This window comes from Paramisgurnus dabryanus, chromosome 20, assembly GCF_030506205.2.
Source record: "Paramisgurnus dabryanus chromosome 20, PD_genome_1.1, whole genome shotgun sequence".
NCBI classification, from domain to species: domain Eukaryota; kingdom Metazoa; phylum Chordata; class Actinopteri; order Cypriniformes; family Cobitidae; genus Paramisgurnus; species Paramisgurnus dabryanus.
The window spans coordinates 32675009-32794009 of NC_133356.1; the positions used below are offsets into that span (position 1 = coordinate 32675009).

Below are 119001 nucleotides of genomic sequence, written 5' to 3' on the forward strand. Positions count from 1 at the left end.
TATACATGTATGCATCAAGGATTATAATATTTAGGAATGCAAACTAATAGACTTTTGTCTAATTTTTTTATTTTATGGTAAATATATAACTTAAAACACACATTATTAATGATATTAAAAGTTAAAGTAATATAGGACTGTAATAGGATCATTATATTAGTGATGCTATTAATAAAATATCATATTTTCATAAGGTGTATATATTAGTGACACTAACAGTAAAAATTATTGTTAGCAGGACTTTAATATCATTATATCTGATGTAATGTTAAGAAAATATGGATATTAAAAGAGAACTATCCTATTGAAAGTCATATCAGTATATATTTTTTTATCATTTATTCAGTTATCATAAATGAAATATATAGCCACCTTAGGATTATATCTGCATTTTTAGATATTGAGCTTAAAAACGTTGATCGTAAACATTCCTTAAGGAACAACATTTTCTTTTTGGGCATTTTTTTGTGTTTAATCTTTCTCAGTTGTCTTTAAGTTAATGTTTCAGTTAACAGTTTTTAGTTACAAACAGTTTTTAGCTACAGGAGCAGCATATAGCGCCCTCTCGCGGCTGTAGACGGTAATGTTTTCTACTGGTGCATGTTAGTCAGCTGTAAAGTTGATAAGGTAGTAAAGACGATATTATCTCCTGTCAGTATTGCATGGTGAGCTAATCTTTTAAATACGGTGAGGAGCATCACATTGGTTGGCTGGCCACTCGGAGGACATTGCACTTTTCAGAATAATAAGCTTTGTAATAAATCAAAGCGTTTCAGGGAAGCAGGGCATAAAGGAGCAACAATAATAAACAGTATGTGGAAAATGTGATTAAAATATTTTTAGTTGGTAAATGGACACTAGAACTCAGGGGTCAAAGGTTCTAGGGCCTTGAAATTCAGTACTGTGGCAGTCCGGGGGCCCTCCATTCCAGTTTGAGGTAGACTCACAAATCCAATCGACTTGGCCGTTGAAGAGGATCCTGAGGCCTTCGTGAGCAAGAATGAACTGAATGAAACGCAGTTCTGTGAGTGATTGATGGTGAACTGATTATTGGACAGTTTTAAGCATCATTTGATAGAGTCAATTCCCTGCTCACGTGAATGGAGCTCATTTATTAATTGTGTGTTTTATCTGTCACATTAAGCACTGGCACTTCAATCTTTAAACTTGTATCCAGCAGCAGTTGAATATTTTTCTTAAAATTTAAGTTCTACAAGCTTTGGTTAGGATACACAAAATACAGTTCTGAATATTATACATTTGAGGAAAAGAACCTGTTTGCTGATTACTTAAAATAAAACTTTATTGAGTCATTTCACAAATCATCTGTACATGTGTGTAGTGAAACATGCATATATTGAATAGTATGCAAGTGTACACTTCTGCGCTGACCACATAATGCAATACAGTAAAAGAGTCACTGGATCAATAAACAGATCATGCAAGGACACTGTTAAACAATTATTGTAATTCAACATGCCTGGACCAAAGCCAGTTTGACTGGATATCATATTAAAGGTGTTATATAGGTAAGTTCTAAAAAACAGTTGAAGATAATGTGAGACCATTCATAGAGTTGGCATAACTAGACAAAAAATATAAATTAAGTCATAGAAAACTATATACTTGATTCTTTTTTTGGATGAGGTGCAACAATTAAACCGTGATCTCCAGCTCCATGGCAGTATAGTTCATTTCTTACTTTACATCTCAACATTATTTTTTGATCACTTCTTCTTTCAGTTTCTCTGCAAGGTGTTTTCTTTTCTGCAACTTCTTCTTCTCCTCAACAGACATTTCCTTTTAAAAACAAAAACAACAACAACAAAGACAAACAATAAGTACACATCAACTTAATCACGTACTGAAGCGTACAATTTTGTTGCTTTCATTTGTTTACCTTATGCATCACATCAATAAACATTTATTCTTTGCATTTGTAAAAGTAGAAATAATTTGTTTTATAGTTTGAAAGCACCTAACCCCACCCTAACCAAAGTAAACATAACACAGAGTCCCAAAATTTTTATTGCATGACACTGACACAGAAACAGAATTACAAACAACTCTTGTTACATGTTTTCTAAAGCCATATGATGACTTTACATGAAATGGAACTTAAAGGTGACATAGAATGATTGAATGGGGCATTTATTCTTGTACTGTGATGTGACATGTAGACAAAAAATTTTAGTTTGGGTCTGTAATGCCTTAGAAGCTACCTAAAAACCTCTCTCAGATAGCTCTATTAGGGTGGGGGATTTTAAACAAGTGGTTTTGCACCTATTTGTCTCCCCCTACTGGCTTAACTTGCAATCTCATTACTGATTGGCTGACTTTGCTGCCACTCAAAAAATGTAGCCAATTATTTTAAAGTGGAGGGGCAGTGAGATGCCTGTGATGTCATAAGCATCAGTTTTTCAGATTGAGCTGTTTTCTGGCTGACATTTCTAAAAGAGGAATTTCTATAAGACTGAGATGTTTAGCATGTTTAGCACTTTTTGTATGTTTGTGAATGCGGGTAGACTACCATTATTCAACAAAGACAAGATAAAAATGTTTCTTCATTCTCTGTCCCCTTTAACAAAACTTGCATGCCCACACTAAAATGTTTGCAGCTCCTAGGGTGACAAAACCATTTATGTTGAGGGCCCAATCAGAAAATGTCCATTTATGAGAGCCAAACTTTATCATGTTGATATTAACCATACAAACGAATTATGGCCATTGCCCCTCCAGTTTGGGAACCACTGGCTTAAGGTTACCATACCGTCAAAATCTTACACCGGCCTATGCTTAGTCACGAGACACATGAGATCCAATGCCGATGGTCAGACAATGAAATAAAAGACAAACATAAAAGATACTGGATACAAATGATTGGTAGAAAAATAATTCTTAGCTGGAAGTCAGAGGAGATCCCTCCTTTCAGGAATAGGTAGTAGAACTAGGCAGAGTGGCCGCATTTGAAAATGTGTCTTATAAACACACTAATAAATTATGTCTGTATATGAGAAATGGTCCAGGTACATAGTATATTTGGAAAAAGGACAGGAGCAATCAAATTTATGAAAGAGTGACATGATGTATTACAGATTTTTTCTTTTAATTTATTTTATATTTATTTATTTATTGTGGGGTTTCTGTTGAGTATTATTATTATTATTATTGCATCATTAATCCCCTCTTTGTTTTAATAATGATTAACTAAACATGATCACATGTTTGTATGTCCCTCAACCACACTTTTAAATGACTCCTAAAGGTAGGAAGACTTGTGTTTTCCCTCACTGACAATGGAATACTATTCCAGAAGCTCACTCCCTGGTATGACAGGATGTTCTGTGAAAAGGCAATCCTCCTAAATGCCAAAATCACAATCACCTCTCATAGTGGCTCTAGTCACTCGAGACCCAGCAACACTGCTATCCTTTTGTTTAATAAAATCACTCAGAGGTGGAGGCGCCAGACCATGTATAGCCTTGTAGCTTAGACAGGCTGATTTAAATAATTTGAGATTTTTAAAGTTTAAAAACTTATATTTATCTAAAATTTGACAATGGTCATATGACGAAGGTTTCTTGTGACCAACTTGTGATACAGAACTCAATATGAGCCAGTATCATAGTGTGCAGGAATGTAATCGCTGCTGTTAACTTAATTAATACTTAGTTAAGTAGTTGTTAAGTATTAATAGGAATTGGGTAGGATTAAGGATGTAGAATAAGATGCTGCAGAATCAGGCATTTTAAGTATTAATAAACATACAATATCCCAGTAATATTGATGCTAATAAACAACTGGTTAATAGTGAGAATTGTAAACTACACTAGAGTGTTACCATTATTTTTATTAACTCACCAAAGTATTTAAAGTGATGATACATAAAAAACATGCATTTTAACCTTAGACTTTAAGGGGCGGTTTCTCGGACAGTGATTAGACTAGTCCTAGACTAAAATAAATGTAAGAGCTGTCCAAACTGAAAACAACTTGCACTGACATTTCTTAAAATACATCAGTGCCCTTTGTTTTGCCTCAAAATGCACACAAGTAATGTTTTTAATAGGGCCTGTTTGTTTAAACTAGTAATATTTCCCAAATATAATTGATCTAAGGTCCATACACAGTATTTACTTCAATTGCATCAGAAGTAACTGTATTTAAGTAAGTGATTACTCTTATTTTTCGAGTAATTTAAAGTAATTAAATTACAGTAACTACTTAATTAGTAACTAGTTACAACCAACACTGGTTGTAATATATTGGCTGTTAATAGGTATTGAATTATATAGCCACGTTGTGAATTTAAGCAGTAGGATTGTTTTGGGGGGTTGCTAGTTGTCACCGGGGGAAAACATTTTGATTCTGTACAGATGGTTTGTATATTCTGGAAAGTATTTGAGAATCAATAAAAAAATGTTAATTATAAAAACTAAACCATTGTATTCTGTTGTCTGATTGTATCATAAAGAGGAGGAGGAAGTAGGACTAAAACATGCCAACTGCATGCTGCTATACACACAAAACATACCTAGTGGAGTTGGTAACTAATAATCAGGGCCGCCAATGTGAGGCCCTGGGGCTGAGAGGTTTTGGAGGCCCCCCATCCCCTAAATTTATAGTTTGATTTTTTTAAGTGTAATATCTAAGTAATCTACATCACAAAATGCATTAGTTTCTTTCGAGAAATACAACAGTGAGTTTTCCCTCTTTGAGCCAGAAAACACCATAATATTGTTATTAACATATCACTGAGCCCACTTGAGCATAAACACAAGACACTTTATTTAACAACCACACACAGCAACTTGTGGTGAAAATAAAACCAAAAGTATATATGTTAGCTTTATGTTTATATAGTTTTTGGAATATACAAATTTGCAGAAAATTGCCACTCACTAACTAAATTCTCACAAATAGTTTTAAAAATATAAGAAGTTAAAGTTAGTTTTAAAGTGAAAATGCACTAATGATAACAAAAGATAAGTCTTTATAGACAGAATCTTGTTTTTTAATCAGTTATTTATTTTGTAGGCTATTGAAGATATAGTATGCATTGTATTTACTGTAGTATGTATGCATACATAAGCATGTAAAACGACCAAGTATGAATATGCACAAAACAGACAGGGAACATACCTGTATATAAGATCTTTAGATAATGAGATTATAAATATGAATGGTGCGATCAGGGGATGATCATTTGAGATGGTCTTGTCGTGCTTTGACTTGCACATTTACCGTTGCGTCTCTTTCTCGTCTTTCTAAACCAACAGATGTGTGTACTGTGAGCTAACGTCGTGTCAAACTACATCGCTCCAGCTGCGCACGCGTCACTGATATAAACGCGAGTAAACTTAAACTTTATAAGAACTAACAGCATTATGTGCGGGAACTCCTTTTCTTTATTTGGCGGCACAGTTTCTTGCGCACGTTTAGAGAGACTTCTGCATGCCAGAGACTCAGCTGCACGAGCACAGAGAGAGCGAACGAGCGAGCGCGTGCGCGAAAGAGAGAGAGAGACCTGCACCTCAGTGCTTATTATGAAATTACAGAAATTTCTCTTTCATTTGATGGTGGATTATTTCCCATTTCTCAGTCACACTCAGTCTAACATGCAGGAATGCCAAGTTGACAACGCGCACTTAATTACATTATGCGGAATAGAAAAATCTGTTACGTCTGAAATTTTATTTCACGGTAAGTTACCACGGACCAATCAGCAGCCATGTAACGTGCAATAAGAGTGATTGACAGAAAACCTGACAAGTTACAAAACAATATAAACGTGAACTTGGGAGGCCCCTGAACTTGGGAGGCCCCTGGGCTTCAGCCCAGGTAAGCACGTGCATTAAGGCGGCCTTGCTAATAATAGTAGTAAATGTGTAAAGTAGCATAAAATAGAATTACATAATAAAGCAACAAAAAAACTACCTCAAATGTGTATCTATTTAATGATTGGATTCCACAACTGATAACAACAACAACACAACACATACATACAAGGCAATACAGCGTTTCGTGTAGGTGTAGCAAGTGAACAAACATTTAATCTAAGAAACTTAGTATTGCGCTTCTGATTTGGCTGTGAGATTCGCTGAGAATGAATTGAGAATGAATTGGCTGTGAGAATATTCATTCCAAAATGGCGGCCGTGCTACTGAAGCGCCACCTAGTGACTGATGCCAAAAACAAATGAGAGTTTCCCCTCTTGTGCTTCTATACTCTTTTGGCACTTTTCCATTGCATAGTACCCCATGGTTTAGTTTAGTTTGGGTCAGGTCAGCTCACCTCACTTTGGCGTGGTTAGCTTTTCCATCGAGTTTAGTATCACTTCGGAGTGGGAGAGATTATAGGCGTGTCGTTATATTTGCGCTGCCTACTGCTGTGACATCATACAAGTGAGAGCGTTGTTGTAAATTCCCATACATTTATTTATTTCTCAGTCTGCCACAAAATAAAAATTGGCCACCACAAATAGATGTTTGCACATCGCGTTTATAACTACCTCTGTCTCACATGACAGTTTCTGTACAAACACCCGACCCGTGGCGTCAGTCGACGGCGCTCTGCTGAGCCTCATTCAAGTTGCATTTAAGCATATATAATTCGGACGTGCACGTCGCGAATGTGCCGCCACAAACTGCAAGTCTGGAAAAAACTGTTATGGTGTCCCGGATTCTCAACATGTGGATGTTTTTCATCGCTAAAAGGGTGTTTGGAAACTTATAGCAGAACACAGATAACAACATGTTTGCTTGAGACAGCGCAAGCTAGCAGTAAGCTAAAGCTAATATTTACATTATAGCGATGACGCTTCTCTCAGACCAATCAGTGACCTACAGTGTTTTCGCGTCACGTTTGGTATCAGCTCGGGTCGCTTGGAACCCCAACCGAGGTGGTACCAAAAAAAGTATCGGGTACTACGTACTGCACCCAATGGAAAAGCTCCCAAAAGTAAGCTGACCCGACCCAAACTAAACTAAACCGTGGGGTACTATGCAATGGAAAAGCGCCATTTGTGAGTACTGTACCTGTGTGAGGGGTCTGGGGTCCGGGGTCACAGGAGTTGTATCTGTGGTGTTCTTTAGTGTCTGATCTTTCTTCAGGGCCTGCAGTTTATCTCTCTGTGCCTTCAGATACTCAGAGCGCTGCTGTAGTCCCTCTTCTTCCTACATATACAAACACACACAAACGTAAAACTCAAAATGACATCCTTTTTTTCAGTGTTGAATAATGGCGCAAATAACCATTAATATCACACGTGCAAACAATAGTTAATCACATTGCGTGAATCATTTAAATAATCTCCTCCCATAAATTTTGTGTCTGAAAGGGAAACTGCTAGAAATGCATATGCATAACCAGACCACACATTTTCAGCACTTATTATCAACTGTGCATCTTTAGTAAATCCTGACAGTCATTATTTAATGACAAAATGATGGTTTGTGCTTGCGTAAATCTGGCCCAAAATCACAATGGTTACCGATTCACCAGACTCCTCACTCAACCTCTCCTTCAACAATCTGCGTCACCTGATTTCTAATCACCATCACCTGTTCACAATCACCTGACCGCAGTATAAAAGGACTGCCTCACACTCTCATTCCCTGTCCGTTCACGTTAAACGTACATCTCATCCGAGTGTATCATGAAACTGCCTGGCTCTCCTCCTAAAACCTTTGGATTACAATTATCGCCATTAGCACTATTCGGACGGGATTAGTTTTCCAAACAACGTTTGAGTTTCAACGTGTCCCCCAGGACGTCTGTGTTTTTATGTACCGATTCGGACGGGATTAAAATGATGCAGGCTATTCCAGAGATGGGAGTGTCTGTTTCATGCATTTGGGCGTTGCAGAAGAGCACGTGCTCTGGATACGCATGTTTGTAATGTTTAATATTTTGCTTTAAATGTAAAATTATGACAGAACATGTAATTTATGAATTTAATTTTAACAAATCAAAATAAAATATACAAATCCTACTAAAGTAACATTAGCCTACGTGTTTTATATAACTGTCTGCTTATAATAAACCCAAAGAAATGAAGAAATAATGATTAATAACAATTTATTATCTTTATTAATTAACATTACCATTCCGGAGTTGAAGAACTTTGAACGGAGTTTCTTATAACGTTACTGATATTACAGTGGCCAGTCTTAACAGTGTTTGATATTCAGCTCGTCTTAACTTAATTATTTTATTTTGCCGAATGCGTAAAAACATCCATATCTGAATGAAGAGGACTCAGGAAAAGACCTTACGGCAGATCACGTTGGCCAAAACACGAAATGAACCGCATTTTCAAAAGATATTGCGGGCAAACACAGACATTTGCATCCGGACGGGATTAAATTTCTCAGAGGACCTCTGAGTTAGGCGAAAAACAGTAGGTAAATTGCTCTGGAATTCTTACAGAGGTCGTCAGAGAAAAACACAGACATGGCCGATTCGGACGGGATTAAAAACACAGAGGACCTCTGAGAAGCACCATTTTCTCAGAGGTCCCCCTGTAAAACTAATCCCGTCCGAATAGGGCTATTGTTGGATTGTCTTCATCATCATCATCATTATTGTCTGTCTACTATTGTCTACGTTTAAGGAAAGTGTTCTTTGTTATTCTGTGATTGTCAAGAAGTGTTTGTAGTTGCTTGTTCCACCATCTGCATTCATTCATATCTGCCATTTACCATCCATCACCACTGTGGATTTGTGTTATATGTTTTAATAAACACCATGTTGGTTTTACTTTCGTGTCATCTCCTTCTGTCTACCATAACAACAAGATTTCTGCAAATTCTGGACAAAGGGTAACAACACCGATGATGATCAGATTAACCAATGATTTAGTTTTCTTTAGTCACAACATAATTTCAATAATTACACTTGTGTTATCCCATAGTTTTGATGAACTATATGGAGATATCATACATAAGTGAATATTATTGATTAAGTAACCCTTAAGCAGTAATGTAGTTGAGAAGTGATGTAATGAGATGTCCATACAGATAAAACACATGGAGACAGAATAAATGAGTGAGTTTCTCACAGTGAAACCTTTGGAGCTCTCAGTGTCTCTCAGGCTCTCTGACGTCGTACAGTTGGCAGATGCAGGTGCAGAAACCTTCACAGCAGCTAATTTCTTTTCTTTACCTGTCCAAACATACACACACAATTATGATCAAACACTGATCCCACATTGTTTAGCCAATCAGATGCTTTGAGGCATTTGCTAGCTGTCAATCATTTTGTCTGTGTTTACAGGACAAATGCATGCAGCAAGAATTTAAAGCCCTTTTCACACAGGCATTACGGAAAAAATACGGGAAATGCGTCCGGGATCATTAAACTTTTGGTTTATTCACACTGCCAATGATTTGCCGGAATCTGTGTGTGCGTTCAAACAGATACCATAAATATCTCGGAAAGATACGTGACATGAAGTCCTGCACTTAGTAGTTTCTCAAACATTTCTCAATATATCTTCCTTGGTGTTCATCAGAACAAAGACATTTATATATTTGTAACAACATGAGAGTGAGTAAATGATGACAGAATTTTCATTTTTGGGTGAACTATCCCTTTAAGGGCCGTTCACACTCTAATGATAACTATAACATTAATTATAACAAATATTGCTACAAGCAGCGATACCGGGGTCAAGCCGAACATGGCACAAAATGAATCGTATGTGATGACTGTCATGATTTAAGTTTGCATTATTTTTATGCAAAAATAGCCATTTTTGTGTCTTGAGACCACTAGGTGGTGCTGTGCCGAAACTATAGATGCTGCCTCAGGTCATGACACTAATGACTAGGGCTGTAACGATATCTCGCGTGTCCCATTAAAAAGACCTGCCTAAAATCGATTCTGTGTTTCATGCGCAGCTTGTGTGTGTACTATGGCGTTTTGGTCAGTCAGAAGTCCTTATCAATCTAAAATCATTATGAGTCGGAGTCGTTTATAACGTGCATTTAAAAAAGCAACACTCATTAAACAAAATCATTTAAAATATTCTTCATTATCATGAAAATACCTGAAACAATCGGAAGAACTGTGATATACATATTCCTGTAGACATTTTCTGGAATAGCGTTTGCAAGGCTAATTCTTCTGTTGCACAAAGAGAGTTTCTGCACGAGAGCGCCCTTTGGCTTTTGGATGTGGTGGCATTTCACCATAATTCATTCAAATTCATTAATTGAGAAAACGCGCATTTGCACAATAAATCGTTACACCCCTACTAATGACACATACCAAATTTAGTGTAAATGTGATAAAGCGATACGGAGATATAGCCTCAAATGACTTGACCACTAGGGGGCACTGTCCGAAACAATAGATGGTGACTCGGGTCATGATTGTGATGACACCCACCAAATTTGGTGTAAATACGATAAAGAGATGCGGCGATATAGTCTCAAATCTCTTGACCACTAGGGGGGCCGAAAAGTTTACATGTTGCCGATGAACCATACCAAGTTTTATAACAATACGCAATTGCGTTTATGAAATACTTGAGCCGTTTCTGAATACCAAGTACACCAAACTCGGACTTGTGTCCTTCGTAGTTCGAACTAGCAAGTTCAGACTCAGAAGAACGAACTCCTGACGTGAAATGCATTCTGGGAAACTTGGCTGTCATAAGTCCACACAAGTCTCCTCTGATGCATCCTCGATAAAATGGGTGGATCAAGAACACATCCGGGGATTTTATGTGAACTTGGGCTTGATGCGAACTTTGATTTGGAACAGTACTTGGTCCGCGACTGATGACATTTCACAAGTCCACAAGAACACAAATACAGGCAAGAACCCATATTGAGAAACGGCCTTGAACTTAAAGAAAACATTCAAAATGGCCGACACAGAAAATGGCCGACCAAAAAACATTTTGGAATCTTTTGACTTGGCATGCCTCACCAAGAACTATATTAGTGTCCACATCACTGGACAATAACTTTATGTTAATTCGCCCATGCATGCTGTACCACCGTGTCATCTATCACTTGCAAATAAAGTTTGAATAGATTTGATTGGCTGCCAATGGTTTATCGCACATCAGTTGAAAAAAAAACCATGCTCAAAGTTACCAGCGCTATCATTCATTGTATCTTTATCGTTATAGTAGTGGTGTTAACTCCTCTATTCTCTTTAATAAAAATTTTAAAACTATATTTTTTAGTTATCGTTATAATGTGAACTGCCCTTTATTCTTGTGTTGTGCTTTTTTTTACAATAGCAGCAATAGCCATATTCTGCAAAGTAATGTTGATGATTTTTATTGTAATTTGTTGTATAATTGTACAGTTTAACTGAGAGGAGTTCACAGACACATATGTATATTAGCTCATTTACAATGACTTCAAACGTGAAGATTTCAGAGCTGTGTAAGAGCAACACGGGAGAACAGTAAGACATTGATCTGAATCTCACATGATGAAGTCGGTTTGTCTGAACTCTTCAGTGCTGCAGTATCTGAATCCTTCAGCTCTTGATCTTCTGAAGTGCCATTCATCTGTGGAGAGTTACACAGTCAGTATAGCAGCAGTATTACAGTCACAAGCTCACAGACAGCATGTCTCTTACACTGTTTATTTGCTGTGTCACTGCGGTTCCCTGTAGTGTCTCAGATAAACTGCTGGATGTGGAGGCCACTTCTTCTTTCTCCTCTATCCTGTGAGCTGCCTCCAGCTCATACTCCTCCTTTGACCTCCTGCAGGAGAACACAAATACAGCAATTACATCACTTTAAAATTAAGTGCAATAATGCAATAATCTCATAAATCAATTAAACAATAAAGCATTTTCCTGATATGGTTACTTTCAAAAAAGATTTTGAAGTTTATAGGTTCATTTTAAAGGGTCATATTATGATTTCTTTAATAATGTAAAATAGATCTATGCTGTCCCCAGAGTCTGTATGTGAAGTTCTAGTTCAAAATACCCCACAGATAATTTATTGTAATGTGTTAAAGTTGCTACTTCTTAGATGTGAGCAAAAATGTGCCATTTTTTTGGGTGTGTCCTTTTAAAATGCAAATGAGCTGATGAAATGCAAACACTGATCGTAATTATGGTGGTTTGTCGAAATTGAAATTGTGCTGTCAATTGCTTTCTCTCTCTCTCTCTCTCTGCCCTAAATGGCAGTGTTGTGGTTGGATAGTGGAGATTAAGGGTTGGTATTATTGTAAGTGGACTTGCTATCTACATCACAAAACATGCAAACTGTAGCTATTTAAAAAAAAAGGCAGTTTTAAAAAAATCGGGGCAATTTCGCATCAATTATTGTGGACGTAATGCCTGCGGTATGTCCCAGCTTGTGAGTGAACTAAGGCTTTGTGTAGTAAATGCTGCTCCATCTGAATAGCAGGTGATGGTGATTTACTACTAATCAAAGAACCAGCTTTACTGTCCAGATACGCATGACATCGCATGCGAATTATCATGCATCCCTACTGTATCTCCATCTGCCCTGAAGTACTGTGTTGATCAGCTTTCTTTAGGGTTTACTAGTGATGCAACAAATACACTTAGTTCACGGTTCAATACAATTTTCGGTTATTGTCCACGATTTCGGTTGGGTTTCTGATGCCTTGGCCTATTAAAGTGTTTTAAAATGATTCTATGCTTAGGTAACAGGAACAGTTAGATGTTAAGAAGAAAAAAGAAATTTTTCAACTTGCGCGGAAGACGTGTTTGAGGCAAATAAAAACTATACGCGCGTTTGCATCAATAACAAGCCCTATTTGCGTCATTCACATTGCCCCATGCGAATTTGGATGCATTTGAGGCTTCATTTTAGCAGCCTTCGAGTTGGGACAGGCTTACTTACAAGCAGAGTTAACGCAGCTAGCGCACAGTGACTGGATATCAACTCGCTGTGGCGTTTATAAGCGTGCAGATCACGCGGGCACGCACATTAACAAAAGTGCAGGGAATATAAAACTGACAGATTTGGATGGATAAACCGAAAACCCGCAATTCACATGCGCGTATTGGACCGTGGGGGTCAAACCGAACGGTTCAATATTGTATTGAGAATTGTGGCATCCCTAGCGTTTACAGATATCTTTCCTATATGCTATGTGGCAGATTATGAAACATTGTAGTTTCTTTTGTATAGCTTTCTTTGCTCACATTTACCAAGGGTGCCAATACTTTTGGTCATGACTGTAACTTAAACAAGTGTAACTTAAACTGTAACTTAAATAAGTTGTTTTAACTTCATGCTGCATTTGTTTTTATAGCATACTCGTTCATCATTTAGATTAAGCTGCTTAACTTGAACTGGGGTCTTTATATACTTGGCATCAATCTTTTTTGTTGAGATGCTGTGTGTCAAAAGGTCTGGGCCAGGTGTTGAGGTGAAATTACCTAAGGACCTCCTGAAGAATCTTCATTTCTTGCTTCTCCAATTCACTCATAACATCCACACCATCTGTCAGACACTCAGGCAGTCCACCTACAACATACAAACAGATCACAACTCTGTAAGAGATGACACTTTTGAATTATTTAATTGTGTAGGTCGATATTTCACTGTCTTTACACACAAATCCCCAAAACATTGGATGGCTTCTCCCCCTGATATTGCAAATCCCACGGACACATTTAAGTCTCTTGTGTGGGAACATTTTGGTTTCCAGTAGAGTACAGGAATGGAATTTGTGTTGTAGACAAAGCACGCACAATCTGTCGTAACTGTTTCACAACTGTTTGTGCGTGTGTTGGTGCATGTGCCTGCGTGCGTGCTTGGGTATGTGTGTCAGATCGGGTTAACTGAAGTGTAATGGAAGAGCACGAGAACAAGACGCCTATCTGAGGTAAAAAAAAAACAAATGAGTTTAGTTAAATTCAGATCTTTACACTTTGTTGCTATTTTAATCACAATAGTATTTTGTGATTTGATTTGTTCATATTTGCCTCTTCTGCATGATGTTAAACATGTAAAGTGATGCACAGTCTCTGTCCATCTGTTTTCTTTTTCACAAATAAATAAACACATTTTGACATACATGCTCATGTGAACGAAAACAATTATTATCATTAAAACATGAAATGACGGATAATAATTGATGGCGGAATTTTTAAAGATTAAAAAGTCTAATGCGACCTCTGGTGTGTGTGTGTGTGTGTGTGTGAATGATTACCACTATTAGTTCATTACTGATAATAAACCCACATTATACTCAAATTCATAGATTCATAATACATTTATTTCATGCTTTAACAGTTGACTTCAACAGTAACATTTTCAGCCTTTTAGCTAAGCAGTAATGATATGCATCACCTGCTAAATTGCGTCCCTAAATATCAAACAAGAAACGACAGGATCCACAACCAACAAAGCCTCCAGGCCCAGCCCGCCCTACCCCTCCATCTGAGAGAGCACTCCGACCTCTGCCACAACGTCAGGACAGGGATCCCACCAGCCCTCATCTGCAAGCAGCACTGGTAACCGATATGTTTTGGGTCCCCGCTACAACAGCAGTAACAATCATAAATGTTTACAGAACAAGTGGGAGCCCAATGTCCCTTTAGCTTTCCTTATCTCTGTCTTGATATGTGATAGAAAGACCAATGCCCTTGAGAAGTTAGCACTTGTGAGCATCCGTTCACTAAAGAAGAAAAACTTTTTAGTAAACGATCTTATCACCACTAACAACCTGGACTTCATGATTTTAAATGAAACCTGGTTAGATGACAGCTGACGTAATTGCATTTTTGTAAAGGACTTTTGTTAGAGATTAGATTCAGAGCGATGATCAAAACATACACAGAGTATCAACCGTTTGGCCTTAGTGGATGCTTCAGTGTTTTATAAGTTGGGTAAGAGCACCACCTGGTGGATAATAGCAGAAATAAGGATTGCTGTAAAAACTCGTCATTAGCAGGGAAGCGTTTTCTATTAATTTATGAGTTAATTCCTCAATGGCGGGGAAAGAGTTAACCTAAATGCAAGGATAAGAACGAAGATATCCCAAGGTTAAGCACAGTGAGAAGAGCCTACAAGTCTTCCAAGCATTCACCCATTATTTACCCATAAAGACTTACACCTACACTGTAAAAAGCAAAGATCTTTGCTGCCTTAAATCAACTCAGAGTTGTAATAACTTATAAAATATAGTTGAAAAAAGTCAAATTAATTTTATAAGTTATAAAAACTCATCTGTAGTTATGACAACTCATCTCTAGTCAAGATAAATAAAAGTAAGTTGACATGACTTGTAAATCGGGAGTTGATTCGACAAAAAATTTAACGCAGCAAAGAATTTTTTAGAGTGTCAGTTTAATATATTAAAGTCATTTGTTAATTTAACATTTTGTCTCACTCAGTGCAAACTATGTAGTTTTTTGACTTTAAAATAATGTCTCTAAAATAATTTCAGTGTTTCTGTTAACAACTCTTAACTGGATGAATTCTACTGCTGCTGCAACATGATTAGCCTCCAAACTGCTACAATCACACAAAAAGTCACGTGGTCGGGTCGGAGCACACAGACCCACTACTTACAGACCCACGGGCTACCTTACCTGCTCTGTTGACAAGGTTTTCAAAGGACTCAGTGGCATTCAGTGGTTCTGTCTACGGCCCCACGGCAAGGCTATACAACAACAGTATTTACAACACTGATAACAGACATTTGCGATTTTCAATCACACGGGAGAGACGTAGGCCAGTCTTACATAATGTCGCTTTAAAATATCATAAAACAGCACAAGCACTCTGTTAGTGAACCTGGTCATCAGTAAGCTCGCTACAACCACCATTCTACCATCTAAAAAAGAATAGGGGCACTATATACACCAAACACAAATACTTTTACATACTCAATTTTCATTTTTCTATATTTTTCTAAAAAAGGAAATCACTCAAATCAAATTGCATACTTTTCTATACCTTTTCATACTGCATAGCAATATCTATTATCACATGTAGCTATTTAGAATAATTGAATGATGAAATAAAACAAGCAAGATCCATAACTTTAAATCTAAAGAGGGAGAGTCATTAGTCCCTTTCACACATAGGGCCCTATCTTGCACCCAGCGCAATTGACTTTTTCAGTGACGCATGTATCATTCGTATTTTGCACCGGCGCACAGCGGGTTTTTCCCTCCACAGACGCGCGTCGGCAAACTAGGGAATGAACTTGCGCTCCCTGGGCGGTTCAGCGCAAAAAAGAGGCGTGTTCCGGCGCAAACCATCCCTGATGCTATTTTGCAGTTTCAAAAAACAATTGCGCCACTGACCAAAAAAAAAAGTTTAAAGTCAGTGGTGCGTTGCGCGTGGTTCATTATGCTATTTTAAGGGCGCATGATTGACCATAATGTATAGCGTGCACAACGCGCACACACTTTGTTTTTCTAATCTACACAGATGCAACAGTTATTTTTGCAAATCATAAATTGTTACAATAAAAAATATTAACACATGAGATAAGGGAAATCATTGTGGTGAGCATTGTGGTGATAGTTTTTATTTATTTTGTGTGGCTGCGTTAAAAAAATTCTCATGCAAATAACGATTAAAATATTTTCATAAGTTTGTTGTGTGGCTGTATTACGTTTATTTTATGTAAATAATAATCAAAATGTTTTCATAATAAACCTTAATGTATGTGAACTTGTTTTGTAAGAGTACTTTGGGGTTGGACCTTGCTTGCGTTTCTTGGGTCCGATTTCAAAGCCCCCAAACCCTTTCAGCGGTGAGGGTGGACGCAGCGATGTCCTCTGCTGGCGTCAGGTAATGTGTGGAGGCAGATCCACCTCCCGTTACACGGCGTGCCCGATTTATGCTGGCAAGCTTGGGATTCCCCCTTGACCGTCTCCATTGTAGCGCTTGCCGCAACGTCCTGGGGATGCCAGCTGATGAGACAATTGTGGCTATTTCCTCTCTCACGCCTGTTTAACCTACGCTGATTTGGGCGGGTTTCTCCCATCCCCATACAAAACAACTTCTCTGTCTTTGACTGCTCTTACAAGAACGTGGGTCTCCTCGGCTGTGAACCGCTCCTGGCGTGCGCCTGGTAAATCCGTCATAATAATAGCAACCCGCCATGGAACTTGCGCACTTGCGTTTAAAGGGAATGTTGGATGACGTTCTGATTGGATAGGTTTATTTAAAGTTACGCTCAAACCACACCTATGAATAATGAACCTACTTCATACCAACCCCTTATTGATTTGCGCCTGGCGCAAGAGTTATTTCTCACGCCGGGAAAATAGCAACAGTGCCCAAGATCCGCCCACAAAGTCACTTGCGTTTTGCGCTTCACACTTGCGTTTCAGATCGTTAAAATAGGGCCCAAACACTCTTTACTGGTAAATTGCAGTTAACAGATCATGTGTGAACACAACCTGCGTGTAATTCATGGTAATTTACAGAAATGACTGTGTAAAAAAGGCTGTTTATGTCAGTACCGTTTCTTTCTTTAATGACGTGTAAAGCCTGCAGCTGTAATTCCATGTTCTTCTGAACCATCAGAGAGCGAAACATCTGGAAATCGTCCGTAGCAAGAACTGGCTGAAAAATGGCCTGTAAGACAAGAAACATCTTGTTAGTATCACTGTAAATACTATCATATAACTGATACAGAATTTACACACCAGGTTGAAAATAGATTGTGTCAAGATGAGTAAAAGTGTTTCTTCTGTTTCCATTTATGGGCAGTGAGAAGGACATCAAGCGAGCACCACCACGAACGGCATGCGGTTTTCGCTGCTGAAAAGCTGCTTCTTTACTTTTGTTTATTTGTTTTTTCTTATATCTGTTTATTGCTGTTTACTTCTGTTTATTTTTGCTTGGTGCCACTCTAATTCAAGTATTAAAGGATTACTCCATTTTCTTTCAAAAAAATCCAGATAATTTACTCACCACCATGTCATCCAAAATGTTGATGTATTTCTTTGTTCAATCGAGAAGAAATTATGTTTTTTGAGGAAAACATTCCAGGATTTCTCATTTTAATGGACTTTAATGGACCCCAACACTTAACAGTTTTTTCAACGGAGTTTCAAAGTACTCTAACGATCCCAAACAAGGCATAAAGGTCTAATCTAGCAAAACGATTGGTATTTAAAAAAAAAAACGTATGCACTTCTAAACCACAACTTCTCATCTATCTCCGGTCCTGAAAGCCCCAGTGCGACCTCACGTATTACATCATTACGTCAAGAGGACACGGATGACGTATCGAAACTACGCCCCAGTGTTTACAAGTGTGGAGAAAGAGGACAGTTCGTATGTTGTTGTATGTGGAATGATAATAATTAATGTCTTTGTGTCAGTTTATTGTTTAAAATGGTCCGCAAATGTGCGTTTCATATATGCAACATGTGACCTTTCCACATCATTACGCAATTACGTGAGGTCGCGCTGGTGCATCACAGGACCGGAGATAGATGAGAAGTTCTGGTTTTAAAGTGCAAATTTTTTATTTTTCTTGTAAAAAATGACAATCATTTCCCTATAGATAAGACCCTTATGCCTCATTTGAGAACGTTTAGAGTCTTTTGAAACTCCGTTGAAAAATACTGTTAAGTGTTGAGTTAAGTATTAAGTGTTGGGGTCCATTAAAATGAGAAAAATCCTGGAATGTTTTCCTCAAAAAGCATAATTTCTTCTCGACCGAACAAAGAAAGACACTATTTTTTTCCGGTGCGTTAGCACCATAGCGAGTTGAAAATGATTTAACTTTTCAGAATGCCACATCGAAAGTTCATTGGAAATGAGGAAAGATATACAAGATTAACCCTCAATTGGTCCTTGGGGTCTATATGACCCCAAACGACATTTCATTGGTTAAAAAAAAAGGTTCCATTCATCTCAGAGATGTAAAACTTTGTGACTTTTCCTAAATAATCTATCTTTACATACACAAAAAAACTGGGCTTGATTCGGTTGTTCTAAAGGTATGTAAAAAAATGTTTTTATCAATCTGTCCCTTGGGGTCAATATGACCCCAATTGAAAGTGAATGGGAAATGCAAAAAACATTACTTTTTTTCCATTTGTCAGAAAATAAATATCAATAAATCCAGCATAAATCTGAAAATTTTGACACAGAAATGAAGGCCTGGTACTTGTGCACAAATGCAATGCAAAAAACACATGCTCACACAAACACACACAAATACACACACACACAAACACACACAGGTATGACTGCCACAGCGAGCATTTGCGTGGAATATGGCAAATAAAATCGGTCACAAATGCAGAAAATAACACATAAAGGGGTGTGACCTTATGCACGCACATGTACACTCACAAAAACGCACACACGCACACTCACACAGACACTCACACAGACACACACACAGACACACACACACACACACACACACACACACACACACACACACACACACACACACACACACACACACACGCTCTCTCTCTCTCCTTCTCATGCTCACTCTCTCACGCACACTCTCTCTCTCTCACACACAGACACGCGCACACACACACAAACCAACACACACACACAAACCAACACACACACACAAACCCACACACGCACACACAAACCCACACACGCACACACAAACACATACAACCACACACACACAAACACACACACGCATGACTACCACAGAGAGCATTTTTATAAAATTTGGCAAATAAAATTAGCCACAAATGTAGAAAAAAAGATATAAAGGGGTGTGAACTAATGCACGCACATGTACACTCTCTTTCACACACACACAAACACACACAAACACAGACACACACACATGCTCTCTCTCTCTGCCTCTCACACACATTCTCTCAAGCACACATGCTGGCTCTCTCTCTCTCTCTCCCTCTCTCTCTCTCTTTCTCTCACACACACACACGCGCGCGCATACGCACACACACGAGCGCGCACACGCACACACATGCGCGCACACACACAGACACACACACTTACACTCAGTCAAATTTCTGTGGCATTTTGTAAAAACAGACATTTAAAAATGCATCAAAACTATAAAAAATGACTATTTGAAATAATATTTATTTTTAATATCCTTTCTAATGTTTATATAAACATAAATTTACAAAATATATCACAAAAGTAATGATTTGAGCAGTTGTCCATATCCAGAAAAAATGAATGGGTCTCTATGGGAATCTGACGGTCGAAATGATTTGATTCCTACACTGTAATTCTTTTATGTTTTTTTTCTAAAAACCAATGCCTGAATTCCACACTTCACACCTATATCAATATCTAAAAACAATTTAAATTAAATTTAGATCATAATTTATGTGAATTTTCATAAAAATATGATATTTTTCAGGCAAGCCAATTGTGTAGTTGAGGATTTTAGTGGTAAACAGGTAAAAAAGTACTTCAAATCTCTCAAAACACAGCTTTATTGTATAGATGAGAAGTAAACAAAAAAAATGATATATTATTTGTATTATTGAAAATGTATATTTTTCTTACAATTATGCTTTCAATTTTGGGGTCATATAGACCCCAAGGGCCAGAAGTGTAAACAGAAAATGAGGAGCGTTTGAGGGTTAACATTTTGGAGGATTTTTTCCTGAGAGTAAAAATGAATGTGTGATTTTTTTAAATGTCCTATCAGGTCTCTTGTGTAAATGACTTGATCCTAGCAATTTTCCAAAAAGGAATATATTAAATGTAATAAAATAAAAGTGTGTTAAAGCATTGGTTCTCAAACTTTTTCAGCATGCGGCCCCTCTTGTGTACGGCGCATTACTTCGCGGCCCCCCAAAGAAAATTTATGACAAAAACAAGTTCTAAAATGCAACTGTATATTTAAACTGTATAATTAAGTTTTGTTTAATTAAAATAAGTAGTGTTGTTGGTTATTAGGCTTATTTTTTGGTTTAATTGCAAAGAATGATAAATTAATGTAGTTTATAAAATGTCATAAAACTGGGGCCCCCCTGGCACCATCTCGTGCCCCCCCTCCAGTTTGAGAACCACTGTGTTAAAGGAATAGTCTACCCTTTTGCCATATTAAACTATGTTATTACCTCAACTTAGACAAATTAATACATATCTATCTTTTTTCAATGTGTGCACTGTACAGCGCGTCGTGAATGTGTTAGCATTTAGCCTAGCCCCATTCATTCCTATGGTACCAAACAGGGAAGCCACCAAACACTTCCATGTTTTCCCTATTTAAAGACTGTTACATGAGGAGTTATACCAGTAAGTATGGTGCCACAAAATAAAACTTTTTTTTTGTACCATAGGAATGAATGGGGCTAGGCTAAATGCTAACACATTCACAACGCGCTGTACAGTGCACACATTGAAAAAAGATAGGTATGTATTAATTTGTCTAAGTTGAGGTAATAACATAGTTTAATATGGCAAAAGGGTAGACTATTCCTTTAAAGTAAAAGATCATTGTCACAATTCAAGCTGCATTTCCACTTTACACAAGATTCGGTGTGACTTAAATGCCCTTGAGCTTCCCGGGCACTGCAGTGATTGCTGCCCACTGCTCCAGGTGTGTGTGTGTGTGTGTTCACAACTCACTGGATGGGTTAAATGCAGAGGTCACATTTCGGGTACCATACATTGGTCATTACGTCACTTTCATTTCTAATTGTTAAATAATACAATCTAATATAAAACAACTGCTGATCCCACATGTGTGTAGCATCTTTCTTAGATCATTGTGCTTAAGATGTAGTTGTTACCTTTAATTCCTTCTTGTCTGTTGATCAAATAAAGAAAAATCTGAAATTAGTTTCAGCACCGATCAGAATTGGTCATGGAAAATTGGGATCGGTGCATTACTTATGCACAGGAAGTCACTTTGGATAAAAGTGTTTGCTAAATACATGAATCTAAACATCTAAGAGTTAATAACATAGTAAATAGTTGGTTCTTGTGAGATGTAAAACTATTTTGAGAAATCTTGAAGGATAACATGGGTGTTTGTGAAACATGAGCAGAGTATCCTTACCTGTAAAGTTTTAGATCTGGTTAAAGCTGAAGAAGCTTCTAGAAATTGCTCCTCATGAATCCCAACCTCCTGCATGTAGTTCTCCAGCAACCTCTCCACCTTCATATCACATGTGATATAAAAAAAACAATGTTAGTAAACAATGTAACTGGTCAGTTCAGTTTGATTTTAATGTTCTGCAGCCAGTTGCAAGAAATTCTTTAAGGACAATAAACTTAAAGTTTCCTAAATTTTCCTAACTACGGGTTTTATGCAGCTGGCATTTATTTAATGAAAGTGGATATTTACGGTCTCAAATATGAAAATCTCACCAGATGTTTGTATTGCTGATGGATCTCGGTGTAAGTCAGCTTATTCTCATCTTCATCATCAAACACTAAAACCAAATGAAAAGTTAATATACATCATCTATAACCTCATTTTAAAATGTGAAATAATGTTCAGAGCTGTTATTCGGTATGTCAGAAAGGCCCAAATTAGACCAAACAACAACATTAGTTCATTAACAATGTATGTGTGTGTGTGTGTGTGTGTGTGTGTGTGTGTGTGCGTGCGTGCGTGCGTGCGTGCGTGTGTTTGTGTGTGTACCGTTGTGGGGACAAAGATAGGAATACCAGTATTTTTGTGACCTTGTGGGGACATTTTGATATCCCCATGAGGAAACATGCTTATAAATCAAACAGAATGATGTTTCTTGAAAATGTGAAGTAGGAGAAGGGTTTCGGAGGGGGTGGGGGGCGTTTTGCTTGTTTAAATGCTCATGGATTGACACGAATTGTCATTTTACCATAAAATCATGAATGTGATGCCAATTGTGTTTTAAACAGTAATGACTTTGAGCAATTTAACAGAAAGCAATGAAATATTTAAAAACAGTGTTGCCAGAACACTGCGCTGTCATTCACTCTCTGCCAGGCACTAAATGAATCCTCATCTATCTTAATTATCTTCAGAGAAACAGATTTGTGCCATGGGCTTTTTATCTCTTTAATTGTGCACTGTGTCTATATCTGTCATTACATCAGATCACATGTCATCACCAGATCAGCACGAAAACAATGTGGATTAAACAGATCACATTTTTATAAATTACACTTTTATAAATTACAAAAAGTGTATTGAAAAGGTTTTGCTCATAAATGCATGTAAAATAAAGTAATGTGAACGTGAGATTGTTATACTGTTGCACTGCAAACGCTGTTTTTAATTAGTATTTAAACATTCTTTATGATAGAATTTATTTTTTGTAATATTTTAATAATATGATTTTGGCGGTTATATAGTTCTAATGATGGTGTTCAACTATAACTGTCAGTCTCACGTTTATATTATAACCGTCACACCTTTATCATTGGTCCAAGCATGAAGCCTTAAAGGGGACAGAGAATGAAAAACCATTTTTAACTTGTCTTTGTTGAATAATGGTAGTCTACCCGCATTCACACACATACAAAAAGTGCTAAACATGCTAAACATCTCAGTCTCATAGAAATTCCTCTTTTAGAAATGTCAGCTTTGAGTGGCAGCAAAGTCAGCCAATCAGTAATGAGATTGCAAGTTAAGCCAGTAGGGGGAGCCAAATAGGTGCAAAACCACTTGTTTAAAATCCTCCACCCTAATAGAGCTATCTGAGAGAGGTTTTTAGGAAGCTTCTAAGGCATTACAGACCCAAACAAAAAATTTTTGTCTACATGTCACATCACAGAACAAGGATAAATACTCCGTTCAATCATTCTATGTCACCTTTAAGGCACCCCGGTATCGAGACGTTGTGGTTCAGAGACGTCACCTCTCCAGGACATACCTGAGAGGAACGACTTGAACCATAGAAGCGCTGTGTCAGAGACACCCATAGCCATGAGGGTCGACAGGAGAATTGACCGTGTCAAAAGTGGCAGATAGCTCCACTAAGATCAGCACAGATGATTTGGAGGCCGCCCTTGCCTGCCTTAGGTTTTCAACGACTGAGAGCAGCGCAGTCTCAGTGGAGTGATGCTTTTGAAACCAGATGATTGCTATCCAGGAGGTTATTTTGTGTGAAGAAAGAGGAGAGCTGGTTGAACACCACACGTTCAAGAGTCTTGGCAATGAAGGGCACTGCAGCGGGGTTATCCGAGCCTCTTTAAATGCTACAGGGAAGGTGCCAGTGGAAAGGAATGAATTGATAATGTGGGTGAGAGCAAGAATAACCGACGGAGAGATGGCCTGAAGGAGATTGGTGGGTATGGGATCTAGCGGACAGGTAGTCAGATGGTTAGAAGCAAAGACCTTGGAAACATCCGCTTCAGATAGGAAAGAGAAGGAGGGGAGGAAGCATGTCTCAGAGGTTTGAGCATGCACAAGAAGTGGTGGCTCAGAGAACTGACTGCTGATAGTATTCGTTCTCTTTACAAAGAAGGAAGCAAAATCATGAGTGGTTCAGTCAGATTGAAGGTGGGGGGGCAGGCAGGGGGACAAAGAAGAGTAGAGAATGTCTTGAAGAGAGTGCGAGAGTCAGGTGGGTTGTTGATCTTTGAATGATAGTATTGGGTCTTAGAGGGGACAACCGTGGAGAAGGAGATCTTTTGATCTGCGCCACTTCCTCTCTGCAGCTCTGAGTTTGAAGCGATGCTTATGGAGAACCTCAGATAATATATACATTTTTTTTTTCTTAAACTTATACATGCATGTGTGTGTACTTATATATACATAATTATCATACACAGTACACAAACATATAATATATGATGTAAACAAAAACTTTTATTCTGCAAACGATTAATCGCGATTCATCGATATGCAGCCCTAGGAAAGTTGCTGGTGGTCTGAACAAGGCTTTAGTCATGTGTGAAATTTAATGCAAGACTGTTTGTAATGTTTTTAAAGGAGTGATAAACAGATCCGGGGCAGACACAACATCACAATTTCCTTTGAAATCTCCTTTTGTTTGTAAAAATGTAACTTAAATGCGTGGAAATGAATAAATTCCAATAAACAGCTGTTTAAATAGTAGTCTGCGGAGGCGTTGATCAGAAAATGGTATTCCTTACGTCACAAGTATACAAGCGGATTACTTTTTGATAAATGGAAACTACAATTTAAAGCTACAAACACAAATCACTGATATTCCATGACTTCGACAAATCCCAGAAATTCCATGACCCGTGGGAACCCCGTTTAACGCATGCGCAATGCACAATACCACAGCGCGCAAATGCTAACTGATGAGTTCATCATGTTTTCTTGCGCTTGAATTGACATATTTACACATAATAATCTAATGGTGTGTTTATTCCCATAAACCCAGTCTGTTACATCTTAAATGCATATAAGCAGTTGAGAAATAAAACGCGTGTGTAACTGTATATTGAATCTGTGCACTATTTAAATGTATCGATTGACTGTTTGACGGCTTGTGTTTGTATCCTTGAATGTTTGTCGGCTTGTGTTTGTATCTCTTGACTGTTTGACGGCTTGTGTTTGTATTAACTTACCCGAGCAATTCTTCTCCATGAAGTCTGTGAGCGGGATGATCCACTCCGGGCTGCTGAGATATCCCGCTATGCTCTCGAGCACCCACTCAGTCTCCTCCGCCATGATTGTCACACAAACAACATCACTCTAATGTACACAATATGTATTTCTTGTATTTTAGTTTTGTAGGGCTTTAGACACTTTTATTTGTATATTCCCGCAGAGAAAAACAAACGCCATCTGGAAAGCTGAGGCCCGGATGTGTGCATAATCTGTAACCATAGAAACCCATGACGTCGCAGTTCTGTCCTGCGCTTAGCATGTGAGTGCACGCTGATTGTTGTGTCGTTTAAAGTGATTTTTTTCTCTTTTATTAAAAAATTGTCACAACAAACATCACGCAGGCTTGTACTGCTCACAACCGTGTAGACGGGTACTAAAATCTGCAGTTTTCTAAGGGGAATTTCGGCAGGTCTGCTTTGCATCCAGACCGACGCTTTCTGTGATCGACTTTATAATGTGCTGGGTATGTAATCAGAGTACCGCGAGAGAACAATGGTAAAGGCGGTCCATTTGTTAACATTTCGACTTACTCTCGCGGTACTGTGATGTGATTTGCCGATCGTTCTCCGCAGCGTCGCATAAAAGTGAAACACCTTTTGACTCTGTGGCAAAGTACCAAGCAACATGAGAAGTGGTGGTACGCAAGAGAAAGTGAAGTTAAGCTTGAAAGCCTAAAATATAAAAGTACCAGTACTGCGAGCAGTGTTAGAATTATTTCAAAGATTATGGGGGATCCCCTAGCTGAGATCCCCTCCCGTCATTATAGGGTCGATGTGATTTCACCTAAGATTAACGTTTTAATCAAAGAAACCCCAAATTACCCTTAACTCAAACCATAACCATTTTTACCCCTCAAATTAGTGTAAAATTACCAAGCCCCTAAGGTGACATTGGAGTAAAAAAAATCTAAAGTTTAGTTTTTATGTGCTCACGTGAAACTTTTTATGTGCTCACGCAAAACCTTCATGTGCAGAATTTTTTTTAAGTTTAGTTTCGCGTGCTCACGTGAAAAAAAATAGTTTGAGATAAAAAAAATAAAAGCCCCTAATTATTACTACTACTGAATATAACAATAAATATTCTTAGCATTAACGAGATGAAAATAATCCACAAGCAGAGACATTTACTCGTCTGTCAATTCCCAACAGCGTGAGGCACACTTGAAAATTAATTTATTTCAGAGAGAAATCTTTTGGATTCGTTTATTGCAAAACTGGGACAAATAATAGACCGTGTTGCTTTGCGTGCCACGAGAATCTTAAATTTATGTAGTATTTTAATTTTAATAAAAAAACAAAGGGACTCCTCCCCCCAGTTTATATTTTTGTGCTTATACACTTATTTGCTTAATAGCAGTCATTAAAGCAACACTATGTAGTTTCCATGTAAAAATGACTTACAGCTCCCCATGTGGTTGAAAAGCGCAACAGTGCCTGGTATCAGACACTCTTCTGCAGGCAGGGGGGGGGGCGGGGCTGTGTTTCCTACCCTCCACCACCACTTTCAGAGTGTGCTTGTAGCAGCTAGGAGGCTGCTCAGGTTGCAGCAACAGTACAATTTGTCCAGTTAAAAATTGTTCTATCACTGAAATAATTTTAGAGACATTATTTAAAGGTAAAAAAACTACATAGTGTTGCTTTAAGTTCTGGGACCGGTTGCATAAACCTGGGTACCCATTAACCTGCATAAACCATAAGCCTGGGCAAATTAAGACTGTGTCTTATGAACTAGTCTGACCAACTAGCATTTAGTTAGGGTTAATCATTCTTTCTTTTCAGATTGAAATTATATCAGTCTAAATTTTATGTAACTCACTTAAAACAGATCAGTTTTGAAGAATAAAAGGATGAACTTGTAAATAGTTTATGCAACAGGATAAAAATCCTATAGAAAACTACTAGTTAATACTGCTAATATAAACATCTTATTGAGAATTTGATACACAGACTTTTGATAGTTTGATAGAGCTACTGTCTATTTGTTTTTGTTATTTGTAGTTGAGTTTCCTAATGTACTTGTATTTTTAATAATTCTATATAGCATATATATTTTATCATATATATCTTATTTTTATAAACATTTGCCTGTACTATATATTTCTTGTAAAACTGCTCCAATGCAAACTAGTGAAAAGCGCTAACGTTAGAGAGTTTTTAAATTAAATGAACTTTTATTTTGAAGTGAGTGTTCAGCGCTGTTGCTGCGTTCACACAGCTGTCATGGCAGCTCAGTGACCGGTGTGTGTTTGTGTGGGCATGTTTGTGTAACTTACTGTTGTGTGTTGACGGTCATGAGTTGTGTGATGAGATCCCGGTTAGGATGGCTTCGGTTCGGTTACAGGAGTTTTCATCAGAAGAGTGCGGCGGTCAGTCTCGGGGACCGGTGAGATTATCAATAACTTTCATTACTGCTCTGCTGTCAGTCATTCAGCACGCGTCATGTAATCATCATCATCATAATCATAAAACAATGAACACTTTCTACGGTATTATTATCATCTGACTGTTTCATGTGTCATGGTAAAGGTGTATAACCCTAGTGTTCATATCACTCTGTCTTTATATTTAAAATTAAATTATGTAACCACGTGTGCTTTATGTTCTTTTATATTGTTTCTTTAAGTGTAAGAGTACAGTGTAAACAAAGATTTGCAGAAAGCCTAAACACAACGTTAAATAACTGAATAAAGCAGTAATATACATGAACTATCTACGTATAATGGAGACAAGTGAGGTCAGATTGATTTTCTCTTATTTTATGACATGCAGACACATTGTGCTGCTAACACACAGCAGTCAAATTCTCCTAACAGATATTGTTTAATTCATTGTTTGACAGACTTTTAAATGTCTTGTTTATGCAGTTTATTTCTTTGATGGAAACTTTGATGGGTTTTCTTCCCTGTTTGAAAATATAAAATTTTTATGCCGCTTTTCCTTTTACTTCTTACACTGTTTCTTAAACTATTTCTCAAACGTCATTTCTCTGTGATATGTGTAGGAGGCTGGAGATCTCCACAGGGACGTTGGCCAGGTTTGCTGATGGCTGTGCTGTGGTCAAGGTGAATAATACTTGAAGATTTAAACTCTATAAACCTGCTGTTGTCGAGAGAGTGTCATGTTGACTGTATTTCTCTGTGATTTGTAGCTGGGTGAAACATCTGTGATGGTCACAGCTGTCAGTAAGACCAAACCGTCTGTCTCTCAGTTTATGCCTCTTGTGGTAAGCAACACTGCCACATAATAATTATTAATAATAATAATAACAATTGCAGAATCTATAAATGAATAATTTCCAGACGTGAAGAAAGTGTTTTTAACCTTTGTGACATCATCAGGTGGATTACAGACAGAAAGCAGCGGCTGCAGGTCGAATTCCCACCAACTACCTGAGACGAGAGCTGGGCACCACAGACTCCGAGATCCTCACCAGTAGACTCATCGGTCAGCAGTCTCACTGAAATTTAATTTTATTTAGGAACAATTGTTTCTTTTTGACTTATTTTTATGATTAACTGATTGCTAGTAAATTAGTTATTGAATGTAGTCCAGTACAATAAATGTTTTATATACATTTGTAGTAAATGTGGTTTACTGATTGGACATTTTGTTTGTTGTATTCATCCTGTTTGTCTAATAAGTATGTTTTTATCTGTAGATCGCTCCATCAGGCCATTGTTTCCTGCTGGATACTTCTATGAGACACAGGTGTGCAGGTCACACAACACTTTGTTTTTATGAGTTATTGAAAAGCTTTACTCAAGTGTGGGTTTTTCTGATGTAGGTGCTGTGTAACATATTAGCTGCTGATGGGGTGAATGATCCTGATATTCTGGCTATTAATGGAGGTATGGAGTACAGCATCTGTTCTGTAGACAGTTCTTGTGTTCATCTCTGACTTTTATTTATTATTCCTCAGCGTCTGCCTCTCTGGCTCTGTCTGATATTCCCTGGAATGGGCCAATCGGTGAGTCTACAGCTTTGTGATCCTGTGGATTTATTTCACAGTAATGTTTTGTCTGTGATGCAGTCTGGATCCGTGTTTTTCAGGTGCGGTGCGTATCGGTCTCGCAGATGGAGAGTTTATTGTGAACCCGACGCGCTCGGAGATGAACAGGAGTGTGTTGAATCTCGTGGTCGCTGGAGCCGCGTCCAGTAACGTCGGTGAGTTTATGACATTTACATAGAGTTGTGTGTGTCTATGTATGTATGTGTGACTTGATGGTTTTGTTTGATGTGTTTCCAGTGATGCTGGAGGCGGCAGCAGAGAATGTACTTCAGCAGGATTTCTGTCACGCTGTGAAATTAGGAGTCAAACATGCGCAGCAGATCATTCAGACCATTCAACAGATGTCAAGAGAACTGAAAGTAACCAAACGAACACCAGGCAAACTCTTCACTGCTTCGGCCGAGATGGTGGAATTCGCTCGACAGTAAGACTTTAAAGGGGACAGAGAATGAAAAACCATGTTTACCTTGTCTTTGTTGAATAATGGTAGTCTACCCACATTTACAAACATACAAAAAGTGCTAGACATACTAAACATCTCAGTCTCATAGAAATTCCTCTTTTAGAAATGTCAGCCAGAAAACGGCCCAATCTGAAAAACTGATGCTTATGACATCACACGCATCTAACTGCCCCTCCACTTTAAAATAATTGGCTACATTTTTTGAGTGGCAGCAAAGTCAGCCAATCAGTAATGAGATTACAAGTTAAGCCAGTAGGGGGAGCCAAATAGGTGCAAAACCACTTGTTTAAAATCCCCCACCCTAATAGAGCTATCTGAGAGAGGTTTTTAGGAAGCTTCTAAGGCATTACAGACCCAAACAAAAGATTTTTTGTCTACATGTCACATCACAGAACAAGGATAAATACTCCGTTCAATCATTCTGTCTCACCTTTAATTATAATCAAATGGAAACCGAGCTAACAATTTTTGATTGCTAAAAAATATATTACATTTCAATTTAAGGTAGTAAAATCTGTAGTATTTGATAATAAAGGATCATATTGTCAGGACAGGATGAATGTATTTGAAATAATAAAACTGTGTTTCATTTACTAATCATTGTTTTCATCACATCACAATATACGTGATTATTGCACAAATGTGTGGAAAATGTGTGTGGATTTTACTATTTTTCATACACTTGATGTTGATTAATTGTGTGTTCGTTTGTTAATAATATCTGAAACAACAACAGTAAATATTAATCATCACGTAACGGCGCATTCACACGGGGCGTCAGTGTTAACGCTTCTCATTCACTTTCAATGGGTGACATCATGCGTTGCCGAACTGAATTGTGGATCTGTCAGCGTCGCGTCACTGCCGTTGCTCGCGGCAGCAGTTGAACATTTCTCAACATTTCAAGCGGCGACGGGTGCGTCAGCCAATCAGATCGCCTTATGCAAATAACATAGACTGAGCCAGCCAATTACTTTCATGGAAGACCGGAGCATGTTTTGAAGCCACTGTGATTGGCTGTTGGCCACGCTTCAGACAAGCTTTCCGTTAAGCGTTAACGCTGACGCCCTGTGTGAATGCGCCGTAACGGTGCAATCACGCGGGGCAAAAGCGTTAACGCTTCCCATTTACTTTTAATGGGTGACGTCATGCGTTGCTGAACTGAATTGTGGATCCGTCGGCGCCGCGTCAGTGCCCTTGCTCGCGGCAGAAGTTAAAAATTTCTCAACTTTTCAAGCGGCAACGCGTGTGTCAGCCAATTAGATTGCCTTATGCAAATAACCTAGGCAGAGCCAGCCAATTACGTTTATGGAAGGCCGGAGCATGTGCTGCGGCCACTGTGATTGGCTGTTGGCCATGCTTCAGACAAGCCTTCCATCAAGCGTTACCGCTTTCACCCTGTGTGAATGTACCGTAAACCTCTTGATTTTACTTTTAAAACAGTTCCTGATTATTTGGTTCGTAATATATATATATATCTAATATTGATTGTTTTTTCCCCTTTAGATTGGCATCTGATAAGATCTATGCTGTATTTACAGACTTCACACATGACAAGGTGAGTGTCATTTTACGTTACTTTGTTTTTGTCAAATCTGATACTGACTCATGTGTCGTGTGTCTCACAGATATCCAGAGATGAAGCCATTAATAAAATTCGTCTGGATACAGAGGAACTCATCAAAGGTTTGGGAAACACATGCATTTATAAATCAGATGATATGATGAGATGTGTAATGGTGATACTCTGTGATGTGATGTTCTCTAGAGAAGTTTCCACAATCCGAGTCATTTGAGGTGATGGAAGCGTTTAACAGCGTCTCAAAAGATATATTCAGAAATCTTGTTCTTCATGAATACAGACGGTAAAAATCCTCTATTATTTTGTTAAAATCTTATTTCTGACATGAGTTTATGACAGTAAAATGTGTCTGATCCTGAAAGGTGTGACGGAAGAGATCTGACATCATTGCGGGACATTTCCTGTCAAGTGGATATATTTAAACCGTTGCACGGCTCTGCTCTCTTTCAGAGGGGACAGACACAGGTCAGCACATATGCTCTCTAAAAAACTAAATAACATCTGGCAGAAGGTACTCCTCAGTACCCTCTGAATGGACACACTTATATAAGCACATGGACTAGTCACTTCCACTGAAGTGCTATAATCCTGATTTATGACTGTGATGATAAAATCATCATACATACACCTTTGTTAAAGAGCAGCTATGCAGACAGTCAAATTACATTTAAAACTAACTAGGAGCAAACTATATACAGTTTAATAGCATTAAACATTAAATAGAGTCATATGAGCTACTGAAACGAATAAATGAATGACACCTAAAAAATGATTAGTGACAATTTGAGTCTTGTTAGACTGGATACACTTTAATATACTTATTATAGACATTTTTTGTGATTTTCTACCTAAGCGTAGGCTATCCTTCATAATATCAAGAACATTCTGTGTAAATCTAATCTTGATCTCTTTAATATTGACCGAGTAAGATCATGACCAAGATTGAGATCATTGAAAGAATTCAAACTTTGATGCTACAAATATCATTATTAGATGATGAGACTTTATTCTGGATTTCACAGACAGGGTCACATATATGTACAGAATAGTTAGTAACTAATATAAAATGGGACCCTTTTAACAATACAAAGCGTAACATGATGAAGGTAACTTTAACTTGATATATCGATGGACAACGCTCCCGAACCACCAGTTACAATAACGTGCTTACAGAAAATGAATACATTTGTAAATTTGTTAGTTGTGGTATGATCCAGTGTAAATATTTTATTTCTGTGTTTGTACAGGTGCTGTGCACGGTAACGTTTGACTCTCTGGAGTCCAGTATTAAAACAGACTTAATAACCACAGCACTCAGGTAAGATCCTATAATTTAATTCAGATCTAATTTAGTCAACCAGGTGAGGCTCGTCCAGGTTTAATCATTTGAGTTTGATGTTTGTTTGTTTTCTTTTCACATTTGTCTTTTTTTTTTAGTGGCGTCAAAGACAAGAATTTCATGCTGCATTATGAAGTAAGTAACCAGAGTTTCAAATGAAAATTAATTAAATCAGACATTATTGCCTTACACGCAATAATCCTGCTAAATTACCATCAAATTACCTGTTTAAATTCACAGCTGTTTACACACACAATGGCCTTTCATCTTTTTTACTGTTAAGATACCAATCACACATCAATACCAAAATACTGATAAATGTCATGAACTGTGAGTTTCATTGTGGTTATGGCAGCTTCGCTGTTTTAGTGTTGTAATATCACAGTTTTACCCATATTTTTTGTTGGTGTTTTAATTTTTTGAAACATTTACATTGATGCAGTTGATCTTTACACAACATCATTGTATTAGATTGTTTTGGTAGTCACAGCATAATCTCATCATCTGCATCAGACTAATTAGCCTAAAAACATAGCATCATAGCAGTAATGTACTGGTAATAATACAACTTCACATACTGGAATATTACTAGGATTCATTTACTGGTATTTTGGAAAGGTTGTGTTCACACAATCTTCAAAAAAAAAAAATCATAGTAATTTGCCAGTAAAGATTGTATTTTCGAAAACAGGCTATTGATTTACTGACTCGTGACTGTTTTCATGAATGTCTCAGTTTCCCCCATATGCAACAAATGAGATCGGAAAGATGAGTGGAATGAATAGACGAGAGCTTGGTCATGGTGAGTGTTTTATTCTGCAAATAACTCATTTTAGTCTGCTATCTTATTTAACCCCCAGGATCGACGAGTGCTTTACTGTCGTGCCCAGTTTAACCGTCAGGACCGGCGAGTGCTTAACTCTCTTTGTCCGGTTTAGACGTCAGGATTGGCAGTTGTTTATACGCAGTTTAATTTTACAATTTAAGTTAAACATTTGGTATATTAAAAAACAAAAAGAGTCATCTTTCTATTATCTATTATCAAACAGCTGAAAATGATGATGAATTCTAATCCTGAGTATTTTTTCCTAAGTAAACAGGTTCTGTGTAAGAACTGTTCAAACTTTATAACTTAAGAGGCTCTTATCATATTATTGCCTCTCTAAAGCCTTTGCTAAATTTAGGGAAATTACCTATGGTTTAATTTTAAGTTTAATTTCAATTTCATTCTTTGTTAAATATGCAACATTCCGAGTTCACTTTACTGTTTTGTTTTGTGCTTATTTTTTACTCATTTATGTTAAGGCAGTGGTGAAGAACTAAATTAATACCACACTGCATACTCAAAAAAAAAAAATGGTGCTAAATAGCACTAAAAGTGGTTCTTGGCTCGTAATCATAGAGGAACCATTTTAAGTGCCATATAGCACCGATGAAGTACCTGTGTTGCACCGGTGTAGAACCATATTGTGCTATATGACCCCCGTATGGTTCTTCATAGGTGCTATATAATAATAGCACTAAAAATGGTTCCTTTATGATTACGAGCCAAGAACCACTTTTGTGCAGTCTAGCGTGCCATCTTTCAGATTTTGATTGTGTTTGTGTCATTTTTGATCGAAATCCACTGATATTTCATACATTTTAAAAACGGCCTCACGGCCTGAATTTCGCCCCCATCTCTTACTACACCGGCCTGTACAGTAACCACATCACTCATCTTTCTCAAAACGTACCCTGAAGCTTCTCAGCATCACCTTTACATATTCACCTGTCCCATAGACTGTAAAAAAAGATGGACAACGTGTCTTTATAGACATCCATTGTGTAAAAATAAAGCCAAAATTTCAAAATGTGTGTAATATTTGGGATTATTAGGGGCCAAGCACCTATTGTATCTGTTCTGGTTCTTATTCATTTTTTTTTTCTTCCGAATGGGATTCTATGCAGCCCATAGAACCATATGTAGGAGTTATGAAAATTGGGACACTGACAGAGGACAGTCCAAATAATATCCACAGCAAATTTGGAGTCTCTATCTCAAACCCGCTAGCGCCCCCAAAAGTCCAAAGTTGCACTTACGTTTTGCTTATAACTTCTGACCCGTATGTCCTAGAAAAAAAATTCTTACTTCTGATTCATTGGGTCAAGTTGATTCGATGGAACCTTATGACGTCATTTTCCTTTATGAAAAATTTTCTGCCATTTTGAATTATTCGTAAAAACCTACTTTTCCGAAATGGTCCTAGAGCTTTTGTCCAATTCGTTTCCGTACACCGCATCAAATAATTTTACGTAGAGCTCGAAATTTTTTTATTTGAGGCTGTATCTTCGCCAGTCACGCGAATTGTCACGAAACTTGGTAGTTTGAAGATTCAAGTCAGGTACTGAGGGTGCGTGCACAGCTTTACGCAGTGCCACCTTGTGGTCAGACGAATGTTTTACATGCCTATAACTTTGGCTGCGATCAATGTATTTTCACGGGACTTGTTTCCTTGGAGTCCTGAATAGTTGCCGAGTCCAACGATACCAAACATGCCAGAATTTGCCATACAGTTAGCCCTGCGCAGCAAAACAGCACTTAAAAAACACGCGAGCGTTATTCCGATTGACTCGACAACACCATATGAAGAACAATCCATTACTTTCTGAATGAAAAACTCTATTGGCGTTTTATTAAAATTTCCATTAGAAGTGGCAGAAAATAGCAAAAAATGAAAATGTACCTTCAAATTCTTTGTTTTTTACACATAAATGGTTATAATAACTATGCAACAAAATGCGATTTTTTTTTTCACCAGATTTGATACGCTGATGTACGAGAAGTCTGAGGCCACACAAAAAAATTGTATGCTTGCACCACTAGTTGGCTTTATAATTGAACAAAACCTTTGATATCAAGCATTCCAATGGTCATACAACTGTTTCTATGCTAAACTCAAGTGTATGGTCATGAAACTAGCTAGATGTGACTCAATCATGACTTGAGGTTGCATGCACAATTTTGTCATTGCGCCACCTACTGGTTTTGAGATGGAAATTTTTTTATTTTTGCCTAAAACTACTGCAACAGTACATCTAAAACCTTGAGTCATCATGGATTATACCTTTCATGGCTTGGAGTATAATCATGAGGTTTTCCTAGGTTCTTTAATCTGCTCATCCAAACTCAACTTTATTTCCTTCTGTGTTCTTTTTGGCTTGGCCCCGGTTATTGCTGCTTGCAGCTATATTTTCAGTTGTTGTAGTTATGAATGTGTTTGATTTTGTAGGGGCGTTGGCAGAGAAAGCATTGAGACCTGTTGTTCCTAAAGACTTTCCCTTCACCATCCGTGTCACATCTGAGGTGCTTGAGTCCAATGGTACCTGTCCTTAAATCATAATTCACTCATTTTTAATGTATTTTCTATTAGTTTTCTTCATTTGTTTTCTGATGTTTTTTCTGGTTTATTGTTCTCTTGTATTAAACAGGATCATCCTCAATGGCGTCTGTGTGTGGTGGGAGTTTAGCGCTCATGGATTCAGGTATTCACATGAAGAGCTGGCAACACTGCATTACTTTTAAGTAATACAACCCTTTAGGTTTCAGAAATTTAAGTTAAGTCCAGTGGCTAACAAACATTTTAATCCAATACATGTGTAATCCATCCGAAGACCCACCTAATGTTTTTACTTGAAAATATAGGGGAAAAACATACTTCATTCTTTTTTTAACATTAGATTATTTTTGCTTTTTTCTTGTCATTGTAAGAATCAAGTATACATTTACCTGTAATACCAAACTGCCTTACAGAAAGATATCAAATCTATTGTAATTTCTCATTATTAAATGAACAAAAAAAATATATTGATTCAATTCAAAAGTTTATTTGAATTGAACGCCAGGAGTAAAAGAGTTCCCCACTTCTGTGGTTAATGGATGAATCACACCAAATGGTTTAAACAGATTTTAAAATCTTAAACCTCACACACATCCACACTTCTTCTGTTGGGTTTATAAGCATTTTTATTTCATGAGCTTTGTGACATCAAATGCTTGATTTCCAATCCATTCACATTTGAGTTATGAAACATCATAGACTACAACATTTTTTTTAAAGTCATTGGAACAAAATATTAAACACGTTTAATATCTACAGATTATCATTTACCGTTAGATAATATTTCACAGTCTGAGTCAAGACTAAGTGTTTGGTTGGACATTAATGTGTTTTGGCATTCTTTTGTAATTGTGACATCACACTGATAAAGCTCCCTGCACATCCATTGACTGACTGGTTAATTTTACCCAAAAGCTTTTCTAAATGTGTTTGTTAGCACATTAGATAGTATTGTCTCAGACTGTATTCACATGAATCAGATCTATTTGAACTAATCGCACTCACTGTATGTTGGTAAGTTAAGAGCTTTAGCTCATTTGCATTTAAAGGTACAGACACAAAAAAGAGCTTTTGTTCCCAGCCAAATAGGGTCATTTTGGACATATAATGAATGATCTGTGGGTTATTATGAGCTAAAACTTCCCAGACACATTCTAGACACACTTGAGACTTATATTACATCTTGTAAACATCTACAAGTGAGAATTATAAACCTGTATTCACTTAAAAAAGGACACAGCTCAACAGATTTGTATGTTCTGACAGAGATCAGTATGAGTATACAGTATATGAAGGGATGTTTTGTAAATGGCTCATGTCATATTTTGTTATTTTAGGTGTTCCCATCTCTTCGGCTGTGGCAGGAGTCGCCATTGGTCTGATATCTAAACCCAATCCTGATAAAACATCTGAACTAACAGATTACAGATTACTGACTGATATACTGGTATAAAGTTCAGCATTCATTTATTTCACTATATAATGAGATTGATCTTAAGTGATTATATCTGATGTTTAATGTCGTGTTTTTATCATTAAGGGAATAGAAGATTATAATGGAGACATGGATTTTAAAATGGCAGGCACCAGTAAAGGGATCACGGCTCTGCAGGTAAATCACTCATTTAAACTGTGCTGTGATGTGCTGTAATGTAACCGTGAATGCTCAGGATGATGTTTTTTCTCCAGGCGGATGTAAAAATCTCAGGACTTCCTTTAAAGATCGTCATGGAGGCGATACAGCAGGCCACAGGTACATCTCATCTGTCCTCTGTAGGAATGAGGACTGAAATGATACACTTATCTTCTTATGTGCCCACGCAATATTCATTACGATTCAGAGGAATTGCTCATATGCAGTACTTTATATTTGATAAAATACATTTTAAAGTGCTGAAAATGGTCCTTTCAAAACCCAGAGTTTGAATGGATGTAAAAGTTGTAAAAAAATTATTTATAGGGGTGTGATGAGACACTTGCTCCACGAGACAAAACATGAGATTAGGTTCATGAGGACAAGATGAGATTTTTAGACTTCCTCAATGATAAAATATATGAAGGAGAAACTAAAATCACATAATTTTGAAATGTTTTAACCAAGTACTGTCCCTTACAATTATATTGCTAATTGATAATGAAGTAATTTGATATTTTTAGGTAATAAAAATAGACCCATTTGAGCAAAAACCTTACATAAATTTACATAATAATGACGAGGCAAAAATAATTGGTTCAAATAAAGTATCATAACACATTACATAGCAAAGGCATTTTATCTCAAACAGAGCAAAAGTACAAACCACTAATTAATCAGAACAGTGATCATAAGTTAAAGGTGGGGTGCATGATCTCTGAAAGCCAATGTTGATATTTGAAATCACCTAAACAAACACGCCCCTACCCCAATAGAATCCTTTTTTGATAGACCCGCCCCACACATACGCAACCCAGGCAACGATGTCAGTTAGTAGACACGCCCCTTACTGCTGATTGGCTACAAGTGTGTTTTGGTACTCTGCCCGACTCCCTTTTCCAAAGTGTTTTTCAAAAATCATGCAGCCCACCTTTAACACTTCAGTTCTTATATTTACATTAGTGCTGGGAAAAGATTAATCGCAATAAATCGCATACAAAATAAAAGTGAGTTGCAACATAACAACAAGTGTGTTCTGTGTGAAATTATTATGTATATATAAATACACACACATTCATGTATGTATTTAAGAAACATTTACATGTGTGTGTGTATATATATTTATTAATATTTTTATATATTATATATACATTTTTACATGTGTGTGTGTGTGTGTGTGTGTGTGTGTTTAAATATACATAATAATTACAAAAAGCACACTTGCATATATTATGCAAAAATTAACTTTTATTTTTTATGCGATTAATCGCGATTAATCTTTTCCCTGCACTAATTTACATTATTTAGCACAAACATATATCTTTAGATTCTTATAACTTCAGCTGCAGAGAAAAAAACATCATGTAAAGTTCCTCTACTCTGCTTGTGTTCATCGTATATTTTATCAATGAATTTCACACGTCAAGTCATTTGCTGTTTTGTTGTTTACAGTGGCTAAAAAAGAGATTTTAGGTATTATGAATAAGACGATATCTAAACCGAGGAGCTCCAGAAAGGAGAACGGGCCACTTGTTGGTATGTATGTTGATGTGAATTCAGTTCAAGGTTTTTAGAGCGATATTCACTTCCTCTTGATGTCATCTTAATTCATTTTTTACAGAGAATGTCAAAGTGCCCTTGTCTCGAAGAGCTCGATTTGTAGGTCCAGGTGGTTATAATCTCCGCAAACTACAAGCTCAAGCAGGTAAGGTCCCGTAGTTTGTTTCTTTAGCTGCTGTAGTTTATCAATGTTTCCTTTGACGTGTATCTCTAATCGTAACGTCTGACAGGTATAACAATAAGTCAAGTTGATGAAGAGACGTTCTCAGTGTTTGCACCCACACCCAGTGCCATGAATGAAGCCCAGGAGTTCATGAAAGAAATCTGCAAAGATGATGTAATATTCAACTACACATCACATGATGTACTGTTTGTTTGTCATCTGGATTGTGTTCTCATGATGTCTGTCTGTCTGTCTGTCTGTCATGTAGCAGGAGGAACAGCTGGAGTTTGGTGCCATATACACAGCCAACATTACAGAGATCAGGTGACATTGAGAACAACACTTAGACAATACATTCAATTATTATTGAGCTGTGGACAAACACATTAGACTTGTGTGTGATGTGACATATTTCTAAGTTCATAAGAAAAACAAGAACGTTATTAAGACAATAAAAGTTGTTTAGACAATAAAGTTATAAAAAAAACTTTTTCTCTTGATGTTTTATTAGGGACATTGGTGTGATGGTGAAGCTGTATCCTAACATGAGCGCTGTGCTCCTACACAACTCACAGCTGGATCACAAAAGGGTCTGTAGAGTTTCTCCACTGCGTAATCTAAAAAAATTAAACAATATAAACAGACACTCATTGAGATGTAAGTGATGGTGGATATAATTTATAAGGATTTATCAAGAACCTTCCGTTCTGTTTCTCCAGATAAAGCATCCCACTGCTCTTGGATTGGAGGTTGGACAGCAGATCCAGGTATCCAGACAGCAGTTATATGAGTTCAGATGTTCCTCGTCTGCTGAAACTAGCTGAGGAACACAACTGTGTTCATATATTCACACATAAGAAAATGATATTTGTTTTCACCGTCGTGAGCAATCTGTTTAGCTCCTACCCTCTAACTAAGCATTTTGTAGTTGAGAGGTGCTACAGCCTGTGATTGGTCAAAGATGTACAGACCAGTGGGTCATGAAAACATCACAGTAAAATAAGTCTCATGTACACTCAGTGTACAAGATCTGTACCTCATAGCAGCTTGCATTGGTCAGTCTCAGAACGCTTGTGTTTTCAGGTGGACTGTTACAGATCTTGCACAATAATTTCAATCAGATGACAACATCTGCACTTTTAAATCTCTTTTCAAATTTGTGTACGTTATACATCAAATGTTCGCCCAAAGCTCTGCAGTCGTGACTTCGGAGAGCCAGACAACTACAGAAAGATTAGAGACGTTCGCTCATGGAGTTGCCGGTTCGATTTTTACGACCATCGGGAACCGACTAAAGTGCCCTTAATGTCATTGATCAAGGCATCTTTCCTCCAGTTGCTTCCCACAGTAAATGACATCACAACTGACTTGACTAGGTTAAGTCAACACAGGGGTTCTTGTTGTTTGTTTGTTTGTGTGTGTGAATACAGAGGTGGAAATGTACCCAGTTGTGTGGCTCTTCTTTGGAGAGCACTGGTTTGAAACGTAAAGTCTTTATTTAATGACAAGAGTCTTAGTAAGAGTCTCATCAGGGTCTGTGTTATCAAAAGAAGCACAGCACTGGAGTTACAACAGATCTGACAGAAAGTTTTTGATTCATTATTTGTGTTTTATAGAGGCGGATACTACTTGATTATTTTTACTTTCTACATAAAAGTAAATTAATTTTTTAAGTATTCGTATTTTATCATTGTTTTTCTTGGAAAACTTATATTCCAAGGCATATTATCATAATTTTTACTCCACTTCATTTCATAATTTCAAGTGTTTGGTGTATATTTAATATTTGAGTACCTTAAACATCTAGTATTTTTTACTTTTACTTAAGTAAAAAGTACTTTTGTATTTTTACTCAAGAAAAGTAAAAGTACACAATTTTTATGTAATTAGGTATTAAATCAATTTTAATATGCAATATAAAAGGAATACACAGTATGATTTTATGCTTTAGAATGTAGTGAACATTTTTTAGTAAAGTAAAAATTTTCACAATTCAAATTTACTTAAAATCCTCAAGTAGTGTCTGCCTCTTGTGTTTTAATTAGTTAAACATTGTTAACTGTGTCAAACTCTTTGTGTGTGTACAGGTGAAGTATTTTGGTCGAGACCCCACAGATGGCAGGATGAGATTATCACGTAAAGTTCTTCAGTCTCCAGCAGCGACTGTAGTGAAGAGTCTCAGTGAGAAACAGAGCATCTCTATAGGAGAATCTCAAGACTCGTAGAGCTCTGCTCATTACTATCTTTTGTACATGACATATTTTATTATAATAAATCTTCTTATTATAACAAACACAACTCTGCCCTTTGCATTTCATGCGTTTACAACATCAGCAGATAATGAGATTTGTTTCTTCACAACCATACACCAAATCTACAGATAAACATTTACCCATAAGTCCACCACAACCTTTAAAAAAACAACATAGATTCACCAGACTAACATCTAACTCTTAACTTTTACACTAAATGTAAAAATTTTTTTTAAATAAAAACCTTTCATGTTTTTCTTTAAGTGTTGTCCATCTTTCCTAATTTTAACTGTAATCTTACTTGTAAACATGGCTTTGCTCTTATTGTTAGTTTACTGACTAAATGTTAAATGCTCCCTTATTATTTGAATAAAAGCACCTGCTAAATAAAATAATGTAAATGCACATTTATCTGATTGCTGTGACTGACATCTGTTACAAGTGCCATTTCCTAGTGTGAAAGACAAACATTTAGTTTGAAAGACGACATCCTAAAAACACTGTTACAAATGTTGATTTATTGTTTGTTATTGTTTATTCATGACTGTCTTTCATATTAATTATGTATAAATGATAAATATAGGATGTTCACATCATTTGAAGTTGTAATGTCTGCTCTGACCACACAGCAGTATGTGCCACTTAAAATGAATGGATGAATCATTTATTCATTTAATAATTCAATCATAATAGAGAACATAAATAAATCACTTTTTTTAAATGGACAAACAAGCTAAGGCAAGTTGCCCGTTATTGTCATTCAAACCGTACTTACGAACTAGTCTAGTCTATGGTGTAGAAAGAGTAGCCTTTTGAAAAAATGGTGTAGGGAGGGAGAGAGAGAGAGAGAGCTCTTCTGACTCCAGGTCCCAAAACGCACACAGATTTCGGACTTTAGTAAGACGAACAGTTCAATCAGATTGTAAAAAATTTTCGCCTCATTACCCTATTTAACTTGCGTTAAATCTCCGGTAAAACCTGATAAATTTGGTTCCTCCTTCTTTGCATTTCTGTTGTGCATTCGCCTTAAGCATTACCCACATAAAACACAACCACATTTTCATGTGACATTTATTTCCAAATTTATATAAAAAAAAAATGTGTATTAACTCATTCATTTACAGCGATACGACGCTGCCGTGAACGTGTTGGCATAGCAAGGTGATACTTCCTGTTTCCTTTCCTGCCCGTGTGTCCTAAGGACGTCTCTGGTTAAGGACTCTCTGTAGATGAATCCTCGTAAGGATACAACAACCTTCGAAATTAAATGAAATGAGACACAGCTACTATGTCATACTTGTTTGGTTGTCTGACAAAAGCCGAGAATTTACAAATAAAATAAAAACTCTAAAAGGCCACGTAACCAAGATGTTTCTTTTTTTTTTTTTTTTTCAAAAAATATTTCCCAGCAAGAAAACAATGTTACGTTACACTAATTAATTTTGGGTTTCAGGGTTAAAAAATATGCATTCAGAAGTGACAATTCGGTGTACAATTAGTAATTTGGTAATAGGAGACAATTGGTCAGGGGCCTCAATCCCTTCTTTTCCATGATTGTCGCTGTAGTTGGCAACCCGTTTCTCAATCTGAAAGCTGCAGCCACCGGAGGTCGCATCGCATTTGCATGCTGAATACATCGTCAAGCCTGGTTTATTTAAATTAAATTAGCATTACATTCGCAAGTCATAAGCATATTACAACCATTCACGTTTAACTGATTATGATCAACTTTAACCTTACTTCTGAAATGTTATGACAAATGCAGCCTGCAAAAGCGACGAGTGCTTCACGGTATTGTTGGTCACCATGGTAGTGTGCGCGTGTCCTGACGCGGCTGCCGTAGCCCGTGCGCGGAAACCCCGCGGCATCACACGAGCCGACGATCAGGTGCAGGAAACACAAGATGGCGGCGATCGGCAGATAGACAAACGCTGGCAGTCAGAAACAGTGTGATGATAATAAAACAAAGCAAGAGACTTAAACGCCCGTCTACATGAGACATTTAAGAGCATTATGTGAGGTTCTGTGTGTGGATAAGTGATCGAGTTTTCAGCCGCTTTTATTTACTTAATCAGTTTGTGTGTCGGACTCGGGCTTATTCGAGGTAAACTACCACGGTTTAGTTCAGTTAAAGAGGATTTAAATGTCGGTGTCGTTGATTTTTTTACGTCAGTCAGGTAAAGTGTCTGTTATTTGAGGTGAAGAGTCGGCAGGTGGGTTTTCATGAAGTTTTGCACTCCGTAGATCAGAAAGATCTTGAGGTAAACTGTTAACGTTATTGAGTGAGTGGATGTTTTTTACCGAGTTAAACTAGTTGGATTTGTTGTGTGTTTATTGGGGTTTAGTTGACTGAGAGCCAGCTTTGTGTATAAAAGTGATGACGGTGATAGTTCAATGCTGTTTTCTGTTGTAAATAACACCGATAATATAGTTTAACGGCTGCTGGTGTTATAGCATTAGACTGCTGGTTATCTGTGGTAAATAAAATCGATAATAGAGTTGGAAGTATGCTCGCGTTAGTTTAGTCCGTTAGACTAAATATGACACACAAACGAGTTTGAAGGCTGTCACTGTTAAGTTTAGTGTCTTGAAGATGAGTGACACTCGTCGTCGTGTGAAAGTCTATACTCTGAATGAGGACAGACAATGGGAGGACAGAGGTACTGGACATGTGTCCTGCTCTTATGAGGAGACCCTGAAGGACACATCACTAACCGTCACTGCTGAAACCGATGGTAGGATTCACAACCATAATCACATTCACTGCTATAAACATTAACCACATATGTTATAGTCCTTATCTAGAGAGCTGTGTTGATGAGATAATACCCAAAGTATGCATGATACATAATAATACGGTATATCATAGTTAATTGCAGTAATTGTTTTTTTACACCTTGTTTATTCATAATTCACTCACAAATAGGCATGAGGTTTTTGAAAGATTTGAATGAAATTCACACATTTAGTAAAAAAATATATTGATGTAGTGGTAAAGTTTCGTTGCAGACATTACTCATATGCATTTTTGTCCTGAAATAAATAACATCAAAGACCACCATCCGAATGCAGAAGAGTCATTCCAAGGATGGTTTACTATTAGGGGTGTAACTGTTCCCACTGCTCACATTGCGGTTCGTATCAAAGTTTTATGGTCATGGTTTTGGTACGGTTCGGCATTGGCATTGTATAGAAAAACCTACTGCCAAATAAACAAAACAGTCTTTAAGTTGTAAACAACTAGATCTGAGCTTTCCCATAAACAAAGTGCTTTTAAAATCTCTTTTTCACCAGATGAGCAGATTTAAACAAGGCATGTTTGTAACAAATAACTTATCATTTTACAATCCAAAATAATATAAAATCACCTGAAGTTACTTCCAGTTGCCATGAGTGTGGAAATGTCAGGTTCTGTGCATTTGTCAGTTCGTTCTCGTTTTGATGTGAGTTTCATCGTACAATCGCTGTATACGAAGTACATAAGGTGAAGTAAAGTGCTGTCTAGTGTTTCAAAAGTTAAAACCGCATCCTCTACTGCTGAAGGGCTTCATTGTATTAAGAAATGGCAAGATAAACATATAGCATGTCTGCTAGTATTATTATACAGTCTGAATTAGCACGGTGTAGTATTGGAGGTTTAATTTTTAAAATTGTTTTGGGGTTACCTGCGCTCGCACGTAATCTCTCGACCGGACTCGAAAACTATGTCTAATGTTATACAGTAGCACGAAGGACTTGTGCTGAACAATGTCCGCAGTTTTATTTTGAAATTCATTACTATGTGCCACCAGACAGCAAATGTATCGGTCAAGTGCATGGTCATCAGCACAGTTGACTGGACAGCTCTACTGTAAAGGACGTGAGACACAGGTGATCTGTTTCTTCAGTACAGTCACGAGCAGTGGTTAGCAGAGCTTCGGTTGTTTTTGTTATTTCACCAAAACTTTCATTATAGATGTGTTGATGAAACGCGGTTTCCAATCTGAGAAAGGTGAAACGGCATGGTTCAGTTTTTTTTTACAGAGAACTGTTACACCCCTAGTTACCATAACATCATACTTACTTTAATTTTTAAACTGCTTTTAGTCAATGTACATCTCATAAATAATCAGTGTCAAGTATAATTAACCAATAAGCGGTTGAAGTTGCAGTAAATGTTTGGGCATTTGTTGATGTGTTTTTGGGTCTATTGTAGGATCATTATTACTGGAGTCTAAAATTAATCCCACCACTGCTTATCAGAAACAACAGGTGAGCACGAGCATCCCTCAATCCTACACACAGTTATAGAGTGTTAAATCTATAAGTAAAAGTCTTTAAAGCTATGTTATGATGTATACCTCCTCAGGACACACTCATTGTTTGGTCTGAAGCGGAAACGTACGATCTGGCACTGAGTTTTCAAGAGAAAGCTGGCTGTGATGAAATCTGGGAGAAGATCTGTCAGGTTCTTTCACTTTACAAACATTATCATGAGTTGATTGACTTCACTTTGTTAATTTTTGATCACAAAAAGAGATGTAGACAGTTGACCCGAGCAATCATTAACCAGCAATTTAAGAATTATAACAAAAACAAATTCTTGGAATTCTTGATTCTGATTGGTCGTTTGCAATGTTCTGGTGTCTGTTATGTAATTGATAATGTACAGCTAGACAGTTTTTATTGCAGATTAACTACCCACAGGGTAATAGGGCTGTCAAAATGGCTGAACAAGTACATTCGAAATTCGTCCTTGAAAAATAATAAAATTTGAATTATATTCGAATTATAAAGACCTACTTTATCTTGGAGAAAATACTCCTAAAAGCCCACAAGAGGGCGCAGCACAAAGCCCCAATAATATAATCATGCACAGCTTATTTTTTGTTAAAACGATTGTTATAAACACTACTAATGAAATCAAAATTAACCAGTATAGTTGTGCACCTGTAAATGTACAAAACGAATGCCATACATAGACAATGCATATTAATATAGGGCATTTTATATAAGTAGATAAATTAACGTGTTTCTAATAAAGTATGAAAACGAATTAATCTTTATTTAAGCCAAAATAAGTGAAAAAGATCATTAGTCATTTAAATTTGGTCGAGCTTAAACGCTTTTCACAACAACTTATATAATATTTTGTGTGTTCCTTGGTTGAAAATATGTAGAAATATAAGCGAGTAATAAAGTACAGAACAGAAATGTTTAACTTAACGCGCAGAGCGAAGCCGTTAATAAAGCAGACTCTCCGTAATTAATAGAGGACGTGCTGAAACAGTCGAGTTGGCAGATGATCATCATGTTAATATTTCACGCAGATAATGTTGATGAAAAACTTGCATATTATCAAATGTCCAGGTGAAAGTCAAGTTTCCAGTCAGTTAAAATAAAGCCACCGCGGCGTTACATTGCAACTCTCTCATATGCGGTGTGGACTCTGTAGATGCATATATGGTTTTAATGTTGCTAAACAAGCAGCTGTATTATGGCACTTTCGTGTTGATCAGTTATTTTAAACTTTAAAACTGCATTTAGAAGCAGACGACAATAATTCATCTCAGTTAGTTTCACTTTGCGGTTGAATTCCAGTTGATGCTCCAAAAACCAAAGCAGCATCACACAGCCCTTTTAATATTTATTCTGTCCGACTCGTAATCCCCACTGTCTTTTCTTGCTATTTTTCAAATGAATAACGCTGGCTTGCTCCGCATAGTTGGCTGAGCCGCTAACACTCTGTATAACAATCCGCGTCAGTTATGCATTATATCACGTTGCGTGAGCTTCCTGACACAGGTCAAATTCGAATGCAAAGTTTTACGTTCGAATATGCATATTTTTTTACATTCGACGAATATTCGAAATTCGAATTAAAATTTGACAGCCCTACAGGGTAAAGGGATTTACTTCAGATGACAGCCAACTAGATGGATATTATCCTGCTTATTACAAGGCTTCTCAACACACGAGTGAATTTATGCACACAAAACATTGATTTAATAAAAAATGCGCACCTCACACACAACAAAAAACGACTTTAGGCCAAGACACAAAGTTGTTAATGTAGAGACATACATGTAATTTTGTTCAGTCACTTATAAATAAAAGTTGTATATTTTATTCCATATATATTTAAATGTTAATATCAAACTGCACCTGTCAAGATGACTCACAGTACCAGGATGAGGCTTTGTTATTATTTCAGGCAGTTGTTTGCTGGGAATAACAGACTTTGGAATGTTGTCACTGGCCAATCAGAATTAAGTATTCACTGCAGATTGTAAACCATTGGGCACGTTATAGTGCACACACAGCTTTAATCAATCGAATGCTAAGTATCATATTTTAAGGACGTGGTGGAGATGACATGATTGGTCAAACCGTTTTTACTCTGTTGATACTTTTGAAAAGGTTTTTAATCAAGTGAGCCCAAACATGGTTTTAAGATTTCTAGAGGAAATAAATTTTAAACATCTTTTTTAATCTTCCTTTGATTTAATTATACTTTATTCTCGCCATGAATATAGCCTTAGAAGCTGGTATGGCGTTAAAAAAAGAAAGAAAGGCATGATTGGTCAAAAAGTTTGTGTTTGCCATTAGCGTGGTGGAAATTAAGCTTTTAACAGTAAGTTGAATCAAATGATGGTATTCCTTCTGGGGTCACAATAACCCGTGCATTGCATCACATGTTATATTAAACGTTTGTCAGGTTAATGGATGGCTCACATTGAAGGCTGATGACGACAAAAATTAGAATTTGGAATGTAATTGTATTTTTGCTTGTGTTCAGGTGCAGGGAAAAGATCCATCCGTGGAGATCACTCAAGACCCTATTGATGAATCTGAGGAGGAGCGTTTCGAGGAGATCCCAGAGACCAGTCATTTAGTGGAGCTTCCACCATGTGAGATGAGCCGGCTAGAGGAGATTGCCGAGCTGGTGACGTCTGTGCTGTCGTCGCCCATCCGACGGGAAAAGCTGGCTCTTGCCCTGATGAGCACGGGATACATGAAGAAGTTGCTTCAGCTCTTCAGGGTGTGCGAGGACTCGGACCATAGAGAAGAGCTGCATCATCTGTACGAGATTGTGCGTGGTGTGCTCTTCCTAAACAAAGCCACCCTATTCGAGCTCATGTTTTCAGATGACTGCATTATGGATGTGGTGGGCTGTTTGGAATATGACCCGGCACTGGTTCAGCCCAAGAGACATAGGGAGTTCCTCACGAAGACGGCAAAATTCAAAGAGGTAATCCCCATCACAGACTTGGACCTCCGACAGAAGATTCACCAAACGTATCGAGTACAGTACATTCAAGACATCATACTGCCCACACCGTCTGTCTTTGAGGAGAACTTCCTGTCCACGTTAACCTCGTTCATCTTCTTCAATAAGGTGGAGATTGTCAGCATGCTCCAGGTGCGTGTCCTCAGTCACTAAGGGTGTAACTGTGTTTGTCACTTTTGATAGTTTTGATAGGCCATATTTGCACCAAATAATGTTGGAAAAAAGGTGAAATTGGAAGTTGGACATAAATTTTGATTCAGTATGTATTCACTTCTAGTTAGGCCCCAATTGGTCAACACATCACTGCATAAAGTCCAACACACCTTTTGTTTTGTTTTGAGAGAGTTTTTTTTAACATAACAGTGTTTACCAGGTATCCGCACCGAAATCTGTGGTCTGGGGTTCATGTTTAAACTCCGTTCTCGTATGTTTTGTAGATGCATTCGTGGCAGTCGAAAGGCAAGTATTATTTTTTGTGTTAGGGGTTGGGCAAACTTCCTAAAAAAATCTTATAACAACCAAGGGTTTGACAATTAAATTGTCTTGAGAAAAGTTTTGATTGCATTTTCTGATCTCTGTATAATGCCTGATTAAGTGCTGTTTATAAGCACACATGGCTGCTAGGCCTGGGGCGGTAACCGAATTACCGCCATACCGCGGTCACGTGACCCATGCCGCGGGTCTGAGCTCCTGACCGTCATAACCGCAAAAAAAAATACACTTGAAACATTGGCTTGCACTTGTGTGTATATGTGGGGATGTTATACACGCAGCTTGTTAACAACCACAGCTTGTTAACTGAACATTTCCCGTTAACTGATATGATTTTTAATATTAAATTGTCATTGAGTAGAAATACAGGTGACGTTGTCTATGACTCAGTAAAAGCAATATAAACATTTTATTTAATTTGAACGTGCAAACAGCCGCAACAGATCAACAACAGAATCAGGTTTCATACATTATTAAATTGTCACGCAACATAGAGCACGCGATCAGTCCGAGGATTAATATCCAAAGAGGTTAGATTTCTCTTTTTCATCTAGCCTACAACAGTGGCCATTTCTAAAGCAGGACACATTTCAAAAAGTTTTGCTTTTGCGTCTTCTTTCTCCGTTTGTGGAAAAAATACAGATGTTTATGGTAGGACAGACGCGGACTGCCCGGGCGCGCGCGAGACAGAGACGGACCGCGTCATCTTGCGCACAAACACGCGTCTCCGTGCAGCTTCCCAGCAATACTCAAGCACGGACACATATGCAGTACAAGTGATTTCTCATTCAAATGGTGATTTTACCAGACCGTCAGGGCAGCAATAATTTGCGTCATTTACAGGCCATTCATAAATTAAGGATAGAAAAGTGGCGAAATGTCTTTAGGCACGTGTAGACACGCACAATGCGTTAACATTTTTTAAAAACTAATAATATTAATTGTTCAAGTTGTTGAACGTTGAAATTGAAGAAATGTGGGAGGAAATAATATTCACTTTACATCTTCCTTAAGGAATTTGCACATGTTTTGTATTAAAGATAAATAAATCATGCATGTTATTTAACTGGTTGTCTTGCCAATAAACCGCAAAACCGTGGGAATTTGTTGATTACCGACCGCGGTAAGAAAAAATCAAAACCGGCCCAGCCCTAATGGCTGCTATGTTTTCTGGGTAATGCTGGTCACCACTGTATAAGTGTCATCTACCGTCAGAGATGAAAAATATGCGCTTTTAATCAGATCGACTGATGTTTTCTGCTGGTATTTTGTTTGTCAAAGGTTTTACTTTGGTATCAGTTCCTGGTTTCAATACCAATTTAACTTAAACTTAACCCTACTCATTAAGCATGTGCCATCAGGGGCTCCGTGTAACCCCTCGTTCAGACAGCCGGCGACGTTATTGCTGTGTGTCGCCCGTCTCTTTCAACGAGGCGTTTCTAAATCTGCTTGTCATAAACAAATGAGTACCATCCACGCCAGTAACTGACGAGAGAAGGATGACGTGAACTCCACTGCTTTGTTCTCATTGGTAGTCGCTCCCGAAAGTCGCTCGACATTTGCATAAAGTTAAACTTTTCTTTACTATCTCGCATCCCATACAGTCGCCAACGGTCATTTTCGCTCGTGTCGCCGGAAGTCGCCAGGTTTCCATTGAAATGAATGAGACTGCTACTGCTGTCTGAATGGGGCATAAGGACAACTCTAAAATGTTACCGCACTGGCTTTGTCTTCTTACAGTCGATAACGTAGCAACTTTCTTCTCTTTAGTATATTTCATGCACATTATGGTGGTCCTTATAATGGGTCAAACTCTCTCACCCCCTAAATGTGTTAGGATATCAATAAAAACACACTGTGCAAAATTTTGAATTGTTCCTACAATATCTAGAGGTTGCTCAAAGCCTTTGAATATTTCCAAAATCACATATTTTTGCAAAAACTGTACCATTTAAAAACACACATAAAACTTGCTTCTTGGAGGGGTAGCTTTGTTCCAGTTATTTCAGTCTCTTCTGATCCCAGTTACCATATAGCAGATTTGTTTCGTGTTGTTTCAGCCATTGTCTCAGTGTATATTGTCTATTGTGCTTCATTTACATTGAAGCTTTCTTGCCTTGAAAGACATATCACAACTAAAATTGTCAAGTAAGTCCATTGCTGCCATAAGTATATATTATTAAACAATTATACATGCTAGAAAGTGTTAAACTTCAAAGGTCTTGAGCAACCTCTAAATATTAATTAATATTACAAAAATTGTGCTCAATTTTTTAATTAATTTATTCAAACATATTGGTGGGGTGAGAGCATGAACATTTAAAAGTTGAAAAATAAGGACCACCCTAATGCACATTTTTCTGTCTTGACAGCATTTACTTTTTCGCAAAAAGTCACATTTTCAATGATAAGTCCCCTTTAAGATGCAGTTTTGTCTGTTTTAATTTTAAAAAGCTCCAAATTTTTCAAAGACTATTTGAGCCTGTTAACAAGCAAATAAACATCTTACTTGTAAACAAATAAGTATAAACTTAATAAACGTCTTTCTTGTCTGGTGCTTAAAGCAGAGTTGGGGAACCCTGGTCCTGGAGGGCCACTGTCCTGCAGAGTTTAGTTCTAACCCTAATTAAAAAAACATCTGAAAAATCAAATTCAAGTCTTCAGGATTACTTGGAAATGAAATTCAGGTGTGTTTGGTTAGGGTTGAAATTAAACTCTGCAGGACAGTGGCCCTCCAGGACCCAGGGTTTCCCACTCCTGGCTTAAAGGAAAAATATTGGAATCTGCTCATTTGCATAAAAAATAAGAAAGAAAAGAAAAATAATGATTGATCCATCATTAGTCAATATGCTCGTTCTTCTCAACAAAGACAGAAACAGTACAAACACAATAACCATATGGCAATTCCAGCTTTATGGATGTGACATTTTCAGTCATAACTCCAAATATAGATACTTAGAGAATGAATTAACACAGATAAATTACCATTTTATTTATTATTTTATTATTATTTTTGTCCTAAACCCTTGATGAGTGAGGCCAATCATCAGAAAAATATGAGACTATACTCATGTTTTCTGTTTTAGATGAGGAAACTACAGTGCCATATCATACCGTTCACGCTAATACCGGTATAATTTTTTTCATGATAAAAAAGGTCATATCAATGATATACCGATGCGATGACCTATGACGCATTTATGTTTCCTAACGCGCAGAGCAACAACCACAAGACCTGAGAGCAAGAGCAGCGAGTGGGAGATACTAGCAGTGGGTGATGTGCGGCCAAAAAGTAAACTAATGACTCAACCGAGCATCGCTGTGCTAATTACCTAAGTTTTACTGTTAAACTGAAGTGTTAAGGAGTTAAGGTGTTATATATGGAAAACACGGTACTACTGTCAAGACAGGAACTTACTTTACTGACTGAATTTAAATCTAAAAAATGTTTACATTCTACTAGGGATGCTTAACGATTAATCGCGATTAATCGTTAGCAGAATAAAAGTTTTTGTTTACATCATATATGTGTGTGAACTGTGTATAATAACTTTGTATAAATAAATGTACACACATGCATGTATATGTTTTATAAATGTTTACATGTGTATATACATTTGTATATTTATGTATAATTTATATTATATATAAATATAAATGCTTAATATATAATTTTTTTCCCTTAAAATTATACATGAATGTGTTCATATTTATATATATATATACATATTTATTATACACAGTTTACACACATATGTGATGTAAACAAAAACTTTTATTCTGCCAACGATTAATCGCGATTAATTGTTTAGCATCCCTACATTCTACTTGTAGTGACGCACGTTTACTTAATATTTAATTAGACAGATCCATCTTTTCTATTAATTTTCCATTAAATTATGTGATCTGATGAGTTTAAAGCTCCGTTTTACCCTGTTTGTTTCTCCAGCGGCTGGTGCGAGCGCATCGTTCACTACTGGGTCCTAAAGTACACCCGATTCATCACAACATACAGACCATAGTCCATGTGTTTTATCTGAACTGAATAAACATTTATCTCACGACCGCAAATGTGCCACGATTAATGTTAATGTTATTTATTAGATGTTTATGCGAACAAAAGTGCACGCACATGTGAAATCTTTTAGATCGTTAGCTAATTACTTAAGTTACTGGGTGGGATCTGTAAAAAAACTATGGTAGTGTCATGTCAAAGTGATGTAAAATTTGTATACCATTTCATCCCTATTTTATGGTTTGTTTACATTTGACTCATACTGTGTGATTGTGTCACTACTATTGCATTTTAATGCTGCTTCTGCCACCTTAAGACAATGGATTTAAACTTCGAATTAGGTAGTTTGCCGTCAATGACAGCTCATTGGATGGAAAATGCCCTTCCTTTTCCATAATTTTTTATACAGTCATAAATATCATTAATGCAAAACTTCTTAAAATATCATGATATAATTTTGAGGCTGTATTGCCCACCCCTAAGGGAAACATGTATGCGTTATTGATGTTGCAAAAAGGACACAGAGAGACAACATACTTTGTAGGAATTCTGTGAATTAAAATGCACAAACCAGAAGCAATAAAACCAACCAGATGGAGAAAGGACATCGCTTCTAAAAACATTTAAGCTTTATTAAAATTTTTGTACACGCATTTCTGAGAATACACAACTCTTGAGTATACGTAAATCTCCTGTAACAGGGATAAGAAGTTACTTTTACCAAATAAATGCTACTACAGAAAAGGATATGAAACATGAATGCATGTGCGTATATGTCTGCCACTTGTTTATATTTTTATGAAACGTGTACTGTACATGTTTTAATAACTGATTAGTGTTTGTACTTTCTTAGATTTGATTTATTATATATCTGTATTTGTTTTTATTTGAGTGATATTGTGTATTGTTTTTGTAATTTGTGTTGTCCTGTGCTGCCTATCTTGTCCAGGACACCCTGGTAGAAGAGAAACTATATCTCAATGAGACCTTCCTGGTTAAATAAAAAAGCCATAAAAGAAAATATGGCCAATTTACTCCTTGTACCCAAATGCTTTCCTTGCATTTCTGTCATAGCATATGTTTTGTGTAAGGTTATTTGTTTTGTTGCATATAAAATGTCAGGTTTTGTCTTAAATGATTGTTGTTTGTCTGGCTCAGGAGGACGAGAAATTTTTAACGGAGGTGTTTGCTCAGCTGACTGATGAAGCCACAGAGGAGAATAAGAGAAGAGAGCTGGTACATCATACAACAAACAAACACACACGGAGACCCACGTGATGATTTTCACAGAGCTTTATTTCTCACGTTCATCATCTTCTTTGTGTTTCACCTTTGCAGGTCAACTTTTTTAAAGAGTTCTGTGCATTCTCACAGACACTGCAACCACAAAACAGGGATGCTTTTTTCAAAACGCTGGCAAATCTTGGAATTTTACCTGCACTAGAAATTGTTATGGTGAGTTAAATAAGTTTAAGCACTTAAATAGGTTTAGGCCAAAAAAACAACTAGAAGTTAACAGCGATACGTTTTTTACAGTACAAAATAAAACCAGACATAAGCCCTATTTGGACAGTAATTGTTTCTCATGAGGATGTCTGTAAAAATATATTTGCATGCTTCCTCCGTGATAAAACTCATGCATTCGGATAAAGATAAATTTGCGGTGGATGCATACGTTTATAATTCCTAACACCTGGAAATGCGCTGCACGTGTTGTTAATAACACGATCATTGACCGGGATATTTGATTATACTGTTGTGTAATTGAATAAATATTAAAATTGTGTGTAGCACTTGTTGCGGATAGTAGACATTTTAAATGTTTTTGTGATTTTCTTCCCTTTATTTATATCAGCTCCCACTCACTATAGAAGACAATTTATGCCCATTTAACATGCTTGCAAAGAAAGCCGCTTTATTGATGCAAAATAAACACGAAGCGTGTGACCATACGCTACTTTTCAGTGGTCTAAAAGATGTGCAGAATGACTTTTGGATTGATCCCATTTTATAACTCTTTCACCGCCAGCGTTTTTTAAAAAAGTTGCCAGCCAGCGCCAGCGTTTTTCATGATTTTCACCGAAGTTTAATGCCTTCCAGAAAATGTTCTTCTTTAAATATATAAACATACAATATACCAAATGAAAGAACAGACCCTCTGCTTTCAAACAAAAAAAACCGTTTCATCCTACCTTTAGTGGTTCTTTTGCAATCAGCTTTTGAATATGGGTAGGTTTCTGCAAAAACACCATATTTTGAGCAAAAAGCAGAGATAATTCCATTTTTATGACGGACTTTTCATAGAGATCCCATTCAGAGCGATCTTTAAAACAGACACGGACATGCAGCAGCTTGCCATAGGGCAATACTTCCGGTTTTAAAAAGTTCGGAAGTGCGCCACCTGGTGGATAATAGCGGTATTGCGGAAAGACGGAAAATCTCGTCATTGGCGGGGAAGCGTTTTCTCTTAATTGACGAGATATCTCGTCAATGGCGGGGAAAGAGATAAATTAAGAGATCTGGATTCGGACAGCAATTAAATGACCACAAAACCTTGGTGTTTGTAAATAAACATTAGGTAATTTGGCCGTACATTTTTACGCGAGTGGTCGGAGAAAAACGCTGACATTTTGGATTTGGATGGCAATATAATCCCTAACTACCCACTGTAAATATCTTACCCAAGAGAAACAATTACCATCCGAATAGGGCTTTATTACATAAAATTTGTACAAACTATTTTTAGATTACTCGCACACCTTGCATGCTTATTCTGATTTGAGTGCCATCAAAGTTTCCAAAAGATAAATCAGACTTAACTTTTCTTTCAACTGTTCTTAAAATGTTTTTATTTATTTTATTTAACCGGATAATCTCATTGAGATTTAAATTTAAGTGACATTTCTGCTTAAAATGTTTTGCAATATAAGTTGTTTGTCAAAATGATCTGCACTTTGCGTGTGTGTTTATTCTGTGCTCTTGTGTCTGTAATATTTGTAATGCACACATCTGTTTACATATGAGAATATATATAAAGGTGTCATGAAGGTGTGTTGTTGTGTGTTAGGGTATGGATGATGTACAGGTGAAGGCTGCCGCCACTGATATCTTCTCATATCTGGTGGAGTTCAGTCCATCTATGGTCCGAGAATTTATCATGCAGGAGCCACAGCAAGCTGATGATGTAAGTAGGATTCAAAATCATGCAGTGTGAAATGTGTTTTGACTGAAAATAACATCATCGATGACCTACAGCCAATGAGAGAGCAACATATAGGACAGCTGGAAGTTCGGGGAGGAGTCTCTCCAACCATTTCCTCCTTCATAATCTTTATTTCTTCTTCTTTCTGCTGCAAATGACCGCACATGTAATTTGTATGGTTCGGAATCGGCCAGTTTGCTTGTAAAAAAAATCGGAATCGGCCATGAATATGAATAATCAAGATTGTGCATCCCTAGTATGAATTTACTGTACTCTTCCACTCCTTTTGTGTTGTAGTCCAACTCAGATTAATTTAATTAATAAAACTGAAAAAGTCTAAAATTAATACAATTATACAACAATTTTTAAAGGCACATCACTGATCTTTTTGGCCACTAGGGGGTGCTAGACATGTATTTTTCAAGTCTAGCACCCCTAGAGGCCACAGGTGCCGCAGCACTGTCGCAAAGTAAAAGAAGACAACTCTTTAGGTCACAAAGTCTGCCTTCCAGCATGTCATATGAATATAATTTAATGGGTTTTATTTTTTTCAAAAGCCAAAAGATCGCGTAGATCACGTTAACAAAACCAGTTGTAACGGTGGTCGCTTGGTTAAAGTTTATATTTAAAAAAATATTGCCTTTAATGGGGAATCGAACCTGGCTCGCCCGTGTCGTAGGTCCATGACGCCACCACGGCACCACAATATCACGTGATGTAAGTCTCTCTTTAAACTCTCCAAGTAGCCTCCAGTAAAATTCACATAAAAAAAATTGTGTTCAGACCCCAGACAAGACTTATATATGCAAGCATTAACATTACTTACTAGTACAAAATCATGAGGGCCAAGTCAGCATCGGTCAGAAACCCCTCCTCCTCCTCCTTTAGTTCACGCCAGCGAGCGAACGCTGGCCCAATATAATTGATCCTCGTCCTTCTTTTTATTCTGTCTCTCTCCCCTTTTCTCTTTCTGGTCTCCTCCGACAAAACCTTAGGTTTCTTTTTCTTAGTTGCTGCTTCAAAAACAAAAACATCAGAAAAATAACTAGTTGCGCTCTCACGTCCGAATTTGAGGAAGTGGAGAAAATGACGTATGCCGTAAAGCAGATTTTTGTAGTTTTTTGATATGTGAAACCCCAAGTTTAAAAGTACAAGTAAAAGTGATACAGACCTCGTCAGGCTATGGTGGACATGCCATTCAACCTATTTTAAGTCGATGTACCATCTCAAGGGTCTTGAAAATATATAATGAAGGTTGAAAAACGAAAAAGTGTCACTTTAAAGTCACGTTTGGCCAATTTTCAGTATTGGTTTCAGCCCATAATTTTCATTTTATTGCGTCACTAGATGTAAGTATGACACGTTGACTGTATGATGATGACAAAAAATCTGGTTAGTTTCGGTATCCATTTAAGCTTAGGCAGAAGGCTTGTAAAACTGAAACATGTTGTGATTTTATATCAGTAGCATTTGAATGTGCTTATGTTTTGCTTTGTGTTTAGGATGTTCTGCTGATTAATGTGGTAATAAAGCAGATGATCTGTGATTCAGACCCTGAGCTCGGCGGTGCTGTGCAGCTCATGGGTCTGCTGCGGACTCTCATCGACCCGGAAAACATGCTCGCTCCAGCCAACGTGAGTGTGTCTGTTCGTTACCTTATTTTAGAATCTATTTAGTATTTTAATTGAAGTATCAAATTTTTCTTAATTCAGAGTGGCACATCACTACATCAAATATCCTAAAAAATAAATGTTTGCCTCAGTTTTTTATAAAGTGGGTAAAAGCACCATCTGGTGGATAATAGCAGATTTACTGTAAAAACTCATCAGGAAAGCGTCATTGGCAGGGAAATATTTTCTCTTAATTGAGGCGATACTCGTCAATGGCAGGGAAAGAGTTAACACACTAGCAGTCAGTGATGAGTAACATATAGGTTTGTGTTTACAGAAGACTGAGAAAGGCGAGTTTCTGAGTTTCTTCTATAAGAACTGCATGCAAGTGCTCACAGCTCCACTGCTGGCCATCACCACTGAGGAGAGCGCTGGTAAGACCTGCATTACACAAAATAAATACAACCAATCAAATACAACCATCCGCCATTATATAACGGATGTCTCATTTAAACCCTTATCACAGATTTGACTGAGGGATCCACTAAAGTCAATCCTGTTTGTCCAGGTAAACATCATCTGACTTTACACTTGACTCATTTTACCTGTGTGTCTATGGGTTTGTCATCTGGGCTGTTCTGTCTCTCAGATAATTTCCAGACGGCTCAGCTTCTGGCTCTGATCCTGGAGCTTCTGACCTTCTGTGTGGAGCACCACACGTACCATATCAAGATCTACATCATGAACAAAGACCTGTTGAGGAGAGTGTTGACACTCATGAACTCCAAACACACCTTCCTCGCATTGTGTGAGTATCTCTGGCTGCGTTTACACTTGGCATTAACATGCGACCTGTATCCGGATGTTCTCCACATACACATTGAAAAGACAAGTGTAAACGCGTTTGTGTTCAGAATGTTATCCGATCTGTGTGTCCTGATGCAGAGGTAGTCGAGGACGCTTTGTGATCGGATCTCAGTGTAATGTAAACACAATCCAGCCATCGTATCTGCATTTGCAGGCCAACGTCACACAAAATCCCCGCCCACTATCATCTCCTCTCACTGACAGCTGTCAAAAATAAAGGACGTTATGTCATGGAGCGCAGGCGAGAGACGCATTTATATTTGTGGAGAAATGCTAGCTACGCTTAAACGTATCTTGAAATAAATCGATATAGACCAATTTCGTGTTTGCAAACAGAGATGACGTTTTTTGTGGGCGGAGCCAAACTGGTTGCAGAAAGTGACTGCTGCGCAGTAGGGTTGTGAAGTGTTTTAGCATTAAACCGTGATTTTTATGGATCCGGTGTTCTGTCGAAGTCTGATTCCTTTATGTTTCCCTTTAGTGCAATGTTTCTTATAGCGTTTTAATCACATTACGTTTATTTTTTTAGATAGATCAAAAGTTTAAATGGCTTGGCTACTGATATGCATGTATGTAATGTATATGTATTGTTCTTTTTTGCTAAATCAAATATTTTTACAGTCTGAATCGCTAAAGTACATGTAAAAGCAATACTATCATGTATTATATATAATAGCGTTTATTAAATATTTCATAATTTTCCTGTTTTTTATTATTTCTTCCTTAATAAATTATAATTGTAACATGATAAAAGCGCTATAAGAAACACATGGAGGGAACAGACTTCGACAGAACACCGGACATCTTCTCTACTTATTTTCTATTCTAATTATTAAAAGATTTCCAGATGATTTCCTCGCTCCATTCTGTCCGTATAAGGGCTTATTGTAATCATAAACACCTACGTTTATATTCAAATGATGTATTTGACGATGGTATTCTATAAAAATGAAAGCCATCTTTTTTGGCATTCTTATTCTGACACTTAACAGCACAACCGGACATTTTCCAGTGAGTTATCTTGCTCTTTTCACTCGTGTCTAATTCATTTCCACTGTTTTTCTGCAACCGCATTGCGCGCGCAGCTTGCAGTGACGTAACTGTGACGTCTACTCTAAATTGGTCTATACAAACGCATTTTAACGCTACTGACTGTATGTAACTTATTCAGTCATGTGTTTAACATGTTTCCACTATTTATGGAGTGATTTAATATTTAATGGCAGAATTGAATAAATCATTATAATGTTTGAGTTTCCATGGCAACATATCAACGTGAATGTTGTGCTTCTTTCTGGTCAGTCAGCAGTTTCTATCTCATTTAACACATTTTAAGTTACTTGAAAACACTTACAAACCATAATAACTTTAACTTAATACATTTATTCAATGTTGGTTTTATACAAAGTAAGTTACTTATAAATGTGTTTGTAAATTACATTACTATACGCACTATAGAGGTAGACATGACAGGAAATTTAGGAAATTGTTAGCTGTTTTAGTTAAATCATATTCGTAAATCATAAATCAAAAACGGATGAATTCAGACTAAAAAGTCGGGATGGTCTTCCTAATGCGTTTCACACGGATTTTGTTGTTGATGAAAAGCATGCGGGTGAAAGTCAAGTTCAGGTAACGTTACATCGGCTGAAACGTGCACCCTGGTGGGGACGTTGCAGATAAACAAAGATAAAGCCTTTAAAGATAAAAAAAATAAAGCTTAAAATGTGAACATCACGGTTTTTGGGTTTTTCTAGTTATTCTCTGCTGTTTGCTTCTCAGTAACACGGTACAATACGGGATTGCGGTTCCCGCGACAATCATGTGGCTAAAGACAGCTGTAGCCATCCGTGATTGACAGCTATCCACCCAGCGCGCGTCTCCCTGAACGGGATCCGATCACACATCCAAATACAGAAGCCACATTTATGTGACAAATGTAAACGCGCCGTGTCCTGATATACGGATGATCGGATCTGCGTGAACGGATCACCGAGATCGCATGTTAATGCAAAATGTAAACGCAGTCTCTGCTCTCATCTGGGGTAATTAAGGCATGTCAAAGAATGTCAAACATCAAAGTGCCCTTTCACACATCATGCCACCTAGGACGGTTGTCATGACCACCGCACCACAGCAGCTCAATCGCAGTGATGAAGGGCGACCCGCGGTAATGGTCATGTAAAATCTTGCCCAGTAAGAACGCAAATGACCAGCAGACTCGGTTAGCACACTATTTGCTAAAGGAGGGGCCTCTGATATCAGTGATGACCTGCTGGGCGCTGTCTTGGGGGCAGAACAATGATGCTCGAGCCATGAGTATATCCGTGGGTGCTGTGGATAATCAGTGGGATTAGGTAGGGTGTTTAAAAAAATAAAGTTTGATTAATTACGGGTGAATAAAAGAAATCATCAGGGATGCTAATTTTAACTGCATACTCTTGACATAAACATGTTTTAAATGTATTTTTCATCAGGCAGACAGACAGACTCTCGTAAAAAATGGTTCATAAAAAGGATAGTTCACCTCAAAATGAAAATTCTGTCATTAATCACATAGTTGGAACAGTGCCTATTTAGATCCATAGTAGAAAAAAAACTAAGAATATGAAAGTCAATGGGTTCCGTCAACTATGTGTTTACCATCATTTATCAAAATATCTTTTTTTGTGTTCAACAGAATAAAAGAACAACATGAGGGTGAGTAAATAATGATTTTGGGGTGAACTATTCCCTTTAATAACCCTGCAGTGTGCACTTCCTGTTTTAGTGTATATAAAAAATCTCAAAATGCATAAAAACAAAGGGGGTAGCTGCAGACTCTGCCGTATGTAGTGAAGTAAGTGTTTGACTTTATGCAGCGCTTTGCTGACCAACAGGCGTATGACATAAAATCATGAGTTTCAGACTGGCAAACTATTTCAGTTCAGACTGCTCCATATGCTTTGAATTGCTCTAGCGATACTTTGATGTCATTCACCTCTCAAGTCTGCATGCCGCTGCATAACATTAAACATAACATCTAACAGCGAGTTTTGCCTCATGTGATCGGCTCCTGTGATCAGCCTTTATAAAGACAGCCAACTACTTTAAACATCCATTAGATTGTTCGCATTTAACCCAAGTCAAGTTGATTGATCCATTTGGGTCTAATGGTTAGTGTGTCAGGCTTATAACTGTGGTGCCCTTGAGCAAGGCACCTTAACCGCAGTTGCTCCCCGGGCGCTGCAGTGATAGCCGCCCACTGCTCTGGGTGTGTGTTCATGACTTGCAGTGCATGTGTTCACTATTCACTAGATGGGTTAAATTCAGAGGTTAAATTTCAAGTACCTGTTATCATACATTGATAAATACGTTTTAGTATTAAGTGTTTGTAATCTGTAACATATACTAATCTTGTTCATAGCTAATTCCTTCTTGTTTTTCACAATGTGATATTTAGGGAATTGAATCCAATTAGGCTCAATCAAAATACTCACAAAAATCAAACACAATACAAGGGTTAAACTTTTGTGAAAATCATAAAAATGCTGGTGCTGGCAACTTTTTAAAAAAAATGCTGGCGTGGAAGAGTTAAAGAAGTATGTGTATAAGATATGACCAATAGTTAACTGTTAAAGGGATAAAAAAAGCATTTTTACAAAGATAGTGCCTTACTCTGCATTATAATTCTTCTCATGTTATCCTTCTATATCTATGAAGGATATAGGGTCAGTAGACCCTCGCATACTCATAAAAAATGGACCATACGACAGATTTTGCTGTACTATTCAAGAGGGTTTGTAAGCCACCAGCACGCACTTCATTGATTTTAAACGTATGAAATAGTTTTATTGTGGATTGCTTTTATGCCTTATGTCGTCTGTCCAATGCAACACTACTTTAACTTCTGCTTAGAACGAGTCATGAAGTTAAAGGATTGTAAATTATCCTTTTCAAATAATTATAGGATTGTAAATGATTGTATTAAGAGGATGAGGATACAATGTATTTGGTTAACCTACACAAGTAATATATACTATTTATGTCTGAGATGATGATCATTTAGTTTTATAGATGACAGGCATTATAATAAACCAAACATGCCATACCCAGCTTACAAAGAAATGAATCAAAATGTTTAAATATATTTAAAAACCAGGGGAAAATAAAAAAATAAATTTCTAATCGTACCATAAAATGCCCATTAGCATTAGGTGTCTATGGCCAATATATTAAAATATAAATAAACAAGTCAGCAGTCTCTCAGTGAGCAAACCAAAAGTGACAGTAACAGATGAAGAAATAAACCTTAAGAGAAACCAGACTCAACCTGAAGGATCAGTTCTCCTTTGATGCAACCGAGACTGATGTTAAATATGGCTTGTAAAAGTTAACTGAGCTGTAATGATACAGAAGGTAGATAAATAGGCAGATAAATTATCATCAGATAATTAAAGTTTTTTTTTAAAGTCTTATCACGTTTTGGTTGATGTTGCCTACAGCTGTAGTCAACATTAGGCATCAGATTGAACTTGAGCTGGGATTAACCATCAAGTGATGTTGAGGACAAATGTGGGAAAAATTGTTTTTTTTTTATATATACATTTTTACTCTTAATCTGATTAGTACAAAATTTGTCTACTTTTCCCAAGTTTGCCACTTAAGCACACACAAAAACTTTGTTATAATGTGAATGACCCTTTAAGGGGTTTGGGATGAGCTTTAAATGATTGGATGAATGACAGCTTTTCTGAAGAAAATGTCCCTGTCATTAAAACCACAACCGGAAATTACATGCACAAATCGCGCTGTAATAAGAAACTTTTAAGAGTGTGAACACAAATAAGCACAGGAAGGTTTAAAACCAGCTGCCTATCAGCGTGAACAGAAGTTAAAACGGTCTTGGCTTTTAGACGCGCAGTCCACCCGTGCCTATTGATTTCCGACTTCCGGGGCAAGTGACACGTTAATATTATACCACACGTTACATCAAGTATTAGAAGTTCACCCGTGTTTGAGCAGGACTCTGGTACAGGCTAATGAATCCTATGTGATTGTTCAGGTGTCCTGCGCTTCATGAGAAGAATCATTGGGCTGAAGGATGAGTATTATAACCGCTACATCATGAGAGGAAACCTGTTCGAGCCGGTTATCAACGCTCTGTTAGACAACGGGTCCAGATACAACCTTCTGAACTCGGCCATCATTGAGCTCTTTGAGTTCATCAGAGTGGTAAGAAATTCTTTCAGAAAAACCTCATGTCTGGTACTTCTGTTCTGTTCGGGTCTGATGAGTCTTGTTTCATTGTCAGGAGGACATCAAGTCTCTGATCGCACACATTGTCGACAACTTCTACAAAGCGCTGGAGTCCATCGAGTACGTGCAGACGTTTAAAGGTCTGAAGGGCCGATACGATCAGGAGAAGGACAGACAACAGAGTCGAGGATTCAGCAGGTGCCCGACCACCGCAGAAACCGACTGAAGCTTCTTACACTCGGCATAAACAAACATATTCATGAATTTGTGTCTTACAGGTATCGCAGGGACGCTCGCTCATTTGAAGAGGACAAGGACATGTGGATGAATGAAGATGAGGAAGAAGAAGAAGAGGATGCAGAAGCAGACTTGGACAAGTGCAAGACAGATTATGGGAAGTACATGGAGAATGAGAAAGGTATTTCTGCATTTGGCATCAAGTGAACGGTGTCAATGAACTTTTTATTGAACTGCTCCCTTTTCTCTATGATGTAACTAAAACGTTTTCACTTTTCGTGACATTCAGTTCTGTTAACATTTAAAAATAAAAATGTTAGAGATGGCTGATTAACTGAGAAACAGAGTAAATATTATACTTGTTGTTCTTACTGTGGTCCAATGAGTTTAGTGTAGTGTCCAATTCACTTAAGCTGAATAGCTTTTGCATCTTTTAATAAATCTATCATACGACTCAGATGTGTTAAAGGGGCCATGGCATTAAAATCTGACTTTTTCCATGTCTAAGTGCTATAATTGGGTCCTCAGTGCTTCTATCAACCTAGAAAATGTGAAAAAGATCAACCCAGTAACTAAGTTTTGGTAAACCATTCTCTGCAAGCACATGAAAAAAAGGTTGTTGAAATTTGGCTCTCCTTATGATGTCATAAGGAGCTCTTATTATAATAATACCGCCCCTTAATCTGCACTATCCAACCACAGCACTGCCATTTAGTGCAGAGAGAAAATAATTCACAGCACAATTGAGTTTTAATTTCAACAAACCACCATCACGGTGATCAGTGTTTGCACTTCATCAGCTCATTTGCATTTTAAAGGACACACCCAAAACGCCACATTTTTGTTCACACCTACAAAGTTTCAATTTTAACATGTTATAATAAATTATCTATATGGTATTTTGAGCTAAAACTTGACATATGTACTCTGGGGACACCAAAGATTTATTTTAAATCTTAAAAAAGTCTTGTGCCATGGCCCCTTTAATGTAGAGAGTGGTGGCTCATGTGTGACACATTCAAGATTGACTGTAGCAATTGCAAAACATTTCCCTTAAGACAAAACCATGTTAAAAGTATAAAGCACTAGAGTCATTAAATAATAATATTAGCGTACAAGCAGATATGATCTTTAAACATTTATGTGGGTTTTGTGTCTTGTTTCAGTTAAAGAATGTCAAGACAAAGAGAATCAGCCCAAGCGGACGTCCACAGGCAGCTTTAAGTTTACCATCTCTCATTCTGCAGGAGCTGCGAACAGCTCCAAACCTCCACCCTCAGCTTCCTCCAACAGCTCCAAACCAGCCACGCCCACCTCCAGCCAGACGCCGAAGGTACGCTTCACATAGTCTCAAAGACGTATTACTGACATACTTGATGTTCATAAATAGTGTTTTATCTTCTAACCCTGCTCGTGTTTATCAGACTGGGATAGTGGGCCTCGTGGACTACCCAGATGATGAAGACGAAAAGGAGGAAAGTGATGAAGAGGAGCAGTCCCCACGGAAACGGCCTCGTCTAGGTTTATAAGACCAGCTGCAGTCCTGTTTTCTTTGTCTGATGGTACTGCTGTCTCTCATCTCCTACCTCCAATCGCAGCAGCAGCAGTCGTCTTCATGGCGTCAGGGCTCACGGGACAGCCACACACAGGCTAGCAGGACTAGCCACAGTACTGAATGCTGACTGGCTGTATGAGTGACATTAGCACAACTTTTGCAGTCCTGAAAGTACTGTGTAGTTTTCCTTTCACTTTTTAATGATGTGTTCTGAGTGTTGTTTTTATTATTTAATTGATAATGAGCCCCTGCCAGTGTCGTGTCTTTTGCACATCAGAGCAGGCCCTTATTAACCTTTTAATCAGTTGTCTGTAATTCTGTCTGAAACATCACATCGCTGGTTTTTAAAACATGAAACTGTGGTAAAGTGGGGTTTTTTGCAGCCGAGTAGCAGATGTCTGAGTCATGTGATGTGATTTTTCTGGAACTGTTTCTGAAGGCTTGAGAGGTTGCACCAGTGTTTCCCATCAGGATGTGTCAGATCACACGTCATGTTCTTCAGCAGAGAAAGAAGATGAGCTGTTCAATCCAAATAATAATAAGATAACAGAAAGTGTTTTCATAGATCTGCATTCTTCTTAACATTGGACCTGACATCTTTTAAAATGTTTGGATCTAAATATTAAAAACTGTTTCTTCATTTTTGTGTAATTTCCTACTAGTACCATTTCCGTTAGAGAGCATTTGTAAAAGTTTAATATTTTTTACAGTTTTCTGATTAAATTTGGTCCTGAATTAAACTAATGAATCGTGTTTTTGACTAGCTGCTCAAGAAGAAAGTTGTTATTTGTCAGAGTTCGATGAGAAAATGTTTTGTGAGGGTGTGGGGTCAGGCTGAATTGTGTTGTTTCTTTCACACACCAGATCTGATTGTAGACTGTGATCTTACGAGCGTAAATGAAGGACCGCGCTTGATCATTGTGCTCTCATCTTGTGTCTTTGCAGTGCCTGCCAAAGTTGACACGGCAGTTTCTGGTATCAAACGCATGTACTTTTTAAAAAACCCTTCCTGAGCTTTGCATTTAGACACAAACATGCGTTTTGTGTAAATTGCCCTGATAGAGACTGCTGAATGTGTGTGTTACAGTTTTTCTGAATTGCTAAAACACTAACCCCCAATCTCTGAACCAAATTCATAGCGGCCTAAACCCATTTGTCAAATCATGCACTCTTTTTGCAAAATTCTAAACACAAACTTCTCACTAAAACACACATTTCACACTGCGATGCACTTGTTTTATAAATGCTAAACACAGGCAGGCAAAAGTTGAACACAACTAAAACACCGTTATCATCGAGTAAACACAACAACTCAAAATTCTACACACTTTTATCTAATGGTATTTTTTACCAGTTGTGTGAATTGGAAACAGTCTGAGAGGTAGATGAAGAGTATGAGGAAGAACAGGACACCAGAGACTATGCAATTTGCAAAATTTGCAGTTGGATTGCTGACTTTTTACAAAATGCAAGTGCTGCTTACAGTAATATTGAACACTTGCTATTACTTGCAGTACTTACAGTAAAGTATTCACTATATTCACTGAACTAAACTTGTGATTACAGTAATAGAGATTTTTAACAGTATTTGTCAAGTGTGTTGTTATGTACAATAAACATGTATTTTTCTGTAAGCAGATCTCCTGGATGTTGTGTTTTCCATTTTTTAAGGTAGTGTCTAATGGATGCTCTGTAGTGTTTTATATTATAGACTTATGTGTTTATGATTTGAAAGCTTAGTTTGATTTTGAGTACAAGTGAAATGGTTTTGAAGAAATTGTTTGATTTTGCTAAAAGAGTCAGGGGTTCTGTGAATTTTGTTTAAAATTGGGATTTGTGTTTAAGGTTTTGAGAAAATGAGTGATGTTTTCAAAAAATGTATTTTAGCAATTCAGAAAAACTGTAATACACAGCGGTGCTACGCTCTGTGCATTTCAGTTAAGTAATCCAAGTTCACAGCACGCAGTATGTAACTGGCACCCGGCGCACGCGCGGTGAGCCGTTACTACGTATTCAGTGCATAAGGAGATGTCACTCCTTTCTGCTCGGGTTTTGCGCACGGCTCAGTCCAAGCGCCGAGCTGCTGCAGACCCAGACTTGGTTTTCCACAGTATGTAACTGGTTGTTACTTTGTGTTTCAGTGTATGAGAATATGTCTCTCTTTCCGCTGAGTTCTGTATCCAGCTCCATCCAACAGCGAGTGGCTGCAGACACTGGCTCTTTCTACAGTTCTGTGTATCTACAGCACATATCCTGTGCCCAATAGCGGAACGCTCCGCTACATTGTTCATGCACGTCCGCGTTGCGCACTGTGCAGTACAGTTCAGGAGTTCATAACGTCCACACACTACGTTGGCGTTCTGCGCACACTCCTGCATTACACAGCAGGATAGTTTCTCAAACACAGTATGCAACTGGCACCCTGTGTGTCCCCGCACTACTGTGACGTTATGCCCACACTCCTGTGTTACACAGCAGCATAGTTTCCCAAACACAGTGTGCAACTGGCACCCTGCGTGTGCGCGGAAAGATGTTGCTAAGTGTTCCTATGTGCGTGGAATCTAATCTTTCCACGTTTGTATCCTGCATCCAGCCTTCCCAAGTGGTGTGCTGTGGCAGGTTTGACTGGTCGTGCCCGACATATAAACCTCTGTGGTTCAGCCGTAGCTCCAGGCACATACATGCCTCGCTCAGTCTGCCATGGGTTCGTAGCATCCCTGACCCACCCCACATGCCTGTGTTTAGCGACGGGTTCTTATATAGCGGACAGCATGTAATGGGCACCCGCATGCGTGCGGCGAGCCATTGCTAGACATGTTCTTATGGGGCCCAACACTCCGATCATTCGGCAGTGTTTACCCCCCTTTTTTCCTAGCCGTATGGGTTTGGCTGAATCCTTTTACTTTTTTCGGGATTCTGTGTTAATTTGACGTCAGACCACCCAAGTCGGCGTGGTCACGTCATAATTTTGGTGCAGTGCCGGTACCTGGTCCAGCAGTTGTGACTGTGCATCGGAGTACGTGCCTGACGAGTGGGTTAGAGCGGCTTGTATAGCTGCTACTCTCTCGGCCTAGGGCGATGGTTCAATTGGGATCGAAGGCCTAAGTGCACGGTTTAGTGCACTTATGGTGGTGCTTCATGATGGTATTGTTTGGACGCACATGTTCACTGGCTGTGGCGCTTTCTCATTTAAGAGTGGGCAGCTGCGCTTCATACTCCTAGATATTGCTGACCGGCTGCAGGAGCACTCTTTTTCTTGAGTGATTTTCCCTGTGTGTGTGGGCATAAGAGGACAGTCTGCACGCCAGCTATATGTTGTGTGGTAGGTTGTGGTTCGGGGTCAATGCGAACCCGTCTCTCTCAGGAGCGCGCACTAGTTGTGTGTCTGCTCTGAGCTGTTCCACCCGGGGCACTATTGTGCTGCCGGCGGACGCCCCTATTATGCCACATGTTGCCCTGACCCCCCTTTCACACTGTTAAGTGGTCAGGTGTTGGCAGCCGCTCGCCTATCTGCTCCCCATTTGGTATCTCATGTCCCGCCCGCCACAGATGCGGCACAGACGTGGCTGAGGGTGTAAGCTGATTTGAGTTTGGTTCTGGCTTACTGGATCTGTGCACAACAAGGAGAGAATACACGCTTTGTGCTTCTACCAGTTGCACTCCCGTAGGGGACACATTATGCTTGGCCAAGCGCAAGCAGTTGTGTGCCCCAGTTGGGTTCTGCTGCTGGTAAGCGCGGAACTGGGGAGAGGATCAGTTATTCAGGTCCCCGAGCTGGCCGAATCAGCTGCGGTTCTGTAAGGGCACTCCAGCACGCTGTACACTCTGTTTGTGGGGGTGTAATGTGATGGTTTAGACTCGGTCGTGTTGTGCTTTGAGACGCATACGAGAGTCGCGAGCCCTTTCTACTCAGCGCCCCTCTTATGCTGTACACATAAGGGTGTGAAGTGAATGCATATGACCCGGTGTCCCGTGTCGAGTGTTCTACCTTTACAACAGTGGGTAGTTGGCCGCGATGCACGCTATCTACCTCGAGGGTTTCGCCACTGCTCCTGTGGCGTTTTGCACAATGCCTCTGGGTACGCAGTGGCTGGGCACCATCTGGTATTAGAATTAAGTGAGTGAAGTGGTCACCTCGCTGTCTTATGTTTACCCGTTAGGGATTAGGTGCCTCAATCCACCCGCAGCGCTGTTAGAGCGCAGCCGGTTAAAATCTGCCTTCTATTATGGCTCTAAATGAGCTATGCCCGGCTGGGCTTTATATGTTCATCTGAGTGCTCGACCCCAACACGGCAGTCTGAGCAGCTCTTTGTGCCACAGCGGCAGTGTTTGGAGCAGACTCTTTGTAAATAGAGGATATTGCTTTGGATGCGGATGCATTTGCTGGGGCTTTCCGAGCTCTCTCTGTGAGTTACTCTCGCCCCATCTTGCAGTCAGCTGCTTGGTTGGGTGCTGAGGGAGGGCGACACGTCGCCTCCGCCCTCAGGTTGTGGTGTGTGTCGGCAGTCGCGTGGTTAACGTGTATTCACAGTGTGTACTGCATGTTGCCAGTACTACTGTGTTACTGCTGATGTCGAGGTATGGAGCTGTATTCACCTTCATTTCTTTCACACTGTATTCATCTTCATTTCTTTCACACTAGCTATCCTGATGTGCATCTTATGCTACGCCAGCAGATGCCGAATGCAGGTATGCTTGCTATAGCTTGCGTTGTGCTAAGCCTGACAGTTTGGTCATTTGTTGCATTGTGCTTATCTGCTGCCCTGGGTAGTGCAGCGATAAGATCTATATGCTGGCTGTGTCTGTATGTACTCTGCCCTGGGTCAGGGCGAGTTTCTGATTGGGTCCCTAGAGGCATCCAGTCTTTTTCACGTTGGCTTATGTGCTTATGTGCTATGTGCTACTGCTAAGCGTTGTGGTGCATGGGTTTGAGTAAACTCCACTGGGGCTGCTCTTTGTTGTTCTATACAGTCTCCCATAGCGTCAGCTACTGACGCAATGTCGAGAGACCGTTCTCGAAAGGGAACCTATCGTAACCTCGGTTCCCTGAGAAACGGGAACGAGACATTGCGTAAGCTGCCGTGTCACTGATCAGATCAGCTCTTCTGTTGTTCAGTCAAAATGATCTGACGATATGCCTTAGAGACTGTTGTTATATTGCGGCGAAAGCCACGCCTCTACGTCGTCATGACAGGCATTAGCCAGTACACTGGCGTTGTTCTATAAAAAAGCTTCAGAATCGGAAGAGAGGAGGACCTCTCCCATAGTGTCAGCTACTGACGCAATGTCTCGTTCCCCTTTCTCAGGGAACCGAGGTTACGATAGTAACCGAGATGTTTAGGTGAACTTTGGTCGGTTTTTACTATTATAAGTTCATAAAACATTTATCCTTCTGACTGATAACCCTACCATTTTGTCTAGTTTTTATTTATAGACAGATTTAATGACAAACATGTGCATAATTAAAAGAGCAGTAAAAGTCTTAATAATGATCTGTTTGCCCTAAAAAAAAACACACACACTTTGACTTAATGGCTTTAAGTTAAGTTAAATTAGTAATTTTTCCCCAAAACTTGTATTTTAACAAAATCTTGCAATTGTGTAAAAAGTGCAAAATGTTTGGAGTGAGATCTTGATGCTTTTATGTTTTCCCCAGCAGATGTTTCGAGCACTTCAATCATTTCTGTGGCTTTAGCTTAAGTTTATTCTAGATTCATTTAAGGCCAATTGCAATTATATTATCATAAATATATATTACATGTATTTCGTAAATGTACTTTTAATCAGCTCTTAACTTTACAACATAAATAATAGCCAACAGTGATAACAGAAATAGCTGCAGAGTAGCAGTTTAATTTATGCATGATTGGTGAAATGTTCAATTCACAGATTTAAATAAAATAAGTTAATCAAAATGTCTCGATGATTGAGAGAAATCATGCAAATTAAACTAAAACACAGAGTAATGAAGTGTATATTTTAAGGTTTAGGTCAAGTGTACTTATTTATTTGGGTTAAAACAGCGTCAGGTTTAACATTGTGTCTGATTAGATTTACTACGTTAACTCCCAGTATTTTACACCAAGGTCAAGGGTTTGATATTGCATATGAAAAACATGTACATAAGTAACCCAAGTTAATCAGTTTGATCAAATAAAAAAGTAAAAAAGCAAATTAAAACATCTGCTAAAGAAAAGTCTTCCATATTCAATTCAATTTTATTTATATACTGTAGCACTTTTCACAATTGTTTAATTATTTCAAAGCAGCTTTACATTAATAAACCTGACTCCCTAAACTCCTAGGAGAAAAAACCCCTAGAGAGAGAGCCAGACATAGCTGATTCTATAGAGCAGGGGTTCCCAACCTTTTTTGTGCCAGGGACCAGCATATTCATAAAAAAATTCCAGGGACCAGTTGTCAATTTGAATGCCTCTATTTTAAGATGCATCGTTTGAAACATATCACTGCGTAAAAACAGTAACAGCCTATCATTTAATTGCATATAATGATCTAGGTGGCAACACTTGTATGAATATACCAATCTTTTAAAACTTTCAGACCGGTTCACAAAATGTTTTGGATTAAATAACATTACATGTCATAGCATTTAAAAAAGACAATTATTATTATTATAAAAATATAATTCAGGGAATATTTCAAGGCCCGGTCCTAACGGGTCCTCGGACCGGGGGTTGGGAATCACTGCTATAGAGGACATACTATATATTAGATAGTTTATTATACAACTTTAAAATATAAAAACATTAAGAATTAAAACATTTTTTTTTATGTGTTCAAGGATGAGACAGGATCTGCATCAGACATTCAGCCAGCGGTCTGTGGTCATGACGACTGAGGCTGAAATAAAACCTGAAGATGAGAAAGAAAGGAAATGTCAACATTTAATTTTTAGTCATCATATTTATAGTATATCTAGAACCTTAACCCTCATAAGCCCCTATTTTCCTGTATACGTTAGAGTTCCGTGGGGGTAAAAATGACCCCAGAGATTAAAAGCGTGATTACAAAAAATATATACATTTTTAATGATACAAATAATATATCATTTTTTATGTTTACTTCCAGTCTATACATTAATGCTGTGTTTTGGGAGATATAAAGTACTTTTGTACCTGTTTACCACTCAATTCCTCAACTATACCATTAGCTTGCCTGTAAAATATAAAAATTTTATGAAAAATTCACATAAATTATGATCTAAATTTGATTAAATTTGTTTTTAGATATTGATCTAGATGTTATGTGTTATGTGAGAAAAAAACACTTTTATACAGTTTAGGAAATAAATCATTTTAACCAGCAGATGCCCATAGAGACCCATTCATTTTACTGTGTGTGGCCATATAAATATTAGAAAGGACATTAAAAATAAATATTATTTCAAAAAGTAGAATTTTTTGTAGTTTTTGATGCATTTTGAAATGTGTGTTTTTACAAAATGCCACAGAAATTTGACTAAATGTAAGGATGTTTGTCTGTGTGTGTGTCTGTCTGTCTGTGTGTGTGTCCGTGTGTGTGTCGTTTGTGTGTGTGCCTGTGTGCGCGCGTGCATGTTTGTGACTTTGTCTTTTTGTGTGTGTCTGTGTCTTTATGTGTGTGTAAGTTTCACTGTGTCTTTGTGCGTGTGTGTGTATGTGTGTGGGCATGCACACACCTGTGTGAGCATTTTACATCTTTGTTTTGCATCTGTGGCTGTTTTTTGCCAAATTCTGTAAAAAATACTCTCTGTGGCAGTCATACCTTTGTGTGTTTGTGTGTGATTGAGCATGTCTTTTCTATATTGCATTTGTTCTCCAGTACCAGGCCTACCTTTCTGTGTCAAAATGTTCAGATTTATTCTGGATGCATTGATTTTATTTGATGAATAACAAGAAAAAAATATTTTTTTGCATTTCCCATTCATTTCAATTGGGGTCTTTTGGTGATTTTTTTTTTTTTACACCTCTTTAGAACAACCGAATCAAGCCCAATTTTTTTATATGAATCTTGACAGATAATCTGGAAAAGTCACAAAATCTTATTCCACTGAGATGAAGGGAACCATGTTTTTTAACTAAATAAAAGTGGCTTGGGGTTAAGATTGACTTATTAGGGTTAAAGCCACAATATCAGTGGCGGCTCGTGACTGCTCATCCGAGGGGCGCTACTTCAAAATAAGTGTTCGGAGTGTCATATGTGTTGCTTGCGTTTTAAAAATATTTGTTTGTTGTGTCATGTGAACCATGTGCATCACGTGTTTGTCAAAATAAGTGCCTGCTGCACACGCGTCAAAACTCACGTTCACAAAATACATGCAAGACACTCCCTTAACAGTAAACTTTGATTACGCATGAGATTATGCGAGTATCTGGCAGACGTAAGTGTCTCTTTTATCATAAACCCTTTAGACGCGTCTGCAGCAGGCACTTTTGACCATACATGTGATGCACATAGGATCTCTCGACGTGCAGAACACATATTTTAAAATTACGAACCACACACATGATGGGCTACAAAAACGTTGTGACGAACTTGAACTTCGCATCAAGAGCCTTCGGAAAAAAGAAGTCACCGGCTGCCAGTGCACTATAGACGGTTTCATCGGACGCACGTGATACACGTCTGGATCCTAACCTTACTTCCGGTTTCGTTTTTTAAGGTCTGACTAGTTGCTAAACTGATCTCTTGAACAAATGCCTCGTCGAAAATCACAAATGTTTTGGTTTCCTAGGTAATCTATGTGTTGTTTTTTGCTTGTTATATAAATAAACTACGTTTAAAGGACTTTGTTGTTATTTATTCTTAGCGGATTTTACCGGAAGTTACGTGCAGCCGCTTGTTTATGTTGTTACTGCTGAAACGGTCTATATGTATGATTTTTGTTATAAAATATACAAAGATAAATGCAGTTGTGTACTTACATTATGCAGAAAGTGTGCAAAAATGTGTTACTCCTGAGAAATTGTGGCCCTTTTAATGTCTGTGCTATTCTCGCTTTCTGGTTATAGAAACTAGAGAGACACAAGAGGACAAATGCAGAAGTGTTGATTAAACAACATCTAACACACGACTGTTAACTTATTCATTATAATGCCATAAAGTATTAATTTATTACCTTATTTATCCGTAAACATGATTAGCAAACTGCATAAGTCTCAGGATGATGAAAACAACATCTCCAATCATTCCCCTCTTCTTCAGTCATTCAGCTTCATCCTTTTTATTTTCTGTGGTTAGTGCCCTGTAGTGATGAAAATGTACATTTAAAACAATCTTACTATACAACTAACTACAGAAAATAAAAAGCATGTAATCTGCAAAATGTAGTTTCCTAATTGGTCTGTTACCTCATTTTGTATACGAGTAGCTCTTCTTCATCAGACTCAGTTTTAAACCAGTCATGATCTAAGATCTGCTTGAGCGTCGGACGATCACTTGGATTCAGGGCCAGGCAACCACTTAACAGATCACAGATTTCTGTACAAGATTTAGGAGAGAGCTGGTTAGTCATCATGACACACAAATGGCAATAATGATCATGGCATAAAGAGACGCTTTTGTTGTCATTTAATAATACTGCAAAAAAAGTCTGTCTGTCTATCATCTAAAGGGTCACAGACAGACAGTACCTCAGGTTAAGATGATGGCACAATGATGTAAAAAATTGGCGAGCCACTAAATGACTGTTTAGCTAAACACAATAAAATCTAACATCTTGCCAGACAGACCGTATCCTCTGATAATATTTATTGTGGATTTGATCAGAGGCTTTGTGTGTGCATGTTGATCTGTCATTTTCACTCACCCTTTGATAAATCCTTCTCAATTGTCTTCAGATTCCTGGAATTCAATTCGTATAAAGCACTGGGGAAAGATGCAAGCACCATGAAGTACAGCACAGAACCTAAGGCCCAGACGTTTGCTGGCACAGCGTGGAATTTCTCAACCATGTAGATCTCAGGCGGGGTGCAACATCGAGCTCCTGTACACAAAACATCATGTTGAGTCATTTTGTAAAAGAAACAGCAGGTTTCAATACTCCTTTATATGAAAAAAAAATTCAGCTCACCCATAAAGTCACGGGAATCATATGCCTCATGCGTCAGATAATGTCCAACCCCAAAGTCAATTAACTTCAGGCTCATTGTTGATTGCTGCACCAAGAAGTTTCCGGGATGGATGTCGGTATGGAAAACTCCACAATCCAGACAGTGTTGCACTGCCAGTACCGCCGGACGCATGAGATGTCTTGCTGTATTTTCACTTAGTCTTCCATGATTTATAACAAAATGCAACAAGGATTCGCTGTGCAGTGGGTACTCCAACACGAGCGTGCAAAAGTATTTAGTCTCGTACCAGTCATACATCTGTATGACATTGGTGCATGAGGGCGCATCTCCTAATTTAAGCAACAGCGCCACTTCTGTAATAAGTGGTTTGGGGTATCCAGGCTGGAGAAAAAATGGTCAACAAATTACAATTAGATAAAACAAATATCTTGTATTGGTGCGTAATTGCTATACTGTCTATTTTCTGTTTAGTTCACTTCATCAAATTTTATGACAACTTACAATCTGAAGAGTCCTTTCATTCTTTCGTTTGCTTATTTGCTTGATGGCAACCTGTAAAGAGAAAAACAACAAAAGTTAATTTCTCTTGAGCTGACTGAAGCTCACCTGACACTGCACACATAACTTTAAGGTTTGAGAATCTACAAACTTTAAAACATGGTTTAGATCAAGTGGACATACAAATTTCATCAAACATTGTGTTTGCTATAAATACGAGTGCATTACCGGAGTGCCATCCGATTTACGGATCCCTTTGTACACTTTGCCCCAGCCACCGGACCCAAGCACTTCATCCTCCAAGCGTTGATATTTAGAATCAAAAGTGTCTGAAAAACACACAGAAAAATGATGAGGTGACAGTACATGTTAACACTCATATACTCACAGATGAAAGGTACAGCATACATTTCCAGGTACAGAAGAATATGTTGAAGAAACCATTTCACATATTGGTGCAACCCACCGTAGGAGTAATGAAGTCAGTACACTCACCTTTAGGCACTGAGGGATCAGCTGGTTTCTTCTCGCTTGGCGGTTCAGAAGCTTGTTGAACAACATTTATATCTTTTGGCCTGACAACTTTATCATCTTCTGGCGAGGGATGTCTTGGATTTTCAAAAGCTTTTGGGCTGACAACTTTATCATCTTCTGGCAAGGGATTTTCAAGGGCTTTTGCCCCAGGATCTCCTTCTTTTGGTCCAGGATTTTTAGTTATTTTTGCTTTAAAAAACCAAGGAAGTCTGAGATTTCTAAAAGCTTTTGGCCTTGGATTTTTACCACCTTTTGCCTCAGGATTTCCATCATCTTTTGACCCAGGATTTTTAGCTTTATTTGGGTCGGGATTTCCGCCACCTTTTAACCCAATATTCTCTGGAATGGCACCTATCTTCTGTAGCCTCCCATTAGCTGCAGTGATGCCACCAAAACTGGCCAGATCAGCACCATCCATGGCATCAGGAATAGCTGTATCTGCATCTTTTTTCACTTTACTCTTCCCTTTTTTTCTCCAAGGGTTGTGAAATGAGCGGCTCTTTGATGCCTTTTGTTTGTGTTTCTTTAAGCCAACACTCTTCGATTGACAATCTGCCAGATCAACAACTTCCCTGGCATCAGGGATAGCTGTATCGGCCTCAATCTGTGAAGTCGGCATTGACTCCACTTTGCCCCTCCGGAAGCATCCAAGGAAGCGTTGCTTCAATGTCTTGCGTTTATCCGGACGAATCTTTGGTTTTGATTGGGGGCAGGCCAGATCAGGAACATCCATGCCAACAGGAATATCTGAAATGGCCTTGGGCTGTTGAGTTGGCACAACAGTCACTTTTTCTCCCTGGAGGTTAGATTTGCGGCTCTTTGAAGCCTTTTGTTTCTGTTTCTTCGGACCAACATTTGTCTTTGACTGTGATGCAAGATCAACAACTTCCCTAACATCAGGGATAGCTGGATCCGCTTTAAGCTGTGGAGTCGGCACTGACTCCACCTTGCCCCTCCAGAGACAGTCAAAGAATGTCATTCGTTTGTCCGGTTTTATTTTAGTGTTTAATTCAGAGCTGGCCAGACCAGCATCATCCTTTAGATTAGGATTTGCTGAATCCGCATTAAGCTGTGGAGAAGAACAGAGGTGGGTCAGACCGACAGACAGACAGATAAATGTTTCCTGCCATGTTTAGAAGCCATGTTTCCATCCAAGGCTTTTTAGCAAAAAATGCTTTAGCGCATAAACGCAATGTCAATACCTCAAAAAAAAAATTTTTGGAAACACTTTGAGGCTGTTTACACTTGGCATTAACATGCGTTTTCGTTGATCGGATCACAAGTGGACGACGTTAATGCCAGGTGTAAACGGTGTTCAAAACGTTTTGAACGCGTCCACTTTCGACCACTTTCAACCACATCCAGAGGTAGTCGAAACCACTTTCGATCGGATCGCTTTGGAGTTGCGGAACGCAAATGTGGTTGAATGTGTTCGAACAGCCACACGCGGCCGCCTTCTCTCCGCCCATTTATCTAATCTGAGGTATTAAAAACAAGTTTTATGTCTTTTCTGACTTCTGGCGTGAACATACGGTGAACAGCGCTATTTTTAGCCTTTCATTGATAAAACTACTGCGGGTGTTCTCTGTAGTTTTGTTTTGAAAGCGTGAAAGTTGCGTGATCCTATTTCATCAATTGCGCTGAAAATTCAGAGAAAGCTCTTACATACACACGTACAAAACACTGTGCAGCAAGTATACTTGCTAAACAAGCAGCGGACTCCGACATAATATTAGTTTGCGTCCATATAAACTCATCATTACTCCCGCTCGCGTTTGAATGACAGCAGAGAGACTCGCCCACCGTCTCACGGACCGTCCCCTCACAGTATTCACAGACAGATGCGGTTTGAAAGTGGACAAAAGAGACGGATTTAAATACCAGGTGTAAACGTAATGTGTCTCTCTCGTCCACTTGTGATCCGATCGATGAAAACACATCTTAAAACCAAGTGTAAACAGCCCCTTTGTCAAATAATAGCTTTAACGCAAATAAATGTGATGTCACATGATAGATCTTCATCACACGCAACCTCTGAAGGGCATGACAGCAAACAATAGGCGCTCTTATTGCAGCCTGAGACTTTCTGTTTTGATTTGCAGAGTCGATCCTCCCTATACACAGAGGGTACACAAGCTGCACTGAACTTAAACTTAAACCGCTCTCACTTCATAAAAATATTCAATTTTTTCTCCTCATAATCGGGTCCCTTTGGTGAAAGCAAATTTATTTTAAATTAAATTAAGACCACAAACATCAGACTCGACCTGGCTAAGCTTTTATTGTAAGAGCATTAGAGAAATTAGGTAGATTATTTGCTCAAGGTGAGATTTTTTTGGGACACAATTTAGGTGACAATTCGCTTTCATCATTCGTGACATCACCACAGACACCATTTTAGCACCATTTGAATAGAAAACCTTTTTTACGCATTTTCACTTGGTCAATAACAAAACCTGGATGGAAACATGTTTATAAATGGACAGATAGTTGTAGTAAATGTAATGATGTAACAAACCTCTGAAGGAATCAGTGTTTCAACTTTATCATTATTCAGGAATGGGTGCTTTACATTCTCCCATGCCTTCTTTAATGATTTAAAGAATGTATTCTTGCATTTTTCTACACCAAAAAACAAAAACAAATGATAAACTATTAGAAAATTCATTATGACAAAAGAAAATGACAAAGAACCGTTGTCAGTAATACTACTTAATAAACACATTTAACAAACTGTCCACCCAGATACTATTTTATCAAATATGTATATGTAATTGAGTATCTAATTCTTTATAATAAATTCCTAAAAATACAGCAATGATTATTGCATTAATAATGCTGTTAAAATATGAGTTTAAAACACACTAGAAAAACGGTCTAAACTTAATTTCTTATTGTAAGATGCTTTATTTTACTGAGTTTAATGTAATAAGATATTAGTATCTGCAAGGGTCAACAAAACTATTGAGGAACAAACATGATACAGATTTAAAGATTGTCAAGAACACAAAATTTCTATCTGACCTGTGGGGCTGTTCGCCTCCTCAAATGCTGGAGTAAACTCCTTTACTCCTCCTCGTGGATGTGAACTCCCGGCATGTCTGTCTAACAAATGTCCGTTGTTCGGGACATTGTCAGGGACGGCACTCGGAAGCACAAAATCCATTCCACCATCATCACATCTCCATCCCAACACTGCAATTCAATAAATAATGTTATGAAATGAATGCTTTAACTGAAGTGATCAATATGTGTCTAAAACTTATTTTAATGTATTATTTATTCAACTGTATAAAATAAATACCACATTTGCAATCATGCTGATATATATAAGACCTCATACGGTGGCAATTCTTATTTTTAATTTGGGGACAATTTATATTTATGTTAATGTCTTGTTATGAAGCTGTATTTTAGATACATGTATTTAAAATCTGATTTTTAGTTAAGTACTTTTGCATTTTCAAAATACAGAAAATATCTTCGACAGCAGAAATGATAAACATCAGACAGTAACATACAGGGATGCAAACAATGACATGATGTTGTGTGTTATTGTAAATCAGATGAGACAATAACATTAACAAAGCTGTTTTAGCATACTAAACATAAGATAAAGCGAAAATGGTAAAAAATAGCAAAAAAATTGAGAAACCAATTAATAAAACGACAAAAAAGATGCACCGTTTAGGTGAATGGGAAGGACTGGCGTATCATATGCACGCCAAAGTGGAATTTGGCATATGTATTGCACGAGTTTTACGGAGACTGGGCTGGTGTAGCTAATAATTTCATATAGACTAATAAATAAATAACGATTGGGGCGGTTTCCTGGACAGGGATTAGACTAGTCTGAGATTTAAATTAATTTAAAAGCTGTCCAAACTGATAAGAACTTGCACTGACATATCTTAAAATACATCAGTGCCCTTTGTTTTGCCTATAAATGCACACAAGTAATTTTAATTTTAAGTTTTTAGTAAGGCATGTTTGTTAAAACTAGTAATATTTCCTAAATAAATTAAGGCCTAGTCCTAGTTTAATACAATCTTTTCCCGGGAAACCACCCCATAATGTGCGTGAATTTAGGGACCATCTTTAATGTAATAACGTTAACGTTTCTATTTTCAATTGTATTTGACAGTTTATATTAATAAATAAAAAATAAAAGTGTACATTATAGCTGACAACCATATGAACACAGTTGGGTTTGTAACTGTTTGTTGACTAAAAGTCATTTCATTTAAATGCTATAAAAAGTAGAAACGTGTATATTAAGGAGTAACTTTAGAGACGGTCCCTAAAATCACCACTATCAACTTGCCAGCTACATACTGACGAATCAATTTCATCTTAAGCGAATCCCTGATCCAAGTAAAACGTAATTTGTTCATCCCCTAATTTACCAAAATATACCTCTGCTGTCTTCAAACAATACAACCCGTTCATATATATACAAAAAAATAAAACTTTTGTTAACTTGAGATAACGAGAAATTAAATTGTGATCATGAGAAAACAAGCAAGCCAAAATAAAAATAGTACAACCTCGGCTTCCGTAAATGAACAAAAAATTTGCAGTCTGAATAACAACAGTCGTGTGCACTGCTAACTATTTATTATGTTATACATCACTTATGAAAATTAAACATGGTTTTACTACAGTTATCTAACAAAACATGGTTTACGGTACTGTAGTAAAACCATTGTTACCACAACATAACCATGGTTTTGCTAATAGTACTCAATACACAAATAAACATGGTTAGTACACGTTTACCACATAAAAACCATTGTTAATTTTCGTGAGGGATATTAAAAAACAAGGCCTCATACGGCGTAATTCTTATCTTAAATTGCGGGGATGTTTTATTAATTTTGGTAGCTTATTTTAATTAATGGAGTCAGAATTTGTCTGCGTATTCTGCCGGTCAAGAAAAACGGCGGGTGAAATGTCAAGTTCACGAGCACCTCCTGGTGTGTCTACATGTACACGTGCATTAACAACACAATAACTGTATGTAAACTTATCAACATGTAAGTCAGACTTTTTGATTTAACTTGCATCTTACCTCTTTGGCGTTTCGCCTCAGTACGTGTTGGATAAACATCCACCATCTCCTCCTCATCATCCTCCTCTCCTCCACATGGATTTAAACCACCGGCAGCGCGCCCGAATTTTGACGAAAGTCCGATATCAAGGACATAGTCAAAGTTCGGCACAGCATTCGGCAAAAAAAAATCCATGTTCTCGACATCTGTTCTTTCCGTGTCCTTGTCGGACAATGGTGTTACAGGACGAAACATGATGTCAGAAAATAACTGCAGACTTAACTGTGCTTAGACTCGGTTCACAGAGGGTTGAAATCTAAGTAAACTGTCCTCCGTACACAGTGCGTCAAGCAGTTTAAAGTTGCGAACTTTTTGAAAGTCTGCAAATTCACTTGGTAATCTGTACAGTAGCGTTCAGATCAGTCAAATGATACCGGTTTCTTCTGGTTCAGCTGTTTATAGGCACCGAGTGTGATGTCATAATGGTTCCATGGCAACGACGCGTTCTACAGTATGGTTGTCATGGAGTTTAATGACTCTGTTCTGTTTACGGTTCAACTGTGATGAGGTTTTATATATATATATATTTGTATGTCCCTTGTGTTGTTTAAATAAAACAATTTACAACTTTTGGACTTTTTATTGTAGATATATATGAATATCCCATCAAAACTGTCTTACTTAATGCTTATTACTACTTTTTAAAATGTATTTTACAGTATGTATAGATGCTATTTTGTATTAATATATTTAGACCTATTGTGTTATTCATTTACAACCACTAGATGGCACTATGTTAATTACCAGTAATGTTAAAAGAAAAAGAGTATTAGTCGAGAGCAAAACACAGACATGCTCAGATTGTATGGAGATTTTATTTAAATCATCAAAAAGCATCAAAGGTCATATATTTTAATGCATGATACATACAAAAGGTTTTTTAATTGCTCAAAATCCTTCACGCATATCAAATAGTTAAACACTGGCAGTCAGTCAAAAACAGACATTAAGTTAGATTATAATCCCTCATCCCTTACAGCAGTTAAAGCATCAACAGAGTTACATATTGCTGGGTTTACTGTAGGGTTAAATTCACTAAACACTATATTACTTCCCAAAAACATTAAAGGACATTTGACATGTTGACTCATGAAGAACCACCACAGAGACTAAAAAGGGTCATTGTGGTGGACAAAATACTGAATGAGATGAGAGGAAAATATCTTAAAAAATGTTTCCACTACCAAAATACTTTTTTCTGCCCCAAACCAATTTTATGCAACAATCTCCTATCTTTGGTCAGATAACATGAAGCCTAAATTAACCTCCTAAGATCGAGCTTTGGTTTGTCTTTTTTTTTTTCAGATTTCTACCAGCTATTTTGGGGATCCAATAAATATAATAACCAAATATTTTTCTTTGAACATGAAGCAGTGTATTTGTCCATGTTTGTGTATAAGAGGTTCCAGTTACACAGAATTAAGTATTATGGTGCAAACAACAAAAACATTGATGTCCACATATGTGACATCCAGGTCTTAGGAGGTTAAATGTGGTTTATACAACTATAAATAGAGATAGACCTTATATATATTTTTTTACCTTATTAAAGATATCAAGATTATATTTTTTACATTATAGATTTTATGTAGAAATCTCTCAAACTTGCTTCACTGATACTCTAAACTTTATTGAACAACATCTAAACACAGTTTAAGAATTATCTTCATTCACTGTTATATTTACCTTTAAGCTAAAGAAGACTGTACCATATACCATTAATCTATATAAAGCACTGTACTACCACCAAAAACATGTTGAAACATGTACTTTCTATTAATGTTATTCATTTTTATTACCACCAGGTGGCGACTGTAGATCAATCATGCAGTCACTGTTTCATTTCTCTGCAAAGGTTTGAGTGGAGATGAGCACGTGGACCTGTGTGATAATAATAAGAGATTATTCAAAGACATATCACAATGATGATAACTTTAGTATATGGATGAATATCCCTACTAAAAACAACTAAAACCAACCTAAGTTGACCTGGTCTCCCAGTTTGGTTTTAGCTGGTGTAGCAGGCTGGTTTTAGAGAGGTTTTTAGAGTCCACTTTTAGCTGTTCAGATCGAAAAACCAGCTTTACCAGGCTGAAAGCTTAGAAGAGTGGTCTTAGCTGGTTTACGCTGGTGCTCCACGCCTGGCAAAGCTGCATACATCTGGTTTTAGTTTCTGTGAGCTTTTATCCAAACCAAAAATGTGCACCTGGAGAATCCAAATAGACACATGATAACAACATAAGAAAGAGCACTACATACTACATGACTATCAATTCAAAACTTATCTGCACACAAAAGCACAAAACTATTTCAGAAAAAAAAACATTTGTACATTATAACAATATACTTGTTATGTTGAATGTGCTCGCTCGGGATTGGACTCCAGACTCCAGTCATTATCTGTGTCAGTTGAAGGCCTATAAAAAAATACTAACATACCCTTGGCTATGTATATTGTGTTGGACTTGATGAGACAATTTCCAGTGCACTTATGTATTGCTGTTCTTGTGTTGCCATAATTGCTTCTATTGTTTACCTCACTTGTAAGTCACTTTGGACAAAAGCGTCTGCTAAATGACAAAATGTAAATGTAATGTAAATGTATTTTACATCGCAATGAGAAAACACACGCATACGCGCGCAAACGCTTTATAATTACAAATGCCTTATGTTTGCCAAATAACTTATGCTTATAATGCTCAACATTGCTGGTAATTCCACCCCATTGCTGGTAATATCTTACTTTCTTGTGTTTATATATTTTATGCATCAGATTCATAAATATGCATTTACATAACATGATGTCATAGAAAAATAAACCCATATAAAACTCGTGCCTTAGTCATCTCCACTGTTAATTTTATGATCAAAAACAACATGAAACAAAAAACTGTAAATACATGAACAACATAACAAGACAAACTTATTGTATCTATACAGCACCTTTACTGATCGATGCATCTCTGGCTCTCACACTCTCAACAACAAAAAAGTAATATTATGCAGTCGACGATCCACAGTGGAGATGTTTATATCTAACCTCTGGAGAAATCTTTTTATCGTATCTTTAGGCTCTGAGCTAACGTTAGCCACAGCACGCACGCGTCCGTGTATGCGCAGATCTGCGCAGATGTCGCATTTTACAGACGCAAATTTAATCCCTGTAATCGTTTCGTGATTGGTTACTAACCCATCAATCAAAACGTTGCTGAATAGACATTGGCTGGCTTCATTTTGACATCATCCAGTCAAAAACTAAGGTCTGCAAAATGACACCTCGCTTAGCCAATGTACGATTCCTGTACTTTTAAGTTCTCAAACCTTATCTGATTGGACAATACAGAAACATAAGGCGTAGTTTTGCTCGGAAGATTCTAATGCAGAGCAGGAAGACGTGACTTTTCAGTGATAAGAATCGATATTTTTTTTAAAATAAACATGATCGATCATACTAACCGGAAGCGCGAATCTTTCAGGTTTTTTTTCTTATTTTTTTCGTTGTTTTGGATTAAAATGTGGGATGCGTTTTAAAGAGTGGACTTTTATACGTTGCAATGTATTGTGGTGTTTCTTTGATTCGTCCGAAATGATCAGAACCATATGACGTGATATGTAAGTAAGTTAGCACTTACTGACATTCATATTATGCCTTCCGTCTGCGTTAAGTTACATTTAATTCTTTCCACTCCAGTGTACTGATCGCAAAAACAAGCTCAGAACATAAATCTTGAGTTTTAGCTTAAATGATGCAAAGTTTATGATTGTTGATTGAATACTGATGTAAAACAAAGTACAGAACCACGTAGATACGCCCCTAGGGCACGCCCACGGGCCGGTGTAGGTTAATAGTAATGTAATATGATGCTCTTCTTACAATCCCTTTATGAAAACAAGTTTATCAGGCAGGTCTTGACAGTCACGTAATTGAATCACGAATTTCCCTTTTCTTCTTGTCACTCAGAACGATTTTCAACATAATGTATTTTAATAAGATGTATTTTTCGTCCTTGACACACGTTTTTTAATCCTATTTTTCACCTTTTCCTACTTAGCGAAGTGCAAAAGTCTACGTTCAACGTAGACAATTACGGCCCGTCATTGGCCCAGAGTCAGAGTGTACGTTCACTGTAGACTCTAGGGCAGGCCAATCAGAGAGCCGAACCGTCTACGTTCACCTGACGACTAACTGGTTGGAAATAGAATTGATAATTTAAAGGTAAGTAAGAAATGATATACTATCATGTAAAAACAGAGAAATACGATAATATTATGTCAAAGTACAAGCTTAAATTTACGTGATTTAACTATTTATTCGATGATGCGTGACAACGAAGCGTCCGGTATCAAGATCGTTACACATTGACCGTTTCACTGACTGTCCCTATGAAACTTAACCATGGTTTTACTACATATGAAATAAAATAAAAACGTGGTGGATATAGTTAAACCATGGTAACCGCAAATTAACCATGCTTTCCCCCTACGAAAAGTATGGTTTTATTGTGGTAAAAGTGTAGTAACCATGTTATTTAGGTGTATTGATTACTATCAACAAAACCATGGTTTTACTACAGTAACCGTGGTGTAACTATGGTTTTTGAAAAACATGGTTGTCAAACCTATGGTTATTTTGTGGTATCCATGGTTTTACTACAGTAACCATGGTTTTTTGGTTTTAATTGTAGTAAAACCATGGTTAATTTTCTTGGTATTTGTAGTAACACAGTCTGGTCATTCAAATGGCATTCATTTCACCAAAAACTTGGTTATAACACTTTTACTATAATAACATTTGGTTAATTTACATAAGGATGGGCTAAAATAATAGCTTGATCTGTTGTAATGCCCAAATCAAGTTCTTTTCAATATTACTTTTTATTTTTAATTGCCACTATGACCAAAAGCCTATAAATCTCTATATATCACCTCATGTAAAATACTGTACAGTGGGGAAAATAAGTATCATTAACGTTCATTTGCCCAATAAATAGCCTAGAATTCAGATTTTCACCTGACTTTGTGCATTTATAATGTGTACAGATATTCAAATTCACTCACTGTAAAACCCATAACCTAAATCATGACCTTCTGTATTTGTCATGGTAAGAATAATTTTTTATCATCATGATGATTATAACAGGCTGTTTCCTTCAGGAGAAGATGGATCCATTGCTGCCCAAGCTAAGCTTTATTGACATAAGTGTGCCAAAAAATAGGCAACAATGCCTTCTTAGGGCAACAAAGGAAGCCAAGGCACTGGCGAATCGAAACACGTGCTTCAAAAAGACAACAGTCGAGGACCAAAAGACGGCTTGTGAGGAAGGTATATCTACATATATCTTGGCACTAGGGCAGTTGATGTGTTTCCACCCTATGTTTCCACTGCAGCATATGATGTTTTTGTGCTTGTCATTAAAATGTCTGTGTCTTCAGCTAAAAAGAGATGTCGGCACTTCACCTCGACTCCATCAGAGGAGCAGTATCTCGGTCAGCTTCATTTGACCTTTGGAAAATACAATGGCCAAAGCTTTAAATGGCTGGTCGAGAATGATGTTGGCTACATTAAGTAGTGAGTGTGTTGCACAAAACAGAATCAACATTTTTTATAATTCCTTTTTCCATAAATTAATTATATTATGTGACATTTCAGTGTCATTGATCTGCATGTAAAAGAATGCCGGCATCCCTAAAAAAAACCATTAATGACCGGAGGGTGAAGGACCTCCTCCTGAGGTATGTGCAGCTGTTCCCTCCGGTCTCCTGCTACCTCGAGGTCAACGTGGACAGGGCAATTTATGGGCAGGACCGCTGCAGGTCGTTCACTTTCCTCGAGATGCGGCAGTGGTACAGCCTGCACAAGCTGGGACCGGCCAAGAGAGAAAATGGCGCAGGAGGCGTACACCTCTACAAAGCAGTGGCTGGTGATGAAGGAGAAGGACATCACCACCAAGTCCCAGAAGTGCTTCAGGCGCTACATTCTCGAAAGAGAGGTAGGTTACGGTGACTTTAAACAGCCGTGATTGTTACTAAACACAAGCCATGTTAAGACAAACCTCAAAGCTAAAACTTCCCTGTAATTCACAGAATCCTCCACCAGATTCCAATCTTCCTGCCGCCACTTCCAGCTCTTCAAGGCTTTATTGCCAGGTATGTTTGCACATACAAGGCATTTGTTTTGGTGAGCTTCTAGAGCACAGAATAAGTGTGACAGGATACAGACAATAAAATAATACAATTAGAATTAATAAAATACACAATATGCAAAAAATAGATTAAAAAAAGAAAATATATATTTTAAAAAGACAAGATACAAGATGGTATGTAGAGGTATGTATGTACAAATGCAAGGAAATGTAAATAAAGTTGGTAAGAAGTGTGGTGTGTTAAATAAATAATGGTTAAATAAATCAAGCTTCCCTGCAGCCGCTGCCACCTCCCAGTTGTCATGGTCCAATGACGCTCTGGACGACACAGTCTTCTTGCCCATCTCCACCAGCCAGCCTGTGTTCGTCAGGAGTCCCGAACAGCTGCCGCTCTCCACCAGCGTGCCAGCAACTGCAGACCATCCTGAACAGACTCCTTTGCGTAACGAGCAAGAAGGCAAAGCGCAGCAAGCACAAGAAGCCCCTGCTGTCCTCCACCAGCAAGGCTGGTTAGTCTCCTCCTGATGCTCGCCCAGAGGAGCCATCATCGACCTCCAACAGCGTGACTGCGTCTGCCACCACCTTGCCACAGTTTGACTATTCTGTAAGTGTAAAATCACAACATACACAAGCAATGTTAAAGCATTTCACAAAATCCCTTGGTTACTAACCCCCACCATATTATGGAAAATAAATAACTAAATGTGATGTGTTGCAGGTGGAGCTGGAAGGCTGGTTGCGGCTGAGGGAAGACTCAAATAGCATCCCATCTGCAGACATCCCCTGGCTGAAGGAAGACAGCGAGAGAGGCCTCTTTATGGCCGTCCAAATTTACAAGGACATCAAGGGCGTCACTCAAAGGCAGGGCATCCTTAAGTCAGACCGGATGTGGTTTTACCCCCCGAGCCACCCGGCTTCATTAGAGGTGGCATCCCCACATCCGGGTAAGGCTTAGTCTCTTCACACCTGTTATTATAGTGATAAATACATCAGTATTGATTACTTGAAGGGATAGTTCGCCTAAAAATGAAAATTCTGTTATCATTCACTCACTCTCATGTTGTTACAAACCTGTATAAATTTCTATATTCTAATGAACACAAAGGAAGATATTTTGAGAAATGTTTGTTACCAAACCGTTTGTGTACCCCATTCACTTCCATAATATTCTTTTTTCTTACTATGGAAGTCAATGGGGTCCACGAATGGTTTGGTTACAAACATTCCTCAAAATATCTTCCTTTGTATTCATCAGAACAAAGACATTTATACGGGTTTGTAACAACATAACAGTGAGTAAACAATGACAAAATGTTCTTTTTTGGGTGAACTATCTCTTTAACATACATGAATGCTGATCTGTGATTGATGTCTGATCTCTCTCTCTCTTACTCCGATGTGTGTTTTAGGTACGTCACATCTGCGGTGTGTCCGGTTAGTTAGGGCTGGACGATATGGCCAAAATTTTTATCATGATATACTTCTTAATTTCGGACGATGCGGTATAGATCCGATAACGGTATGCATATAAAAAATACCTCAGGAAAAACTGCCAAGGATGCCTGCAATGGATGTCTGAACCAAAAACCAACCTCTGAAAAAAGTAATTTGCCAATAAAACCTTCTCCTATAAAACTATATCATATTTAAAATAAAAAGGGGATAAATATATTAATGTTCACCTTTAATACGTGTTAAGTCTTCATACAAAAAAAGTGATATCACTGTCCAGTAAAACAGACTTTCAGGCTCAGCTTAATAATATTATAGGTGCACCCTGAATCTCAGTCAGTGTTAAATGCTGTAATGCAGGGGTCTCAAACTCAAATATGCTTGGGGCCATTTTTGAGATCGACATCTCATAGAAGGGACGAAGAGCTATTTTAACATTAAAAAGCACAATTATTTATTTTACATTTATAAACTATTATGTTTTTTTGCCACCAGGTTGTGTTTTGATTTATTATGGATTTATTTAGTCACAGTATTGACTTTCATAGTTCCACCTGTGTTAATCCATAGTTTTGATATAAATTTGCTATTATAGTAATGTGGAAAAATATTAATCAGTCAATTAAAAGTCAATGTGACCCTAAAACTTTTCAATGGTAGTATTTAATGTTACTTACTGTTAGAAAAATAAAAATTACTGATCTACTTGTAATTGCTTAGCAAGCTAGATAGTCATATACTGTATTTGATACTAGACATTTAATTATATTATACATATTACTCATAACCAGGTGACACAGCAGCATACATACTTATCTTTTCTCCTCTTCTTCACCCTTTTTTTAACCATGGCACCTTATGGCTTAAGCCTATTTTTTCTCACTAGTAATTTAGTTTGTTTGCATTACATCTCCTGTTCTCCCTCCCTATATGGTGTCATCACCTCCTTCTCTTACTTCTGAGTAACAGCTCTTCTCAGAGCAAACACTCCTGAATAGATCAATTGATCGCATGGTGACAATGATATGATTTGGCGCGAGGTACCGGTTTAAATCCACATTCCATTTGCTTGTCGTCCCGGAGATTGTGGCTCATGGGTGCATAACTACAAAAGACGCCACGGGTTTAATAAGGAAGTTGCACCTTGACCTGCGTTTAACCTGCGTTTTTACACGTGACATGTGAACGGCCACGGGCCGTCGCAATGTATATTGAAATATCGGAAATGCGTTTAGAAACTATATCACAGTTACCGAAAAAAAAAATTATACCGCGAGATATATTGATATTGAATTATTGTCCAGCCCTACGGTTAGTACACCATGGTGACAGAGGTGGTTTCCTGTGGACTGTGCCTCAAGGCTGCCAGGGGTGGAGCAAGTGGTCCCATGGGTCGGTGGCGAGGCTCATCGGGCCAGGTTTCCGGCTGTGCTGATGGTTGACCGTAAAGCGTGGGGTGGACAAAACTGTGATTCACCTCCTGTGTGACCGCACAGAGGGGAACACCGTAATTAAGGTATATAAGGTATTATATGTATTTAATATTTAATAATACTGTATAAATCATCACGCGGGCAGGCCGTATGTTTGACACCCCTGGCTCAGAGCCTAAAGATACGATAAAGATTTCTCCAGAGGTTAGATATAAACATCTTCATTGTGGATCGTTGACTGCAGATTACTTTTTTGTTGTTGAGAGTGTGAGAGCCAGAGATGCATCGATCAGTAAAGGTGCTGTTTAGATACAGTAAGTTGTAAAAGTTTGTCTTGTTATGTTGTTCATGTATTTACAGTTTTTTGTTTCATGTTGTTTTTGATCATAAAATTAACAGTGGAGATGACTAAGGCACGAGTTTTATATGGGTTTATTTTTCTATGACATCATGTTATGTAAATGCATATTTATGAATCTGATGCATAAAATATATAAACACAAGAAAGTAAGATATTACCAGCAATGGGGTGGAATTACCAGCAATGTTGAGCATTATAAGCATAAGTTATTTGGCAAACATAAGGCATTTGTAATTATAAAGCGTTTCCGCGCGCGAGTGTGTGTGTTTTCTCATTGCGATGTAAAATACATTTACATTACATTTACATTTTGTCATTTAGCAGACGCTTTTGTCCAAAGCGACTTACAAGTGAGGTAAACAATAGAAGCAATTATGGCAACACAAGAACAGCAATACATAAGTGCACTGGAAATTGTCTCATCAAGTCCAACACAATATACATAGCCAAGGGTATGTTATAGGCCTTCAACTGACACAGATAATGACTGGAGTCTGGAGTCCAATCCCGAGCGAGCACATTCAACATAACAAGTATATTGTTATAATGTACAAATGTTTTTTTTTCTGAAATAGTTTTGTGCTTTTGTGTGCAGATAAGTTTTGAATTGATAGTCATGTAGTATGTAGTGCTCTTTCTTATGTTGTTATCATGTGTCTATTTGGATTCTCCAGGTGCACATTTTTGGTTTGGATAAAAGCTCACAGAAACTAAAACCAGATGTATGCAGCTTTGCCAGGCGTGGAGCACCACCGTAAACCAGCTAAGACCACTCTTCTAAGCTTTCAGCCTGGTAAAGCTGGTTTTTCGATCTGAACAGCTAAAAGTGGACTCTAAAAACCTCTCTAAAACCAGCCTGCTACACCAGCTAAAACCAAACTGGGAGACCAGGTCAACTTAGGTTGGTTTTAGCTGTTTTTCAGTAGGGAATGTTCATCCCTATACCAAAATACACAATCATCATTGTGATATGTCTTTGAATAATCTCTTATTATTATCACACAGGTCCACGTGCTCATCTCCACTCAAACCTTTGCAGAAAAATGAAACAGTGACTGCATGTTTGATCTACCGTCGCCACCTGGTGGTGATAAAAATGAATAACATTAATAGAAAGTATGACTTCAACATATTTTTGGTGGTATGGTACAGTGCTTTATATAGATTAATGGTATATGGTACAGTCTTCTTTAGCTTAAAGGTAAATATAACAGTGAATGAAGATAATTCTTAAACTGTGTGTAGATGTTCAATAAAGTTTAGAGTATCAGTGAAGCAAGTTTGAGAGATTTCTACATAAAATCTATAGACCATTTCAAAAGATGTAAACAACACTGGTCCAGAAGAACTTCCTGTTTCAGTTTTTTAACACTAAATAAAAGTTGGGATAAAATACAACCAACAGAACATATAGAACGGAGTCAAAAAGTTAAACAAACATCTTAAAGATAATGATATGTGTGTGAAATTAAAAAAACAGTCACAAACTGAAACAGGAAGTGCTTCTGGACCAGTATTGTTTACATCTTTTGAAATGGTCTACAATGTAAAAAAATATAATCTTGATATCTTTAATAAGGTAAAAAAATTAATAAGGTCTATCTCTATTTATAGTTGTATTATGCCACATTTAACCTCCTAAGACCTGGATGTCACATATGTGGACATCAATGTTTTTGTTGTTTGCACCATAATACTTAATTCTGTGTAACTGGAACCTCTTATACACAAACATGGACAAATACACTGCTTCATGTTCAAAGAAAAATATTTGGTTATTATATTTATTGGATCCCCAAAATAGCTGGTAGAAATCTGAAAAAAAAGACAAACCAAAGCTCGGTCTTAGGAGGTTAATTTAGGCTTCATGTTATCTGACCAAAGATAGGAGATTGTTGCATAAAATTGGTTTGGGGCAGAAAAAATTATTTTGGTAGTGGAAACATTTTTTAAGATCTTTTCCTCTCATCTCATTCAGTATTTTGTCCAACACCATGACCCTTTTTAGTTTCTGTGGTGGTTCTTCATGAGTCAACATGTCAAATGTCCTTTAATGTTTTTGGGAATTATAGTGTTTAGTGAATTTAACCCTGCAGTAAACCCAGCAATATGTAACTCTGTTGATGCTTTAACTGCTGTAAGGGATGAGGGATTATAATCTAACTTAATGTCTGTTTTTGACTGACTGCCAGTGTTAAACTATTTGATATGCGTGAAGGATTTTGAGCAATTAAAAAACCTTTTGTATGTATCATGCATTAAAATATATGACCTTTGATGCTTTTGATGATTTAAATAAAATCTCCATACAATCTGAGCTTGTCTGTGTTTTACTCTCGACTAATACTCTTTTTCTTTTAACATTACTGGTAAATAACATAGTGCCATCTAGTGGTTGTAAATGAATAACATGATAGGTCTAAATATATTAATACAAAATAGCATCTATACATACTGTAAAATACATTTTAAAAAGTAGTTATAAGCATTAAGTAAGACAGTTTTGATGGGATATTCATATATATCTACAATAAAAAGTCCAAAAGTTGTAAATTGTTTTATTTAAACAACACAAGGGACATACAAATATATACATATATAAAAAACTCTTCACAGTTGAATCGTAAATAGAACAGAGTCATTAAACTCCATGACAACCATACTGTAGAACGCGTCGTTGTCATGGAACCATTATGACATCACACTCGGTGCCTATAAACAGCTGAACCAGAAGAAACCGGTATCATTTGACTGATCTGAACGCTACTGTACAGATTACCAAGTGAATTTGCAGACTTTCAAAAAGTTCGCAACTTTAAACTGCTTGACGCACTGTGTACGGAGGACAGTTTACTTAGATTTCAACCCTCTGTGAACCGAGTCTAAGCACAGTTAAGTCTGCAGTTATTTTCTGACATCATGTTTCGTCCTGTAACACCATTGTCCGACAAGGACACGGAAAGAACAGATGTCGAGAACATGGATTTTTTTTTGCCGAATGCTGTGCCGAACTTTGACTATGTCCTTGATATCGGACTTTCGTCAAAATTCGGGCGCGCTGCCGGTGGTTTAAATCCATGTGGAGGAGAGGAGGATGATGAGGAGGAGATGGTGGATGTTTATCCAACACGTACTGAGGCGAAACGCCAAAGAGGTAAGATGCAAGTTAAATCAAAAAGTCTGTTGATAAGTTTACATACAGTTATTGTGTTGTTAATGCACGTGTACATGTAGACACACCTGGGGTGTATTCCAGAAAGCAGGGTTAATTTACCATCAGATTAACCCCGAACTTTGGGTTGATCAACCCCAAACTTGCTTACTCGGGGTATGTCGGTTCCAAAACACAGTTTAAGAGTTAGTTCAATCAACTCGCTGAAAGTAACCCAGAGTTAAAGCGCGCTCACGGTAACAACATAAAGGCATTGTCAATGGATCGCAGATTTCACGAGTCACCATGGAAACGTCAGAGAACTTAAAAGTTTTTAAATGAGAAATAACATTATAAACCAATATTTTCTGGCAAAATCAACGTTTTATAATCGGCTTAGAAGTGCGTGATTACAAAACAGATAAAATTAATTAATTAAATAATTAATACGAACCTATTTTACCCCATTTAAGTCCAATATTGTATGTGTCTCAACGAAAATACACACAATATTATTTAAAATAATCTAAAACAATCTAAAATAATTAATATAGTAAAAATAATCACAGATTTTATATATGATTTTAAACATATGAATTATGAATATCTTTTCCCTTGTGAAAAGTAACAATGGTTTTACTACAGTAAAAAACATGGTTACAGTAAAACCATGGTAACCACAAAATAACCATGGTTTTCAAAAAACATAGTTAAACCATGGTTAGTGTAGTAAAACCATGGTTCTGCTGATAGTAATCAATGCACCAAAAAAAAAAAAAACATGGTTACTACAACCATACACCAATAAAACCATGGTAAATTTCAAAAGGTTGTGGCACATAAAGTGCAAATCTGTCATAAGGCTTATTTAAAGATTTTTTTTTAGATATGATTGTATTGTGTAGGCATAAAATGCATTATGATAATATTCACTATATTGTACTTATTTTACTTCTGCTCCTTTGGGTGACCCTGTTTAGTTTTAGGACTTTCCTTGTATGACACTGTGTCACCATCTTTTTTAACATTTACTGATAGCTGATAGATAAATGCACCCTCTTTTATTTGTAAAGCTTCCTTACAGTCCTTACAGATTTTCAATAATGTTGTGTAATGCATTTCATTACACTACACTGTAATGCTTTTCATTACACTTCATTTGCATTGGACGATTAGGATCTGCTGTGACAGAATTGGAGAATAGAAATGTTACATTAGTGTCAATAGTAACATGTTGTAATATATGTCCTTTATCATCTAATATATGCAAATATCTCAATTTCATTTTGCTCAAAAATGATAGCTCTGGAGAGCAGCTACAAAAGGCCCATTTTAAAGAAATAAAGGTGATTTAGAAAAACACCAACTATAGATCAAATGTAGAGAGAGGGCTAAGGATCTGCATGTTTAAAAAATAAATATTATACTATGAAATATATATTTATAATTTCATTTCATTGTGTACATGATTCTAACTGATAATAGAAAATCTCTCACCACTATGCCATGTCTGTGATTCAATAGTGTTTCACCTAATGAAGTCTGTGCTTCACCTGTGTCATTCTGTGGGTCAGTGTTAAATCATGCCTGTGCTTCATTTGTGTCATTCTGTGGGCCAGGTCAGATGCACATGCCTATCAGAGACTGCAGACAGGGGTAACTTCTGTCCCTCAGTAATTATTATTATGATAGGCATCATGTGTTTCTATTTGTTATACCCATTTACTGTAACATTGCCACATTGTCACTTAAGTAACATAGGTTAAGATTCATTAATGACAATGTATTTGTACACACATTTATTATAACTTTAGATTCATCTCAAATTATCTAGTAAGTGAAAGATGAGGTTATTTATGAATTGACAAAATTGATATGGAAATGTACTTTATTGTTAACATTAATTAACTGATGGAATTGTGTTTCATACATCCACTGATATTTGGAGATATATTAATAATGAACATAATTAAATGTATAGTATTTAGTCCGAACACAAATATGAATACATTTTTTATTAAATTTAATTAATAATAAAATTTATAGTAATTAGTCCAATCACAAATATCAATCCATGTTATTAAAAAAATAGTTTCTTTAAAAAAAATTCATATCACACATTTTTTTAAGAGAGCAATAAATATTCGCGACCGTAAATGTAATAAAATAAAATAAATGCTTTAACATTGTAATATTATGCAAAATATATGCTTCCACGCCCGCTGTACACTCGTCATAAGTACACGCATGCGCAGACTTCCTCCGGAGCCTCGTTTTATTAACTAAAATGAACTTACCTTGCAACATAACCTGCTCCGGAGCAGGTTATCTTCAGAGAGTCAGTTGCTATGGTTACTTACATAACCCGAAAGTTACCTCCGTTTTTGGAACCGAAAGTAGAGGTTATCCGCTTACTTACTCCTAAACTTACCCGGGTAAGCCACATAACCAGCTTTCTGGAATACACCCCAGGGCTGCGTTCAGCCCCGACAAAACGTTGTACAACGTTTATTAAACAGAAACGGTGATGCATTGAACACCCTGTTGTGATGACGCAAGAGTTGCAACTACGGTAGCTGAGAGGCCATTCTTTGTGTTCTTTTTTAATTGTTTCTAAAGCCTGATGAAATCGTTATAAATGTGTGTTTAATACTGTAAAATACCCTCGATGTTACAGTCACTGACCTTGCCTTCCAGAATGAAAGACAACATTCCAACTTGAACCCATTGAGCGAGCTGTCTCTTTACTACCGCGTGGTTTTATACATCTTGCCGCTGATTGGGCCGACATTTCTGACACACCCACCAAACAAGAGAAAACGCTTCTTAAACCTGTTCCATTCCGTTGCACACCGTTTCCAGGAAACATGTCGTTCAACCCGGAAACCGTAGCAAAACGTTGCGCACCGGTGTGAGATTGAACGTGCCCCAGGTGGTGCTCGTGAACTTGACATTTCACCCGCCATTTTTCTTGACCGGCAGAATACGCAGACAAATTCTGACTCCATTAATTTAAAAAAGCGACCAAAATTAATAAAACATCCCCGCAATTTAAGATAAGAATTACGCCGTATGAGGCCTTGTTTTTTAATATCCCTCACGAAAATTAACTATGGTTTTTATGTGGTAAAAGTGTAGTAACCATGTTTATTGGTGTATTGAGTACTATTAGCAAAACCATGGTTATGTTGTGGTAACAATGGTTTTACTACAGTACCGTTAACCATGTTTTGTTAGATGTAACTGTAGTAAAACCATGTTTAATTTTCATAAGTGATGTATAACATAATAAATAGTTAGCAGTGCACACGACTGTTGTTATTCAGACTGCAAATGTGATGTTCAATTACGGAAGCCGAGGTTGTACTATTTGTATTTTTGCTTGCTTGTTTTCTCATGATCACAACTTAATTTCTCGTTATCTCAAGTTAACAAAAGTTTTATTTTTTGTATATATATATATGTATGTATATGAACGGGTTGTATTGTTTGAAGACAGCAGAGGTATATTTTGGTAAATTAGGGGATGAACAAATTACGTTTTACTTGGATCAGGGATTCGGTCAGTACTAACTGGCAAGTTGATAGTGGTGAATTTAGGGACCGTCTCTTAAGTTACTCCTTAATATACACGTTTCTACTTTTTATAGCATTTAAATGAAATGACTTTTAGTCAACATACAGTTACAAACCCAACTGTGTTCATATGGTTGTCAGCTATAATGTACACTTTTATTTTTTATTTATTAATATAAACTGTCAAATACAATTGAAAATAGAAACGTGTACGTTATTACATTAAAGATGGTCCCTAAATTCACGCACATTATGGGGTGGTTTCCTGGGAAAAGATTGTCTTAAACTAGGACTAGGCCTTAATTTATTTAGGAAATATAACTAGTTCTAACAAAAATGCCTTACTAAAAACATTACTTGTGTGCATTTTGAGGCAAAACAGGGCACTGATGTATTTTAAGATATGTCAGTGCAAGTTCATATCAGTTTGGACAGCTCTTAAATTAATTTAAATCTCAGACTAGTCTAATCCCTGTCCAGGAAACCGCCCCAACAGATAGACACCTCATTTTACTTTTAATTTGGCACATGACATCACTTATCACTTAAGCTATACAGAAAGCCAAATTTCGACAAAGCCACAATATAAAAACAAATTCAATCTTTATCTTATGCTTAGTATGCTAAAACAGCTTTGTTAATGTTATTGTCTCATCAGATTTACAATAACACAATACACAACATCATGTCATTGTTTGCATCCCTGTATGTTACTGTCTGATGTTTATCGTTTCTGCTGTCTAAGAGATTTTCTGTATTTTGAAAATGCAAAAGTACTAAACTAAAATTCAGATTTTAAATACATGTATCTAAAATGCCCTGACAACAGCTTCATAACAAGACATTAACACTAATATAAATTATCCCCAAATTAAAAATAAGAATTGCAACTGTATGACGTCTTATATATATCAGCATGATTGCAAATGTGGTATTTATTTTATACAGTTGAATAAATAATACATTAAAATAAGTGACAAGTTTTAGACACATATTGATCACTTCAGTTAAAGCATTCATTTCATAACATTATTTATTGAATTGCAGTGTTGGGATGGAGATGTGATGATGGTGGAATGGATTTTGTGCTTCCGAGTGCCGTCCCTGACAATGTCCCGAACAACGGACATTTGTTAGACAGACATGCCGGGAGTTCACATCCACGAGGAGGAGTAAAGGAGTTTACTCCAGCATTTGAGGAGGCGAACAGCCCCACAGGTCAGATAGAAATTTTGTGTTCTTGACAATCTTTAAATCTGTATCATGTTTGTTCCTCAATAGTTTTGTTGGCTCTTGCAGATACTGATATCTTATTACATTAAACTCAGTAAAATAAAGCATCTTACAATAAGAAATTAAGTTTAGACCGTTTTTCTAGTGTGTTTTAAACTCATATTTTAACAGCATTATTAATGCAATAATCATTGCTGTATTGTTAGGAATTATTTATAAAGAATTAGATACTCAATTACATATAAATATTTGTTTATTAAGTATTATTACTGACAACGGTTCTTTGTCATTCTCTTTTGTCATAATGAATTTTCTAATAGTTTATCTTTTGTTTTTTGGTGTAGAAAAATGCAAGAATACATTCTTTAAATCATTAAAGAAGGCATGGGAGAATGTAAAGCACCCATTCCTGAAAAATGATAAAGTTGAAACACTGATTCCTTCAGAGGTTTGTTACATCATTACATTTACTACAACTATCTGTCCATTTATAGACATGTTTCCATCCAGGTTTTGTTATTTACCAAGTGAATATGCGTAAAAAAGGTTTTCTATTCAAATGGAGCTAAAATGGTGTCCATGGTGATGTCACGAATGATGAAAGCGAATTGTCACCTAAGTTGTATCGCAAAAAAATCTGACCATGAGCAAATTATCTACCTAATTTCTCTATTGCTCTTACAATGAAAGCTTTCACCAAAGGGACCTGATTATGAGGAGAAAAAAATGTATATTTAGGAGAATAAACATTAATCATTTTATGGATAAGTGATTGACATTTCAGCACTTCATGAAGTAAGTTCAGTGGAGCTTGCGTACCCTCTGTGTATAGGGAGGATCGACTCTGCAAATCAAAACAGAAAGTCTCAGGCTGCAATAAGAGCACCTTTTGTTTTCTGTCATGCCCTTCAGAGGTTGCGTGTGATGAAGATCTATCATGTGACATCACATTTATTTTCGTTAAAGCTATTTTTTGACAAAGTGTTTCCACATTTTTTTTTAGGTATTGACATTGCGTTTATGCGCTAAAGCATTTTTTGCTAAAAAGCCTTGGATGGAAACATGGCTTCTAAACATGGCTGGAAACATTTATCTGTCTGTCTGTCTGTCTGTCTGTCTGACCCACCTCTGGTCTTCTCCACAGCTTAATGCGGATTCAGCAAATCCTAATCTAAAGGATGATGCTGTTCTGGCCAGCTCTGAATTAAACACTAAAATCAAACCGGACAAACGAATGGCATTCTTTGACTGTCTCTGGAGGGGCAAGGTGGAGTCAGTGCCGACTCCACAGCTTAAAGCGGATCCAGCTATCCCTGATGTTAGGGAAGTTGTTGATCTGGCATCACAGTCAAAGACCTACGTTGGTCCGAAGAAAAAGAAACAAAAGGCTTCAAAGAGCCGCAAATCTAACCTCCAGGGAGAAAAAGTGACTGTTGTGCCAACTCAACAGCCCAAGGCCATTTCAGATATTCCTGTTGGCATGGATGTTCCTGATCTGGCCTGCCCCCAATCAAAACCAAAGATTCGTCCGGATAAACGCAAGACATTGAAGCAACGCTTCCTTGGATGCTTCCGGAGGGGCAAAGTGGAGTCAATGCCGACTTCACAGATTGAGGCCGATACAGCTATCCCTGATGCCAGGAAAGTTGTTGATCTGGCAGATTGTCAATCGAAGAGTGTTGGCTTAAAGAAACACAAACAAAAGGCATCAAAGAGCCGCTCATTTCACAACCCTTGGAGAAAACAAGGGAAGAGTAAAGTGAAAAAAGATGCCGATCCAGCTATTCCTGATGCCATGGATGGTGCGGATTTGGCCAGTTTTGGTGGCATCACTGCAGCTAATGGGAGGCTACAGAAGATAGGTGCCATTCCAGAGAATATTGGGTTAAAAGGTGGCGGAAATCCCGACCCAAATAAAGCTAAAAATCCTGGGTCAAAAGATGTTGGAAATCCTGAGGCAAAAGGTGGTAAAAATCCCAGGCCAAAAGCTTTTGGAAATCTCAGACTTCCTTGGTTTTTTAATGCAAAAATAACTAAAAATCCTGGACCAAAAGAAGAAGGAAATCCTGGGGCAAAAGCCCTTGAAAATCCCAGAAATCCCTTGTCAGAAGATGATAAAGTTGTCAGGCCAAAAGTTATAAATGTTGTTCAAAAAGCTTTTGAACCGCCAAGCGAGAAGAAACCAGCTGATCCGTCAGTGCCTAAAGGTGAGTGTACTGACTTCATTACTCCTACGGTGGGTTGATGGGGTGGGGTGAAATGGTTTCTTCATCATATTCTTCTGTACCTGGAAATGTATGCTGTACCTTTCATCTGTGAGTATATGAGTGTTAACATGTACTGTCACCTCATCATTTTTCTGTGTGTTTTTCAGACACTTTTGATTCTAAATATCAACGCTTGGAGGATGAAGTGCTTGGGTGCGGTGGCTGTGCCATAGTGTACAAAGGGATCCGTAAATCGGATGGCAGTGAGGTAATGCACTCGTATTTATATCAAACACAATGTTTGCTGAAATTTGTATGTCCACTTGATCTAAACCATGTTTTAAAGTTTGTAGATTCTCAAACCTTAAAGTTATGTGTGCAGTGTCAGGTGAGCTTCAGTCAGCTCAAGAGAAATTAACTTTTGTTGTTTTTCTCTTTACAGGTTGCCATCAAGCGAATAATCAAACGAAAGAATGAAAGGACTCTTCAGATTGTAAGTTGTCATAAAATTTGATGAAGTGAACTAAACAGAAAATAGACAGTATAGCAATTACGCACCAAAACAAGATATTTGTTTTATCTAATTGTAATTTGTTGACCATTTTTTCTCCAGCCTGGATCCCCCAAACCACTTATTACAGAAGTGGCGCTGATGCTTAAGTTAAGAGATGCGCCCTCATGCACCAATGTCATACAGATGTATGACTGGTACGAGACTAAACACTTTTACACGCTCGTGTTGGAGTACCCACTGCACAGCGAATCCTTGTTGCTATTTGTTCTTCTTGAAGAAAAACTAAGTGAAAATACAGCAAGACATCTCATGCGTCAGGCGGTACTGGCAGTGAAACACTGTATGGATTGTGGAGTTTTCCATACCGACATCCATCCCGGAAACTTCTTGGTGCAGCAATCAACAATGAGCCTGAAGTTAATTGATTTTGGGCTTGGACATTATCTGACGCATGAGGCATATGATTCCCGTGACTTTATGGGTGAGCTAAAAAAAAATTAATATAGCAGAGTATTGAAACCTGTTGTTATTGCAGGGTCATCTTTTACAAAATGACTCAACATGATGTTTTGTGTACAGGAGCTCCATGTTGCACCCCGCTTGAGATCGAAACGGCTAAGAAATTCCACGCCGTGCCAGCAAACGTCTGGGCCATAGGTACTATGCTGTACTTCATGGTGCTTGGATCTTTCCCCTGTCCTTTAAACGAGTTTAATTCCGGGAATCTGGAGACAACTGAGAAGGATTTATCAAAGGGTGAGTGAAAATGACTGATCAACATGCACACACAAAGCCTTTGATCAAATCCACAATAAATATTATCAGAGGATACGGTCTGTCTGGCAAGATGTTAGTTTTATTGTGTTTAGCTAAACAGTCATTTAGTGGCTCGCCAATTTATTACATCATTGTGCCATCATCTTAACCTGAGGTACTGTCTGTCTGTGACCAGGGTCCCTTTAGATGATAGACAGACAGACTTTTTTGCAGTATTATTAAATGACAACAAAAGCGTCTCTTTATGCCATGATCATTATTGCCATTTGTGTGTCATGATGACTAACCAGCTCTCTCCTAAATCTTGTACAGAAATCTGTGATCTGTTAAGTGGTTGCCTGGCCCTGAATCCAAGTGATCGTCCGACACTCAAGCAGATCTTAGATCATGACTGGTTTAAAACTGAGTCTGACGAAGAAGAGCTACTCGTATACAAAATGAGGTAACAGACCAATTAGGAAACTACATTTTGCAGATTACATGCTTTTTATTTTCTGTAGTTAGTTGTATAGTAAGATTGTTTTAAATGTACATTTTCATCACTACAGGGCACTATCCACAGAAAATAAAAAGGATGAAGCTGAATGACTGAAGAAGAGGGGAATGATTGGAGATGCTGTTTTCATCATCCTGAGACATATGGAGTTTGCTAATCATGTTTACGGATAAATAAGGTAATAAATTAATACTTTATGGCATTATAATGAATAAGTTAACAGTCGTGTGTTAGATGTTGTTTAACCAACACTTCTGCATTTGTCCTCTTGTGTCTCTCTAGTTTCTATAACCAGAAAGCGAGAATAGCACAGACATTAAAAGGGCCACAATTTCTCAGAAGTAACACATTTTTGCACACTTTCTGCATAATGTAAGTACACAACTTCATTTATCTTTGTATATTTTATTACAAAAATCATACATATTGTGCACTGGCGGCCGGTGACTTCTTTTTTCCGAAGGCGCTTGATGCGAAGTTCAAGTTCGTCACAACGTTTATGTAGCCCATCATGTGTGTGGTTCGTAATTTTAAAATATGTGTTCTGCATGTCGAGAGATCTTATGTGCATCACATGTATGGTCAAAATAAGTGCCTGCTGCAGACGCGTCTAAAGGGTTTATGATAAAAGAGACACTTGCGTCTGCCAGATACTCGCATAATCTCATGCGTAATCAAAGTTTACTGTTAAGGGAGTGTCTTGCGTGTATTTTGTGAACGTGAGCGTCTCTTTTATCATAAATGGTTTTGACGTGTTTGCAGCAGGCACTTATTTTGACAAAACACGTGATGCACATGGTTCACATGACGCAACAAACAAATATTTTAAAAACGCAAGCAACACATATGACACTCCGAACACTTATTTTCAATTAGCGCCCCTCAGATGAGCAGTTACGAGCCGCCACTGATATTGTGGCTTTAAAGGAACACGCCCAGATTTTGGGAATTTAGCTTATTCACTGTATCCCCCAGAGATACAGAGATAAGTCCATACATACCTTTCTCATCTCCGTGCGTGCCGTAACTCTGTCTGACGCAGCCCCCGCTAGCTTAGCTTAGCACAAAGTCTGGAAGTAAATGGCTCCAGCTAGCAAACTGCTCCCAATAAGTGACAAAATAACGCAAACATTTTCCTATTTGTGTGTTGTGACTTGGATAGTCACAGCGTGTACAAATAACAAGGTGATATGAGAGACAGCGATCTTTTAACAGTATACCTACTGGGAACTATATTCTCTGAAGACGAAGCACTGCTACATGGGCGGAGTGATTTGCACAACTCTGACCGAAATCTCTGCTCCTCACCAGGGGTTCTCGGGTGCTGCGAGCAAATCACTCCGCCCACGTAGCAGTGCTTCGTCTTCAGAGAATATAGTTCGCGTTATTTTGTCACTTATTGGAAGCAGTTTGCTAGCTGGAGCCATTCACTTTCAGACTTTGTGCTAAGCTAAGCTAGCGGGGGCTGCTTCAGACAGAGTTACGGCACGCACGGAGATGAGAAAGGTATGTATGGACTTATCTAACTCTGGGGGATACGGTGAATAAGCTAAATTCCCAAAATCTGGGCGTGTTCCTTTAAGGTTCTAGATATACTATAAATATGATGACTAAAAATTAAATGTTGACATTTCTTTTCTTTCTCATCTTCAGGTTTTATTTCAGCCTCAGTCGTCATGACCACAGACCGCTGGCTGAATGTCTGATGCAGATCCTGTCTCATCCTTGAACACATTAAAAAAAACTGTTTTAATTCTTAATGTTTTTATATTTTAAAGTTGTATAATAAAGTATCTAATATATAGTATGTCCTCTATCAGCTGTGTCTGGCTCTCTTTCTAGGGTTTTTCTCCTAGGAGTTTAGGGAGTCAGGTTTATTAATGTAAAGCTGCTTTGACATAATTAAACAATTGTGAAAAGTGCTACAGTATATAAATAAAATTGAATTGAATATGGAAGACTTTTCTTTAGCAGATGTTTTAATTTGCTTTTTTACTTTTTTATTTGATCAAACTGATTAACTTGGGTTACTTATGTACATGTTTTTCATATGCAATATCAAACCCTTGACCTTGGTATAAAATACTGGGAGTTAACGTAGTAAATCCAATCAGACACAATGTTAAACCTGATGCTGGTTTAACCCAAATAAATAAGTACACTTGACCTAAACCTTAAAATATACACTTCATTACTCTGTGTTTTAGTTTAATTTGCATGATTTCTCTCAATCATCAAGACATTTTGATTAACTTATTTTATTTAAATCTGTGAATTGAACATTTCACCAATCATGCATAAATTAAACTGCTACTCTGCAGCTATTTCTGTTATCACTGTTGGCTATTATTTTTGTTGTAAAGTTAAGAGCTGATAAAAAGTACATTACTTTACGAAATACATGTTATATATGTTTATGATAATATAATTGCAATTGGCCTTAAATGAATCTAGAATAAACTTGAAATGATTGAAGTGCTCGAAACATCTGCTGGGGAAAACATAAAAGCATCAAGATCTCACTCCAAACATTTTGCACTTTTTGCACAATTGCAAGAATTTGTTAAAATACAAGTTTTTGGGAAAAATTACTGATTTAACTTAACTTAAAGCCATTAAGTCAAAGTGAATTCTGTTTTTTTTTTAAGGCAAACAGATTATTAAGACCTTTACCGCTCTTTTAATTATGCACATGTTTGTCATTAAATCTGTCTATAAATAAAAACTAGACAAAATGGTAGCGTTATCAGTCAGAAGGATAAATGTTTTATGAACTTATAATAGTAAAAACCGACCAAAGTTCACCTAAATCATATTAGACACTGCTCATCTGTGATCAACTCCCCCTACTGGTGAACTATCTTCAGACTGGAAAGGATTTGGCGTCTAATTATCATTATTTGTTATTATTATAATAATTACTGACAACGGTCTATTAACCCTCTGGGGTCTAAGGGGTTTTTAGGGCCCTGGGGAAGTTTTGACATGCACTGACATTTGTGCTTTTTTCAGTTGCTTGAAAACATATTAATGGCAAAAGTCTCATAACACTGTGTTAATCACAAACTGGGCTACAATATCATATAATCAACATGTATGTACATGTTTGTATTTTTGAGAGAAAAATGTTTATGCGTGGTTTTTGAAAAAGCAAAATTTTAAAGTCACTGATATAACACCACAAAACTCATTCTAAACATGTTTTCCCAAGACTTTCCAAACAGGATCTAGTCTAGAGTTTTTTCTTCAAAATGATGTGAAAATCATATGGCCTACTCAATCACATAAAGCAATACATTGATTTACAATTTCTAAGACACTTTTGCTTGGGAAAGGCTGTATGCGTGGAGGCGGGAAAGCTCCTGAATAATCAGTGATTGACAGCTGAGAGACAAAAGAGTTGAATAATGAGCCACACAATAAGCCTTGTGGGGATGTTCAACAGGAATGCAACTTTCTCTGTAGTAAAACCATGATAAGGTTTACGTTTCAATATAATGTAAACACACAAACACACACACACATTATATATATATATATAATGCGTGTGTGTGTGTGTGTGTGTGTGTGTGTCTATATTGAAATATTTTCTATTAATATCACAAGTATAAGTTACCTTTTAAAACCATAGTAGCCTAATCATGGTAAAGGTACTGTTTGGCCATCATAAAGTGAACACAGGGTTTGTGTTTGGTTGGCCAGCGAGAGGTTTACTTTTGTGCAGTAAAAAGCTCAAAAGAACAACTGCCTATCGTTGTCTGGACTCCTATTTGTGTTTTTGTAATCATTATAGTAGAAACACAACCAGGGACACGCGTGATAAACTTATCAATGTTTGTTTACAGCCGCCGCCATTACCTCACGTGTTGATCATGAAAGCAGTGAATGTGTGCACATGCGAGTGATCCTGTGTTTAATAAACTTGCTGTGCGGAGATATGACGCAACTAAATAAGGATTGTACTGTTTGCAATCGCGTATTTTATAAGAATACCAAAAAGCGCGTCGAGTTTCCTGACTCGCGTGTTTGTGTATGTGCGTTCCCGTCGCCTCAGCTGTTTGACGGAAGACAAAGAAAACACTCGCGTCTGGAGAAACTGACACACATCCGCAAGTAAATAAGGATTTATATGTCGGACATCGATCCCGTCACACTGACGAAGCACACACACTCGCGTCTGTCTGGAGATTTAGGCGCGAGTAAACAAGTATGTGATGTGTGTAATCGCATCTTTTATAATGATACCACAAAGTGCTTCAAATATGAGGCATTGTGTGTTTGTGTGTGCGTTTGGACGTCAATCGAGTCACACTCGCGTCTGGAGATAACTTTAGTTACAGTCACGAGTAAACAAGTAGATGTCATGTTTCCAGCACTCGGATTAAAACTCAACACAGCAGTGAATGGCTGCAGAGACGGAATGGAATGTCCATTGATTGTGGGGTTGACTAATGAATATGGATGATCTCTGCTCTTTTCTTCAATGGAGCGGGGCGTGGCTCATTATAGATAATGAAGCAACAGAATAAAGACGGCACATCTCTCTCTTCTAATACAGTTAACAACGAATTACAATATTTGTTTTCGATTTCACTTACATCTTCCAAAAGCAGACATTCCAAGCATTATGTAGACATTTATCTTTTGTTTCTATGACAAATATTCGTTAAGTTAGAGTTAGTTTTTCTGACGTGTTTCTGAAAGGACTTCACTGAGGGAGAGAGAACAAAACGCGCATCATGTTTATTTTCTTAATTTTGCGAAAAGCACAACATGCTGTTTTTATTGGGAGTGGACAGAAAAAAACTAGACAATTTAACGTTTTAAATGATGTATAAATCATATCTGTAGCCTATGTCAAAAATCAGTAGAGTTATCTAAGTCTCTTTGGGGAGTGATCGAAAAATAAATAGTTTGCGGCGCCCGCGCCGCAGCCGACCCCAGAGTGTTAACAGTGTTTTTTCCCCTCTTTTCTTTGATTAAATGTCTTCAACTGTTTGGCTTTGTGTCAAATGCCTTTCTTACAAAAAGATATTAAATTTTACCATTATTATTACCATTTGAAATAATTCCTCAAACCTATTTTGCATATCTAAATGTTAGCAGGTGCACGTTAGCTTAGCAGGTATTAGCTTAGCACACCATCAAAACAGGAGAACTGGTGGGATTTTTTTGCTACAAACTGACTTTATAACAGAAGTCGAGTGTTTTAACCATATGTGAGCTGACGTGGCTTCGGATTGCAAAAACAAAAACACACAGATGCACCATATATAATCCCAATCTTCTTGTTTTATCCGTCAAAACATCTTTATGTGCATGTTTTAGCCATAGGTTTTTAGCTGCAAGGTGGGCGGCTATGCCCTTTTTTTTGTGCTTTATATGTATCAAAATAATTGTACAATCAAAGCATCATGTAGCACCATTGCAAGCATAAAGGATTACAAATAACATTTGAAGTAAAAGAAATACACTTCAAGGGAAAAAAATAAAAGAAATAAAAAAAGAAAAGAAAAGAAAAGAAAGAGGGTATACAATACAATTCTTTCAAAATGAGGAATTTAACGCATTGTAATATGCCATAGTCTTGGTAGCCTTAGGGTTTGAAAGTCCTTTCAATGTTTCAAAATAAATCTTCATCTGAACCTTAAATTGGGTAATATTGGGCTTAGTCCGAGCCCATTTGCATTTATGAATGTAAATCTTAACATATAAGATAATAAGATTTAAGCAGCTATGCCCTTATATGCATAGACATTATATATGTAGACACATCTTGTAAAGTCAAGTCAAGAATTGATTTTTGGTTAATCTCTGTCTCCATTATAAACCTCATTAGTGACACTTGTATGTCAGCAGCTCCTCTCACAGACCATGCTGTTATTAAATTAAGTTTTAATCCTCCTGGTGTTAGCTAACAGAAAAAAGGGTATTGGAAATTCAATTCTGGTTTATTAAAAAGCCAATCCTTTATTGAAGGTATTAAAGCCACAATCTCAAATGTGATGTCTGATAATTGGATAGTATCATATATTTCTAAATGGGAGTTTCTTAAATTTAAAATGAGAGAATATTCTGTTAATTTTGGAAAAACAATCAATAAATTGAATAGATTAACTGAATTGAATATCATTAAAGAAATAAATATATATTATAGTAAAACTTCACTTACGGATAATGACAAACAGGAACCACAAAATCTTTTAAACAAGCTGGATGAAATTTATCTTCTTAAAGCGAAAGGGGCTTTTATCAGGTCCAGAGCCAAATGGATTGAGGATGGAGAAAGAAGTACCTCTTACTTCTGTCGTTTAGAAAAAAGGCGGCAAGAGAAACTTTCAATTAAAGCCTTATCACTCCAGGGCCAGGTAATCACTGATCAAGCTTCAATCACTAAGGAAGTTGTGTCATTCTATAGCAATTTATATTCCTCAACTTTCTCCTTGGATGATGAAATTGTGTTTTTCAACCACATTAAAGACCTTATTCCCCATATAGATGCTGAAGATGTAGCGCTATGTGATGCTGAGATTACTTTGGATGAGTTAGATAAAGTAGTAAATAGTTTGGCTTCAGACAAATCTCCAGGCTGTGATGGCCTCACAGCCAATTTTTATAAACATTTTTGGTCTTTTCTAAAAGACCCTTTTTTGCTTATGCTAAAAGAAGCAACTGAAGGTATGACTTTCCCTATCTCCCTGAAACAAGGGGTTATAACTTTAATCCCTGAACCTGATAAGGACCCAAAAATTTTAGATAACTTTAGACCAATCACATCATTAAACACTGACTATAAAATTGTTACTCTCATATATGCCAACAGATTAAAATTATTTTAACATAAAATTATAAGTGATTCCCAATCCGGCTTTCTGAAGGGTAGATCCATACATAACAATATTCGTTTAGTGCTTGATCTTTTAGATTACAGACATCTAGTTGAAGATGGTGGCTTTATTCTTTTCATTGACTTCTACAAGGCATTTGATTCAATTGAACACCCATTTATTTTTGATTGTTTAAAATTGTTTGGTTTTGGAGATAAATTTAGAAATATTATAAAATCCCTTTATGAAAATTCAAATAGCTCAATTTCTTTATCAGGAGGTACATCACCAAGATTCCCAATCAATCGTGGCATAAAACAGGGCTGCCCAATTTCCCCATTTCTTTTTATTTTAACCACAGAGATGCTTTCTATCCTTGTTAAAAATTCAAGTATAGCACCTTTAGAGGTACTTGGCCAGCCAGTAATCATCAGCCAGTTTGCTGATGACACTACCATTTTCATGAAACGGCTAACTGAGGTCCCCAAAATTTTACAAATAATTCACACTTTCTCTAAAGCCTCCGGTCTAAAAATGAATTTAAATAAGTGTGAATTAATGCCAATTCATCAATGTCATTTAACTGAGGCCTATAACATCCCAATAAGATCGGTAGTTAAGTATTTAGGAATGTTTATTTCAAAAGATTCTGGGGAAATGGAAGACAGGAATGTGTGGAAAGTTTTAGATAAATGTCAAACTAAACTGAACTCTTGGTTGTTGCGTGATATAAGCTTACTTGGTAGAGTTTTTTGACAAAGATGGAAGGCATCTCAAGATTAATTTATCCTGCACACACAATAGCAATTTCAAATAGAGCCATTAAAAAAATAAATCAGATCAACTTTGGTTGTATATGGAGAAAGAAAACCCATTATGTTAAAAGGGTAGTGATGACAAAAGATTAAAAAGACGGTGGGTTACAAGCCATTGATTTTGATTCTATAAATGGGACCCTAAAAATTAATTGGTTGAAATCCTTTTTGAATAACAATAACAGTTGGTTTCACATTCCCAGAGAATTATTTAAGAAATTAGGAGGAATAGAGTTTTTACTAAATTGTGATTTCACTGTTCAACGTCTGCCAATTAAATTATCAAATTTTCATCAACAGGTTTTGTTATATTGGAAGATTTTATATAACCATAATTTCACACCCCATAATTCACCGTTATGGAATAATAGATAGGAAAAAATCAATGTTTGAAAAGAATTGGATGGAGAAAGGTATTTGGTCAGTGTCTCATTTAATTGTTATATATAGTGGAATTATATAATATGAAAATTTCTGTGTTAAATATAATATTATTTGTAATCGAGCCAAATTTAATTCTATTACTAAAGCCATTCCTAAGTCTGTTGTATGCCTAATTAAAGAAACTCTCTCATATTCTGATGCTGTAATCCCACATCTCCCAGGTCTTTTAGTTGATGGCCGTGAGTTCAAAGGATCCAAACTTTCAAACATAACTGTTAGAAATATTTTCAATGACATTTCTTATCCTGTAATAATTTATAAAAATTGTATTTTAAATTATTTTTCAAAAGACACCATTCACAAACTTAGAACCAAATATTTAAAATTCCCCTTAGCTCCCAAAGTAAAAGAAATTCATTTCAAAATTCTAAATGGGATATATCCATCAAGTGAATTTTTACGTCTTAGATTTGGATTTGACTCAAATAAATGTGTATTTTGTGATGACATTGAAACCACAGAGCATTTGTTTTTTCACTGCATGTATGTGGAGGCCTTATGGACTGATATTTATGACTGGCTTTACCCAAAGATATTTCTCCTGGAAGACTTTACTGCAAAGGACATTACATATGGACTTTTACTGGAAAACAAAAAAGACAATTTCTTGGTTAATAATATCCTCATGCTTTTTTTGGAAATTTTTTGTACATAAATCAAAATACCAAAAGGTGATACCGAGGTTTTATGCTTTTCATGCTGAATTTGTTTCATTTATTAAAGCCCTTAAAGTGATTAAGAAGAAAAATGCAACTAGTCTTGTATCCATCATATGTGAATATGATTTAGAAGAAAAACCCTAGCCCCTTATTATTATTATTATTATTATTATTTTATTATTATTTTGCATTTAATTATTATTTAATTTATATATAAGTTTTGTGTATGTGTATTGTTGTTTTATACATCTGCACCTGATTTGTACGTTTAATGTAAACAACTATTATTATTGCCTTATTGTTTGTACATGAATATTTGTTTAATAAAAAAAAATAAAAAAAAGACTGAGCTGCCTATTGGAGCTGACGTATCGCACGGCCGCCATCTTGGATGGGTGTCCAGTGTGCTCCCTTGCATTCATTTCTAATGAGGAATAATCATAACTCCCCTAATTTTTACCTGATTTTCACCTACTGTAAGGGTTTAGCTCCAATAGGCAGCTCAGTCTTTTTTTTTTTTTTTTTTTTTTGATAAGTTCTACTAACTCAAAAAATTTGAGGCAACTGATTGCCTCAATTTTTCTAAGTTTGCCAAATTAAAAGTTTTGAGTACTGACAACTTCAATTCAAATCAAAACATTTTATTTATCTAAACTTGGATAAAGTCTTATATAAATTAAATTATATAATTTATGTAACTTAAATAGTAGTAGTTGTTTTACTTAAATATTTTGTGGCAACTGATTGCCTTGTTTTTCTTAAGTTTCCTTTACTTAAATATCTACATTTTACAACTTAAAAGAACACTGTAAAACCCAAGTTCAGAGTACTCAAAATATTCAAGTTTTGTTCACAAATCACAGAAACATATCATGTGACTCATGAAAATTTGATACCAGTGAAAGTGTGTTGAGACTAGGGGTGGGCGATAAACCGGTAGACAAAATTAACCGGTAGAAATTTGTCAACCGGTAGAGATTTTGAACTATCGTTTCTATCGAGGTTACGTGCCCATGTCACGCTCCTGTGCGTGTGGTCGCGAAAACGTAACGTTTGTACACGTATTTAAGCACTGCAGTTTTAAAACAAGTTATTTTAAGCCATTGAAACACAGACAACAGATCTGTATGCGTGCGTTCTTTCTGTGTGTCAGGAGCGGACAAGTCGTGCAACCGCTGCTCTTTCTGTCTGTGAGGAGCGCGCAAGTCGCGCGACCTCTGCTTATTAAGCTCGTGAGCATTTTTCCCGCTTTATTGGCCTTAAATACACATATGCGTCAAAATTCCCGTCTTTGCAAGCATCATCATAAACACGACCAGTAAGGTCTTAAGAGAAAGTAAACAGCTAAAAGAGAAAGCGCATGTGTAACAGTGTATTGGAACCGGACTTTGGTCTTAAAGGGGAAGTTACCTAATTTTGCTCCTGTCTGTCACTCGTGTTAATCAAACAGCATTGAGAAAAAAATCTCTCACTGCTCCTAATTAAATCACTTTTCTACCTTAAATAAAAATATATATAGGCCTATACATACATGCATAATTATTTATTATCATTCTTATTGACTGTGTATCTTCAGAGAGCTTGAGTTTTGTTTGTTTTTATCTTCTTTCTATGCTTGTATATGTTTTTTGTGAGAATTATGAACATTTCTATGGTATTAAAGATTTAAACCTTATTAAAACATAAAAAACTCTACCGTGATACATATCGTTATCATGATATAAAATTAATCCTATCGTGATAGAAGATTTTGGTCATATCGCCCACCCCTAGTTGAGACTGAGCTTAGTGTTGACTTCTTTTTAAGTGATAAAACAACACATTTTTATTGACCTAAAGCCTAAGCACAGGCACTACACTTCTGAACAATGGTAAGCACAAAACTAAAAAAAAATAGCAAACTTTTCTAAATCTCCAAGATAAATAAATGTTTAACACTACTGAGTCTTTTTGTTTACTAAAAACCACATAAAATATCACTTAATTTAAAAAAATGCTCTTGTTTTGCGGGCTCATGCAAAGCATGCTGGGAACGGAACCTCCTCAACCAATGGTGTTGATTTAACTTTAAAATGAAGTAAATTTGCAGTGACAGACTCTTTCTTAGCTTACCTGGCAAATTGAACTCATCACAACCACCAAAAGTTTGTCATTATTTGCATCCAAGAGCAAATTCATCCGTTTAAAACACGTCTGAGTGCCCTTTCAATGATGATGTCACTTTTTGGTAAAAAAACGCCACTAAAGGGCTTTTGAGTTATTTAATTATGGTTGAATCTACTTTTCAAGTTCCCTAAACTCTTTACCATTGGTGTAGTTGTAAAAACTCAAAAAAAGATTTACTGTTAACTTAAATCTATGATAGATGTTGAATGAACTCAAAAATAATAGTTAGCTAAACTTTTTGGCACATTTTGAGTACCAGGTACTTTCTATTATAAGTTAGTTTTACTGTTTGGTTTTACAGTGCACGGTTTGAGTTGTTATAAGCGGCATAGATTTAGTTTTGATACAGGACGCTGTCACACATTGAAAAATACTGCTTTCATGCTAAAATACTTTGTATTATGCTCTTTAATATTGACAGAAGCAGACACTACTTAAGTACTTTCTACATAAAAGTAAATTTTCAAGTATCTGTATTTTATCAGTGTTTTTCTTTGGAAAACTTATATTCCAAAGCATATTATCATACTTTTTACTCCACTACATTTCATAATTTCAAGTTTTTGGTTTATATTTAATATTTAAGTACATTAAACATCTACTTTTTTACTTTTACTTAAGTATTTTTATGTAATTAGGTATTAAATTAATTTTATTATGCAATATAAAAGGAATACACAGTATGATTCTATGGTTTAGAATGTAGTGAACATTTTTTAGTAAAGTCAATTTTTTCTCAAGACAAAGACTCTGGTAAAGCACAGATGCTTGGAAAATGTAACTACAATAGTCAAGTATTGTCCACCTTTACATATTGATAAATATAAATGAATTTATTTGATATTTTAATAAAGAAACAAGTTTGATTGTTCATTTGAATTTATTTCACTCTCTTTCTCACACTCTCTCACACTCTCTCACACTCTCACACTCTCACACTCTCTCTCTCAAATTCAAATTCAAATTCAAATTAGCTTTATTGGCATGACTTGTACAGTATTGCCAAAGCATTGGGCATTACATGAACATTAAACAAAATATTGGTTATAATATATAGACAATTATAAAAACAAAAGAGATATATACACACACATATGAATAAATAAATAAAAATAATAATAATACATAAATGCAAAACATAAGTAAAAAAAAAAAAAAAAAAAAAACTTTGTACATCTATTCAGACATGTTAAGATGTTAAATCTGACTTTAGTTTTGTACACTGGCTGACTCTCTCTGTTTATGGCAGGCTGTTACATATTTTGCTGCTGTTGTGATCAAGCTGGATTTTTCTCCCAATATACATTTTAATTTTTCTGGGTTTGATAGTGCCATAAAATTTGGCATTATTTGTTGAAATGTTGTAAAGTAGGCAGATCGAATGTTTTGATAGTGATCACATTGTAGAAAAAAGTGTTCTTCTGTTTCCACAGCATTTTGTGCGCACAATAAACACAGTCTCTGCTCTCGAGGCTGCCATCTCTGTTTATGACGTCCTCTATATGGCCAGATAATGATCACTCAATCTGTATTTAGTCAGTGTCTTTCTCATTTTATAATCTTTCACACAGATCAGGTATTCTGCTGGCCTGTAATCCTTTCTCAGTTGTAAATAAAGTTCCATCTTCTTTTGTGATTGTGTGACATCTTTCCAATAGGCTATGTATTTTTGCTTTTGTACTTTTATAATTTGGTTGGGCCAAAAAGGGCTTTGTTGGTCTGGATGTAGATCTAGCTTGAGTTGTGAAAGGCCTCCAGATCTGTGCAGGTTCTGCTCTTCACACTTCAGGGCTTGAGCCTGGTATGAGCTTGGGTCACTGGATTGTAAGTGCTTGTAAAATTTCAGAGCTCTTTTTTGGATGGTGATCAATAAGGGGTATTGCCCTAATTCAGCTCTACATGAATTGTTTGGTGTTGCTCTATTTACTTTTAGAATGCTCTTACAAATTTGGGTATGCAGCATTTCGGTTTCCTCTTTTTCCCATTTAGAAAAATCTTGAGTTCTTAGTGGTCCCCATATTTCACTGCCATATAATGCAATTGGTTCAATTATTGCCTTTATGATTTTTAACCATGTTTGAGTTGGAATGTCATATTGGATTGTATTTTTAATCATATAGAAGACTCTCAATGATTTTGCTTTTAGTTCTTTTATTGCTGAATTAAAGTTCCCAGTTGAACTTATTTTTAGTCCCAGATATGTGTATTCATGGGTGTGTTGGATAACTTGGTCTCCTGCTCTGAAGGTGTATTTATATTCCCTGCATCTGGACCGGTTTTGAAAAATCATTATTTTGGTCTTTGCCATATTAATTTTAAGAGCCCATGCTTGACTGAATGTTTCTAAGATGTCAAGGAGCTGTTGCAATCCCTCATTTGTTTTGGACAGAATGACTAAATAATCTGCAAAGAGGAGGCATTTAATTTCTGATTCATTCAGGGTTGGGCCAGGAGCAGTGGAATTATTTAGGGTTTTGGCTAATTCATTGATATAAATGTTAAATAAACTGGGGCTTAATGGGCAACCTTGTCTGACTCCTCGTTGTTGTGAGAAAAATTCTGTGCGATTGTTGCCTATTTTCACCGCACATGAGTTATTTTTGTACATGCTACTGATTAAATCAAACGTTCTCCCTCCAATCCCATTTTCCAGTAATTTTAAGAAGAGTCCCTCATGCCATATCGAATCAAAAGCCTTCTCAAAATCAACAAAGCAAGCGAAAACTTTGGCTTTGTTTTGGTGTACATGTTTATCAACGAGAGTGTGGAGGGTATAGATGTGGTCCGAAGTTCTGTGTTTGGGCAGAAATCCAATTTGACTTTTCTCCAAGACGTTGTGGGTTTTAAGAAAGTTTTGCAGTCTTTGATTAATAATGGAACAGAAGATTTTCCCCAGGTTGCTGTTGACACATATGCCTCTGTAATTGTTCGGGTCAAATTTGTCTCCTTGTTTATAGATGGGCGTAATGAGGCCTTGATTCCAGGCGTCCGGAAAATATCCTACACTCAGTACTGTGTTAAATAATAAGATTATTGCAGTCTTAAATTTGTTATTGGTGTATTTAATCATTTCATTTAATATTCCATCAATGCCACATGCTTTGTTTGATTTTAATGCATGTAATCTATCAGTTAGCTCTTTCATTGTGAATGGGAAATCCAGAGGATTCTGGTTATCTTTAATTTTTTCTTTAAGGATTTCTAATTTAGTTTTGATTTCATTTCGAGCAGGATTTATCTCGGTTGTTTTGTACAAATGTTCAAAGTGTGTCTTCCATATGTTTCCATTTTGAATGGCCAATTCTTCTTGTTTTGATTTATAGAGAGCGTTCCAGTGATTCCAGAAGTTACTTGTATTTATTGACTCCTCCATTTCATTGAATATTTCTTCTGTATGTTGTTCCTTTTTTGCTCTGAGAGTTTGTTTGTATTCTTTAAGAGCATGATGATATTGATGGCGGAGTTCTTGATTGTCAGGATCTCTGTGTTTTTGATTTGAAAGCTTTTGTACTGTTGTTCTGATACTTTTACACGTATTGTCAAACCATTTTTCTGTGTTGTTTCTTGGTTTCCTTTTTGATATTTTTTTCAATTTGCAGATCGATGCCAATTTGTGGAATATATTAGTGATGTCATTTACAGCCAGATTTATTCCTTCTTTATTTTGTGGATAAGAGTTCATTATAAATTTGTCCAATAATAGGTTGATATCTTGATTTTCCATTGCACTTTGATAATTTTCTTTGGTGTTTTTTGTCCATTTGTAAGATTGTTGCAGTCTTTCTAATTGAGAGGGTTGTTTGTATATTGTATTGTTTTGAGTTTGTTTTAGGTATAGTGTAATTTTACAGTGGTCTGACAGAGGTGTTTGAGGACTGACTGTAAATGCTCTGAGAAGCACTGGATCAATGTCTGTAATGAAGTAATCTACAGTGCTGTTACCCAGAAAAGAATTAAAGGTGTAACAGCCGAAAGAGTCTCCTCTAATGCGACCGTTCACTATATACAAGCCCAGTGATTGACAGAGCTCTAGGAGACTTTTCCCAGTTCTGTTGGTGAGTTTATCATAATTATTTCTGGGATGGCGTGAGGGCAGAGAGTGCATGGTGCTTGTAATATATTTGTCTCCCTGTGTATTGACAAAGTCTGGTTCATTTCCAGTTCTGGCATTTAGATCGCCACACAATATT

General features: G+C 37.2%; 4 protein-coding genes across 4 annotated transcripts; 3 read left to right on the forward strand and 1 right to left on the reverse strand.

The window, feature by feature from the left end:
* Positions 1-1285: 1285 nt before the first annotated feature.
* cfap36 (cilia and flagella associated protein 36) lies at positions 1286-25688 on the reverse strand. Its single transcript, XM_065249935.2, has 10 exons — positions 25433-25688; positions 22271-22335; positions 21960-22058; positions 17443-17557; positions 13393-13480; positions 11605-11731; positions 11452-11533; positions 9062-9165; positions 7038-7175; positions 1286-1800 (listed from the first exon to the last, which is right to left on the reverse strand). Exons 1-10 carry the CDS (start codon positions 25533-25535, stop codon positions 1717-1719), a joined length of 1005 nt encoding a protein of 334 aa, XP_065106007.1. The 5' UTR covers positions 25536-25688; the 3' UTR covers positions 1286-1716.
* Positions 25689-27685: 1997 nt separating this feature from the next.
* pnpt1 (polyribonucleotide nucleotidyltransferase 1, mitochondrial) lies at positions 27686-41895 on the forward strand. Its single transcript, XM_065249928.2, has 28 exons — positions 27686-27857; positions 28476-28536; positions 28623-28697; positions 28813-28918; positions 29133-29182; positions 29259-29322; positions 29394-29441; positions 29525-29638; positions 29721-29907; positions 31453-31504; positions 31575-31632; positions 31715-31811; positions 31891-31993; positions 32776-32846; positions 32966-33002; positions 33603-33669; positions 36140-36229; positions 36339-36392; positions 37585-37694; positions 37788-37859; positions 37937-38000; positions 39333-39416; positions 39502-39585; positions 39671-39777; positions 39872-39927; positions 40115-40193; positions 40323-40370; positions 41691-41895. The coding sequence occupies exons 1-28, from the start codon at positions 27766-27768 to the stop codon at positions 41826-41828; spliced, it is 2268 nt and encodes a 755-aa protein (XP_065106000.1). The 5' UTR covers positions 27686-27765; the 3' UTR covers positions 41829-41895.
* Positions 41896-43440: 1545 nt separating this feature from the next.
* LOC135732013 (serine/threonine-protein phosphatase 4 regulatory subunit 3) lies at positions 43441-67081 on the forward strand. Its single transcript, XM_065249922.2, has 16 exons — positions 43441-44590; positions 46051-46106; positions 46204-46302; positions 48634-49257; positions 54791-54868; positions 54971-55087; positions 56700-56816; positions 58337-58468; positions 58782-58878; positions 58971-59012; positions 59094-59252; positions 64356-64525; positions 64605-64747; positions 64828-64967; positions 65953-66119; positions 66211-67081. The coding sequence occupies exons 1-16, from the start codon at positions 44449-44451 to the stop codon at positions 66313-66315; spliced, it is 2388 nt and encodes a 795-aa protein (XP_065105994.1). The 5' UTR covers positions 43441-44448; the 3' UTR covers positions 66316-67081.
* Positions 67082-85996: 18915 nt separating this feature from the next.
* On the forward strand, positions 85997-89225 carry LOC135737563 (uncharacterized). Its single transcript, XM_073812836.1, has 6 exons — positions 85997-86169; positions 87712-87880; positions 87991-88126; positions 88208-88547; positions 88642-88704; positions 88981-89225. Exons 4-6 carry the CDS (start codon positions 88232-88234, stop codon positions 89223-89225), a joined length of 624 nt encoding a protein of 207 aa, XP_073668937.1. The 5' UTR covers positions 85997-86169; positions 87712-87880; positions 87991-88126; positions 88208-88231.
* Positions 89226-119001: the final 29776 nt, after the last annotated feature.

What these genes read in the sequence shown, in the direction of transcription:
- cfap36 (XM_065249935.2), bottom strand. Translation starts at nt 25,535, where the DNA reads ATGGCGGAGGAGACTGAGTGGGTGCTCGAGAGCATAGCGGGATATCTC. An exon ending in ATTCTTCAGGAGGTCCTTAG is followed by an intron (nt 11,732 to 13,392) that starts GTAATTTCACCT and finishes GTTCTCCTGCAG; the next exon opens with GAGGTCAAAGGAGGAGTATG. An exon ending in TGACACAGCAAATAAACAGT is followed by an intron (nt 11,534 to 11,604) that starts GTAAGAGACATG and finishes AACTCTCCACAG; the next exon opens with ATGAATGGCACTTCAGAAGA.
- pnpt1 (XM_065249928.2), top strand. Translation starts at nt 27,766, where the DNA reads ATGAGTTGTGTGATGAGATCCCGGTTAGGATGGCTTCGGTTCGGTTAC. An exon ending in CAGACTTCACACATGACAAG is followed by an intron (nt 31,505 to 31,574) that starts GTGAGTGTCATT and finishes TGTGTCTCACAG; the next exon opens with ATATCCAGAGATGAAGCCAT. An exon ending in TGAGGTGCTTGAGTCCAATG is followed by an intron (nt 36,230 to 36,338) that starts GTACCTGTCCTT and finishes TGTATTAAACAG; the next exon opens with GATCATCCTCAATGGCGTCT.
- LOC135732013 (XM_065249922.2), top strand. Translation starts at nt 44,449, where the DNA reads ATGAGTGACACTCGTCGTCGTGTGAAAGTCTATACTCTGAATGAGGAC. An exon ending in AGCCACAGCAAGCTGATGAT is followed by an intron (nt 56,817 to 58,336) that starts GTAAGTAGGATT and finishes CTTTGTGTTTAG; the next exon opens with GATGTTCTGCTGATTAATGT. An exon ending in AGTCAATCCTGTTTGTCCAG is followed by an intron (nt 59,013 to 59,093) that starts GTAAACATCATC and finishes TCTGTCTCTCAG; the next exon opens with ATAATTTCCAGACGGCTCAG.
- LOC135737563 (XM_073812836.1), top strand. Translation starts at nt 88,232, where the DNA reads ATGCCGGCATCCCTAAAAAAAACCATTAATGACCGGAGGGTGAAGGAC. An exon ending in GCTACATTCTCGAAAGAGAG is followed by an intron (nt 88,548 to 88,641) that starts GTAGGTTACGGT and finishes TGTAATTCACAG; the next exon opens with AATCCTCCACCAGATTCCAA. An exon ending in CTTCAAGGCTTTATTGCCAG is followed by an intron (nt 88,705 to 88,980) that starts GTATGTTTGCAC and finishes GCTTCCCTGCAG; the next exon opens with CCGCTGCCACCTCCCAGTTG.